The sequence below is a fragment of the Amborella trichopoda genome, chromosome 3 (assembly GCF_054954075.1).
Source record: "Amborella trichopoda isolate Santa Cruz 75 chromosome 3, AtrichopodaSantaCruz75HAP2 v2.0, whole genome shotgun sequence".
NCBI classification, from domain to species: domain Eukaryota; kingdom Viridiplantae; phylum Streptophyta; class Magnoliopsida; order Amborellales; family Amborellaceae; genus Amborella; species Amborella trichopoda.
In genome coordinates, this window is record NC_142338.1 from 50771409 (window position 1) to 50915587 (window position 144179).

General features: G+C 34.6%; 5 protein-coding genes, 1 long non-coding RNA gene and 1 pseudogene across 11 annotated transcripts; 2 read left to right on the forward strand and 5 right to left on the reverse strand.

The window, feature by feature from the left end:
* The first annotated feature begins 7314 nt into the window (after nt 1-7314).
* LOC18429157 (glutamate dehydrogenase 2) lies at nt 7315-13852 on the forward strand. 4 transcript variants are annotated; one of them, XM_006838449.4, is made up of 9 exons: nt 7315-7673; nt 9088-9201; nt 10752-10973; nt 11112-11186; nt 11726-11842; nt 11964-12214; nt 12839-12914; nt 13209-13295; nt 13435-13852. In XM_006838449.4, exons 1-9 carry the CDS (start codon nt 7566-7568, stop codon nt 13618-13620), a joined length of 1236 nt encoding a protein of 411 aa, XP_006838512.1. In that variant the 5' UTR covers nt 7315-7565; the 3' UTR covers nt 13621-13852. The 4 variants fall into 4 exon arrangements, with proteins under 4 accessions (XP_006838512.1, XP_020519822.2, XP_020519823.1 ...); XM_020664163.2 differs by having other exon boundaries at nt 7315-7346; XM_020664164.2 differs by lacking the exon at nt 7315-7673 and adding an exon at nt 8052-8410.
* Nucleotides 13853-25542: 11690 nt separating this feature from the next.
* LOC110006813 (uncharacterized) lies at nt 25543-43608 on the reverse strand. Its single transcript, XR_002280096.2, has 3 exons — nt 43473-43608; nt 42474-42523; nt 25543-26093 (listed from the first exon to the last, which is right to left on the reverse strand). It is a non-coding gene; the product is annotated as an uncharacterized LOC110006813 (long non-coding RNA).
* Nucleotides 43609-53251: 9643 nt separating this feature from the next.
* On the forward strand, nt 53252-55453 carry LOC18429159 (light-harvesting complex-like protein 3 isotype 1, chloroplastic). The gene is made up of 3 exons (XM_006838451.4): nt 53252-53685; nt 54435-54572; nt 54962-55453. The coding sequence occupies exons 1-3, from the start codon at nt 53331-53333 to the stop codon at nt 55210-55212; spliced, it is 744 nt and encodes a 247-aa protein (XP_006838514.3). The 5' UTR covers nt 53252-53330; the 3' UTR covers nt 55213-55453.
* Nucleotides 55454-58341: 2888 nt separating this feature from the next.
* LOC110006822 (light-harvesting complex-like protein 3 isotype 1, chloroplastic) lies at nt 58342-59231 on the reverse strand. The gene is made up of 3 exons (XM_088861155.1): nt 59042-59231; nt 58823-58960; nt 58342-58720 (listed from the first exon to the last, which is right to left on the reverse strand). The coding sequence occupies exons 1-3, from the start codon at nt 59163-59165 to the stop codon at nt 58503-58505; spliced, it is 480 nt and encodes a 159-aa protein (XP_088717281.1). The 5' UTR covers nt 59166-59231; the 3' UTR covers nt 58342-58502.
* Nucleotides 59232-65202: 5971 nt separating this feature from the next.
* On the reverse strand, nt 65203-118567 carry LOC18429161 (zinc finger (MYND type) family protein / programmed cell death 2 C-terminal domain-containing protein). 3 transcript variants are annotated; one of them, XM_006838453.4, is made up of 11 exons: nt 118309-118567; nt 107993-108240; nt 107755-107838; nt 107264-107397; nt 107029-107120; nt 77222-77310; nt 77021-77144; nt 76734-76888; nt 76577-76647; nt 75475-75589; nt 65203-66083 (listed from the first exon to the last, which is right to left on the reverse strand). In XM_006838453.4, the coding sequence occupies exons 2-11, from the start codon at nt 108215-108217 to the stop codon at nt 65928-65930; spliced, it is 1245 nt and encodes a 414-aa protein (XP_006838516.2). In that variant the 5' UTR covers nt 108218-108240; nt 118309-118567; the 3' UTR covers nt 65203-65927. The 3 variants fall into 3 exon arrangements, with proteins under 3 accessions (XP_006838516.2, XP_011621499.2, XP_088717282.1); XM_011623197.3 differs by having other exon boundaries at nt 107993-108252; XM_088861156.1 differs by lacking the exons at nt 65203-66083; nt 75475-75589; nt 76577-76647; ... (1 more) ...; nt 77021-77144; nt 77222-77310 and adding an exon at nt 93316-98047 and having other exon boundaries at nt 107993-108252.
* Nucleotides 118568-133961: 15394 nt separating this feature from the next.
* On the reverse strand, nt 133962-142757 carry LOC105420274 (two-component response regulator ARR14-like). Its single transcript, XM_020664187.2, has 7 exons — nt 142242-142757; nt 140392-140544; nt 139690-140160; nt 139480-139562; nt 136383-136785; nt 135805-136245; nt 133962-134363 (listed from the first exon to the last, which is right to left on the reverse strand). Exons 1-6 carry the CDS (start codon nt 142372-142374, stop codon nt 135821-135823), a joined length of 1668 nt encoding a protein of 555 aa, XP_020519846.2. The 5' UTR covers nt 142375-142757; the 3' UTR covers nt 133962-134363; nt 135805-135820.
* On the reverse strand, nt 137284-139357 carry LOC148782939 (scarecrow-like protein 28; annotated as a pseudogene).
* Nucleotides 142758-144179: the final 1422 nt, after the last annotated feature.

Here is a 144179-nt window from a genome sequence, read left to right on the forward strand (position 1 = left end):
TGATTGATCATCTCGACATCTACGATATATGACCATGAAAATAAAAAGATTTTAAGTATAAAAAATAGTGTATTTTAGAACACATTATCTACCCCATCTATTTTCAAGATTTTCATATGTTTATAGATCTATTTGATTTTAATCATTTTTAAAATTTAAAATTTTATAATTAAATATAAAAATAAATTTTGAGATAATCCAAAAAAATATTTTATATCAAAATTATAAAACATAAAAATAAATTTTGAGACAATCCAAAAAACATTTTAGATGATAAAATTTGAAAGTTACGGATGGATGCATCCCATACGCCAACTGCACCGGAGGGGGAAAGGTCGAATTTAATGTTTAAGTGATTCGGCGAGCCGGTGCCGTTCATGCAATCTTACAGACAGACAGCTCATTCATACGTGTAATGAATCATCGGATGACACGTGTTAGCCATGGATGCCTATCCATTCGATTCGGTGGGACGCGGATACTCGACCACGCCATTGACCCCTTTGTTCTGGATATTATTCTGACATCCACGATTTTGGTAATGCACCGACATTTTTATGGGTGGATGAATAAAAATAACGGTGGTCGACGGAAACTAACCTTGGCTTTTTGAAAAAATAGTTTTTAATTCGCAAGGAATTTGACGGGCTCTTTGTAAAAGGCATTCGTTGAACCTTTTCCCAAACTTTCTTACCGAGCGGACTTGGTAATGTATTGCCCCTTCTTATAACAAAAATATCTAGATGACCTTCTACTTGAATTTTTGTTCTCTCTCATCTTTTCTGCTCAAGTACTTTTCATTAATCTTTTGATGAATCAGGGCAGCGATCAATACTTTTTTGTTATATTTTATTTACAAAAATGGGTTTATATAAGGTTGAAACTTTAAAATACAAAATTAAGGTGCACCTCAAAAATCCATTATATTTTGATGATGAAAAATACTCTAATTGATCATCGAGATATATGAATATGAAAAGAAAAAAAGATTTCGAGTCGTAAAAATAATGTATTTTGCAACACATTATTTAGACCTCCAATTTTAAAGATTTCCAAGTGTTCATAAATCTACTTGATTTGAACCATTTTTAAAGTTCAAGATTTTATAATTAGAGATAAAAATATATTCTCAAACCTTCTTAAGAATCCTTGACACCAAAATTATATTTATGATAAAATTTGGAGGTGCATCTGAATTTATCAAAATTATATTTATAAAATTTTGACCTATGTGTACTAAAAAGGGTAGTTTTATCATACAAATTACAACTTTTTAACTTGGGGGTAAAAAGCGAAAAAAAAGGGTGAGGTTTGTATAATGTGTCAACCTTATACTCTTGAAATAAGGTGTACCTCAAAACTATGCCAAAAACGCCATTTCGGTGTAGCAAAGCATTGCAATGATATGTAATAGAAACATAATTCAAACAAGATGGGAATGTGTGTTTGTTAGTCCTAATAATAAATAAATAAATAAATAAAATCGATAAACAACTTACTCGGTTCTGTCCTTAAATCACACGAGGGACTTAAGCTTCCATACCAAAACCTATACTTGAAAGTGCACTCGGTGAATTTCCTTCATCTTCTATCTCTATTTTTCTATCACTTTCTCTCTATCTTTTCTATAGGGGTTAACCTCCTTTTATAGAGAACACATTTATTTTGTAACTCTCAAATTCATGGTCTATAGGAGTTGAGATCCAAGTGTAACTCCTGCCTTAATTCCCTTAAGTGTAGCTAATTGAGATTAACAAGTTGTCACCAAACTGTTAATCCTATGTAATGAGCTAAATATATCATTAGTCTACTAATGACTCATATAACAGGATGTCATCCAAGCATTCTCACAATTTACAAGGAATCCAAACACACCACTGGTTTTCCCTCCAGTGATACATGGTTTTTTCCTTCGGTGATACATCCTATTAAAGCTAAAAAATGGATCCATGTATATGGTAGTGCCTCATGTTAACTACATGAGATTTCATGTATACTTCAATATGGATTTTGTACCATAAATGTAAAAATCAATTTTCGAAAGAAAAATAGTCTGATAGGTCACATTTCCAACACTCCCACTTGGCCTGAAGGCCCTTTAACATATTGTACATGATATTGTCTCATACTTTCCACATGAAATTTTCATATACCCAGCCAGTGTAGTCATATACTACTTTTAGATTTTTTGGCTTCAATAGCCTTACATATGGCATTGCCTTATGCTACTTGCATGGGATTTCACATATACTTTGCCAATATGGTCAAACACCGCACTTGGATTTCTTGACCTCAATGGTTTTATATATGCACTGCCTCATGCTACCTGCATGAGATTTCTCATATACCTTACCAATGTGATCATACACCACACTTAGACTTTCTGACCTTAATAACCTTGCATATGATATTGCCTCATATTACTTACATGAGATTTCACATATACCCTGCCAATGTGGTCAAACACCACACTTGGATTATATATGACATTGCCTCATGCTAACTGTATGAGATTTCTCATATACCTTACCAATGTGGTCATACATCACAGTTAGATTTTTTGGCTTCAATAACCTTGTATATGAGCATTGCCTCATGGTACTTACATATGATTTCACATATACCTTGCCAATGTGGTCAAACACCACACTTGGATTTCTTAGCCTCAATGGTTTTGTATATGGCATTGCCTCATGCTACATGCATGAGATTTCTCACATACCTTACCAATTATTTACCAACACGTTGAATTTTATTTACATCTATCTTTTAGCCAAGAGAAAAAAAAAAACTTATTGCTTCCACCTATTTCTTAAACATGTTATTTTTTAGACCAAAGCTCAGATTCGGATAATAGGTCAAAATAATAAAAACAATAATAATTTAACAAATTTGTTGGTATTATTATATACATAAAAAAAATCTTTAAGTGGTCTCAACCTTAACAATAATAAAAGAAAGAAATATAATATCATTTTTGGTTGACATGTTCAAAAGTTTCAAATCGATGATGTTATCAAACTATTCAATAATGGTTTCCACTATACTCAATATTTGGTTGTCATCATAATAACAAAAAATAGTCCAATATAGTCTAGCATGCTAGATTAGTAATTGCTCTCATTTTCTTAATGTGCGTTTATGATTATAGAGCTAACAAATTCAATTCTAATTTGGTAAATGGACATCTATCACCAATATGATAATTCAATCTAACATGATATATTATTAAATATTTTTAATGTCATTTGGACTTCCACAAAACTTGATAAGATGTCAATGATAATTACATCTCATTGACAAATAATAGGTTAACATCACATCCTTATGGGTACAAATTTTGTTTTTTAAATAAACGAAAGAATACTAAGCAAAAAGAAATACCAAAAAGTAAGTCACAACTTGGTTAAAAATAATGAAGAACATTATCAATCTAAACAAAATATTATTAATGCTTATAGAAAGAAAGGAGAAAAAAAATCTTAGCACAAATATACATAGATATTGTTGAACTTGAAATATTCATAATCATTCATCACCATGAAAATTTTCAAATCAAGTATCTCTTTAAATGAAATTGATAACGAATATTTGTCTCATCATAATATTTATAATTAGCCATCTTGGAAATAAATAAGAAGATCTTCCAACCTTTTCTATAATTTATTTATTTTTAAATAATGCAGAGTGAGAGATAGAGACTTGGTAGAGAGAGAGAGAGAAACTTAAATTTTAAAATAGGACTGCACATTGATTTGCATTCATTTCATGCTATTAAGATAAAATTGAATGTCAACAAATTTTTAATTTAAGGCAACAAAGAGCTTACCATAAAAGCTTTATAATTGAAACCTGCCAAATTCTTATTTAAGGCAATAAAGAACTTATCACAAACGCTTTATAATTGAAACCTGCCAAATTCTAATTTAAGGCAATAAAAAACTTACCACAAATACTTTATAATTGAAACCTGCCAAATTCTAATTTAAGGCAGTAAAGGACTTACTACAAATGCTTTATAATTGAAACCTGCCAAATTTTATTTTAAGGCAATAAAAAGCTTATCATAAATGCGTTATAATTGAAACCTGCCAAATTCTAATTTGAGGCAATAAAAACTACAGATGTTTTATAATTGAAACTTGCCAAATTTTATTTTAAGGCAATAAAGAACTCACCACAAATGCTTTATAATTGAAACTTGTCAAATTCTAATTTAAGGCAATAAAGAACTTACCACAAATGCTTTATAATTGAAACCTACAAAATACTTTTCATATTCAAACTTACTAAAAAAAATTTGTAATATGTGACTACAGAAATCAAGGGCACCTTGCATATGGATGAACTCTCAAATGCCAAAACAATCATTTGTTCCGGAATAGGTTTATCGCTTGCCCCTGATGTTCACCCTGATACAGTGATATGGATCCTTGCAAATCATCTTACATTTTGGTCAAATCTCTTCACAGCACTATACTTTATGTTTTGTGCTTTGGGGGCTTGTAACTTTCGAAAAATATATTCCCCGTCAGTAGATTCGTTTTTGGAAGAGCTTGTACGAAGATAACTGACGAACAATTTTGTTTCTACCAACCAAATTATGATTCATTACAAGGAGCATGGGAATGGGACAAAAAAAACTACGAGATCACACTAGAGATAAGCGGGAGCAAATCTACATGATGAAGCAGTTAGAAAAAGCAAACACGACAGATCCTCTATGGAATGTGTCTCAGTTAGAGATGGTTCACTATGGAAAGATGCATGGGTTCATGCGGATGTTTTGGGCATAAAAAAAAAAAAAGTCTACCAGAAACGTGGTGTTTCATTTTGTATCAAAACAGAGCATGTAGCACTGCAAAGAAAGCTTGAGATGCTACAAAATGAACAAAAAATGAACTCGATGACAATAGAAATCAACACCATCAGAGAAGTCAAGAGTCCTTTCAAACCCTTTGGCAGGCTACAAGAGCAGAGCCTTTTTGATAACCCAAGCCCCTCGCATCTCGCAACTTCGCTCTGATACCATTGTTTGTCTCAATAAAAAAAAAAAAAAAAAAAAAATAATAATAAAATCAATATATAACTTACTCGGATCACATGAGGGACTTAATGTTCCGTATTAAAACCTATAGACTAAGCCATCCGATGACAGGCTACATTGACAGTTCACTCGGTAAATTAACTTCATCTTCCATCTCTATTTTTCTATTATTTTCTCTCTATCTTTTCTAGAGGGATTAACATCCTTTTATAGAGAACTAATTAGGATTAACAAGTTGTCACCAAACTGTTAATCCTATGTAACGAGCTAAACATGTCATTAGTCCACTAATGACTTATATAATAGGATGTCAACCAAACATTCCCACAATTTACAAGGAATTCAAACACACCACTGGGTTTTTCCTCCAGTGATACAGAGTTTTTCCCTCTGGTGATACAGCTCAAAATGGATCCATGTATATGACATTGCCTCATGTTAACCACATGGGATTTAACATATACTTCAATATAGCTTTTGTACCATTAATGAAAAAATCAATTTCAGGGAGAAAAGGGCTTGATAGGCCACATTTCCAACAATATTATTCTTTCCTTTTAAGAGGAGAATATAATAATTATATATTGCATGTAACGAGAAATATACTTTGTGAAAAGATAATTGTGCCCCACACTATTTTTGTGGCGGTTAATACAATGTGTCAAGTAATGCATACCCCTACAATTGCACATTTTCAGGCAGTGAAGCAGATTTTCATTATCTCAGTGGTACACAGTCTTGTGGTATAAGAATTTTATCTGATAGTTCAGACTGGGCTACGTGTCCAAACACTAACCGTTCAACCACTAGTTTCTACACCTATATTGGTTCCAACTACATATCTTGGAGTGCTAATAAACAATCAACTGTGACTCCTTCAAGTGCTGAAGCAGAATACCAATCTACAGAATTGATATGACTTTATTTTATTCTTCGAGATGTTGAGGTGTCTCTTCCTCAACCACCAATACTGTTTTATGACAATATCAACGCTTTCTACATGACAAATAATCCCATATTTCATGCCCGGATAAAATCATATTGAGTTAGATTATCATTTTGTTTGTGAAAAATGTTGCAATTGGATTACTTATCGTTCAATTTGTTTCATCTCGCAATCAAGTAGTTTGTATCTTCACCAAGCTTTTGCCATAAGATATTTTTGGAGATCTATGCTTCAAACTCGGGCTTCAACGACTTCCTCAGCCAAGTTTGAGGGGAGTAATAAAAACAAAATTCAAACAAGATACGAAAGTGTATTACTCTTTCTTTTTGAGATGAGTTTATAATAAGATATGAAAATGTATATTACATATAACAAGAAAGAAATGTGTATATTACATCATTGTATTACCATTACATATACAATGAAAGAACAACTACAAGAATAATGTGGGGTACAATTATCTTTCACAAAGTTCCTTTCTCTAAAATTCTTTAATATGGAAATCTATTGTTTCCCCTAATTATAAAGTTTAAAATTCTAGAAATGATGATGATCAAGCAGAGCTATAAACACTTGAAAATATTGAAAATAGACGATCTAGATATATATTAGGAAAGAAAAAGTTTATGTAAGGTTGTAACTTTAAAATGTAGAATTACAGATGCACTTCAAAAATCTATCGGAAAGGTCGTTTTAATGTTGAAAAATCCTCTATTTGATCATCTCGACATCGAGATGTATGGATATACATAAAAAAAGTTTTTGAGTTTCAAAAATAGTGCATCTTGCAACACATTATCTAGGCCGTTTATTTTCAAATTTTCATATGTTCATAGCTCTCATTGATTTTAACTATTTTTGGAGTTTAAAAGGTTCTAATTAGATATGAAAATAGATTTTAAGATAATCCTAATAATTTTTTACAGCAAAATTATATGTTATGATAAAATTTAGGGGTGCGCCTTAATTGGATTGTTTAAGGTAGCAATCTTATAAAAACCGCACCCATTAGAAAATGAACTACTTTTAAGAACAGAAATCTCTTTCTTTTTTTTCTTTTTTTTTTTTAATATTTATGAATGTTGAGGTCGATTTGAGAGTTTTCCATCATAGGAAAAAACTCTATTGGGTATTTTAGGCGCACCTTTCCTGAAAACTTTATATACTTAGCTGTGTGATATGAAAGATATGAGGGGGTTAGATATCCATAATTTTCACGTGTTAAAGTGGCAAAAGAAGAGTGAATTGCGACCATTTCCAGAGCTCGCGCCGTCAATTGATGAGTAGAGAGCAATGCGTAGCTTCTGTCTTTCTCTCTCTAGATCCCATACCCCGGTATCTGCATCACCTGGGGTAGGCTCTATCTCTCTCTAAAATCAGTTCCGTTTCTTCTATAAATACCTCTCCACTTTCTCTCTTTCTCCACGCTTCCAGTAACTTTGTCATGCCTAATCTTGTATCCTTTCCTTATTGTCATCTCCATTTTTCCTCTTTTCTCTTTAAACGTTTTCAGCGTTCCTAACTTTCTCTCTCCTTCAGTCCTCTGTTTCATATATCTCATTTGAGGCAAAAATGAATGCCTTGGTCGCTACGAGTCGTAATTTTAGATATGCTGCTCGCATTTTGGGCCTTGATTCTAAGCTCGAACGGAGCCTTTTGATTCCCTTTAGAGAAGTCAAGGTATACTTATTTTCAGTCCCTGTTTTTGTGATGTTTGGATTTTTTTGCCCCCTAATTTTACTGGAATTGTTTACCGTTTGGCTTTAGAGAAATCGCATTACATCATCTTTTAATTCCCTTTTTTTTTTTTTTTAAGTTGGATTTTCGCATTTTTCTGAAATTTAATACTGTTTTCTTGGGTTTCTTCATTCGGGGTTTTTTATTGGATCGAATTATTGTTGAGAATTGAAGGTTTAAGGGTTGGGATTCATTGGATAGGGAAAAAAAAACTTTGATTTGGGTTTTTGATTAGTTAGGGTTTAGTGTAATGTTTGATAAATTATTGCAGAGTGGGACAGCTTGCGCCGTGAAAGGTGCCTTGCTTTTTGGCCATATTCTGCCTGTGCTTTTCAGTTGTCTTTTTTGTATTGGAGAGAGAGGAGAGAGAGAGAGGAGAGAGAGAGAGGAGAGAGTATTTTGGTTCTTTTAAACTAGTAGAGAGAGAGAGAGATTATTTTGGCTCCTTTAAACTATTAGAGAGAGAGAGACTATTTTGGTTCTTTTAAACTAGAGAGAGAGAGAGAGAGAGAGAGAGAGTATTTTGGTTCTTTTAAACTATTAGAGGAAGAAAGGAGAGTACCCATGTGTGTTTCTTGTATTCACACACAGAGAGAGAGAGAGAGAGAGAGAGAGAGAGAGAGAGAGAGAGAGAGAGCACGGTGGTCTTTTTGATCGATTAGAGAGAGAAGAATACCCATGTGAGTCTTTTTTTAATCTCAGTAGAGAGACCATGTTGGTATTTTTCAATCTTTCAGAGAGAAAGAGTTCTTTAAGAAATCTTAGAGAGAGATTAGCCATATTGTCTATTGACTCTATTCATTCATCTAATCTTCACCTTTTAAGGACTAAACTCAAAAGTGGCCTTGAAAGGACTGGAATTTCTTTTATTCTAATTTTCAAAAATAATATTTTTTCAGGTTGGTTCAATTTTTTTTAAGAAAAGAAGAGCATAGGCAATCAATCTATCTCCTCCTATTGAATTTTGCCGTTCTTATTTTGCCTCTTATGATACTTGTGAAAATAATTGAATTATTTATCCACAAGTTAAAAAGGAATAAAATTTTCTGCCTCCTCTAATGCGTTTCATAAATCAATTGAAGAAATTGGCGTTCTCCTTACTTATGTTGGTGCTTGAATTTCCAATTTTGATGGATTCTTTGAAAGCACATGACTTCAGAATTTCATTGTATGGACGTCTGAATCGGTGCTCTTTCTTTTTCTCTATTTTGAAATGTCATAAAAAAAAGAAAAGAAAATCAGGGGACCTGACATGACAGAGTTCTCATCTCCTCCATTTCCTTTTGATGTGCCATTTATTTTTATCTTTTTTCTTTTGCATGGGTGGATCTTATTCATTTTGGAATTGGGTCTTCAGGTTGAATGCACAATTCCCAAAGACGACGGGTCTTTGGTTTCCTATGTGGGTTTCCGAGTTCAACATGACAACGCTCGTGGACCCATGAAGGGTGGGATTCGTTATCATCCAGAGGTTTGTTTTTAGTACATATTTGTTTGCTACGTATAATTTTGCTGTAGTTGCGTGGTTCTTTGACTTTCTTCTTTTTTTCTGTAATTCTGAACCTGTTTTTCATGTCATGTTGTGGCAACTGTCTGAGAGAATCTTATGTCAGGGAATGGTTCTTTTGAAATTATACTTTCATAGGTTTGAATTTTGTTTTACATTGATGCATGCACATTGTGCTCACTTCTAATAGACTCCTTTGATGTCTGTGGGAATTTTTGAAGAAAGTTACTATTAATAATGTGTGAGAAATGATCATGTTATTCACTTATGGCTTTTAAATGAAATGATGCCAAATGTTGCTTACTGGCTAGTATTTAAGAATCTTGCACAGCTTTCCCCATTTAAGATATGGGAAATACAGGACTTTTCACCTGACAGTTTGGTGATTGAATCATTGAAACAGAGGTGATACTACCGCAATGTTTGTTAAGCAGTGCTCAAAAACTTGATGCAAGTCGAGTTTACTAGCTTGAGACGGCTCATTATGTTACATGAATGAGTTTTGTTACGAGGAACTCATATTTGAGCTGAGTTCATCAGCTTTTTAAATTCAATATATCAAAGTTCATACTAAAACACATTGTGGGCATCTGTCTTATTATGTATCCCCCGTTGGACTGGGTCCCAAGTTCAAAATCTAGAGCTAGAACAAAACCTCTTTTTACAAAATTGACAAACTTGTGGAGTTCTCCCCCAAAAATGAATAACTCAGGCGAGCTTACTAAGTTGCTCTGTCCCAGTTAGGACCAAGTTTGAGCATCACTAAGTCTCAAAAACTTGAAAAGTTGTTAAAATACGAAGGCAAAGCCTTGGAAGACTTAGTTTCATCTTTAGAGAGTCTAACAAGTACAAACCATTTATGAAGGGAACGTGGATCACAGAGTGAGGTAATATTAAGCCTGGTTATAGCCGTGAGAAATATGTTGTATTGTTCAATTATAATTGGTCAAGTCACCAAATTCTGTCCAAGTGTTTCTTCTATGTGTAATAGGTATAAAGATATATATGAGAAATCATATAAATCATACAAGTGAAAGAAAAAAACATTCTAAAATTAGAAATATGAAGGAAATCTAGTAATTAGTTATGTCACAATAAACAAGAGTAGGATCATGACTCAGGACATTTAAGAATAAGTATGAAAATTAACTTAGGAAATATTATATTCAATACTCCAATTGATTTCTAGTATTTCGGTCCTTGTTCCGAAGGAAAGAATTGACACTAGTTACTAAACTCTCTATGAAATTAATGATCCTCTAGAGGCATGGGAATCCACCTTTCAGATCAGATATTTGAGGCAAGAGTAGTGATGTGATAAAGAAATTCGAGAGAGAGCCTCACAGGAGCAGTTACCTCAAGCTTGTGGAATTGAAATCCATCTATTCAATGCATTGCCAAATGGACATTCTAAATTTTATTTCCGTTTGCTTCTTTTTTTTTCAAGATAATGAGCTTTTCCTTCCAACTGATCAAGCTTTATTAATAAGCCGTGACTGTGATGAATGTTACAGGTTGATCCAGATGAGGTCAATGCTTTAGCCCAGCTTATGACATGGAAGACAGCTGTGGCTAATGTTCCTTATGGAGGAGCAAAAGGTGGCATTGGTTGCAACCCTAAGGACTTAACCACAAGTGAGTTGGAGAGGCTTACCCGTGTATTTACTCAAAAAATCCACGATTTAATTGGAATTAACACTGATGTCCCTGCTCCTGATATGGGAACTAATTCTCAGGTAAATGGGTTACTTCTCTTAGTTACTTATTCAGTTGTTGGTTCACAGTAAATGCCTTTTTACTAGATTAACTGATTTACTGATGGGAAACTAATGATTTATGAGTTATAAATTTTAGTTTTTGTTGAATTTGGACAGATTATGGCATGGATATTGGATGAATACTCAAAATTTCATGGTCATTCACCAGCAATTGTAACCGGGAAGCCGTTAGTATGTGCACTTTTAAGTCCCTTCTTTTTACTCGCAAATTGCAACTCGTAACTTCTCTATACTTGAAAGGATATTATAAATGGAAATTTCTCAAACTATTAAAAAGAGTTGAAGTATTTAACATTTTACCCATTTGCAACTATTCCAAATCATGATCTTGTGTCGTTTGATGGGTAATTTGAAATTAAATGAAAAGATACGGGTAGGATGTTAAATACTTCAACTCTCATGGGTAATTAGATAAATTTCCCTATTATAAATTGGTTATAAATCTATGGATTGGAAAACGATAGGACATTGGGGATATCATCCTGTGTTTGGGCCCCACCAGTCATCAGAGTCATTTTCCAATGGGTCCCTTTCCTTTCTATTGTCGCCATTTCATTGTGTATAATGATCCAATAATACTGTGGTTTTCCATAATCCATTTGATTAAAGTATAGTATCTCTTTCCATTTATAAAACTTATCAAAGGTATGGGTTGCTTAATAAAGGAAAACAAATGAAAAGGTTTCTTACAATCCCTATTGATGCAATAGGATCTTGGAGGATCACTTGGTAGGGATGCAGCTACTGGACGAGGAGTGGTATTTGCCATGGAAGCTCTTTTGGCTGAATATGGAAAATCTATTTCAGGATTAACCTTTGTTATTCAGGCATGTCATTTCTGCTTGTGTTGCCAACCTCTTATTTTATTGAATAGAAATTTTATATAAATCATTTTAGCGAATTGAAGATTCCACTATATCTTGTTTTGACAAATTGGAATTTTAGCAGGGTTTTGGGAATGTGGGTTCTTGGGCGGCACAACTTATTCATGAGATAGGAGGGAAAGTTGTGGCAGTGGGTGACATTACTGGGGCCATAAGAAATCCCAATGGGATTGATATTCCAGCTTTGCAAAAGCATAAAAGCGCGAGTGGAAGTATTAAAGATTTCAATGGTGGGGATCCGGTTGATATGAATGAACTGCTTCTTCAGGAATGTGATGTGCTCATTCCATGTGCTTTGGGTGCAGTGCTCAACAGGTTCTATCCCATATCCTGATCCAGATTTCCTTGCTTGCATTACTGATGGAAATAATCCTTCTGTTCTTTATTTAATCAGAACCTTCTTGTTTGGTCTACTGATCTGGCATACATTTACAGTAATTATTCCTTTGATTTCTTGTCGTGACTAACGTTGCAAAAGTGAGCACACATGCTTCTGGAATAATAATAATTATACTAACTGTACTAACTGATTGTTTATTGTAAATTGTAAGTGGTACTGCTAAATTTGGAGACATGTGATAATCCAGTTTGAGCTGGTTGTTTTTTTGTAACACGGTTTATTTAGCTTAGCATTTTTACTTGGTTGGCTTGACCAAGCTATCATTTGTTTTCAATCTTTTGAGAAAGTTTGGTCTACGTTCGATTACTCCTGGGGACTCATGACATGATTTCTAGACGCAAGATTTAGCTAGTTTCTTCAAAAGTTTTATGTTGATGGACAGTATTTTCATCTTTGCTTGTTCTGTTGAGGATAAGTAACATTCACGACTGTCATTTTTATTTAAAGGACAAATAGGGGAACTATATTCTCAGTGCTGTAGTGACTTTTTAGCCTGCAGAATGATAATAAACATTGACAACTGCCTTCCATTTTAAAAGGGAAAATGCGAGTGATGTGAAGACCAAGTTCATAATTGAGGCAGCAAACCATCCAACAGATCCTGAAGCCGATGAGGTAGGCAGCATGAATTGGAAAATATCAATTAGAGAGTTTACTATAGTCTAATGGAATAAGAGATAGTACTCTTAGGCTGCAGGCTACATTCTATCAGCTCCAACTGTTAGGATGGTGGAGATTAACTGGAGTGGATCCCACAGGGACATGCATATAGCTGTTTTCTACTGTTGGCTATTGGGAATGAACAGTAGATGCCCCTGTGGAATATCATTTACCATACACCATTGGATCATTATATTTCCAATCACGTACCTACTACATCCACTGCTCATCTGATGCTTTTCATTGCAGATTTTACACAAGAAAGGGGTTGTGATACTTCCTGACATATATGCAAATGCTGGAGGTGTGATAGTGAGTTACTTTGAGTGGGTTCAGGTATAAATTGAAAAATATTTATATAGAAAAAAAGAAAACTTCTTTCATTATTTCCTTTATATCTTTTGCCTTTCTGCTACCTACATTCTCTCGTGTTTGAATGAGTAGAATCTAATTTTGCTTTCGAGTATATGTGCAGAACATCCAAGGATTCATGTGGGATGAAAAGAAGGTGAATAGAGAGCTTCAAAAGTACATGAAGAACTCTTTTGCAACCATGAAAGAAATGTGCGAAACCCATAACTGCAATCTCCGAATGGGAGCCTTCACACTTGGGGTGAACCGAGTAGCCCGTGCAACTCTTTTGAGAGGCTGGGAAGCATAAGACACTCAAATACTTATTTTCTTTTCTTTTCTTTTGGTATTGTTGTATGTTGAGGTAATTCTTTTTCACCGTTGAACTAAATTGTATCGGCATGTTGTTGTTTTGAGTCTTTTTTCTGTTCTTTGTAATGGTTGGTAATTTTCTGTAACTTCAGCTCAGCGAACCGATCAAGAAGTTCGACATCAAGTGAATTTCATACTTACTAATAGAAAAGGACAGTGTTGATTGAAAAGTCGCATGAAAAACGAATGGATTTCTACAGCTTTATGCATTTTTAATGCTTTCCATCTACAAATGCAAGCAAATGGCATTTTAGAAATGTTGGAACTTTTAAATGAAATGATGAGAGCATTCTTATGGGACAGTAATGATAGAGCAAAGAATATAGATCATTGTAGCCCTATTTATCTCACACAGTGCAGGAAAACTGTGACAAGAGGTACCCATACCTCTTTTTGGTTTGATAAATGGCTTGGTGTTGTTGCCCTTGGTTACTCTTTCCTAGAGGTCAGGGGAGAGGTGTGATATCATATCAGTAGATATAAAAAGGTGTTGGGCAGGTTCACAGAGGAACTTAGTGGGCTTATTCCACCCTCTCTAATATTCATAAAATGTTACCTTTTCTGTACTCATCCCAAATGGTGCTGTGGATGGAGCAAAATTCCTACTTTGCTTGCCCCTATTGAGATATCATATAAAGGTTTTAACCTCTACAAAAATCGTTAAAATTCTTTATACCCAATCTGTAGTAGTTTTTTGTTTTTTAAAAGTTAATGAATATACACCAACACATCCAAGAAGGGGTCTTTAAATAAATTTTCATACAGGGAGAGAGTGTGAAATAGATGGACTCCATAATCTCCAATTGTACCTCATTATGATTTCTTTGGAAAGACCAACTAATGCTTCTTCTTTTTCCTTTTTAACAACAATATCCTTTTCTGTTTTACTTGTACCAGCTCTAACCTGCCCTCAGCAAATATGCTTTGGAGCGCGATTTCTCAAAACCTCCTCCTAATATTTTTATAATTTTATAAAAAGAGAGAGAGAGAGAGAGAGAGGCTCTATTTTAAAACGTCCAATATTTCATCTAATATGCATGCAATATTTAAGATTCATGCCTCTCTCTAGTTCTTTTTCTATTTCGGATACAAAAATGGAATGGTGCCTCTCTCTAAAATTTAGTATTTCTCTTGGCTCTCTACACTAATATTTTAGGAAGTCTCTCTCTCTCTGGAGATATTAATAGAAAATTTAAAAAACAAAAAAAGTATATAAATATCAATCATAAAATTCTCTATAAAGATTCTTTATCTTCTAAAAATCTCTTATTCTTTTTTTTTTTTTTTTTTCTTTTTCTATATATCTCTCTTTAAAGGGTACACGTCCCTCTTTTTAATCTCTACACCAATATTTGTAAGAAGTCTCTCACTAGAGATACTAATAGACATTTTTTTAAAAAATAGTCTATTAATAAGAACCAGGGTTTAAAAAATCGTCGAGTCGAGTCGGACTTGCTCGGTTCGACTCGAGAATCACTACAGGACGCGTCGATTCCGCACAAAAAACGGGAATCGCCCGTGTCCAGAGAGAACCAGGCTATTCCCAATAGTAGACTCGTGATTCTGTCCGAGTCCCAATTGTAGAATCGCGAGTCACCCCGAAGAACACGAGCTGCACAGTGTTCTTCACGGGATTTTGATATTTTTTGTCATTTTTTGATCGATTTTCAACGTTTTCAGCCTCATGAACGAATATTACAGGCTTTAATTCAAATTTCGAATCATTTTTACTCAATAAAACAAATTAAAAACCACCGTTTTTTATCAACAAATTTGGTTCGCAGAGTGAGTTTTACGATTTCTGCCATTTCAGTGATTTCAATCGAAATAAAGCTTCATTTTTTGTAAAATTTCAGGCTGAGTGATTGTAAGAGTGTTGGTCAGAATTTTGTATTAATAATTTGTGATTATCTTGGAGGAATACATATCAATTTTGAGTTTGAAGGCACGGATGCACGAAGAACAGGTAAAACCTCAGTTTTTTTTTTTTTTTTTTCCGCCATGTGATCAAATCCAGTCAATATTTTATAAATCATATATTAAATTTATAAGGTTTTGATTCTTTGTACTGTTGTTTATCATTAGATATATTCAATTTGATTATATTTATTCAATTTGAGTTGGATTTTTTAGAAAATACCAGTGATGTCTGTTAAAAAAAAGTGGACTGTTTTTTTTTTTTTTTTCCCACCATTTTCACGATTTCAATCGAAATAAAGCTTCATTTTTTGTAAAATTTCAAGCTGAGTGATTGTAAGAGTGTTGGTCAGAATTTTGTGTTCATAATTTGTGATTATCTTGGAGGAGTAGATATCAATTATGAGTTTGAAGGCACGGATGCACGAAGAACAGATAAAAACTCGGTTTTTTTTTTTTTTTCCGCTATGCGATCAAATCTAGTCAATATTTTACAAATCATGTATTAAATTTATAAGGTTTTGATTCTTTGTACTATTGTTTATTATTAGATATATTCAATTTGATTATATTTATTCAATTTGAGTTGGATTTTTTAGAAAATACGAGTGATGTCTGTTAAAAAAAAGTGGACTGTTTTTTTTTTTTTCTACCATTTTCACGATTTCAATCGAAATAAAGCTTCATTTTTTGTAAAATTGCAGGCTGAGTGATTGTAAGAGTGTTGGTCAGAATTTTGTGTTCATAATTTGTGATTATCTTGGAGGAATAGATATCAATTTTGAGTTTGAAGGCATGGATGCACGAGGAACAGGTAAAAACTCAGTTTTTTTTTTTTTTTTTTCCGCCATGTGATCAAATCCAGTCAATATTTTATAAATCATGTATTAAATTTATAGGGTTTTGTTTCTTTGTAGTGTTGTTTATCATTAGATATATTCAATTTGCTTATATTTATGCAATTTGAGTTGGATTTTATAGAAAATAAGAGTGATGTTTGTTAAAAAAAAAGTGGACTGTTTTTTTTTTTTTATCCACCATTTTCACAATTTCAGTAAATATTTTGCAAAGAATGTGTTAAATTTATAGGGTTTTGATTCGCTATAGTGTTGTTTATCATCTTATGTATTCAATTTTATTTGATTTATTCAATTTGAGATTGATTTTTGAGATTGAATGACTGATGTCTGTGAAGAACTGTGTTTTTTTTTTTCCCCTCATGATTTTATTTAATATTTTGATAATAATGTGTTAATATAATAGGGCTTTGATTCCTTATAGTGTTGTTTATTAAAACATGTATTAAATTTGATGTAATTTATTGGATTTGAGGTGGATTTTTGAGTTGGAATGACTGATGTTAAGTTGGCCTGTGAAGAACTGGGGTTTTTTTTTTTTTATTCATGATCAATTTTTTTGAGAAATCGTGATTTTTCAAAAAATTGTTTTTGATTATCATGAGGAATTAAACAATATTTTTAATTTTTATTGTTAAATTTCTAGTTCAAAAAATTGCATGTTGATAGATTATTTATGCAAAAAAATACATGTTATTATATTTTTAATGCAAAACTGTATTTTTTAGTTTGTTGTTAATGCAAAAAAATACATTAACAAATACATGATGTTAAACTGTATTATAGTTTTAATGCAGTTTTGCATTAAAAATGTATTTTTAATTTTTTAAATTTTTAAAGCAAAAAATACATGTTGTTAAACTGAATTATCATGAGGAATTAAAGTGAAAATCATTGTAAAAAAATTGTGGCATGTATGATAATTATATTATCTTACATTTTACAATTTTATTATTAAATTTTTAATGCAAAAAATGTATGTTCTTGATAATTGAGTTGTAACCATGTTTGGAGCTTGCATTTTTTATTATATTATCTTGCATATTTGTAATTGAGATATACGACTATTTGTGATCATTTCAATTGAGTTGGGATTGTGCCCACTATATCATTACAAATTTTATTTGCGGCATTGTGAATGACTATATCATCGTAAATGTTTTTTGTGTCAAATATACGTGTAGTGGCATTATGGATGACTATATTATTGTAATTTTTTTCTTGATTCTATGTGTGACTTATACAGACTTTTTTTATCTATAATGTTGCATAAATATTTTTTTTTTCTTAGTAGGAACTAATTCATGTTTGTCGAAATGAAGATTTGTGACAAGTCCATATGTATTGGCATTGTGAATTACTATACCATTATAAATATATTTTTTATTGATACTATATCAATGTAAATTTTTTATTCTATATGTAGTGGCTGATCTAGGCTATTTTTATCTATAATGTTGCATAAATAAATTATTTTTCCCAATAGGAACTAAAAATTTTTTGTCAATAGAAATATTTTGCATTAACAACAAATATAACTTCATGAACTACCCCTACATATTATCACTACACATGGTGATTATTTTTCATGTTGAACTGTTAGGTTAATTTTTAACCTTTTACATATTAAAACAGTTGAACCATGAAAAAATCTATGGAAGACCCTGCATGGCAACATGAGGTCAGACTTGATCCCAACAAAAAAGACAAAATTATTTATAATTACTGCCAAAGAGTGATAAGTAGTGGGGTACATAGGTTCAAGCAACACTTGGCAGGGGTTAAGGGAGATGTTTCTGTATGGAATAGTGTCCTTAATAATGTAAGAAAGCAGATGACGGCATTTTTCAAAGCTACCAAAGGTAAAAAAATTGCAAAGCGGATGATGGACGTGGAGATAGCTAGTTTATATACGCCATCAAGCGGGAATGATCCAGAAGAGCAATATAATAATGACTTGGAGATGGCCACAAGAATGAGTTTACAGGAAACATACCAGAGGGAACGTGGGTTTAGAATGCCCGGTGGTTATGGCATGGGCATGCATGGTGGGCCTAGCTCAGACATGCATGGCGGGCCCAGCTCGAGTATGTATGGTGGGCCCAGCTCAAATATGTATGGAGGGGTTGGTGGCAATATGTGTCAAGATGAATCAGACGTTGAAGAAATTGTTTCTAGCTTATCTAAGAGTGCCAGTATTGCAGGTTATAGTCATATAGACCCATTTCTCTCAAAGCCTAAGTCAGAACAGATGACCCTCACAGGCATGGTGAAAGGTATGAGAAACATGTTGGGCAGATATGTTGTAAATGGTTCTACGATAAATAAATCCCCTTTGATGCAGCCAGTAGCCCATATTTTCCACCTATGGTCAATGCAATCCAGAGAGCTAGGCTCGGGGTAAAACCCTCGACGGCATATGAGCTCAGTGGGCCAATATTGGATGAAGAGGTGGAGGAAGTTAGAAAGTGGATTGAAGAATATAAACAGAATTGGCCAAGAATAGACATTACTCTCATGAGCGATGGTTGGTTGAATAAAATTAACAAAATGGAGTTTTTAAACTTCTTGGCCTATTCCCCAAAACGTACAGTTTTTTTGTTTAACAAAAATGTATCAAGGACGAAGAAAGATGCAAACTTCTACGTACGACTATATGATCAGATAGTGGAGGAGGTGGGAGATAAGCATGTAGTCCAGTTTATTATGGATGATCAGATAGTAGAGGAGGAGGGAGATAAGCATGTAGTCCAGTTTATTACGGACAATGCGCGTGCATGTGTTTACGCATGCATGTGTTTCTGCGAGCAGCAAGTTGATGGATAAGAGGAAGCATCTAGTATGGACCTCGTGTGCTGTACACATCATCAATCTTATGTTAGAGGAGATCGGTGAGATCAAAATTGTAAAGGAGACTCTACAGGAATCGATGTTGGTGTCAAGATTTATATATAGCCATTCTAAAATTTTATTTTTGTCTAGAGAACAGTTTAAGAGAAAAGAGATAATCAGGCCTGCCATAACCCGCTTTATGACAGATTACTTGGCTGTGGACTCCATTCGGGAATCTGAAAGTTCAATAAAGAGATTATTTACCAGTGAAGAGTGGTTAAATGACCGCCTCTCGAAGTCTAGTACCGAGCTAAAAGGGGACGACATAGTCTCAAATAGGAGGTTCTGGTCTCGATGTTCCAGTATCGTAGAGGGCACTGCCCCTTTGGTCTCGATGTTAAGAATGGTGGATCCTGACAAGAAAGCTACCATGAGCATCCTTTATGAAGGTATCGAGAAGGCCAAATCAACTATTAGGGAGAAATGTAGTTTTGCTAGTAAAATGATCGAAATTATAGAAAGAAGGTGGAACACCAAATTTGAACGTCCAATTTATTATGCAGGTAATATATATTTATATAATTAGAATGTTTCATTCTAAATTATTTGTTTATGAAATTTTAAATGACATTTCTCTATCTATATATTTTTTAGGTTACTATTTCAACTCAAAATTTTTCTATTTGACACCTGAACATCCCCACAAGATTATGGAAGGGGTCAGATATATTATTGCCAAGTTAGAGAAGCCATCGAAACCAAGTGGCAACAATACAAGAGGTATTATTTAATATTAGGGTAAGAACTTTATTGAGTTGTTATATTTGTGAGGAGTAATGCACTAAAACGAATATTTTGTTTCAGCTTGCTATGTATAGGGATGCTATAAGATCCTTCGGAACTAGACTTGCCAGGAATTCTCGAACTAAGATGGATCTAGGTTATCCCCTAACTAATATTTTGTTCCTTCATATATTTAATCTTATGAATTGTTCTTGCCATTACAATGCTTTTTGCATTTTAATCCAGCTGAATGGTGGGATATATATGGTAGTGATGCACCTCACCTAAAGATGATAGCAATCAAGGTGCTCTCCCAGATATGTTTTGCTACTGGCTGTGAGCGAAACTGGAGTACGTTCCAATAGTTGCACACTACTAGGAGGAATCGACTCGTTTCGAAAAAGCTTCATAAACTAGTCTACGTTCATTACAACTTAAACCTCCAAGAGTGAAAAATAAGAAGGAAGCTTGAAGACTATGGGCCGATAGACTTGGACACAATATTTGTCACAGACACAGCAGAACAATAGGTAGTAGAAAAAGAGGAGCCATTGTTGCACAAGAGAGTGTTTATTGAGGCTATCAGTGAGGAAGATCTTGAAGAAGGTGATAAGCAGCATGAAAGAGGAAGCTGCCCACCAACATATCCACAATTCCTCGGAGGTATCGGTGATATTGCACCTAATGAGGGAGAGTAGGAAGGGGGTCTAAGGGAAAACGAGAGAGATGATGATTCTGAGGCCACCCAATCCCAACCAAATTATTCATATATCGAGTCCCAACAACAAGAGTGTAGGGATGAGCACGATAGTGTAGGTGAGTATGAAGGATGGACAAGCTTTGGGGATTTTGGATTAGGATCACAAAAAAACACTAACACTTAGGGATTTGGGTATAGTCAGGTGCCCACTAATTTGGATGATTCATTTTTAGAACGAGTCAATGAATTGTCACGTGAATTCAATCAATGTCACCAGCGTGACCAAGATGAAGAACGATGTCGTTTGTCATTTTATTTTTAGAACGTATGTAGTTATAGTAGTTTCTAATCCTCTACTTATAGTAGTTTCTAATCCTCTATGAGTGACTGTAATAGGAAATAACAAAGTAAGAAAGGGGACGCCAAGTATGACAGCTTGGCTTAGTCCTTTAATCATTATACATGGAATAGGGAAGCAATGCTCATTATTACATACAATAGCATTAGACAATTTATATTTGATTAATAATCTACTACCATCAGCAGTGTTCAATATTCGTTTGGTTTTATCAAAGTATTTAGTGGATACTAATCTTTCATTAATACAATTTAGATCAGCTCCAGAATCTACTAATGCTAGGGTTTGAAAAGTATAATCATATGATTAATTATGATTTTGACTAATATAAACCATTTTTGTGTAATAACTTTATTAATGAGATTTACTGATGTATTTTCATCTATTTCTTTGATTCCTGATGATTCAGGTTTATTCGGTTGATTAATCAATTGTTCAAATTCTATTTCATTCGTATCGGTTAAATTTCCTGAAATTTCACTTTGTAATTCTAATATTTAAATTCTATCTTTTAATTGGTGAATCTCTGTTTTGACTTCCTGGATTTCTTTTTGTAATTCTCCTATTGTGGGTTCCTTTTGATTCATATCCTTTTTATTGATTCTTTTAATAATATCAGCAAAATTATATTCATCAAGGGTTTTTAATAAAAGAGGAGGTTTATTCTTAGCTTTAGTAAGATTGATAAATTGGGTTATAGTTTCTTGTTTTTCATCGGGATCTATTATTTTTTCTATTAAATCTAAAATGAGAGTATCTTCTTTAGATAGCATATTGCAAGAGCAATCTTGCATTTCTTGATCTGATTCTTCTGTACTATTCCATTTAAGGTTTTCATCTTCTATATTTCCTATTAATGAATTATTACTAGAACTATCAGAAGAGCTTGTTTCAGAACTATCATCATATATTTTATTTCTAAGATTTTCATCCAAAATTAATGAATCTATTTTCTTTTTTACTTTACAATTATTTTTGTAATGTCCTATTTTTCCACACCGATAACATATAGGTAGTTTTTTCTTTCTTTTTTTGTAGTTTTGTTTTGGTAAAAACCTTTTTATGAATTTTTCTCTTCGGTGTTTCTTATATGGTTTATATGGTTTTTTATCTTTTCTTTCATATTTATATTTTTCTTTTTTATATTTATTATCCTTAGAATTTTCAATATTGTATCCAAATTGTTCACAGAAATCTCTTAATTCTTTTTTACCAGTCATTTTTTGTTTATCTAATTGTTTCTTAAGTTTCATATATGTGCATAAAGCTATTCCTTCTGCAGATAGTTCTCCTAATCGTATATGATGAATAGGGTATGATTCCTCCATTTTTATTTTTTAATCTATTTTTAACTTTTTCAGCAAATAAGTATGGTAATCCTGCTATGAATTTTTCTTTCCAATGATCTAATTGACTATCTTCTCGGGTTAATAGTCTTGAGAAAAATACATCTTTATACCATTTATAATGTGATAGAGTTGGACATTTCAGATTGGATAAAAGATCTTCGGTTCTTGCCTCTAGGAGGGTTGTACTCCCCACAAAATGGAGTGTGATGGTATAAATGAGAGTGTTAACAACATCACTTTCAGAGTATACAGTATCTTGATTGTGTTCATTTTTTACTGTCCATTGTCGAGTAGTATTTAATATTTGATTTTTGGTATTTTTAGGGAGATGAAAATCCCACCAATCTCGTAACCAACCAGTAAATCCACAAACTATGGTTTTGGCTACTTCCTGGTCGTGGTTGCCTACCATTTTACAGGCGGATGCATACATAGTCATATGTTTCATGGTGTCAAGTATTTGAAGTTCAGACATGCCATCTGTGCACCAATTAACTATGGTTCTTCCTGAATAGGAGCTTGTATGTGATATAAGGTCTTCTTCAAATTGTATATCTACAGGTGTTGGTCTATGGTGATAAGGTATTGCTGTAGCTGGTTTCCAATTTCTTCCATATGCTATTATTTAAATAAAATGATTATTTGGTTGGCTTTCTGTAAAAGCAGTTTCCATATTTTTTAGAGTATCGAGTATTCTAGGTTCTTCAACTTCTAGGGTTAAGGTATCTGATTCTTTTATGATGACGTTACTTTTGCCTTTTTCATTTTTATCCTGAATATCTAATTTGGCTAATTGAGATATTAATTGATCCATCAAAGTTTTTCCTATATGAAATTTTTCTTTATTTAAAGTAGGAGCTGGTTTAAATAATACAGATTTTTTGGATTCATGTATGGGTACTGATCTTAACATGTTTTCTATTCTCAAAGTTTGTTTTTGAATAGATTGCATATATAAGTTAGTATAATTATTTTGTTCTATAATATGTGGAATTAATTCTGTGTGATGTACTATTTCTCCAGATGTCATTTTATAAGGAGTGGCTTTTGTTTCAAGTGTAAGAGTTTTTTCAGTTTCTTTTCCTTTTATGATTAAGCTTTTCTCTGGGGGATGTACACTGGTAATCTTAGTTCCTTCTGGAGTATCATAAGTCTTATATTGGCTTTCTAACGTATTGATTTCAAAGTTAGGAATTGCAATATTTCTTTCTTTTAATATTTCTTTTAACCATATAAAGAATTCTTTGTTTTGTTTTTCTTGCTTTATAAATTTATAATATTTTTTATGAAATAATTTGACTAATCTAGGTTCAAATCTTTTTCTATACCATTCTCTTATATCTTTATTTTCATCTGATAAATAGTCTGACTTTATATATTCTTTATCTATTTTTTTTTCTTCTAATACCATTACATGGAAGTCCATTTCTGAATCAGAAAATTCTGAGTCTTCTTTAGCTTCCTTTTGTATTGGTTTATAATGAGGTATTACTATATTATCTCTAGTTCTTATCAATCCTTGTATTTGAGGTCTGGATGAACTGGATGCAGAAGATAGGGAATGTCTTGATGGTTAAGTCTTATTTTTGAATTTTCTATCTCATCATCATTTTTGGATTTTAAAGTTTTTTATGATCCTACAAACTTTATTTCTATGTTACCATCTAGGTGCTCAATTATTTTATTAGGAATATTATTAAATGGTGTTTGATGGATAATATTTTCATTTTGGATTGACCATGATTTTGGTAAGATAATTTTTGACCATTTTATAGTTTTTGGAATAATGGTATTGGATTTTTCTAAATTAGTTTGAAATAAAATTGTTCTTATATTTAGGTTATTTTAGGTTACTAGTTTAAAGGGTTGATCTTGGCTTCATTTGGTATCAGAGCCAACCCTGAGAAAAAACTCTTCTAGAAGTTTTATGTTAAGAAAATTATTACTTCGAAAAATACTTTGCTAGGTAGAAATCTAATTAAATTCACCATTAGAGAAAGTTGGTCTGAGAGTTGAGGCTAAAGAGCACCCAGTCGAGAGACCGTTAAGGCCAAGAGAGCCGCTGAGGTCGAAAAGATGTAAGAGGTAGCCAAGAAAGCACTCATCCGCAACCTAATAATGGAAAATTTTATTAGAAATCTATCTAACAGAGCGTTACCTCAAAATAATAATATTCTTAAGATAAAAAATAAAGAAGAAATTCTTATCGACAATATAGAAAACCAATTACAAAATTGGACTATACCTAAGGTACCTATTTCTAATATATATCAAGTAGGATCGTTTGATTTAAAAATAGGATATGCTATTAAGACTGTAGAACAATCTATATATGTAACTAGTATTCAAGAAAACTTCCAATTACTATCCAATAAGGTAATACAAACACGTAAAACAAAAAATTATAATTACCTACACATAGGACTTATTCAAGTAGCTATTAAACCATTAACAAGGTTATAACTTAACTATTCAATATTAGTATGTCTACGAGATACCAGACATAACAAATTCAATGATTCATTACTAAGAATGGTAGAACCTAGTCTATGTAGTGGACTTATATATTTTAATTGTTTTCCTAACTGTTCAGTCTCTTTAAATGATCCGAATATATTAAATGTATTAACATTAAATATAAAAACTCAAGGATTTGACATGATCCAAGGATCTCAAAATATAGTAATTATATAACGAATATATTATAAAGTCATGAACCTTTTATGCCCTACTAAAACTCTAGTACCATATTCTCCAACTGACCCAAATAGTCCAGTCTATCCTATATATTCAAGCCAACCACCCCCACAATCTCCAAGAACACCATTATTCTTACAATCTTCTGTGCCAAAAAAACCAAAAACCAAATCTCAATATGAAATAACTGCTTTTATTGACGATATTATCATTGAAAATAATCAAGTGGCTGAAAACCCAAATATCCTAGCCAGACATTATTTATGTAATAACCTGAATCCTTCCTTTGGTATAAAACCAGGGAATGGTTTGAAATGATTTTACTTGAAACAAGTTCTGTGACAATTGCACATTATTACCAAAAGAATTCAAGAATAATTTCATATTCAAAATTACAAATATGAAAGATATTACATTTTCATGAATGGGGTTCAAATCCATCAAGGGCAAAAAGATTAATATCCCCAGAATTCCCAAATAAACATTTTCGTTATTCTGAATATATTGAAGCGTGGCACAAAGTGCTTACAATTCAAAACCAATATTATTCTCATACCTGGTTTTTACAATTCAAACTCCCAGTATCAAACCCATTCCCTAACTGGTTTAAGGACTGGTTTATGGTTTGGGGTTCCAGAACCCAAATAATGCCCGACATCCTACAAACCTCTGAAGATAAATTCATTGAGTTCAATGGGAGTAATCCCAATATGCATTATCATATGTATTTTGTTGCATTATACCAAATACCTTGGATACTGAAATGACAATATGCAATATCCCCCAATATAACCAATAATTATCAATATATACCATGCTTGGGAAAACAGATATCAGTAAAATAGTGGGATGTCTTTGTCTGCCACCAACTTGAGCCCGACAATATTATCCTTAAGGAAATACCTCTTGAAAATATATCTGTTTCATTTGACAACCCAAATAATTTATCAGAATATATATCCATAATGAAAAGGGAGAACCCACAGGCAACGAAAGCAAAATTAGAAACATAGTTGCTCAAAATATTTTCAGAAGAAGCTGAGACAGCCCAAGTACATCATGAAGGATCAGCCTCAACAACAATAGAATCAGAACCAGAAGACATTGAAGATCAGTCGGCCCATGGAATGTCTCAAAAACCATCTCTCTACTAAACTGGCCCGACCCGAATACAGTATCATAAAAAACCATCAAATCAGCAAATATATATATATACATATATACTGTGTCTATATAAGATATGTATATATTGATATGTTTATGTATCACACTTGCTATCTATAAACACTGATATGCGCATGCACATGCACCCTTACACATTGGTAGTGTATACGTACGTTTCTATATATATTAATATATATGACCATATAGACACACACATATTAATGTCTGTTTTACACACTAATGTATTGTATGATTATATACATCAGAATATATATATATATATATATATATATATATATATATATATATATATATATATATATATATATATATATATACAATTTAAGTCAGCTCCAGAATCTATTAAAGCTGGTGTTTCAAAACTATAATCTTGAGCAACAATTATCTTTACATGGACAAACCATTTTTGAACTACTATTTTGTCTATTAGATTCACAGAAGGAAGAGGTATTATTTTGGCTTCTGATGATTCAGGGATATCTAATGATGGATTAACTTTCATTAATTCATCAAAGTCTATTTCATCTGTATCTGAATCTTGTTGAGACATTTGTTGTAATTCTAATGATTTAAGTCTATTTTTTAATTGAACTATTTCAGTCTTTATTTCTTTGATCTCTTGTTTGAGATCTGAAATGGTCGGTTCTTTTTGTTGAGAAGTGTGTTGATCACTTACTCTTTTCAAGAGATTAATGATCTCCAGCAGAAAAAACTAATAAGACCAAGCTCCTCACCTTGGAGCTGTGCAGCTTTTTATGTCAATAAAAATGCTGAAAAAGAAAGAGGAGTTCCTAGACTTATTATTAACTATAAACCTTTAAATAAAGTTTTAAAATGGATAAGATATCTAATTCCTAATAAAAAAGATTTATTAGATAGAGTTGCTCAAGCATGTATCTTTTCCAAATTTGATATGAAATCTGGTTATTGGCAAATACAAATCCAAGAACAAGATAAATATAAGACTGCATTTAATGTTCCATTTGGACAATACGAATGGAATGTTATGCCATTTGGTTTGAAAAATGCTCCATCAGAATTCCAGAAATATATATATATGTATATATATTCACTGAGTACCATAGTATATATTTTTATAAATCAATACGTACACAAATTGTGCTAATAGCTGTATATCACAGATAATAAGTATATACATGATCTTATACATTAGTGTATATATAAACACTTTATACATATGCATATGAATATACATAAATGTTAGTGTACATATGCGCTAATAACTGTATAAACTGATAATAAATATATATGGTTATGTATATCAATATATATAGAAATATATGTATGTACTACCAATACGTAATAGTACATGTGCGTGCGCATGTCAGTATCTATAACGGATAGCAAGTGTATATATACACACATAAACATATTAGTATATGCATATCTTATATATACAAACTATATATATATATATATATATATATATATATATATATATATATATATATATATGGAAGATGCTAGGGTGAGCCAAATACTTGGGCTGATCTAGCGATCACGGATGCCCGATAGTATTTTAATTTTAATTTTTTTTATAAATCTAAATCACTTAAAATTTTAGATGTGTCGATAAAAATAGATAAATATTTGAAAAATATTTAAAAAAATTACATTGAAAAAAACCAAAATGCCCCCATAAATTTTTTGGGGAAATTTTGATCATTTTTAATTTTGCTGATAATTTTTCTTATATTTTTATTAGATGTGGCTTGATGAGAAGAACGTTCACCTAAAAATTCAAATGATTTGGATTTGTAGAAAAAAATTAAAATTCAAACACTCTCGACTGTCAGATCGGCCAGGATTCAATATGGGCCATTGGGCTTATGCTCTTCTGTGAGCTAGTGGGCTCACCCAAGTTTTTTCATATATATATATATATATATATATATATATATATATAAGTCTTCCCATACCTATAGGCGAAAATGAATAGTGATTTCGCCTACCCTCGTCACCATCCAAACTTCATCGCGCGGTCACGATTGTTTGGTAGTGTTTTATTTTTTATTTTTTCTTATAAATCAGAATGACCTAAAATTTGGAGAGTATGTACATCTTACTGAGGTGGATCTATTAAAAATATAAAAAAATTATCTGCAACAACTAAATTGATCGAAATACCCCTAAAATATTTTAAGGGTATTTTGGTCAATGTTTTTCGTGTAAAATATTTTTTTGTATATTTTTCGAAGATTCCCCTATTTTTGATGAATACACGCTCTAAATTTTAAGTCATTCCGAGCTGTAAAAAAAATGAAAAATGAAACACTACTAGACAATCACGACCGCGCGATAAACTTTGGACGATGATGGGGATAGGCGCAATCACTGTTCATTTTCACTTATAGGTGTTGCGTAGTGTTTATATATATATATATATATATATATACTGCTAATAAGTGTCTGTATGGTAAGTGTATTTGTGTACACATACACTGTATATATGCACTTATCAACGCGTAAAGGTGCATGTGCGTACACACATCCGTGTATATATATATTGATAATTTTATATAACTGATAGCAAGCCTAGATACATATACGCATAAACATATCAGTATATACATATCGTATATATATATATACACATCAGTCCAAACACAACACGCATATACGTGTAGTATATATATATGTATGTATGTATGTACGTAGTTTATAAATCAGTGTACATATAAACACATTATACATGTACATATGAGTGTGCGTATATACATATCTGTGTACATATACGATAGTAACTGTATTAACTGATAATAAGTATCTATATGGTCATATATATCGGTGTATATAGAAATATATGTATGAATTTATCAATGCATATGGGTGCATGTGCGTGCGCATATTAGGGTATATATAATTGATAGCAGGTATGTACATACACGCATAAACATATCAGTATATACACTGTTAATAAGTATCTATATGGTCATATATATCGGTGTATATATAATGCATGTATTAGTGTATAAATATATACTTACACAATATATAACACTTATCAACATGCAAGGGTACATCTATGTGTACATATCTATGTATATACATTGAAAATTATATATAACTGATAGCAAGCAAGTGTATACATACACACAAACATATCATGTATATACACTAATCAGTCCATACACAACATGCATATAGATATAGTATATATAAATTTATATAAATGTATGTATATGTGTGTAGTATATAAATCCATGTAGATATACATTATTAATTGTATAAATTGATAATCAGTGATATTTATGCTGATATGTGCCACACATGCACCCTTACGCATGATAAGTTCATACATACATTTCTATATACAGTGATATACTTATTATCAGTTTATATAGTTATTAACGTATTTGTACACTGATATGTATATACGTACACTCATATGCATATATAATGTGTTTATCTCGACATTAATGTATAAGATCATGTATGATTTATTCTCTATGATATATACAATTACATGCACAATTTGTGTACATATTAATGTAATGCAATATATACCATTGTTTTCACTGTATATACTGATGCATATAACCATACAATACATTAGTTATCAGCTATATAAACAATTATTATTGTATAAAAAATACATTGATATGTGTATATATGATGTCTATATATATACCATGTGTATATATTGATACGTGTGTATGTGTAAAATGCATAACTACATATGTATAGTGCACTTATATAAACATTTTTATATTCGTTGATGTATATGACCATATTTATACTTATCATCAGTTTATATAGTTATTAACATATAAATATACATACACACACATATAAATATTCATATACTACACATATATGCGTGTTGTGTATGGATTGATGTGTGTATATATACGATATGTATACAGTGAAATATTTATGCATGCACATATACACTTACTTGCTATCTGTTATATACAATTATCGGTGTATATATGCGTTGATATGCGCACACACATGCACCCATACTCGTTGATTTGTGTATATATATAAAGTGTATGTATACAGTAATGTATGTATTTTATATACATGTATATATGTAGCTATGAACTTTGCACATATACATCCTTATATATACATCGTTTATATACAGACATTACATTAACACATACACATATCAATGTATTTTTTACACACTAATTACTGTATATATAGCTGATAACTAATGTATTATCTGATTATATGCATCAGTATACATACATACACTGAAAACATTGGTATGTATTGCTATATATCAATATGTACACAAATTGTATTAATAGCTGTATATATCACTGATAATAAGTATATATATGGTCTTATAGATTACTGTTTATATAAACGCATTATACATATACGCTAATAATTATATAAACTGAAAATAAATGTCTATATGGTATATATATAAATAGTATATAGAAATGTATGTTTTAACATATCAGTGCATAAGGGTGCATTTGCCACATATCAATGTATAGATAACATATAGCAAGTGTATCCTTACACACATAAACATATCAGTATATACATATCTTACATATACATACTGTATATATCTATCTAAACTATGAATAAGTGTATATATCAATGTATATAGAATGCATGTATTAGTGTAAACATACACTGTATATATGCCTTTATCAACGTATAAGGATCCATGTGCGTGCGCATATCAGTGTATATATACATGGATTATATTATATAACTAATAGCAAGCAACTGTTTACATACATGCATAAACATATCAATATGTACATATAATATATATGCAGACAAGTTAATACATATCTCATATATATCGACATCACATATACATATCAATATATTTTTTACATACTAGTAACTGTATATATATCTTATAACTAATTTATTGTATGGTTATATACATCAGTGTATATATATATACACTGAAAACAATAATATTTATTGCTATTCATTAATATGTACACATTGTTTTAATAATTATATATATCACTGATAATAAGTATATACTTGGTCTTATAGATTAGTACATATATAAACACATTATACATATGCATACGAGTGTACGTATATACATATTAGTGTGTATATACGCTTAAACTGATAATAAGTTTTCATATGGTCATATACATCAGTGTATATAGAAATGTATATATAAACTTATCAATACATAAAGGTGCATGTGCGTGCACATATCAGGGTATATATAATTGATAACTAGTGCATTCATACATGCATAAACATATCAGTATATACATATCGCATATATAAACACTGTATTATATGTGAGCTGCTAATAAGTGTCTTTATGGTCATATATATCAGTGTACATAGAATGCATGTATTATTGTATAAATACATACATACACAATCTATACACAGTTATCAACGTGTAAGGGTGTATCTACGTGCGCATATCAGTGTATATATATACAATGATAAATGTATACAATTGATAGCAAGCAAGTCGCATGTATGTGTAGTATATATATATATATATATATATATATATATATATATATAAACTAAACTATAAAACAAAGTATTTCTGTAATGGAAACCCAGGATAAGGAGAAACTCAAATGAAAACTCCAAAAAAAAAAGACCCTGAACAAATAATAGAATATTCTGATAGAGAGATAAAAATCAGTTTTTTATCCTCCAGAAATACCACACTAAAAATAGCTGAACCTAGTGTTAGGGATCCTCCCAGATTTTCTATCTCTTCGATCCCACAGTCAGAACATGAAAGATTATCTTCTCATAGAAGGACTATCATCGAAAGACTACACAGAACCCCAAATCAAGTTCAGCAACTAGTTTATAAAGTTGAAACTCCAGGTTCTTCGAAAATAGAAGAACAAGATCCAACTCCTTCTGACCTAGATTTTGATATTAATGTCATTCAAAAAGAAAAATTTGTAATTGACAAAGAATGGATTAAAAAAGACTTCCACTCTGAAGAAAACAAATTAATAAGAGAATGGTTTTTTAAAGAATTTAAAGAACCATTAAGGGATGCCTTTCATTATAAATTTAACAGATTTATGGTAAAACATAAGGCAACTGTTAAATTCTTCAAATAGTTAAAATACATAGCCAAATATTATAATATCAAAATCCCAAAGTCTGAAGTAAATATGATAGAAAATCCTTTTAAACATTTTAGACCTCCAAGGGAGAAACTATTGAGTCCATTCATCCCCCTGGAGACTAGTTTAAAAATTATAGGAAAAAAAATTGAGATTAGAGCCTCACCTCTAAAATTAGGACCCAAAGATAGTGATCAAAGCGTGGCCAAACTTGATGGAATACCTCATATTATTGAACAAAATAATTACACAAACATTTTCCTCCAAACAATAGGAAAACAAACCACTCAAATAGAAAATGCCATAAATAAGTTGAAACCAGCTCCTGAACCCAGGAACATAGATAGGAAAAAGGAAGTCGTTCTATTCAAACCTCCTCCAACAATTGAGATAGTGAAATTCAGCCTGCAAGGGATAAAGAAAAAAGAGGAGAATAGTGAACTAATAGATGAGCTGGTCAAAAGATTGAAAAAATTGAATATTGATGATAAGCCTCATTCCTCTAAAACCCAAAAAGGAGATGTTCAGGTCCTTGAAAAAGTACCTAATGAAAAGATTGAAGAAATGGAGAAAACTTTTAAAACTGAAAGCTTCAAAATAAATAAGATTGATTATGGCAAAAAGGTGAGACCTGTATCCCAAACTCGAACGTACTATCCTAGACCTACCCCCGCAGATCTACATATAAAAGAAGATTTGATATCAACCTCAGTTTCTTACTCGGGAAAATCCATAGTGAATTGGAATATTGATGGTATGGCAGAAAACCAAATCCTAAATCTCATGAAACATTTAACTATGTACGCCACCGCCTACAAGGCAAGTGGAAATCAAGACCATGAGATAGCCAAAGCAATAATTTGTGGATTCACTGGTTGGTTAAGAGGTTGGTGGGGCTTTCATATGAATGAAGACTCAAAAAATCAAATACTAAATGCTACAAAACAATGGATAGTCAAAAGAGAAGATGGCCAAGAAAATATAATACAAGAAGGAGATGCAGTTAATACATTGATCTATACTATAACTCTCCATTTTGTAGGAAGTATTGCTTTGTTAGCAGCAAGATCCGAGGATTTATTATCCAATCTTAGGTGTCCAAAACTCTCATTACAAATGGTATAAGGATGTATTCTTCTCAAGACTACTGTCAAGAAAAGATACTAAATCAGATCATTGGAAGGAAAAAATTATTGCTGGTTTACCACATCTTTTTGCAGAAAAGGTCAAAACCAGGCTCAAGAACAAACATTGGGGGCTCATTCCTTATTCTTTGTATACTCTAGGTGAATTGTCAGCAGAAATTTTTGCTGAGGGTCTGGCTTTGCGTACAGACTTCAAACTTAGAAGGCAATTAGATAAACAAAGAATCATAGGGAGGAAAGAGTTAGAAGATTTTTGTGAACAATTTGGATTCAATAGTTTATCCCATTATACATATGCATATGAGTGTGCGTGTACATATCAGTGTACATAAAAACTAATAACTGTATAAACTGATAATAAGTGTCTATATTCATATATATCAGTGTATATAAAAATGTATGTATGCACTATCAATGCGTAAGGGTGTATGTGTGTGCGCATATCAGTGTATATATAATTGATAGGAAGTTTATACATACACGCATAAAAATATCAGTATATACATGTCGTATATATGCATACTATATATATATATATATAAAGTGTTAATAAGTGTCTATATGGTCATATATATTAGTGTATATAGAATGCAAGTATTAGTGTATATATACACTTATCAATACGTAAGGGTGCATGTGCGTGCGCATATCAATGCGTATATACATTGATAATTTTGTATATAACTGACAGCGAGCAACTGTATACATACACGCATAAACATATAAGTATATACATGTCATATATATAAATACATCAGTCCATACACAACACGCATATAAGTGTACTCTATATCTGTGAGTGCGAGTGTGAGTGTGTGTGCGTGTGTGTGCGTGTGGTGTATGGGGTGTGTGTGCGTGAGGGTGTTAAGAAAAAGTTACTTAATAAAATTGCAAACCACATGTAAAGCTCCAAAAAATTAACTTAAGAAAAAGTTGCTTAATAAAATTACAAACCACAAGTAAAGCACCAGAAAATTCACTCCATACTAGAGAAGAAAGCACCATTAAGCAAATCAAGCTTGCAAGATCAAGATCTAAAATATCAAATAACGTAAAGAGATCCGCCTCGATGACAAGTTTCTTTCACACTCTTGTTGATTTACAAAAAAACTCGATGAAGATGAAGCTCATCAATATTAATAAAAACAACTAGAAATAAGAAAAAAATTTACATGGACTATCACAATTGGGTATTTAGCATACCCAAATTTATCAAGAGAAGAAACCCATTCTTATGCCTAATTCTATACAAAGTAATATGGAATTTCGTCTAAGCTTATCAGATTAGAGGTGATAGTTGATATATCTGTGAGTATGAGTGTCAGTGTTAGTGTGTGTGAATGTGAGTGTGAGTGCGAGTGTGTATATGTAAACGTGAGTGTGTGTGTATATGTGAATGTGAGTGTAAGTGTGAGTATGAGTGTGAGTGCATGTGTATGTGTCTGTAGTATATAAATCAGTGTACATATACGTTAATAAATGTATAAACTGATAATAAGTGTATATCTGGTCATATACATCAATGTATATAGAAATGTATATATTAATGCACTGTATTTATGAAATTATGTACTTTACACATACACACAAATCCGTATATACACATCATATATATACAGACATCACACACACACATATATCAATGTATTTTTAAATACCAGTAACTGTATATATAGCTGATAATTAATGTATTGTATGGTTATATACATCAGTATATATATATATATATATATATATATATATACTCTGAAAATAATGGTATATATTGCTAAATCAATACGTACACAAATATAGCTAATAACTGTATTTATCACTAATAATAAGTATATACATAGTCATATATGTTAGTGTATATATAAACTAATATATATGACTATGTATGCATATCAGTATATATATAAATGATAGGAAGTTTATATATACACGCATAAAAATATTAGTGTCTACATATCGTATATATATATATAAAGTTCTAATTAGTGTGAGGTTGCGTGTGTGTACGCACACTATATACATATAAAGTTCTAATAAGTGTCTATATAGTCATTTATATCTGTGTATATAGAATGCATGTATTAATATATACATACACAGTTATTATGCACTTATCAACGAGTAAAGGTGCATGTGCGTGCGCGTATCAGTGCATATATATATCGATAATTGTATATCAATGTATATAGAATGCATGTATTAGTATATACATATACAGTATATATGCACTTATCAACACGAAAGGGTGCACATACGTGCACGTTTTAGTGCATATATACATTGATAATTGTATATAACTGATACTAAGCAACTATATACATACACGTATAAACATATCAGTATATACATATCGTATATATAAATACATCAGTCCATACACAACATGCATAAAAGTGTACTATATATCTGTGATTGCGAGTGCGAGTGTGAGTGTGAGTGTGAGTGTGAGTGTGTGCGTGTGTGTGAGTGTGTATGTGTGTAAGAGTGTGTTAAGAAAAAGTTACTTAATAAAATTGCAAACCACAAGTAAAGGCCCAGAAAATTCACTCCATATTTGCATGAAAGAAGCAAAAGAGTGTTAAGAAAAAGTTAATAAAATTGCAAACCACAAGTAAAGTGCCAGAAAATTCACTCCATATTTGCATGAAAGAAGCAAGAGCAGTAATTTACTAGAGAAGAAAGAGCCATTAAGCAAATCAAGCTTGCAAGATCCAGATCTCAAATATCAAATAACGTAAAGTGTCCGCCTTGATGATAAGTTGCTTTCATGCTTGTTGATTTGCAAGAAAACTAGATTTAAATGAAGCTCATCAATATTAATAAAAACAAGTACAAATAAGAAACAAAAATTACATGGACTATCATAAATGGGTATTTAGCATACCCAAATTCATCAAGAGAAGAAACTTGTTCTTATGCCTAATTCTATACAAAGTAATATGGAATTTTGTCTAGGTTTATCGTATTAGAGGTGATAGTTTATATATCTATGAGTGTGAGTGTGAGTGTGAGTGTGAGTGCGTGTCTGTGTGTGTTTGTAGTATATAAATCAACGTACATATACGTTAATAAATGTATAAAGTGATGATAAGTGTATATCTAATCATATATATCAATGTATATAAAATGTATATATTAATGTACTGTATATATGAAAGTATGCACTTTACACATACACACAAATCCGTATATACACATCGTATATATACAGACATCACACACACATACATATCAATGTATTTTTACACACTAGTAACTGTATATATAGCTGATAACTAATGTATTGTATGGTTATATGCATCAATATATATATATACTCTTAAAACAATGGTATATATTGTTAAACACCAATACGTACACAAATTGAGCTAATAACTGTATATATCACTTATAATAAGTACATATATAGCCTTATACATTAGTGTATACATAAACCATTTCTTATACATCAGTGTGAGTGCGAGTATGAAGGTGAGTATGTGTTTAGTATGCATGTGTGTGTTAAGAAAAAGTTGCATAAAAAATTGCAAACCACAAGTAAAGCTGCAGAAAATGCACTCCATATTTGCATGAAAGAAGCAAGAATGTGTGTGTTAAGAAAAAGTTACTAAATAAAATTGCAAACCACAAGTAAACCTCCACAAAATTCACTCCATATTTGCATGAAAGAAGCAAGAGCTATCCTAGAGAAGAACGAATCATTAAGCAAAGCAAGCTAACAAGATCGAGATCTCAAATATCGAATAACATAAGGAGATTCGCCTCGAAGATAAGTTGCTTTCAGGCTTGTTGATTTACAAGAAAACTCGATGAAGATGAAGCTCATCAATAATAATAAAAACAAGTACAAATAAGATAAAAATTTTAACATGGACTATCACAATTGGGTATTTAGCATACCCAATTCATCAAGAGCAGAAACCCATTCTTATGCTTAATTCTATACAAAGTCATAGGGAATTTCACCGAGGCATATCAAATTAGAAGTGATAGTACATAAATTTGTGAGTGTGAGTGAGTGTGAGTGTGAGTGTGAGTACGAGTACAAGTGCGAGTGCGAGTGTGAGTGTGTATGAGTGAGTGCGAGTGTGTTTGTGTACGTGTGAGTGAGTGTGTGTGAGTGTGAGTGTGAGTGTGAGTATGAGTGCATGTGTATGTGTGTAGTATATAAATCAATGTACGTATACGTACTAAAGGTATAAACTGATAATAAGTGTATATATATGGTCATAAACATCAATGTATATAAAAATGTATATATTAATGCACTGTATATATACAGTTAGGCACTTTACACACACACAAATCCGTATATACTCATCGTATAAATACAGACATCACACACACAAACACATATCAGTGCATTTTTACACACTATAAATTATATATATAGCCGATAACTAATGTATTGAATGGTTATACGTATCAGTATATATATATACTCTGAAAACAATGGTATATACTGGTATACATCAATACGTACACAAATTGAGCTAATAATTGTATATATCACTGATAACAAGTATATACATGGTCTTATACAATATTGAATATATAAACCATTATACATATGCATATGAGTGTACGTATATACATATTAGTGTACATAAACACTAATAACTGTATAAACTGATAATAAGTGTCTATATAGTCATATATATCAGTGTATATAGAAATGTATGTATGCACTATCAATGCGTAAGGGTGCATGTGTGTGCACATATCAATGTATATATAACTGATAGGAAGTTTATATATACATGCATAAAAATATTGGTATATACATATCATATATATGCACACTATATACATATATAAAATGCTAATAAGTGTCGATATGGTCATATATATCAGTGTATATAAAATGCATGTATTAATATAAACATACACAGTATATATGCACTTATCAATACATAAAGGTGCATGTGCGTACGCGTATCAGTGCATATATACATTGAAACAACTGTATACATACACACATAAACATGTCAGTATATACATATCATATATATAAATACATCAGTCCATACACAACACACATATAAGTGTACTATATATCTATGAGTGTAAGTGTGAGTGTGAGTGTCTGCGTGTGTGTGTGTATGTGTGTGGTGTATGGTGTTTGTGTGTGTGTGTTAAGAAAAAGTCACTTAATAAAATTGCAAACCACAAGTAAAGCTCCAGAAAATTCAGTCCATATTTGCATGAACGAAACAAGAGTGTGTGTGTGTTAAAAAGTTACTTAATAAATTGCAAACCACAAGTAAAGCGCCAGAAAATTCACTCCATATTTGTATGAAAGAAGCAAGAGCAGTACTATACTAGAGAAGAAAGAACCATTGAACAAATAAAGCTTGCAAGATCAAGATCTCAAATATCAAATAACGTAAAGAGATCCGCCTCGATGACAAGTTGCTTTCATGCTTGTTGATTTACAAGAAAACTTGATGAAGATGAAGCTCATCAATATTAATAAAAACAACTAGAAATAAGAAAAAAATTTACATGGACTATCACAATTGGGTATTTAGCATACCCAAATTCATCAAGAGAAGAAACCCATTCTTATGCCTAATTCTATACAAAGTAATATGGAATTTTGTATAGGCTTATCAGATTAGAGGTGATAGTTTATATATCTGTGAGTATGAGTGTGAGTGTGTGTGAATGTGAGTGACTGTGAGAGTGAGTGTGAGTGTGAGTGTGAGTGTGAGTGTGAGTGTGAGTGTGTGTGAGTGTGAGCGTGAGTGCGAGTGTGTGTGTGAGCGAGTGCGAGTGTGTGTGTGAGCGTGAGTGTGAGTGTGAGTGCGTGAGGGCGAGTGTGTGTGAGTGCGAGTGTGAGTGTGAGTGTGTGTGTACTTGCAGTATATAAATCAGTGTACATATACGTTAATAAATGTATAAACTGATAATAAGTGTATATTTAGTCATATACAGAAATGCATATATTAATGCACTGTATATATGAAATTATATACTTTACACATACACACAAATCCGAATATACACATCGTAAATATACAGACATCACACACACACACACATACATATCAATGTATTTTTACACACTAGTATGTATATATAGCTGAAAACTAATGTATTTTATGGTTGTATGCGTCAATATATATATACTCTGAAAATAATGGTATATATTGCTAAACATCAATACGTACATAAATTAAGCTAATAACAGTATAAATCACTGATAATAAGTACATACATAGTCTTCTATACATTAGTGTATATATAAACCCATTCTTATACATGAGTGTGAGTGTGAGTGTGAGTGTGAGTGTGTGTGTGTGGTGTGTGTTAAGAAAAAGTCACTTAATAAAATTGCAAACCACAAGTAAAGCTCCAGAAAATTCACTCCCTCTTTGCATGAAAGAAGCAAGAGAATGTGTGTTAAGAAAAAGTTACTTAATAAAATTGCAAAACACAAGTAAACCTCCAGAAAATTCACTCCATATTTGCATGAAAGGAGCAAGGGCAGTATTATACTAGAGAAGAAAGAACCATTAAGCAAATCAAGCTTGCAAGATAAAGATCTTAAATACCGAATAACGTAAAGAGATCCGCCTCGATGATAAGTTGCTTTCATGCTTGTTGATTTACAAGAAAACTAGATGATGATGAAGCTCATAAATAATAAGATAACAAAGTAAAAATAAGATAAAAAATTTACATGTACTATATCAATTTGGTTTTTAGCATACCCAATTCATCAAGAGAAGAAACCCATTCTTATGCATAATTCTATACAAAGTAATATGAAATTTTGCCGAGGCATATCAAATTAGAGGTGATAGTATATAAAAATGTATATATTAATGCACTGTATATATATAGTTATGCACTTTATACATACACACAAATTTGTATATACACATCATATATATGCAAACATCACACACACATACACACATTTCAATGTGTTTTTATACACAAGTAACTGTATATATAGCTGATAACTAACGTATATATGCTTATATGCATCTGTATATATATATATATATATATATATATATATATATATATGTACTCTGAAAACAATGGTATATGTTGCTATACATCAATACGTATACAAGTTGAGCTAATAACTGTATAGATCACTGATAATAAGTATATACATGGTCTTATACATTAGTGCATATATTAACTCATTATATATATGTATATGAGTGTGCATATATACATTTCAGTGTACATAAACACTAATAACTGTATAAACTGATAACATGTGTCCAAATGGTCATATATATTAGTGTATATAGAAATGTATGTATGCACTATCAATGCGTAAGGGTGCATATGCGTCCGCATATCAGTGTATATATAACTGATAGGAATCTTATACATACACGCATAAACATATCAGTATATACATATTGTATATATGCTATATATATATATATATATATATATATATATATATATATATATAAAGTGTTAATAAGTGTCTATATGGTCATATATATCAGTGTGTATATAATGCATGCATTAGTGTATACATACACAGTATATATGCACTTATCAACTCGTAGGGGTGCTTGTCCGTGCGCGTATCAGTGTATATATACATTGATAATTGTATATAACTGATAGCAAGAAATTGTATACATACACGCATAAACATATCAGTATATACAAATCGTATGTATAAACATATCAGTCCATACACAATACGCATATAAGTGTACTATATATCTATGAGTGTGAGTGTGAGTGTGAGTATGGGTGAGTGTGAGTTTTAGTGTGTGTGAGTGTGAGAGTGTGTGAGTGTGCGCAAGCGTGAGTGTGAGTGTGAGTGTGAGTGTGAGCATGAGTGTGTGAGTATGTGAGTGGGTGTATGAGTGTGTATGAGTGTGAGTATGAGTGTGAGTGTGAGTATGTGTGAGTTTCGAGTATACATGTGTGTGTGTGTGTGCGAGTGAGTGTGAGTGTCAGTAGGAGTGTGAGTGTGAGTGTAGTGTGGTGTGGGTGTGGGTGTGAGTGTGAGTGTGAGTGTGGGTGTGAGTGTGAGTGTGGGTGTGGGTGTGGGTGTGGGTGTGGGTGTGGGTGTGGGTGTGGGTGTGGGTGTGTGTGAGTGTATGAGTGTGTGTGTGAGTAAGAGTGTGAGTGTGTGTGTGAGTATGAGTGTGAGTGTGAGTGTGAGTGTGAGTGTGTGTGTGTGTGTATGAGTGTGAGTGTGAGTGTGTGTGTGAGTGTGAGTGTGAGTGTGAGTGTGAGTGTGTGGTGTGTTAAGAAAAAGTTACTTAATAAAATTGCAAACCATAAGTAAAGCTCCAAAAAATTCACTCCATATTTGCATGAAAGAAGCAAGAGTGTGTGTGTGTTAAGAAAAAGTTACTTAATAAAATTGCAAACTACAAGAAAAGCTCCAGAAAATTTACTCCATATTTGCATGAAAGAAGAAGTAGTAGTATACTAGAGAAAAAAGAACCATTAAGCAAATCAAGCTTGCAAGATCAAGATCAAGATCTCGAATATCGAATAACATAAAGAGATCCACCTCATTGATAAGGTGCTTTCATGCTTGTTGATTTACAAGCAAACTCAATGAAGATGAAGCTCATCAATAATAATAATACCAAGTACAAATAAGATAAAAAATTTAGATGGACTATCACAATTGGGTATTTAGCATACCCAAATCATCAAGAGAATAAATTCATTCTTATGCCTAATTCTATACAAAGTAATATGGAATTTTGCTTAGGCTTATCTGATTCGAGATGACAGCTAGAAGAAATAATCTCCTTCGTTAATACCTGATTTTATCTCAGTTTGGAAAATTGTATATGGAAGGAAAATCATTCACAGGGAAGATAATGATTCAAATGGTAAGAATTGAGAGGAAAACAATAAAAAAAAGACGGGGAAGGGGGGATCTGTTAATTTACCTTATTGGCTGCAACAGCCACCTGTCCATTGACCAGAAGCTCCAAAACTTCTAAAAACCAAAAGAGCAATGCAATTTGAGATTTGGAGAGAGAGAGAGAGAGAGAGAGAGAGAGAGAGAGAGAGAGAGAGAATCCAATTCTTAAAGAAAGGAGGGAGAGAGGGGTGATTCTACAAGAAATAAATATGAATGGGTTCCTAGCTGACCTTGTAAGATCTGAGGGAGAGGTTTCTTGTTATAAAAGAATTTTAGTCAAAAACAGGAATTGGAGTGTTGAAAAAGCTTCGTGAGAAAGAGATAGGGAAAGCAAAAATTAGGTCGAAACAAAAGAATAATTGGCCATAGAAGAACCCCTGAGACCACAAAATAAAAAAAACTGAGCCAGTGAAATCCTAAAACTAAATCTGGAAAGTCTTTCTCGAGAGCACAACTAGAAAAAGAAAAAGAAAAAGGGCATCTAACAACAGTGGTTGTGAGCTCAAAAATATGAAAAACACTTAAACCCATTTTAGGTTAGAACAAGTTTTAGAAGAAGAAAATAACCCTTACGTACCGAATAAAAAATAAATCCTAAAAGTCATGCCTCTGTTACTAGGGCCATGGAACATAGAGTCTGTAAAAATATGGAAAAAACAAAAATTAAATGGCCATGGAAGAAATCTTGAGGCCACAAAATAAAAAAACTGAGCCAATGAAACCCTAAAACTGATTAAGGAAATGTTCTTGAAAATACATCAGACAGAGAAGAAAAGTACACTAAGTATTCTAAGATTTCTAACAGAATATGTTAAAAGAAACTGATTATGAATCAATTTTGTGAAAATTTCACAGAATCAGTTGCAAATGAACCTCTGAGTCAAAAACTCTGGGGATGAAAAAAATCAAAAGAATATAAAAATTCCTTCCTAATGAAAAAAACAAACTAGATTCTACACGAGCAAGCAGCTAAAATTTCAAAGAATTCACCATAAAATAAATAAACCCTAAAACGATCTATTACCTATGATTAGGGGCACTACATTCCTGGTTGTTGCCATCTCCTCTTCCAAATTTTGCCAAAAAGCAACATCTCGATATAACAGAAGAAAATAAAAAATGGACGTGCATTTAAAAATTAGGGTTTTTGCTACTGTGAGAAGAGTGAACTAAGAAGAGAGCAAGAAAAAACTAGTCCTATCTCCCTCTCTATCACTAACCCTTCTTCTCTCTATTCTTCTGCCTCTTCTCTCTTCTTTCCTTCTACTTCTCTCTATTCTTCTACCTCTTCTCTCTTCTTTCCTTCTACTTCTCTCTATTCTTCTGCCTCTTCTCTCTTCTTTGTCTCTCTTCGTCCCTCTATACTTCTGCCTCTTCTCTCTTCTATCTCTCTTTTCTTTCTCTCTCTTCTTCTCTCTTTCTCTCTCTAAGCTCGTTAACTTTGGTTTTCAAATGGCATCGTTCTTGTCCGGTCGAGATACATAAAGGCACCCCTCTCAACGGTCATTTGTTTGTGACGGTTCATTGGTTGGGACATCGGACTCTGCCAAAACTACATCCAACGGTTGGCAACTTCTTTCAAAATTCTCTCTCTCTATGTCCCTCTCTCTCTAGGTAACATTGGCTGGCATACATAGTAAGGCCCCGGTTTCTACGTGGCCAAGGTCACATATGTAGAAATACGGACCTCTTTATAAATCTATTTTTGAGATAGATTTGAAGGCTTAATTTTTAAAAACACGTTATCTCTAATATGGAGATCATTAACATGAAAAAATAAATAAATTTTAAAAATTAAAAATAATAATCTTAATAAAAAAATATTTAGACCATTAATTTTTATTATTTTGCATCCATCTTTAAGATGGATGCTTTACACGTCTTGGACCGCATATGTAGAAATGCGGTCCAATTTGCATGAAACAATTTTCCTCATGATAATTATGGAGACATAGTAATTAGAAAGGGAAAGGGCTTCTACGAGTCATGGGACTCATAGGACTTATATATAGAGATGAGTCATCTCTTAAAAATTCATTTTTGAGATAAATTTTAGACTTAATTTTTAAGGAACATATAATCTTTAACGAGGATATCATGAATTTATTAGAAAAACAAATTTTAAAAATTAAAACAGATAATTTTATGAAGGAAATATTTAGACCATTGGTTATAACTTTTTCGAGAGAAACCACTCATATGAATCCATCTTTAAGATTGATGTTTTATACCTCTGGGAATACAAATTTAAAAATTCGTCCCCTGGTGCATACAACAACTTTCCAATATGAAGATGGTGATACATCAAACAAAAATAAATTTGAGAAAAAGAAAAAAGAATAGAAATCTAGAAAAGATGCGGTCCCTCCCACATACACATGGAAGGGACTTACAACGGTACTCCTGTAGATGTACAACATACTTGTATTTCCTGGAGCACAAGACTGATTTCTTCGATATAAATTTCAGGAGAAAAAAAATGAGTTCATTCGCCTAGATTTCACAATCAAAAGTGGACTAAGTTAAAAGTTCAAATTATATCTTAGCTCTTTTTCCCTTAAGGGTCAAACTATTTTTTTTGTTAATTGAGATGTAGTTCGGTTCTCGTACTTCCAAGCATATTGCTATATTGTTGGTTGGTCCTTTTTGTTCCCATCTAATGACCCTTTTTTGGTTTGAGCAACTAGGTTGATAGAGCATGATAGCTTTCTTATGATTTAAGAAGTTTGGATTTATCTTTTGTCATATGGATGAGTTAGAAGTTAAAAGAGTTCTTAAGCAAAGACATTGGAGAGCAATCCATTTTTGCAACTACAAAAAAGTGTTTGCTTAAGTTTAATAGTAATTTTTTGTAACTACACCTCTAAGGGAAGAAGAAGCAATCCGTTTGGCTAAATGTTTGCTTAAGTTTAATAGTAATTTTTTGTGGGCTAGAATTTCCTTGGCTTCACTCTCAGAAAAATTTCTAAATCGAAAAGGTAAGCGTGTGAACATGTTTCTTGGGGCAAATATGAGTTGCAATGGCAAAGTTTGACTGAAAGTTTCCCATAACTTATTGTAGTTGAGCCTGAAATTTGCTAAATTTGGTTTGCACTATGACCAGTAGTTAACCTAGATGCATAGGGCACCAATCTGAACTAACTGTCAAATTTGGGCATCTCATTCAAATTAGGATGAAAATACATCAGAATTCTCTCATATCAAGTTATTTTCAAAATCTCACACAGACAATGGGGGCTCCAATCTGTATGGTCTGAATTTATTTGAAACTTTGAACTTCCATCAACTTTAAAACTAGGCAGACACATCTAGTATTTTTAAAGCTCTTGGGCATTCGTATGATTTTATTTTCGTGAAAACATTTTCACATGATAGAACTACCCCATGTGATTCGGCATAGAAATTTTTTCACACCAATTGGTTATCAGAGAAAATTTTGCCATAAAGATGGCAGCCAATTGGTATGAAAAAATTTTCATACCCAATCACATGGGGGAGGTCTTTACGCGAATTTTGTTTCATACAAACCAAACATGCAACTGCTTCAAAAGGACCCCTACCTAATAAGTGAAAACTAGCAATCCAAATTGAAATCGCTGAATTCATTGGGAACCAGTAGTGACCAAGTTAGTTCCTAGTCAGAATTGGAATCGGACAGAACTGGCTAGTTTTGTCATATCAGTTCCGACATTTTTTTTTTATTTTTTATCGACCGATTCTCTTCCAAGAGAATTGGAGGAGAAAATCGGTCGGTTCGTTGATCTAGATCGATGATTCACCGACATCGGCTAATTCCAATGGAACGGATTGATTCTATGATAGAATTTGCCGGTTTTGTCAAGGGCCATATCATCCAATTCCCAAAAAAAAAAAAAATTTATTTTTTATTTTTTGAGTTTTTTATTTATTTTTTATCGACCAATTCCCTTGGGGCGTGTTTGATAACGGGAAAGTAGTTCTTAAAAAATGGAACTTACTTATTACTATTCATGTTTTGTTTGTTCTTTCGATATTTGAATGGATGCCTAAGCAGTCTTGGTTTTCAATCTCTTACTAGATGCACTAAACATGTAATTTTTTAATTGTGTGAATGGATCCTTTCTAATTACGGCATCGATGGACATTAAAGATCGCCACAATCTGATTTGAATTTTTTATTTATTGTGAAGGCCTTCTCAACATGAAAATGTAGCCATTCGAACAAAAATTTAGTCCTTTGTGTTTCTTTTTTTTTTTTTTGTCAGATTGTTGATGAGTGGATGCCCAAGATTTGTCTTTTTTCTCTCTTGTTAGATGGGTATAAGTGATTTTTTTCATCACAATTTATATCATATGTTTTGCTCTAGGTTGTTTTTTTTGCAAAAAATTGGTGTATTTGATCTGCTATTGACAACTGAATAGATAGTTCATGGCGTGAGATTTATTGAAGTACTTGTTTTTAACTTTTTAGGGAGTTTTACATTTACTCTCTATTGACATTTTAGGGCGTGAATGACTGTTTTGGGAAACCTGTGCTCTACATTTTGCAACTTTCACTATCACTTGTTAATCTTCCATCATGTTATCAAACACAGAAACCAGGAATTTTTTTAACTTCCCAAGAGGTTATCAAACACGAAAATCATGACTTTCTTACAGTAACTTCTATCTTCCCAGCAAGGAGGAACTTCCAATTTATAGTTCATAAACTTGCTTCTAGTTATCAACCAGGCCCTTGGAGAATTGAAGAAGAGATCAATTGGTTCGCTGATCCAGATCAATGAATCATCGACCTAGACCTCTTTCCCAGATGGCCGACTCACCTAACTGAACGTTATAACACTATTAACCCAAGTGTGGTTGTTATATTGTACTTGGTGTTCATCAGTGAGAGGTATAATTGTTTTGATTCCACTATCGTCAAACATAAAGTGGGTAAAATCAAGATATGTATCAAGATAATTTAGATAAGGAAATATATACAATAACACAATTTATATTTTGTATAAGGAGCTCACAGCCACTCCTGGCTGTTAGATTTCAAATCAAAAGGCCAAGAGTGTGTGATTGATTAAGCTGAAAGTTAAAAAAAAAAAAAAAATTGAACTCTAAGGTATATTTTAAGCTATTCGATTTGACATTTAATGGCTAGGATTAGTTATGATCTATTTGTTCCAAAGATAGATCGTCTTATGTTATATAATCCGTTTAGATCATCATCATCAGCATCATAACTTTTTTTCAAAACTATTTGGGATCGGCTACATGAGTCATGGTTTGCCATTATGCTCTATCATGGTCCATATCCTCAGTGAAGCCATAAGTTCTTATATCTTTTCTCACTACTTTCAACCATGTTCTTTTGGGTCTACTCTTTTATCTTTTGTTAGCGTTTTATTTGAACCAACTCACACCGCCTAACATATGTTGTACTAGGTTTGCACCACACATGGTCAACCTACATAATACTACTTTATCTCATTTTATCGCATATTATTAGAGCACACCCAAGTTCTCCTGAATATATTCATTTCAAATTCCACCCATTCTTGTCTTGCTACTCATCCATCTCATCAGCTACACTTATCCTATAGATATGTTGTTTCTTGGTCACCCAACATTCTACCCTATAAAACAAAGCTGGTCTCACAGCTATCCTATAGAACTTGACATCCAGTTTTATTGGATATAAACCCTTTAGATAATGGGGCAATACGATTGATCTTCTCTGAATCGGATATGCCACACTATTAATCTATCTGTATGGATTCATATCAACCTAAAAAGTTTGAATAGTTTCTAAACCGGTTATAAATTCGTTCATAAAATAATTGTCCATTTGGACATAGATTTTCATTCTTTAAGGGCCTGCCTTGATTTCTCATCAGCTGATAGCTAGCGTATAAGTTCAGCACTCATCTTTCCAGTTTGGAAGGACCACTACCATGATTAGAAGTACCTATATAATTAAAATCACATATTGATCATTCTGACCTCGACATTTATGGTTTTGAAAAACAAAAAAGATTTTCAACCTGAAAAATAATGCATCTTGTAATATATTACGAGGACCATCAATTTTCTAGTGGTCACAAATCTGTTGGATCCGCACCTTTTTTTTGAAGTGTCCAAATTCATAATCAATAGTGAAAATAGGTATTTACGAGCAGTTTAGAGGTGTAGCCCAACAACTTTATTTTTAAGGAAATGTATACAAAGAGACCACTTGCTTTTAGTACAATGCGGTCACAATTGTTATTGACCATTAGATGTAAAATTGAATGGATAGGGATTAAGCACAAATCCCCACATGAATTTTCTTGAATGTTGTAAAACATTTGAAGTTATTGAATTTCACATCCAATATTTAAAAATTATTGTGACCTCTTTGTACTAAAAATATGGTCTTATAATATAAGATCCCTATTTTTAATTGTACTAAGCCTCACGCTAATAATTCTCCTAAACAATTTATTGGAACGTAACATGTTTTGAAAGTGAGGCATGCTGTTATATATGCCATTGTTTATTGTGGGATGAGCTTGTTTAAGGTGACCTCCTTATAACCATAGAAGGCACACATCTAAATTTTGTTCGTAGATGTAGTTTTGGTGTCGAAAATCTTATGATAGCTTAAAAATCTATCTTTATCCCTCGCTATAAAATTTAAAATTCAAAAAATGGCAGTCCAGTTAATTTTTAAAATTCTTTTTTTTCTTGATATCTACTCATCTTGAGGTTGAGATAATCAAATTACAGTATTATCCAACATCAGAATACTCTCTTCTAGATGATCTTTAAGTGCACCTTACTTCAATAGTACAAAATTTGCACCTTGTATAATTTTTTTCTTTTATTACAATTAGAAATTTATTAATAAGAAGCCTCTTCATGGTCCCTTGTTGCACCTAGTGTGTTGTTTGTACAAGTAATTAGTCCTAAAGAAATAAGATGCAAATAAAAAAGGAAAATTGTTTCATGTGGGCTTGATCGCATGACTACATATGCGGTCCAAAAAGTATAAAGCATCCATTTTAAAGATGAATGCAAGTAGGTGTTCCATCTAAAAACAATGGAAATTAACGGACCAAATGTTTTTACAATAGAATTATTATTTTTAGTTTTTAAAACTTACTTATTTTTTCATATTCATGATATGCATGTTAGGGATTACATGTCTTTAAAAATTGAGTAAAAAATCTATCTCCCGCATTTCTACATATGCAGGCTTGGCCGTATAGAAACTGGGTCCAATGAAAAAATCCACTTTTTTCACTTATCATCATTTTGGAAACCGATAGTGCATCCACTGCCACATATCCTACATACCATAGAAAAGCGAGGTTAGTGATTAATAGTTTCAAATAAAAGGAAACTATTAATTAAAGGAAAAGGGCCATATAGATCATCAACCTGGTATAATTTCAACAACAAAAAAAAAAAATCATCGAGCTTTAAATGCAAAATTTGGAATACAAAAAGAAGGTGCACATAAAAAACCCTCCTTTTTATACATAAAAAGGTGCACATTAAAAACTTAATAGAATAGTTGTTTTGATGCTACAAAACCAACCTGAAGACCTAGGGAAAATTTGAAATAAACATAATATCAACGATAAAATAATGCATCTTGTAACATATTATGTTTAAGAAGGGTGAGGACCTTACACTTTCCCTTAACCCGTTCAAAACCCCGGTATAGGAGGTGAGTTGCGTTCAGTAGACAGCCAGCGTAAAACTTTACAATATCTTATAATGAATCGTGAACCTATAGAATGGACAACAAGACATACTATATGCACCATCCTTTTTTTTCAAATCATTTGTCAAAATCTTTAAAGTACTCAACAATCTCATTTAACATTACAATTGTTGCTTTCTAAATTTATTCTCTGGTACCTACTTAAAAAAAATATAAAAAAAAAAAAACTTAAAAATTTTATAAATTGCCCTTATTCAGGTTGGAAAGGATGAAAAATCCAATATTGTTTTAAGTAATTTGAATCCCAAGGGGCCCCAACCCACTAAAGGAAATAACTTTCCTTGGTCATAAATAACGAACACACGCCGGATTAGTAATGAGGAAGAACAATGAGTATTTTTTATTGGCACCCGGATGCCTTGCATTTATCATTACATATCTACCCCTAATTGTTCCTTGTTAGGTGTTTTTTTATTTGTAATCCTTAACAAGCCATGATGTTTTTGTCATTCAATTAGGGCTTCTTGAGGTCAATTGAATGAAATGCCCCAATTATCTATCCTTCTCAACCTTGAAGACGGGCAGTTTGGAAATTTTTAATATTTTTTGGAGAAGGTAATGCAATATAATCATTTATATAATTTTATATATTTATGGGAAAAGTTTATATAGAGTTGAGGCTCTAAACAATCAAATAAAAGCCTACGTCAAAAATTTCAGTGGAAGTGGTTGTTTTAATGCCCAAATATCCTCAAATTGATCATTTCGACATCAAAACGTGTGGACACGAGAAAAAAATGGATTTCAAGTTTTAAAATAGTATATTTTATAACACATTTTTGGACCGTCAATTTTCAAAATTTTCAAGTTTTTCTCAGATCTGTCGATCTACACTATTTTTAAGCTGTAAACTTTATAAATAAAAATAAAAATATACTTTAAGGCTATCACAACGATTTCTAGTGTTGAAACCACATTTTCATACACTATTTAAAGGTGTGCTCTAATTTGATTGTTTAGAGCCAAGGCTCTATACAATTTTCAAGATAAAAATACTGCTTATTATTGAGGATTAGCAACATCGAACTCACTTCTTTTAACTGTCAGCAACATCGAACTCACTTCTTTTAACTGTCAGCCTTTGTTCCATAATGCTAACCCTAGACAAATAAGAATGTTTTTATTATTTGGCTGGCCTAACTAAGTGGACTTTAAAATACATATGTTAAAGGTCCAACAAAAGCAATTCGGTGATTTGTTACATTTAGATGATTTAAGGTCGTTCGACCATTTAATTCATATTTTAGTTATTGTAATTAGATAAGCAGTATGTAAATTTTATGATAAGGAAAAGTATCCTGTCCACATTATATGGACCGGTCACGAGCCCCGTTCTAGTGGTTGAGAATCTTGAGATCTGATATGGCCATATCCAACAGCTGAAATTAGTTTCGTATTTTATTTTTTTATTTTTTTATTTTTTTATTTAAATAACATATTTATCTGAATTTTATAGTGTAGATTCTATAAATATAATTAAAAAAATTAAAAATTAATTTAAATAAAAAGACCAAAATACCTCTAAATTTAATTCTGACAATATTTTTATTCAAAAATATTTTTTTATTAATTTTATTCAATCTGATAAAAAATAAAACTAAAACCGAAGTTTTAGATTAAAACTATTTTTTAATAAAAATAAAAATTAAGACTGATTATTGGCCCTTGGATGATCATGCTTCAATCTAAACCATTAAAAGGTGTGTGGACCTTGCGTCCACATGCTGTGGAGGTAATACCACCCCAACAAGGAAGTAATAATGTAATCTTTATGACCCCTGCGGAGTCCACCAAGCAGTAACACCGTAATGGCAAAAGTAGTTAAATAGTAGCCAAAACATTGTACGCTCCCCCGGGAGCGTAATCCATTGGCTTACTCGTGCACCTTTGGTGCTCTCATCCTATGAGATAACAAAGAGTACCGTTACGCGATGGGGTTAATTAGAGCTGAGGCTCTAAACAATCAAATTAGAGCCTCCCTCAAAATTTAACTAGAAGAGATTGTTTTGACGCCCAAATATCCTCCGATATCAAGATGCATGGACATGGGAAAAATGGATTTCAAGTTTTGAAAATAATTTATTTTGTAATACATTTTTGGATCATCAATTTTCAAGTTTTCATAGACTGTCGATCTACACTATTTTTTGAAGTTTTACATAAATAAAAATGAAAATATATTTTAAGACAATCACAAAGATTGTTTAGAGGCTAGGCTTTATACAAACGGCACCCCGCCATAGGGGTATTAATGTACATCCATTCTCTTGGTCATATGAATTGTTTCATGCAGGCTGGACTGCAATTTTGCATATGCCCTCCAGAAAGTGTAAATAGGTGCTCGAATTAAAAATAGTGGTAACTAAAGGTTCAAATATTTTTTTATTGGAATTATTATTTTTAATTTTAAAAATTATTTACTTTTTTTATATTCATGATCTCCATATTATAGATTATAAGTCCTTAAATTAAGTCTTAAAATCCATTTAAAAAATATATTGATTAATAGGCCCGGATATCTATTTGGGATTTTTTTTTTTTTGGGAACTTAATAATTTACTTTGAAAAGAAGAATTTTGAATTTTGAGTTTTCTAAAATTAAATCTTATCTCTAAAATTTGGAATGTCTCTTTTGACATTTTTTTTAGAAGTGCATAGATATTGCAATTAGAAAATTTTTATTGAGATTAATATAGGGATTCGACATGTTGCTTCCCCAAAATTTGAGGTCCTAAATTTAATCCCAATTCAACTTTTACCATAAGGAGTAAAAGTAGAACTCTTACGTCAGATCTACCTGAGAAGAAAACGAAAGGTTTTTTTGCTAGGGCTCGAAATGGCTAGCCCGGCCCTGTTGACCTGAGTGCCGGTGCAGACCCGGCCGTGCTGAGTAAAATTAAATGAAAAAAATGTAAAAAAGATTAAAAAAATGGACCTGGACTGCACCGAGCCCGACCCTCGAGCCACATTTTGTGGCACACGGCCGAGCGTTCCTATCCTGGGCATTACCACCTAATCTTTTCGAATTTCTTCAATGTCATCTCCTTTTACATAAGGCCTAAAGTACAGGCAGCAAAAGCATGGGCTTTCTCACTCTATCCTCTCCGCTCTCTCTCATACCAGAGTGCTAGCTCAGCAATAATGGCCGCTCTCTCTCTTTCACCACTTCCTTCTCTCTTTTCTCTCTCTACAAAGAAACCCATTCACATTAGAAAACATGGGTTCTCTATGTTCTCGAAGAGACTCTCTTTATCTCCTGTAACCGCAACTCCAGATAATGGAGCAGGTCTGGTGGGTTCTACTGTTGTGGAGGAGAAACAAGTAAAGGAAGAAAACCCACCTCCAAACTTGGAAGAGAAAAGAGAAGCCCAAAGTTTGAATGGTGTGGCTACTGTTGCCCCTAAATTTGGAGACCCAAGGTGGGTCAAGGGATCGTGGGACCTGACACAGTTTGCAAAGGATGAGAAGACAGATTGGGATACTGTCATTGATGCTGGTAATGGCGTTTTTCTTTTTTATGTCTCTGTTTGCCTGAATTTTTTTGGGGTTTTTTCTTCCATTTTTGCAATTTGGGTTCCCCTTATTTTAAGTGGCATTTTCGTTCTATGTTTTTTATCGAACTTGTGAGAATTTTTTTCTGGATTCTTTTTACATTCTTCGTTAATGGATCAAGTTTCATACACAAATGGATTCTTTTCTTGGGTTTTCTTGTAGCTTCATATTGTTCCTATGAAGGAAATTTGTCTCATTTTTCCTGTTTCTCCTTTTCTTATAATTTGGAAATTCTTCACGTATTTTAGTGTCTTGATATTTGGCGAGGGAGAGAGAGATTTATGGTAGTAGGTTCAAAGGGGCTTGGTTCCTGGGCTTATTTTGACACCTCGTTGCATTTTCTTAATTATTTTGAAATAGTTGTGGGATTTCTTTCTAAATTAATATAGTTAAGTTAGTAAAATGCATCATGTTTCCTTTTTCTTTATAATATTTGAGCTAGTCCCTTTTTTTTTCTTTTTCTTTTTGGTGTGGAATTCAGTATATTGACAGAAATATCGATTTGGGGTCATGATATCTCCTTTGCTTTGTAAAGAGGCATGTAGAATGTCTGCAGCCTTAGAGGCCTTTAAAATAACAAAGTTTTCATACAAGTACAACTGTTTTATATTTTGTTCATTTTTTCAGTGCATCTCTTCTGAAAATCTCTTTTATTTTCATGTGTTTGGAATCTGATAACCTCTTGGAACTCAGAGGTTAAAAGACGGAAATGGCTTGAAGATAATCCAGAATCTTCGAGCAATGATAACCCTGTGGTGTTTGACACCTCCATCATTCCTTGGTGGGCATGGGTCAAAAGGTTTCACCTTCCAGAGGCTGAGCTACTTAATGGTGAGTCCTGTTTTTTTGTGTTTTTTATATCCGTAGCAGTAGTATTCCTTTTCTTTTTCTTCTTTTGATTAGTAACCACATGTTGATCAAGTAAAAGCACATGTGTATTTTCAAACGAAGTTCATCATGCATTATTCTTGAAGGGACTCAGTGAGGAAGATACTCACTATGGATTTCGGAGTTTCTAAGTTTCATCATGCATTATTCTCCAAGTGACTAAGAAACAGTCAAGCTATCTTGCCATTGTTTTCCTAATTGCATTTATCAGATAGAAAGATGCTCCTTGGTGGTTCTGGATTCCAATCCAAAATTTTCATCATAGATCATTCTATTTGCTTTGTGATTGAGAAACATTGAACTTAACTGGCCATTATTTCTTGATTTTGCAGGCCGTGCTGCTATGATAGGGTTTTTCATGGCTTACTTTGTGGATAGCTTGACAGGCGTTGGCCTTGTGGATCAGATGGGCAATTTCTTTTGCAAAACTCTTCTTTTCATTGCAGTGCTTGGAGTTCTTTTCATCCGAAAGAATGAGGACATCGAAACCCTAAATAAACTTGTGAAGGAGTCGACATTTTATGATAAGCAATGGCAAGCGACATGGCAAGATGAACCATCTGGTGATTCAGAGAAAGACTAGTTGCCCCATGAATCCCTCCCTTTCTATATGACCCCTATTACTTTACTTTCTTGTATTTTATCCATATTTCATGTCTTTTATGTAGAGGAGAGTTTTGCTTTTATTTTCCTTTTCCTTTAGGAATGGAGTTATATTGTTGTCTTTAAAGAGTTTAAAGCATCTCATCATCTCATGTTTCAATTAGAATAATTTGTTTCCACCTCAGCGTTCAATTCAGTGAATCATTTTGATTGCTTCATCATCTTCAGTTCTTTAAATTATGATGATGATAATTTGCCAGAGTTTGTTTCCAGAGTTATTTAAGAATTGTTGGTTCAAACAACTATATTTAGTTTATACGCGACCTGTCAGATACAGTCGATGTATGGCTCTTACACATTTTCTAAATAAAACTTCAATAAATCACAGGTGATAAGTATTTTTATGTTTTTATGTCACTTCTTTACTCCCACTCCTTGTTTTCATTAATTGTCCCTTGGAGTTACTCAGCCATCAAAAAAGATTATTGTTTTGCATTCAGCTTGGACTGATCAAACCTGATGTTCTGCATTAATGGGGTAAAATTAAATAGTCCTATCGAATACATGATTATATTGCTGCAATTTGGCACTGCCGAAAATGTTGAATATGAAATGAGTTGGAATATCTCTAGAATTTAAGAGGCTGTTTTCTTGTTAACTTTAAAATTTAAGCCCATTCAAAACTATCCTCTGATTGATGCTTCCCATTGCGATTAGTTTGTGAGTGACTGAAATGGCAATCTGCTTATTCTTCATATCCACCAAATGATCAGCTAAATAATACAATCATCCAACTCCCCACCTTTTCGATGTTGGATAGGACACACCTTATTTGTGAAACATGATTATTCAAGTTGCTTTGAATTTCTCCATGCATCTTTAAAGATTTCAGAACTAGGGAGTTAACCAACAAGAGCATGGGCTGGAATAGCATGTCAACTTTACATCTATAATTATGATATTGTCACTAATTGAACACTAAAATAGAGTGGCAGTATCATAATTATAAATATAACATTGACATGCTTTACCAGCCCATGCTCTTGTTGGTTAACTCCCTAGTTCGGAAACCTTTAAAGATGCATGGAGAAATTCAAGTAACTTAAACAAAGACCTCCATGTGGTCTTTATTTATCTAGAGAAAGAGTACCTTAAGAGATAATTTGGTGGGTGTTGGAAGATAAATGAGTCTCTAGATACTATATCGACTTAGTAAAAGATATGTATGATGAAGTGTCAACTATTGCATGGACAAACTAGTAGAGAGATGAGTGAGTTTTACATCATTGGGCCCATACATCTTTGTCTCAGTTATGAAGGTCTTAACCAGGCGCGTATAAAATACGGTATCATGATGTATGTTTTTTGTAGACGACATAGTTTTGATCGATGAGACTCGAAGAGGCGTCAATCCAAAATTAGCACTTTGGACTGATACTTTAGAATCAAAAGATTTTAAATTAGTCGGAATAAAACAAAGTATATGGAATGAAAGTTTAATAATAATGTGGGCAAAGTTGAGGAAGTAGGTAAGACTGACAATCAAGAAATATAAAAAGAGCACATTTTCGATATATTAGGATGTGCAACTGGAGTTTTATGTGATTGCTATATACCAATGAAGCTGAAGAGGAAATTCCATCATGACATTTGTGAGACCAACTTTGTTTTATGGGGGATAATGTTAGGCGGTCAAGAAACAGCATACCCATAGGATGAGTATAGTTGAGATGGGGATATGTTAAGATCGATGAGTGGCAAGACAATAAAGGCAAGAATTCAAAATGAATATATTAGGGAGAACTTAGGTGTGTCTCAAATAGGTGATAGTAGACTTAGGAGGACTGGCAATGTATAGCTAGAACCAATACAATACCTATTAGGAAGCTCAAAAGGACATGGTTGGAAGTATTGACAAAAGATATGAGGATTTATGGCCTCATTGAGGGAATGATCATTGATAGAGCAGAAGGACATACCAAGATTCCTATAGCCGGCCTTAAATAAGTTGGAAAAAGGCTCCGATGATGATTAACAACGTGACTTTCATATGTTTTGTTCTACAAATTAACCATCTAATTATTTCTTATTATTTTTACGAATACTGTAAATCGCAACCCAGCAGTAAAATGGAGGGTATGAATAGCACCACGCCATTCTAACAGGCCTGATTGCTGTTAATTTAAAGCCATGTAGACAGGTTCACTGGAATAATTTCAACTATAGCCTTTAGTAAAACTACTACAATACCCAAAGCAAAAAAAGAAAAAGAAAGCTATATGTCCCTCCCCCAAACTTTGGTATTACTGTCGCAATGAAGGATGACTAGTTCTATTTTTTGAACATTAAGGATGAGTAGTTCTCTTCCACATTTCCTTGATAATTTTTGGCATGATACATGGGTTCAAAACTGAACAACATATGAAGATGACTACTACATTTTCTTTTGAATCTGCATTGTATAGGCCGGTTTTTCTTTCCTTACTGGTATCTTGTTGCCATGTTATTTGTATGGATGATTAGTGCATAAATTTGTACAGTTTCTTCTCTAAGTTTAACATTAAGCCATTTTGTGTTTTAGAATATCATATCATGTGGAAAAAAAAAATCTCTGAACGTAAGCTTGTTATTACTTTGTTACAATCAAGTTGGGAAAGAGTATTAATCTTAATACTATTAAGAATCCCTGGTTTATATCCAGAATCTTAATATCTTGCAGGATTTTGTACTCTTATATCGCAAATGTGAAGTTATCGTCATTTAAATTGCTGGTGCTCTTTTCATTGGTGAGTTCTTAAGACTACACACTTCTATTCAAAACCTTATGTATTAAAAATAGATTCTCGGGCGATCTCGAGAATATTCGACACCAATGTTGCATCTAGACAGCCTCTTAGGCATACATCAGTTATGCGGTTTTTTATTTTTGAGAGACATACATCAGTTATGTTAAAGTGATGGACTGCTAAATGTTTATGTAGAGTCCCCACCGGTTAAGATGATGCGCACCCCACTTATTTTCTAATTACTCACATGTTCTTAAGTTTATTTTTTTAATTAATCAAAACCAACTACCAAGTCGTATGTCACTGTAAGTAAATAGAAAATATTCTCCCAAGACATGTTTGATTCACCAAATTGTTTCCTCATATTCACAAAAGAGGAAAAAGTACACACAAGTGACAAACAAAGGCACTTTTTTAGTAGCCGACCCCAATTAATTGAAAAAAAGCTTTGACCATGATGATGATTGTTAAGAAACATAAACATTTACTCCGATTCTTTTGTTTGTGATTTCTTGTATGGCATCCGACTCCACTTTTGAAGAGCCCCAAGCTTTTGGGTTTGGGGGATTAAGAGAAGAATGACAAGGATTGCAAATAAGAGATTCATGGGCATATCATGGATAGTCTGTCCCATCATACCCACTCCCCTTAAAGCCTCCACAATGTAATACGCCATGAAGAATCCGACCATAGTGCTACCACCTGCAAATGCATATCGTTACTGAGAGAAGCACACACACTCTCTCTCATATATATGCACACGTACACACATGCGCACACAGAATTGTGAATTTAATATGTTACCATTCGATAATTCTTTGATGGGCTGGAGAGATGCTGTGAACCAAGCCCACCATGGTATAATAGAAGTGTTGAAGAGTACAGGAGCCTCGTTCAATGACGGTTCCGGATTGACTTCCAGCATCTTCCTTCGCCTAGCCTCTGCAGAATCACATTACACTAACAAAGTTAATGCATTTTAGAGAGTGTATGTGTACGCATGTAGGGGAGAGAGAGGTGGACCAGCCTTGATGAGAGCATGCCAGTCCATTTTGCCATCTTTATCAGCAAACATGTTGAGGTCCCAATTCCCATTTCTCCATCTCTTGTCTTGAAATCCCTTCATAATCACTCTCTTCTCTTTCATTCCATTGCTATTTCTCCAATGGAATATCCCTAATTTACCTGTTTGAGGCAATCATGGCATCCTTCCAACGAGGATCTTTAATGGCAGTAGAGAAACTTCTAGGTTCATGGTTAGAGGATATAGAAGCAAGGAAGGCTCTATGAGGAAGGGAAAAATTGTTGTAGGAAAGATAATGAACCAATGGATATTTAGTACCTATGTTAAAAACAGATGATGAAGGGTGATGGTCTGTAGGTGAGGAGGCAATATAAGAACACTTATAACCAGTGAGTCATCCCAGAGGATGGTGTACACATGCAGATTTGCATGAGGATAGTGGAGGTGGTGTGTTGATGGTGGGACAAAATCCGTAGCAATTGTTTCAATGGTGGTTAATTGTAGCTCCGTGATGGTACGTGATGGCGGAGGCTGAGCTTGTGCACGGGTGGTGGGCATAAGAGGTGTCTCTAGGACTGTTGTAGAATCAACATCCTCGATGATAGGGATAGAAATAGATGAACTTAGAATATCAATATTTATAGTGGTGTGACTGGATAAGAAGGGGGATTGGTCCTCAGGGAAAGAGACATCCCTACTAACTAAGAATATTTGCTCATCAAGATAAAAAACTTTGTATTCTTTCTGTTCATATGGATAACCAGTAAACACACATTTTCTTGCACGAGGGGCAAACTTGTCATGTGATGTGATGTGAGCATAACACAAACAACTGAACACACGTAGGTGTTGGTAGATGGGTTTGACACTGAACAAGGTTTCATGAGATGTTTTGCCGTGTAGAATGGGAGAAGGCAACCGGTTAATTAGGTAAATGGCTGTAAGGACACATTCTCCCCATAATTTAATAGGTAGACCAGCTTGAAAACGCAGAGCCCAAGTTTTTTCAAGGAGATCCTTGTGTTTTCATTCAACCACTCCATTTTCTCGGGTTGTATTGACGCAGGTACTTTGGTGCAGAATTCCTTTCTCATTCAAATAATTCTCCATTTGATGACAGAGGAATTATGTCTCATTGTCGGATCTCAGGGTTTTGATTGTTAAGTTAAATTGGTTTTCGATTATAGCCCAAAAATATTTTATATAAGAGAATGTTTCACTCTTAAATTTCATCAAAAAACCCATGTTCAACGACTAAAGTCATCAACGATAGTAAAAAACTATCGTGCACCAGTGTGTGTTGGAGGGGTGTATGCTCCCCAAATATCACAATGAATGAGTTAAAAAAGAACTATACTTCTATTAGTGCTAAGAGGAAAAGGCTCTCTAGTGTTCTTGGCAACAGGACAAATTTCACAAGGATAGCAATTATTTTCAGAGAAAGAAGTAGAAATTTCATTGGACAAATTTCTTAAGCGCTGATTGGATGGATGTTCGAGTCGGTTGTGCTAAAGGTGGACTGAGGACACTTGATGGTAGAGATGCTTTATTCTTGGGTTTTTGTAAAAATACAGTCTGTCATGTTCCTCACCCAGACTAATCACCTTCTTCATTGCTAGGTCCTAAAACATACAGAAATTTGGAAAGAAAATGGCAGCACAATTATGGGTTTTTGTTAGTTTGCTAACATAAAGTAGATTTAAGTCAAAGTTATGAATACATAAAACATCTTTTAGATGCAGTGAAGAAGAAAGAGAGCAATTTCCTTTGTGTGAAACACAAACAACTTCACCATTAGGGAGACGGATATATTGAGTGTGATGCAAATTAGTTTTAGGTTTTAAGAAATTTGAAGGCGATGCCATGTGGTCGGAAGCTTTGGTGTCTATGATCCATGAGGATGACATAGAGGGCAAAGAAGTACAATATACTGTCATACCTGCAAAGTTGGCTGAAGATAAGCTATGATCATCGGTGAGTAGAGACATGAGCTAAGAGTGTTATTCTAAAGAAAGATGCACAACAATGGAATTGTCGGCAGGTTTGCTAGTTTCATTGCTGGAATTGTTGGCAACAGTAGCAATGTTCCGGGTTCCCAGCGTGCCATGCAACTTGCGGCATTGGTTACGAATGTGACCAAAAAAACCACAATGGTCACAGCGTGGTCTATCGCGTCCACATCCTCCTCTGCCGTTGCCACGGCCCTTGAGGTGATTTCCATAAGCACCACATTCACGACCACCTCCATTGACATTAGAAGCATCCCTAACAGCACCATCTAAGGGTTGTGGTAAATGTTTTTGAATTATACAATGTCTTTCATCTTGCAAGATCAAAGCGTAGGGATGGTAAGGGATCCATAGTGAGAATATGACTTCGCACAGTGGAATATGTTTCATTTAACCCCATAAGGAACTGAAATACCAACTCATTTTGTCTCGTCTGATAGATTTCTTTGATAGAACCACAAGAGCATTTAGGATAAGGGGTTAGAGAATCCAACTCTTCCCAATACCCCTTGAGCTTGGTGTAATATTGCAGGACAAAGAGCTGGTCCTGAATATGATTAGAAATATCACGTGTAATGCGATAGATTTGGGTAGCATTACCTTGTGAAAAACGCTCCTATAGATCCTCCCATACTTCCTTCGATGTGTCGAAGTAGATGATACTGTTCGTGAGGTCTTTACAAACAGCATTCCAAATTCAAGAGAGGACCATTGTGTTACAGTGACTCCAAGAGGGAAAAGAAAGTGAACTCTCCTCTCGTTGAACAAGGGTTTCATCGATGAAACTGAGCTTGTGTTTAGCTTGAGGGCTGTAAGCATACCCTCTTCCATAGTAGATAGTTTTATCTAGTGAGTTGTTGGCAAACAATATCATCCCTGTATTATTTGAATGATGAAGATAGAAAGAAGAGGAAGAGGAGATCAGCTCTTGAGAGCTTCCTTCAGAAATGGTCTTTTGTCCACCTTCTGTCGTCATGAATGTGAGATAAAAGAAAGCTCCCAGCAGTAACTCAGATGATGATGATGGGATTATGGCGAGGAGTAGTCCACCAGCAAAGAAGATGCCCACCATTGCAGCTACGAGCGCCACATCTGTAACCAAGAAGAAGACGAAGCCAATGACAACAAAGAAAGAGAGACAAAACTCAGGCTACCACTGATGAACCTGAGCGAGAGACGACCACCCAAAAAAAAACTAGGCAAAAGAAGGATTTCATCATATATTTTCTCTCTCTAGATTGCAATGGCGCCCAAGGCTGGTAAGAAGCCCACTGAGAAATTTGTATTCAGCAAAGAAAGCTGCTGGTTAGAAGAAAACCTAGGCAAGAGAAGGCGGGCCAAATATCTGCATAGCTGACTCTATTACAAAGGGATCCGGCTGGACCAGCCAATCAAATATGCGCTAAAGTTTTATCTCCAAGCTATGGAGCAACAAACCCAACTAAAAAACTGCTTGTGGAAGTTGTAGCAACAAAACAAGCAAAAACAATGCAATGGGAATCAAGAGAATGAGACCTCCAGAGTCACCCAAGTGCACTAAAACATGGAGGAATTGAAGCTGTTGTGACTGTTACTGAGGCAGAAAGAAGCCCAGCTATTCTCCAGATTCATCCAAGTGCACAGAAACATGGAGTACTAGCCCTGGTTGCTGCTTGTATCTTAGCCGCAGCGCAGGCAAATGTTCCAGTCGCAGTTCACTTTGATCACGGTTGCCCCCTGCGCCTCGTGGCGATACACCCACATCCTCGCCTTGCGACAATCGTAGACGACGATATCCATCACCGCCTGCGGGAGACAGCTATCTTATTGCTGTCTGCGCGGTGACTTTCGTTGCTTATCCACATGACAATAGTCCAAACCTGTCTAATGCCGCCTGCTTGCCACGCGCGTCCCTTAGCCATGAGCAGCCACATGCACGGTAATGTCTAACACCTCTTTAGTGTCATTTATGTCTTTATGTTTCTCCTCGACATCTCTATTCTCAGTCGCTAGATTAAAAGGTAGACTCAGTCTAGCATTGCAGTAGCAGCCTCCGTTTCGAGTAGTATTGTCGTCGTGAAGGTCAAGAGTACCATGCCCGTCTTGCTACCACTCCTAGCTGATCATCGCATTGATCCAACTATCATGCTAGTCACATCCCCTTGTCTAGTTCTTGTCTCTTTTTCTATTATTTCGTCATCTCTATCTAATTTCTCATCTTTTCCCCCACTATCTGAATGTGCACTCGGTGCATGTTCTCCTCAAGACAAGGGTGGGTCCCTTAGCCCACTTGTCTTGCAAATTAAGCCATGTTATGTTTTGCCAAAAACGAGAAGATTGTTAATCAAGGGAGGCGAGTTCGAACCAGTTGAAGCAGCTGGGGGACTTTTCGCCATGATCTAAGAGGCGCCTGCGTGAGTTAGCCCGGGTAAATCACGAACCCAGGTTAGGTTGGTCCCCCCCTCACGATAAATTCCTCTCTCACCAGTTGGGCACCTGCCCTTGTTCTATGAACAACGTTCCCTAGAGAGTGATCTCAGGTCTCGAATCTTCCTAACTCGAGACATGTGTCACCCGATCATCCATATCTGGGGAGATAAGATCGAGGCATCTGACCAGATTGGCGACTCCACTGGGGACTTGCTACCCCATTGTCGACTCGCTCTTGTTTGGTCAACATCCTTTTTACCCTTTTGCACTGCACTCCATGGCATCAGGGTTCTTCAACCATTCATTTGAATTGGGGATTTCTTCGTCCCTTCACTCGTGACCGCCCTAGGGAAATGAGCGCTTCAAGCCTCGTTCCCTATACTCCTCTTGGGTCGCTACTCACAGTCCGGCTCTCAGGTTCTCTCTTGGATCGGTACGAGAAGGGATTTGAAGCTCTCCAACTCCCCACTTCCTCGTTCTGGTGGACCCTCCATCAAAGCTCTTGGGATTGGTAGCGCTTCTACTGCCCCATATGACATGCACCCTTTTTCTGGCAAGTCACTTGCCAATCATACTGCTGATGCATGCCGGAAGGCGGCCCCTTCCGCTTCCACGAAAGGCAAGCAGGTTGTCACTGCTCCTGTGGGTCATCACAAGGCAACTCCCCTTGCTTCTGCTTCACTCATGTGAACTACATCTCGGGGTAACTCTCACGCTACCTTGAGATCGCGTCTCAGACCAAGCCCTCTTGCGCCAAACCCTGGATGCGCCATGCATCTCACTGCTCAGGGCAGCGCCACTCTTGGGCCAGCCCGAGCACACAAGCGTCGACTACCTTGTCCTCCCTCTCAACACACATGACTTTATTCTGTGAGAGATGGGCTCCTTGTCACGACCTCACCCCATGACCCCAATTTTTCATACCGGAGGGCGGCAAGGTGAGGGATCGCTACGTGAGGTGGCAAACGCCACTCAGGTGAGAGTGGCTCAAATACATGAAATCACGGAGTCAAGAGCAAGCTATGAAAGTAAAACTAAAAACTACACATGAAGACCGATATGATTTCCAAAGGTACAGCCATTCGCAATTGGCATGGTGGCAACTAGGATATGGGCCATTGAAACACCCCAACTTCCTTCTGCCTCCTAATAGGTAATATTAGTAATGCATTTGTGGGGGTCAAGGAGTTGTTATGGGGCAGGGATGGAGGCCCATGCTGGTCTTGCCTCTATTGTCGGCGACCTTTCCCACATACTTTCAAAAGCCTGAAAGGGTTCCAGTTTGTGTGGTCCCAAGATGGATCATACTCCTAAGATCTAGCAGAAAAAGTAAGAAAGAGGGCGTTTGCTTTGCTCCTGTAGGAGCAAATTTGACATTTTCTTCCTTAGGAAAATGACCCTCTTAGAATGATTTTTTTTATAGGAAATTCTATAATCCCGTTGGAGAGCCAAAAAAATACTGCATTCTTATATTACTTGCCAAAACGTTTAGACCCAGAAAGCAATTTTTCGGAGCACAGTGGTGTGGACTTAGGGTTGATCTGGACTGGGCCAAGCCAAAACCAAATGAAAAAGAACAAGAAAAAGCAGACCGGTACTGGCCCTCGGACCACAGTTTGTAGTCTAGACCCTACTTTTTAGGGCTGGGCTGCCCGCCCATTATAAGGCTTTCCGCAAATGTACACTTTGCGCCAGTGGGAGCATGAAAACTTTCCATAAAAGAGCAATTTCTTTAACCAAAGTTTTCTTTGCATTGGCGCTTGTGTGCTTTATTATTCTGCTCTTGATTAAATTTACATGTCCTAAATTGTGTTCATTTGATCAATAATGTTCATTGAGGTGTATTCAAATCACCTAACAAATCAAATGCTATATTAATCTGTGTTCACTAAAGGAAGAATATTATTTAATACAAAACTCATCCAAGAGTGCGAGTAACTCTTTAACAAAATTGTACCCTTCACATTGGTTATCAAGCGGGCCACTTTTTCTGGAGCGCGGTCCAGGATAACCGAGTCTCGTTAATTTATGTTGTTATTTCGAAATGTCCGCTTCCACTGTTGTTTCACCTCCCATCCCAAAAAGTAATATTGGCTTTACGAGCGTAGATGAGGAAGCAACGAGCAAAGCCCCAATGAGTTTTGCCGTTAGTGCAATGAGTCAATAAAAGGAGTTCGGTCATCAGCGCAACCAACGTAAACTCAACATCGAACCATTTTTGCTGCACGAGTTCAGTTGTTAGTGCAACTACAAGGCCCTCGTTGTTTAGGGCATTTTGTTGCTGCCTTGGAAGGGACCTTGTGCAGTACATTCACTGTGATATAATTTCATTGAACTCAACACAAAAAGCAAGAGCAGAGAAAAATTGATGAAGAAACACCCCTAGGCTTTTCTGTTTCCTGGAAAGAAGCTTAAAACCACCCTCGCATGGAAGAGAAACCAACTAAGAAAATGCTTCTGGAGATAGTCAAGGAGTAGAACAAAGCTGCACCCAAGCAAACTCCTCCTTGTAGGTGGGGCCAGTATCACACGAAGATCCACAAGTGTGAATGACGATTGTCGCCCAATCGATCGAGTCATCATCATTTTTAACATGAAAATAATAGAGCAGTTGAGGCAATACCTGCAAAAGAAGCGTTTCAATTATCATTATCTTTTCAAGAGTAATTCCTAATTATAATGATTTGAGCACGATGAAGCCAAATTAAGGTACACATGCACAGTTCAAAATAAATAAACATTTGCAAAAGTCTTGTTTGTGGCCACAGAGAGAGAGAGAGAGAGAGAATTGATAATAGGTCCAATGGAATTACACCCAAATGGTTTGATTTCTAACTTTGTAAAAATCATCATAATAATAAACGGCGCAGATCCAAAAGGTGTGGGACATGGAAAGGATTTATGAGGGCAAATATCTCACTTACTCCCAAAAATCTCCTTCCTTTCATCATAACCCCTCCCCTTTATTTTCCATCAAGGGGTGTAAAAAAAAACTCGAAAGATCTCAACCCACACCCCAAGCCCGTGCCTCCTTTAATTTTATTTATTTATTCTTTTAATTTATCCTGAATAATCTACCTTAACCCATTTAGGGCTTAAGACACATCAGGGGTCAGCATCATCTCTTTGTTTTAGTTATGGTCGGGTGAACCATGCATCTACAAGATGAAGTTCCCTGGTGTATACTATTTGCAGAGGACATAGTGATGATTGCTGAAATTAGAGATGGCATGAATGCGAAGTTAGAACTTTAGAGCAATGATTTAGAATTTAAGATTTTAAAATTCACCGGACAAAGACGAAATATATAGAATGCTTGTTTAGTAACAATAAGAGCAAAAACAAAGAGTTAGTTAAATTGATGCCAAGAAATAGCTAAATATTTTCAGTCGATAATCCATGAAAAAAGAGATTGAGGAAAATGTTGCTCATAGAATTAGAGGTGGGTGGACAAAGAGGTGATATGCTTCTCGAGTCTTATGTGATCGTCGCATACCAATGAAACTAAAGGGTAAGTTCTAGAGAGCGGCTATAAGACCAATCATGTTTTATAAGACGAAATGTTAGGTAGTCAAGAAATAACATATTTATATACTGAGTGCAGTTGAGATGAAGACGTTGAGATGGAAGAGTGACAAGAAAAGGAACGTTAGAATTCAGAATGGATACATTTGAGAGAAGCTCCAATAGGCCAAAAGATGGGAGAAAGTACAATTAGGTGATTTAGTCATATGCAATATCAACTTAGAACAACAAAAGTTATAAGGGTGATTTGGTTCAAGTGGAAGACCTCAAAGGACATGGATGAAAGCAATAAGAATATATGGTGACTTGTATGACCATTAATAAAGTGGAATGGTGGAACAAGATTTGTGTAGCTGACCCCAATTAGTTGGGATAAGGCTCAGATGGACAAACCGATGTAGATCCTCTCTCCCTTTCCTTTCTTAATCTAACCTACCCTATTCAACCTATTCCCGATAATCTCCCTGTAATTCTTCGCAGCCGGCCAGTAAGTGAGCTCTCTCTCTCTCTCTCTCTCTCTCTCTCTCTCTCTATATATATATATATATATATATGTATATATATATATATGTATATATATATATATATATATATATATATCATCATCATAGCCTTTTTCAAATTAATTGGGGTCCGCTACACGAATCCTGGTCCGTCATTCTGCTCTATTAAGATCATACCCTCAAAGAGGTAATAAGTCGCCATATCTTTTCGGACTACTTCCAACCACGTCGTTTTGGGCCTGCCCCTTGCCTTTTTCACTTTTTCTACTTGAACTAACTCGAACCTCCTAACATGTGTTGTACTTGGTCAGCGCCACACAGAGCCAGCCCACTAAAGTTTACTCTCTCATCTCATCACCTATTGGTGCCACACCTAATTTCTCTCGAATAGATTCATTTCAAATTATATCCTTTCTTGTCTTGCCACTCATCCATCTCAACATCATCATCTCCGCTACACTCATTCTATGGGCATATTATTTTTTGTCCGCCCAATTGTGATGGCTTCAATTGGTCTCACAATTGACCTATAAAACTTATCCTTCAACTTCATTGGTATGCGGTGATCACAGTAAATATATATATATTGCTGGCCAGCTATAATGAATAGTAATATAGGTGGAATGGAAGTCATCAGATCTTTCATCATGCGGTTCATAATGCATATCACTGTTTTAATTTTAATTATTTTTCTATAAATCGGATCATAATGAAATTTTAGACGTGGATACTAAAAAATAGGGTGCACAAATAAAAATATTTTCCAAAATATAAAATGATCGAAATACCCCTGAAAAATGACGGGGGCAGTTTGGTCATTTTAAATTATTGAAAATAATTTTTTTATATGGTGCGCAATAGTGTTAGGTATATACACCCAAAATTTCATATTAATCAGATTCATATAAATAAATTAAAATTAAAATAATGATGTGCATTCTGAACCGCATGATGAAGATCTGACGGCTCCCATTCCACCAATACAATATTCATTATAGCTGGCTAGTTGTTGTAAGGTTTACCCATATATATATATATATATATATATATATATATATGGGTTATGTTAAAGTGCTCACACTACGGAATAAATTATCATTGTGCTCAACAATTTTTGACACTTTTCTACTCTTGTTTTGTACATGGAGCATTTTTTTAATAAGAGTATTTTTTGTCATTAGGAGGGTATAACGTCATCAACATGGGTTGTAACATCACCCATATGGAACACACTAGTGGAATTTAATGCTTCATGTAGATGACATCACACCCCATGTGGATGATGTCACACCATCTTAACGAACAAAAATGCCCTTATTAAAAAAATGCTCTAAGTACAAAACAAGGGTATAAAAGTGTCAAAAATTGTTAAGTATAATGATGAATTACTCCATAGTGTGAGCACCCTAACATAACCATATATATATATATATATATATACACACACATATAATATTCCCCCTCTCTAAAATCCACATCAATATGGACCATCTCTTGAAATGCATTGATGTTTGGTTATGTTTCTAATTTGGATTGCGGCAGGGAACTACATTTTGGAAGGATGGATAGGTTATGGGAGATTGAAGCCAGATTCTATTCCTTGGACATCTTTGATATCAGCCCATTCTCGATGTTGCTCATAATGACCAAGATCCGTGCTTGTTTTGTTAAGATGAGGACTTCAGCAGAGCTGGTGAATGGGGAAATGGTTGCATCGGTTTAATCTGTTTGACTGACTGCATTGAACTAAGGGCAAGGAGATGTGGATTTCAGCACCTTATGTGTGTGACTAACTCCCTTGTTGATATGTATGGAACATGTAGTCCTCATGGACAATGCCAGGGCAATGTTCCAAGAGATGGGTGCAAAGGACTTCTTCATTTCTAATGCTATGATTTCTTGTTATGTTTATGCTTTGGCGGGTAATTGTATCAAGGCTTTTGAGCTTTTCTCTCGGTTGGAAATGGGAAAAAAGGTGGAATTGAGGCAAGGTAACTTCAGCTATTAACGGGTTTGCTTCCAAAGGGAATGGAGATGCCTTGAGCCTTTTAGACAAATGCAAGTGGCTCGCATTAAGCCAATTCAGTAATCTGGTAGACTAGGCTGCTTTCGATCATGGCAAGTAGATCCACAGTCATTTAGTTAAGGGCCTTCCACTCAAGCCTGCCTGTGGGTAACGGTTTAATTCACTTGTACACACGGTGTGGGAGCCCAGATTGATGTGGGTTTCACAGAGGAGAGAGAGAGAGAGATTCCAGAAATTAAATGAGAGAAAGTTTGATGTGGGTTTCGCAAAGACAGATTCCAAAAATGAGAGAAAGATTCCAGAAATATGAAATATGAGAGAGAGAGAGAGAGAGAGATATTGGCTAAGGGTTTCAAAGAGAGGCTCCAGATATAAAATATGTGAGAGAGAGAGAGAGAGAGTTGGCAGGCAGAGAAGAGTTACGAAAGAGAGGCTCACCAGCTGGCTGGCCGAGAAGAAATACCTTCAGGACTTGGTCGAATGGGTTGGTTAACATGTCAAAAGAAAACAGAAAAAAGGACCTATGCAGGTTAAAGGGAATTATTTAGGGAATTTAAAAAAATAAAATAGATCTTTTACATATAAATTTTGTATACATAAAACACGAGATAGCACGTGCATTACATGGTGATCGAGTATTGTCTCACATGTTTTTCGCTATCACACGACTGAAAGATGAAACAAATAAGGATAAGGTTTCTATAAGGCCCAGACTTCATGAAAATAAAATAAAGCCTCACCTCAAATCTTGTTTGGAAAGCACTTTCGACAACAGAAATCTTTGTGATGGCTCTAAAATCAATTTCCAATGCCGACAATAATATTTGAAACTGAAAAAATGGTACAGATCTTGCGAATCTGTGAACACTTATTTTTAGGGCGAAATGAATAGTCTAGATAATTTTCTACAATATATACTATTTTTAGAGCTTGAAATCCTAATCATTTTCACAACCATTATGTCCAAGTCGAGATGATCGATGTGAAGGTTTTCTAATGCTGGAATTGCAATGAGGATCGGATTTGGGTACAGGTGGATCCGATCCGAATCTGACCCAATTTTTAAAATAATATATATTATTTGTATATAACATATATATGCACATATGTTATATATTTAATAATTTATATATATAATTTTTTAAGCTTTTAAAAGACCTAATCGCCACCGTAAGTTTATGGAAGATGAACGGTGCGGATTGGATCCTCGCTTCTATGTAAAACCCTCTCTCTCATCCTCTTCTTTGCCTCAGTGTGGCTCCTCATAGCCGTCATGGCCTCCAACTCCTTGACCTCAGCTCCAACTCAATCTCAGGCAACATCCCCAGAAACCTCAGCAAAAGCCTTAAACCTCTGAGACTCATCTCTCTACGAGAGCTCTACCTCCAAAACAATCTCTTATTAGACACCATTCCTGAAACCCTCAACAATTGTTCAGAGCTCATCTCTCTAGATCTCAGCTTCAACTAACTTCAATGACACCATTCCTCGAAGCTTGGGCTCTATACAAAATCTCAAAGACGATAATGTGGCTTAACCAGCTCAAATGTAAGATAGCCCAAGAACTCTCGAACCTCCAACCTTATCCTCGACAACAATGGTCCCCTCCTGTCTCTCCAATTGCACAAATCTCAATTGGATTTCTCTCTCTAGCAACAAGCTCACTGGTCCCATACCACCATGGATTCGAAAGCCCAGCAAGCTAGCCATTCTCCAACTTGGTAACAACTCCCTCTTTGTGGTTCAATCCCTCAAGAAATTGGTGACTATATATATATACTTACATATATATATATATATATATATATATATATATATATATATATATATATATGCAACTGTTATGGCATGATCGAAATAGTAATAACCTCTCTAGTATAGTTCCTTGTTCAATCCCTCAAGAAATTGGTGACTATAAAAGCATGATATGGCTTGATCTTTTGTTTTAAACTGTTATGGCTTGATCTAAACAGTAAAAATCCCTCTGGTATACTTCATCGTTCAATCCCTCAAGAAATTGGTGACAGTAAAAGCTTGATATGGCTTGATCTTTTTTTTTTTTTTTTTGAAACTGTTGTGACTTGATCTAAAGTAGCAATCTCTCTGTATAGTACCTCGTTCTATAGCAAAACAATCAAGAACCATAGCAGCAGGTTTGGAAATAGGTAAAACCTATGCATATCTTAGAAATGATAGTTCTAATTGGATTCAGACTGGAACATAGATTCAGGCGGGAACTGATTGGATCCAAATTGCATCTATAGTTTTCAGAGCCAGATCGGGATCCAAACATTCTGGATCAAGATCCAAATCCGGATCTCATGTATACTTTGATCCTGATCTGAATGGATACGGACCCGATTCAAAAAATTCTCAGCCCTAGCCACGTGGCAATCCCTGTTTTGTACATTGTTTAATAAATATATTGGGTCAACAAAATCCATTAAAATTATATGATAAATATTTAAAACTTATTTATAATAAATATTTAATAAGGATTTTAATATTTGTAATTTGTAAATTAAATGTTAACTTTTTGAAAGGATTAACCACTAAAATAATTCCATTTTTTTAACACAAATTCAGAAGTTAGGTTTTTTAATATTTGAGCAATAAATCTAATTTATTTTAATATCATAATTATAAACAAAATTTTTAACAATTATTTGTTATCCATGTTATAACTTTTTTAGATTCAACAATTATTTCTTATTCACGTTATATCCATATTTAAAATTTAATTTTAGCAATGTTCAGCGGGATTAAAAATTATAATTACTTATCAACAGAAATTACAATTCCACCTTAAGTAAGCTCAAATTTATAATTTAATTTTAATTATAAAATTAATATTATATTTTTTAAGACCACTTTAGTAATGAAAATTTACTTATTCAAAATATAAATTTTTAAATCAACTCTGATTTTTAATTTGATAAATTATATTTTCAATTATCTATCCATCGCTTTAGGTAATCAAATTAAGAGGTAAGGCCTAAATAAAAAATAAGAACTCTTATGTGTCAAAACATATGTTTCATGATATGTTTTGATCACAAGGACTTGATAAGATAGGTCGCAAACCCATAGGAATACTTACAAGTCTCCTAATTATGATATAACTTCAAACCATCATAGCATGACAAGAATAACACTAAGACTTTTACTTAATTTTATTTGTCATGTTATTAACTGCATACTGTATATACATGACTAAATTGTTTTTCAATCTCCTATCAAAATATACCTTTCTTTATGTAGAACTTAGGTGTGTTTTGATTTTGTATGCACTAAGGGTACGTTAGTTCTAGGTTTATGAATATTTTCAAACCAATTGGTCCCAATGCATCTTTTCACACCAATTGGGAGCTAATTGGGTAAAAATATTCCCACACCTAACCACATGAGGAAATTTTTCAAGTGAAAATATTTCTAGAGGGAATTTTTTTCACGTGAAAATATTTCTTGACAAATTCGGACCAAACATGGCCTAATATTTCTATCAATTAACTTCCAACTATATAGCCAGATCCGTGCGTATACACACATACATGTGTATATTGTTAACGAGAGAGAGAGAGAGAGAGAGAGAAGGGAAATATTGATTTGAGGAAAAATAAAGCAAGGGTTTGGAGAGAGATTTGAAGTGTGCTATTTTTCAAGAGAGAGGATATGCGATAGACATGGGGTAAGAATTTTGGGTATAGATTTTAGTTAGAGACAAACCTAAAATATAGTCTAGTAAGACTATAATAAAGGACTTACAAATTTCAACCTCTAAGGTAATCCAATGTACATGCTTCTTTTCTATAACGAAATTATATATCCAATTTGACTAATGATCCTATGAGACCCTCCCACACCCATGTGCGTAGGACCTCAAAGGATCACCATTAAATTTGGCATAGATCTCTAGAAAAATTATTACATGGGTGTGGGACTTGACTTTTCTAGAGATCTGTGTCAAATTTAATGGTGATCCTTCGGGGTCCTACACACATGGGTGTGGAAGGGTCTCATAAGATCATTACTCATCCAATTTAAATAAATTCAACATTCATGTTAACTTCTAGATAAGTGATTCTCAATTCATATTGGAGGTTTTAAAACACCTCTTGGGGAAGTGGACACCGATCTTTGACGAGTGTCCAAATGGAGTTGGTGATGATTTTTCTGATAATAAACAAGATTTTGTGGATAAGCAGAACTTCGATGAAGAAAACAATAGACTTCAAGGAGAATCAATAAGCGAAATTGTAGTTTGACCACCATTTTTATTTATGACATTTATATCATTTTTTGCTAAATCTTTTAGAGCTTGATTAATTTTAAAAGTTTTGTTTTGCTGCAAAATGAAATTTCTTAAAACCAATAGAATGTAATTGTACATTTAAAAATTATTGCATTGCAAATTATAATTGTATAAAGGTATTAATTTATCTATTTTTATATTTATTTAATTTAAATTTATTTATAACTTGCAAATATATATAACTAATAAATATATAAGTTTTATACATATTTAAATTGTTTTTATAAGTTATAATTTACAACTTATATTTATAACAAACACTTAAAAAGTTGATTAACAAATCTTATTGACTTAAAAAACATAACATTAATTATAGAGAAATTTACAATATAGTCTAGCAAGAATACAACTAAAAATTTCCATTTTTCAGCTTCTACGTAATCAAAGCCTAAAACCCCCACGTCACGGTGCAGTGCACATGCCCCTTCAAACTCTATAAGGAAACAGTATAACCATTCTAAATAAATTCTACATTCATGTTAACTTATTTAGAATAAATTTGACATAAGTTGAGTCGGTAACAAAACATAGTGCCAACAATAAAATCACACAGTACACTGCTATAAGATTAATTAAAGACAAACCTAGAAATAGTCTAGCAAGACCACAATAAAGAACTTCTATTTTTCAACTTCTACGCAATCCAATGCACATACCCCTTTAAACTATATAATGAAACAATATATCTAGTTTAAAAATATTCTACATTCATGATAACTTCTTTAAAATAAATTTCATACAAGTTGAGTGGGTAGCACAACATAGTGCAACCACAAAAATAACACATTGCACTGCTCTAAGCAATAATTTACTTAATTTAAAAATAAATTCCACATAAGTTAAGTGGATAGCACAACACAATGTCACTACAAAAATGACAAATTGCACTGTTCTAAGCAATAGTTTACTTATGATTAATATAAAATCTACATTTTGATAAAAATCATAGCAAGTAGATTACTTATATATTGTTGGGTGACTACTTCATGGATGTGGGATGGTCACAAGTTACAAGTTATCTGCAACTACCTTCATGTATTTCATGCACAAAAATTGATTTTTAATAACATGTCCAATCCATAAAATTCTATTAATTTATTTGAAGAAGAACATAGAGCGTGGTTAGAGATAGAAAAGGCATATTTGGACAGAGAAAAGGGATAAGAGTGATACTGCAGTTGGAAAAAGTAGATGCAGTTATAGATAAAGGAGTTATAGAGAGAAAAGGCATGGTTAGAGATAAAGGACTAAGACAAATGACATGGTCAAGATGTTGATAGGGAGAGAAAAGGCATAATTAGAAGTTACTAAATTAGATTCAAATCACCTGCAGAGCACCTGCACTCTGCTAGTAATTTTAAAGAGGGACCAGGGTGGGGGGGTTTGGACAAAACTATTTAGGTTATTCCAAAGCCACATGATAGAAAATAGAAGGCAGGAGCTATCATGAAATGAAGGGTATTTTAAGGGGGTAGTACAATAGTTTCCCAATTTATTTTACTAACAAAACAGATATGACATTATTTACTTCATACAGAATTCTGGCTATCATGAATAAAGGGTATTTTAAGGGGGTAGTAAGATAGTTTCCCAATTTATTTTACTAACAAAACAGATATGAAATTATTTACGTTATACAGAATTCTACCTGGAACTCAAAACCTCGTCGGCTACCACAATGTTCGCATGTTGGGATATCTGCATCCATAGGCCTGCTATTTAATGATGGCCACAGAGGTTTTGAATCAACTTCTCTACAATACCTGCCAAGATTCAAAAAAGGAATTAGATCTTAACACAATAAAATGAAATTAGAAACTAAAGCCACCTTGTAAGGTGGCAATAGATAGTCAAAATCCTAGACTATATGAGAAACTAGCACATTAGTTTCACTCTTTTGAGCTCAGAAGTAAGAAACTGAAAAGTGTGAAGAAGTCAAGTTGCAAACAGTGTTCCAAGACTCTGCCAAGTCGACCCGGACTTGGCCAAGTTACCCAGTCTCAGCATGGTGCCGAGGCGAGTAATTCAGTACAAGTTTGGGGTATGTTACCTCTGTAGTAATCAGGGTGGATACTGTAACAACTCGCCCCAAGTAATGTAGAACTCAGGAAAACTCACCCGAGTTCAGTAATTGGGAGAGTTGCTATGGTACTCGCCGGTGTGCTAATGCTGAAACAAGAAATAAGAAAGGGGGCAGCAGTCTGCCCCCTGTTATGTCATCTCTCTCTCTCTCTCTCTCTCTCTCTCTCTCTCTCTCTCTCTCTCTCTCTCTCAGTTCTCCCATTTAACCTCTGCATAGCACAAGAAGCAAACCTAAGCGCTTCTCCCTCTACAGGCAATTGTCACATTGGCTGGTCCCTGCAAGTCTCTCAGTGATAAAACTCACAAGCAAAGAAGCCCAAGTATGCTGAGAGATGCAGTGGGTGGAGAGCGAGGGAGACAAATGTGTGAGAAGAGAGAAATAGATAGAAGGAGGTGGAGCCAGGCCTTTGGCCACACGTCATGTTTTTCTAATGTACCACACTCGGGTGTGCCCTAGGTCTTGCTCAAGTAACTCTCCTCAGGACTGGGCTTAGTCCCAGGCTCAAGGCGAGTCTTGGTCGCAAATGAAGCTAACTGAAATACACTTCATGGTATAATCCTAATGAAATGTAAAGTATATATGATTGAATTTTTTTCTCCTACAAATGAAATTGATGATAAAATTCAAGCAGTTGTACATTGGAAGAAAAAAAAAGGTCACTACTCACCTCATCACTTGCTCGGGAGCTAAGGCAATGCGTGATTGAAAAGATGCCCAACTTTCTCTATCGTTAGATCCCTGCACATGAAGAGATAGAGATTCAACTAATAATCACAAAAACCCCAGCCAAATGCAGGTTTGACGGTTCCAGCATAAAGGCATACCACAAATTTATCTACCAGTGACTGAAGTGCGCCATCCATATGATTTTGAGAAACTAGAGAAGTTTCCAATCCTTTGGCCTCCATATCTTCCATAAAGAAGGCACTTTCATCTTCATTTATTATTTCATACTCCGGCCACTGAGAAGCACTCGCAACTGATATTGACAAAGAACTTGTTAATCTTACACAAATTTTATGGGTGGTACTTCACAATTTGAAGGACCACAAAACTAACTTTTTTAATTATTGATATTTATTTATATTACGAAATACATAATAAATCTAACCTTTATTGCTCACTATTGGGGAAGCCTTGCTGCTTGTTTTACACCTAGAGGAACACCCCACAGATTGTGGACTGGCACCAGTCTTATTACAATCATTATTATGGCCTCCACGCCAGTGGATCATCTGTATAACAGTTAGCCCATACTCAAAAACACAGTCTCCTGAGAACCTCAGCTATGCACATTTAGAATTCTAGTCACCTGGTGTTTTTCAGAACAGTAGTTTGCTTGCTTACAACCAGAACATATTTTATTTCCTTTCCATGTCCCACACCATGTACACAATGTTGCTGAGCAGCAAAATAACCAAAATTAATTAGACAAGAAAATCCAGCCATTGCATTTTAGGACATTAAGAACTAAAGCTCATGACCAAGACATGCAACTTCCTTGAATTGAAACATGAAAGATTAAACTCTTGAAACATGAAAACTGTAAAAATTAAGCAAGCTTCACTTCAATAGAATGCAATGTTGAATGCTGAAAATAGACCAAAATAGGACACCATCAATGGCTACTATGAAATGATCAAAGAAAAGGACAATTACAAAAGAACCAAGTCTATCTCATGTCCTTCTTTCTATTGCCGCATCGGTACCAAAAAAGACAAAAAGGTAGTGAAAGGACCGACTCTAGCAAGCACTAACGACAAATGATGTTTGCCTGGTTAGAAAGGAGAGAAATTTTCAAGCTATCTTGTGCGAAAGCTTAAGCACCATACACTGGCATTTGTGTCATCATTAGATGTGACCCTAGTGGGCAAAGTGTGGCCATGTAGGATGAGTGTTTAGAAGGTTGAGTATTTGAGCCATCAAATGCAGGAAGGGACATTCCGAAAGTTAGAGATTGAATATAAGATGGTGACCATGGTGATAGCAGTAGATTATAATTTTGGTATAACACATGTTGTGGCAATTCCACTCTTTGATTCCATTTCCTAAGTTCCTAAGTCTTAGATTGGTCATTGATGATGCTCGCCCCTTGATCAAGAACCATTTCAATGCTGGAGGTCTTGAGCAGTATGAAATCCTGCATCTAGGCTTTCACCACAAGGATTATGAGAAAGCTGATTTGTATAAACCCTTGGATCATGAAATAAATATGTGTATCTCCTCCAAGGGCCAATGGCTGGGTATGGAAGTGTCATAGGACCAAGGAAGATTGGCTCCAATGAGTCAACATGCAGGGTGAGCTTAGAAAGAAAGGCATTAAAGTAGGATTTGGGGTCCTAAATCAGAGAGGATTGGAGACTATTGAGTCCAAATATGGTAGAATTAATGATAAAGTAATGGGGAAGGATTTGGTATAATTGGGGAAAGAATAAGGGTCATGCCTACATGACGGTTGAAGTTGCTGGAAATTGCACATCCAACAAAGGCGATTGATGGATTCAAAGAGAATGCGGCAAAATTAGGCTAATTTAGGTTTGGAGGGCTTAGGGGTATAGGTGACAGCTTTGGGAAGGTGGTGGGTACTGTTGCTAGGGATTGTTCATGGTAAATAAACAGGGTAGTATATGCCAACAAAAAGGAGCAATAAGTAGGGTCTAACTTCAAGAGACTCTTCCAATATTTCTCTCTACAGTAAGAGTTGAAGGATCTCTCCTTGATTTGAAGGAACTGTTCCTTTCACACAACCAAAAGAACAAAAAAAAACTCAAATATTTACTATCAACTTCAATTTCCAATGAATTAGTCACATTGCTCCATGGATCTTTACATAGTGTTGGAAGTTCAATTTGCTCTATACTTGGACACTAGAAAACAAATAAACAAAACTCCTAAAGTCTCTAATAAATTATCCAACTCGAAGGCTTCCAATCCAACTAAAATTTGAACATTGAACCTTACTTTAAGGAAACTAAAATTATATCCCAAACCACAACAAGGAACTAATAATAAAAAGAAAGAACCTAATACCGTCAGGGAAACAAAACTCATTGCTGATTTATCCAACACGGTTTTTAGAATGCTATGAAACCCGAAACATTTATTACAGAGAAAATCATAGAAATAGCAGTTGTATATCTCTCAAAGCTCTTGGCTTGAGCTTTGGAGTTTCAACAACCCCAAAACGAAAATCCAAGTGAAATGTTATGCCTTCAGAAAGGGGTCGCCATCATTTTTGCCTGATTGGAGAAAATTAATCATCGAGTTTAGCATGGGTCCCACCTTAAATTCATTCTCTTCAGTAAGTTTTTCATTGCTCTAGACAATTTAGAATGTACAATTGATATCCATACTAACTCTTTCAAGAACAACTCCAGAAAAGTATTAACATATATAAATGAATGAATCAAGGGGAACAAATTCAATTGACTTGGTTTTCAAATATTAATGTGCTCAATTTTGATTAATTACATAGTACATTTGCAAAACAAGAGATTAAAAAAAAAAAATTCACCTTTAGATTCCCTACAAGCAGCCCCAAGTACTCCCACTCATCCTACATCCAACCCCCTCCCTGCTTTTTCAACCAAAGTCAATTTTTTCTTGAATATTACTGTCAATTTTTTAAATCACATAAACTACCCTATTTTTTTGGTTTAAATACCTGTAGTTCCCATCGACAGTCTCCCTCTCTTAGGAACTTAGGAAATGGAATCAAAGAGTGGAACCGCTACAGCCTATGTTAGACCATAATCATAATCTACTGCTATCGCAATGGTCATCATCTTATATTCAATCTCCAACTTTTGGAATGTCCCTTCCCGCTTTTGATGGCTCAAATACGCAACCCTCTAAACCATCATCCTACATGGCCACAATTAGCCCACTAGGGTCACATCTAATGATGACACAAATGTTAGTGTATGGTGCTCAAGCCTTCGCACAAGATAGCTTCCAAATTCTCTCTTTTCTATTCAAGCAAACGTCCACTAGGGTCCATTTGTCGTTAGTCCCTACACTACCTTTTTATGTCTTGTTTGGCACCGTTGCAGCAACAGAAAACAAGGACATACAATAGACTTGGATGCTTTGTAATTGCCCTTTTCTTTAATCATTTCAAAGTAGCCATTGATGGTGTCTTGTTTTGGTCTATTTTTTGGGTAATTCAGTGGGGAAGACAGGCCCCTCCTACCCGATCTTTTAAGTGGATTAGGAGTTAGAATTTTGAACGTTTAAGTGGGGTGGTGTAAGAGGGGAAGACAGGCCCCTACCCATTCTTTTAAGTAGATTAGGAGTTATAATTTTGAATGTGTAAGTGGGGTGGTGTTAATGGTAGGAATGGAAAACATAACATGTTGACTAGGTATGGGGATGCTACCACCACGACCCTAGCCCCTTTCCTAGTTATTTTAGTCTATTGTCAGCATTATACATTGCATTTCTATCCATGTGAAGCTTGCTTAACTTTTGCAATTTTCATGTTTCAATACAAGGACATGTTTAGGTCATGTAGTTTTAGTTTTTAATGTCCTTAATGCAATGGCTGGATTTTCTAGTCTAATTAATTTTGGTTGTTTTGCTACTCAGCAACATTTTGTACATGGTATGGGACATGGAAAGGGAATAAAATATGCAATAGTTGTAGGCAATAGTGTTTGGAAATTCGACCGCTCAGTTGCCTAAAACACCTAGGCAGAACATAGGCAAGGCACCTAGGCGCCTTGCATCTAGGTGTCTGCCTAGGCAGGCAAGACACCGCCTCGACGCAGGCTGCCAAGGTCGGGAAAATGCCCTCAACTACGGTCAAAATAGTAATTAATCCCCTCACCCCTAAAAAGAGGGGAAAAGGGTTTTGGAGAACATTCTAAACCCCCAAAACCAAATCCATGCCATCTAAAGAGAGAAAAACTCCCCAAAAACCTCTATTTTGATATTTATTGAAAGATCTATAAATTTTTTATGTTTTCGATTTCTTCCGAAATCAAAGGCAATGCCTCGTGGTAGTTTTCAAAGCCTCTGGTGGTCAATAGTAAGGAATTTTGGCGATCGAATAGACGAGGTTTTGGTCAACATCGTTTTCATTTTGATTTTATTTAGAGCATTATGCCATTATGATATTTGAATAAGGGTTTTGAGTTTTTTTGCTGTAACGTATTATGTTTCAAATCCTTTGATTTTTATTTTTTTTTAAATGTTTTTCTTGTTATAATATATTTACATGTTTGTCGTTGAAAGATTGATTTTTTGGTGATTAAATGATTATTAACTCGTTTGGACGATGAAATTGGTTCTATATCGATTTTTTTTTATGAATAATTGGTTCTTATTTTATACAATATGTGATGTTTTGATATCCTATTAATTTTGTTTTAATTTTTTGATATTTTTAGATATTTGTAGATATTTTTTAATTTTTTGATATTTAATATTGCATAATATTGGATAACGTGGTTACTCTTTATAAAAACTGGTATATATTGGATCATATATTTTTAGCTCATACCTTTTGTAGCTTTGCGATATCCATCTTGGTTATATCTCTTTTGTCATCTTTGATGGGGATCGCCTTTATCTGATTTTGCAAGGATGATGGCATTGTAATTTGTAGTATTCCACAATTTTCAAACTTGGATTATTAGAATTTGTATGTTTAGTTATACGGTATGAAAAATAATAAAAGACAATAATCTTACCACTACTTAAACTGAAGAAAAGTTTCATTGCTGGATTTTAGTATAATCTTGCTTATTTTTGCCGGATTGTAAAGTTTCTCATCTTTGCATGGTTTTACATTGACGAAGGATGACACATTCGACAATAGGGAGAAATTATATCTCATTTATTACATAGGAACTATCGAATCAAAGTAACACTTATAGGGATAAATCGCTAGCTTGAAACAAGAGTTCACAAACATGCGTGTTACTATATTCCAAGGTGTTTGTCTCATCTTTAATAAATTTAGCTCCACAATAATATTATATAATACGCATGGTACTAAAAGTCTATCATTTTGTATAGGCACATAAATCTCAACAACACAAATAAGCAAGATTTTATTGGAATCTAGCAATAAATTTTTTTGTTTAGTTTAAGCAGTGGTAAGATTATTGTCTTTTATTATTCTTCATACCATACAACTCAACATATAAATTCTTATAATCCAAGATTGAAAATTGTGGAATACTACAAATTACAACGCCGCCATCCTCGCAAAAAAGAAAAGGGGGGATCCCCAAAAAAAACAATAGAAGGGATAATCAAAATGGATATTACTGAGCTACAAAACGTATGAACTAAAAATATATAATCTATTATATACTAATTTCTATAAAGAGTAACAACACGCTATCAAAATTTATATAATTCAAATGCATATTTTCACAAGTCAAAACTAAAATACTCCATGTCGACAAGGTATGGTACAGAGGATGCTTGCAGTGCTTAACAAAAACATCCCAAATTGGTGAAACAGGACGTCATTGCTTAAAGTGCCTATTAGATAATGTCAAAAAAAACTTCATGTAGATATCCATAAACCGATTTTTTTTTTTTAATATATATAATACACAAAAACTCAGATAACACAAAACTTTTATTGGTATAGTCTCAAATATAGTTTAATAGATGACACAACCAAGTTGAAAATAACAATCTTTGATCAAGAAGCAGAACATCTCTTGGGTGCAACAGCAGAACAACTTCACAGCCTTCACCAACAAGAATAAGCCGGCCATGCTAAATATTTTTCAAAATCAAACAACAGTGAAATATGTGGTGACAAACATATCTAATATTCCAGAACAGCCAAAGTCTAAAAGAAGACTGAAGCTGCAAGAAGACATTGACATCTAATTCATTGCATTTTCTTTTATTGGATCCCATTAATGTCATCAACTACTTAATATTTCAGTCATAAAACTGCGATTCAAAATTATTGCATTTTATATTATTTGAACACATTTATATGTTAAGTTGTTAACTACTCAATATTTCATTCATGAAATTGCTATTCCCTTTGGATATTTCTTAAATATTCTACTATTCTCTTATATCTTTTAACAAGTACAAATTATACAAAAATACATGTCTTTATTTTAACATTCCTCTGTTAAAATGAAGAAATGACGCATACATACCTGATCACCCATTGCAAAATCACGTGTTCATTTCACAATAACAAAGTATTCATATGTTACATTTGATTATCTACATGAATGATCATTTAATTCTACGTGCAACACACGTAATCCAACTAGTAACAGTTAGTCTATACTCAAAAACACAGTCTCCTAAGAAATTCAACCATGCACATTTAGGATTCTAGTCACCTGGTGTTTTTTAGAACAGTAGTTTGCTTGCCTACAACTAGTACATATTTTACTTCCTTTCCATGTCCCACACCATGTACAAACTATTGCTGAGCAGCAAAATAACCAAAATTAATTAAACAAGAAAATCAAGTCATTACATTTAGGACATTAAGAACTAAAGCTATATGACGTAGACATGCAACTTCCTTGTATTGAAACATGAAAGATGAAACTTTTGAAACATGAAAACTGCAAAAGTTAGGCAAAGCTTCACATGGATAGAATGCAATGTATAAAGCTGAAAATATACCAAAACAAGACACCATCAATGACTACTATAAAATGATTAAAGAAAGGGCAATTCCAAAACATCCAAGTCTATCTCATGTCCTTGTTTTCTATTGCCGCAATGGTACGAAAAAAGACAAAAAGGTGGTGAAGGGACTGACTCTAGCAAGCAATAATGACAAATAGACGTTTGCCTTACTAGAATAGAGAGAAATTTACAAGCTATCTCATGCGAAGGCTTGAGCACCATACACTTGCATTTATGTCATCATTAGATGTGACCCTAGTGGGCTAAGTGTGGCCATATAAGATGAGTGTTTAGAAGATCGAGTATTTAGGCCATCAAATGCAAGAAGGGACATTCCGAAAGTTGGAGATTGAATATAAGATGGTGACCATGGTAATAACAATAGATTATGATTTTGGTCTAACACATGTGGCAATTCCACTCTTTGATTCCATTTCCCGAGTTCCTAAGTCTTAGATTGGTCATTGTTGATGCTAGCCCCTTGATCAAGAACCATTTCAATGCTGGAGGTTTTGAGAAGTATGGAGTCCTGAATCTAAGCTTTAATGTAACAATCCTAAAATTTCAAAAAAAAAAAAAAAAAGGAGAAAAGATTCTTTTAAATAGGTGATGGTCTGATTTAGTATGATGGTCCTTGGGGACCATCACTATTTTCAAAACTTTTTATTTGGTTTAAACTTTTGCTGCTGCTTTTGTTTGCAGCCTTTGCAGTTGCTGCTTGCAGCTGGCAACATCCTTTAGCGGACGTGGTTTTCGTATGTTAAAAGCAGACGCTTAACGCGACACCTCAGGTATGAGGTAGAGCGTAATAAAATATTATAATAATACGTTATAAGAATTTAAATAGGGGAGGTGAGCACTCCCACCCTAGAAAATTTTGAGATCTCTCTCTCTCTGGTCGAAACACAGTGAACTCCTCTCTCGAGCCGAATTTTTATCGGAAGCTCCCTCTCAAATATTTGTGAGTAAGTGACATCGTCTTTCTGAAAAATAGTCTATTTTTAATAAATAGTGATATTTCCGTCTAGGATCTTTATTTTATCAGTTTTGTGTGTAAGTGACCTCATTGTCTCGAAAAATAATCCATTCTTTTTAAAAATAAAATGAAATAATTATTTCTGTTTATTATCATGAATTTTAGGCGCGATAAATTTTATGCGCACGTGACCTCATTATCTTGAAAAATAATCTTTTTGATAAAAATTGTGATATTTTATCTATGTTAGAAATTTTGAATGCTGTAAATTAGAATATTGTTAAAAATAAATGTGATATTTCTGCTTTTAGTAAAAAATTGTGATATTTCCTTCTACTGTTTTGAATATTTAGACATTGAAAAATTCATGTGCAAATGACTGCCTTATTATTTAAAAATTGACATTTTTGCAATTGAATATAATATTGTTGTGAAATGTTTATTTGTGGATTGATATCCCATAAATTGTGATAATTCTGTATTCTTGAATTTCTGTAAGAGTTTTTCTATACATATTAAATTGGCAATTAATGTAGAATGCCTTTACAAACTGCTACCTTTCTAAATTTGAGCCCAAAATATTTGATTGGTTATTTTTGAAATATTATAGAGAGTGACTGTTATTAATGGTTTAAGTGAAATTCATATTAATGGTTTCAGTGATATGTTGAGTACATGATATTGCTACTTCCAAATGTTTAAAGAGATTTAGAAATAATTTAAGTATGCAAGTGGACTCATCCGGTACGCCGGTGAGGTATAAGTGGACCTATCTGGGACGCCGGTAGGGATTAAGTGGACTCATCCGGTACGCCGATGAGGTATAAGTGGACCTGCAGGGATTAAGTGGACCTATCTGGGACGCCGATACGGATTAAGTGGACCCATCAGGACGCTGATGGGGTATATAGGTGACCTACTTGGGACGCCAGTACGGTATTTTGTGAAATCCTTTGAATTATGTACTGCCGTTAAAAGTGTTATAAGCATTTCAATTACTCGGATTATACTTAATTATGTATTTATTGAAACTGAAACTGTTCATGCATTTCTGTTAATAGATCTCATTTTGGAAAATAATGATATCTTTCAATCATGATTATTTTTAGGATTGTGATGATCACTTACTGAGTAGCCAAACTCATCAAACTATGGTAAACATTTTTCAGGATAACTGCGGATTCATTTTGAGTGCTAGTCAAGATCAACCTTGGAAGATACTGTTGTTGTGCTAGCCTTCTTTATTTACTTTGTAAGACCTCGCCACTGTTAATTTGTCCTATCAACAGATGTATATATGTTTTGTCTGTCACATCTCAAGAATAACAATATTGTAAATTCTTGGGGTGTGACAACTATGGTATCAGAGCAATAGGTTTAAGATCCTTAGGAAATTTAAAAAGAACGTACTTAAAATCACATTTATTGTGTGTACAGACCGGGATAAAGTCAAGATCCAGAATAGCTGAAGCAGATATGGAAGGAATTCACAAAGCCTTGGAAAATATGGTTGCTCTAATGTAACATCAGATGGAAAACAACAATCCACCCAAGCAGTCAGTTACAGGAAATGGTGGGAGTAATATCGAACAATTTAAGAAATTAAACCCACCTTCGTTTAAGGGTGCTGTAAACCCACTGGAAGCCGAGGGATGGATTATGCAATTGGAAAAAAATATTCGAGGTTATGGAATGTCTTGATGATAGGAAGGTGGCCTTGGCAGTTTTTATGTTAGAAGGTGAGGCACAACACTAGTGGCGAATGGCAAAAGGAGTATTGGTCAAAGAAAATAAAACCTTGACTTGGGAAGTATTTCTAGAGGCATTTAATGAAAAGTATTTCCCAGATTTTATTCGAGACCACAAAGAAATGGAATTTCTAGAATTAATCCAAGGAAATAGGACAGTAGCACAGTACGAGGCCAAGTTTACTGAATTGGCCAGGTTTGCACCACATATGATTAACAATGAGGCAAGAAAGGTGAAGAAATTTGAAAGGGGTCTCAGGCCAGCTATTAGAAGCAGAATATCAGTCTTGAAATTAAGAGATTATGCTGAAATAGTGGATCGTGCCCAAATTGTTGAAAAAGATTTTGAAGATTACCAAAAGGCGAAAAATCAGAACAGTCATGTTAGACCTACATCATCTAATCGACAACAGTTTGAAAGGCCAAACAAGAAGCCAAGGCCCTCACCATTTCAAAACCCAATAGAACCATGTAGAAAATGTGGGAAAAAACATGGATCAAGCCCTTGTTATTGGAATACCGGAGCCTCTTTTAAATGTGAAAAATTGGGACACCAGATTAAACAATGTCCTAGCTTACAGACACAACAGCTTCCAAAGCAGGGAGAGAGCTCCAAAGCCTTAGATGAAGGGAAGAGTATTTGCGATTACTGAGCAAGACGCTCAAGCCTCAAAATCAGTGATCGAAGGTACTCTTACTATCTTCCAAAAAGTAGCTCATGTTTTGATTGATCCTGGATCTACTCATTCATTTGTGTCCCAACACTTTGCATGCCACTTAAAAGTAGAACCAGAACAATTAGAGTACATTCTAGAGGTAGCCACACCGATGGGAGATTCAATTAACACCAATATAATGTACAAATCATGTATAATAAAGATAAAAGAAAAGGAACTGTTGGTTGATTTAATACTCCTGAAAATTCAAGATTTTGATGTAATCTTAGGCATGGATTGGCTTTCTGCATACCATGCAAGTATTGATTGTTATAAGAAAATTGTTACCTTTAGTATTCCGAATCAACCCGTATTTTACTTCAATGGTGTCAAAGAAAACTCCCCATCATATTTAATCTCTTGTATTCAAGCTAATCGCCTCCTTCGAAAAGGGTGTCAAGGCTTTCTTGCCTATATCAAAGAAGATAGAAAGGAAGAAATAAATTTGGATACCACTCCGGTTATCCGAGAATTTCCCGACGTTTTTCCTGAAGAATTGCCAGGATTACCGCCGGACAGGGAAATTGAATTCTGCATTGAATTAGTGCCAGGGGTAGCACCAATTTCTAAGGCACCTTACAGAATGGCTCCTGCAGAACTTAAAGAACTGAAACAACAATTGGAAGTATTATTAGATAAAAGTTTTATCAGGCCCAGTGTGTCACCTTGGGGTGCTCCAGTACTGTTTGTTAAAAAGAGAGATGGGACTATGAGATTGTATATTGATTATAGACAGTTGAACCAAATGACAGTGAAAAATAAGCATCCATTACCTAGAATTGATGATTTATTTGATCAATTACAAGGATCACAAGTGTTTTCAAAAATTGATCTTAGATCTGGATACCATCAGCTTAAGATTAAAAGTGAAGATGTACTCAAGACAGCTTTCAGAACAAGGTATGGCCATTATGAATTTTTAGTCATGCCTTTTGGATTAACCAATGCATCAGCTGCATTTACAGATTTGATGAATCGGATCTTTAAGCCCTTTTTGGATAAATTTATTGTGGTATTCATCGATGATATTTTAATTTATTCCAAGAATCAGAAGGAACATGAGCAGCATGTAAGAATGGTATTGCAAATATTAAGAGAGAAGAAATTGTATGCCAAACTTAGTAAATGTGAATTTTGGCTTGAACAAGTGACATTTTTAAGACATGTCATATCAAAAGAAGGTCTATCAATTGATCCTTCAAAGGTTGAAGCCGTTGTTAATTGGAAACAACCAAGTAATGCGACTGAAGTTCGAAGCTTTTTGGGTTTGGCAGGATATTACAGAAAATTTGTAGAAGGATTTTCTCGAATCGCAATCCCATTGACTCGATTGACACAGAAAAATCTCAAATTTGAGTAGACAAGTGAAAGTGATGAGAGTTTTCAAAAACTAAAAGTTCGATTAACTTCAGCACCTATTTTAACTATTCCTGAGGGGAGTGGGGGATTTGTGATTTATAGTGATGCTTCACATAAAGGTTTGGGCTGTGTATTAATGCAATATAGGAAAGTAGTGGCATATGCATCCAGACAGTTGAAAGAATATGAGAAAAAATATCCAATTCATGATTTGGAGCTAACCGCAATAGTATTCGCTTTGAAAATATGGAGGCATTATCTATATGGTGAGCAATTCGTAATATACACGGATCATAAGAGTTTGAAATACCTTTTCTCTCAGAAGGATTTAAATATGCAGCAGATAAGATGGATGGATTTCTTAAAAGATTATGATTGTACAATCCATTATCATTCCGGAAAAGCTAACGTTGTGGCCGACGCTCTAAGTAGAAAATCTACGGGAGTCTTAGCTCATCTAATGATCCAAGAAATGCGATTGTTAGAGGAAATAGTGGATTAGCATCCAACTCCGTCCATTAATGGTGTGGTAAGTATGATTGCCAATATTAAGGCGGAACCCCAATTAATCCAACAGATTCGATTGGCACAAAAGAAAGACCCTCAGCTTATAACAATTATAGAAGAGGTGAAGCAAGAAAAGAGATGAATTCTCTATATGTAGTGAGGATTTGCTAAGATTCAAAGGTCGGGTTTGTGTTCCGAATGATGAGAGTGTAAAGAAAGCTATCTTAGAAGAAGCACATCATTCTCGTTATACAATACATCCCGGAAGTATTAAAATGTATCAGGACCTGAAGAAAACCTTTTGGTGGAATAATATGAAAAAAGAGGTAGCACTATTTGTGTCTAAATGCCTAACTTGCCGGCAAGTAAAAGCTGAACATCAGAGGCCCGCTGGGTTGTTGTAGCCTTTACCGGTGCCAGAATGGAAATGGGAGCACATCTCTATGGATTTTGTCTCTGGCTTACCTAGAACAAATTCAGGACATGATAGCATTTGGGTCATTGTGGACCGGTTAACCAAAGCTGCCCACTTTCTACCGATTCGCACGACGTACACTTTGGATCGACTGGCTCAGCTGTACATTAAGGAAATAGTGCGGTTGCATGGAGTTCCTGTCAGTATTGTATCGGACAGGGATACTCGATTTACTTCTAAATTTTGGGCTAGACTACAGTCAGCCATGGGGACGAGACTCACCTTTAGTACTGCCTTTCACCCCTAAACTGATGGACAATCGAAGAGGACCATCCAAACCTTGGAAGATGTGCTGAGGGCCTGTGTTATTGACCTTACAGAAAGCTGGGATGACCATTTACCCCTGATTGAATTTGTTTATAATAATAGCTTCCAAGCCAGTATTCGGATGGCACCATATGAAGCCCTGTATGGAAGGAAATGCAGGTCAACCATATGTTGGGACGAGGTTGGTGAAAGAAAGCTTTTGGGACCCGAAATTGTCCAGATAACCACAGATAAAATAACATTAATTCGTGAAAGGCTCAAGACAGCTCAGTGTCGACAAAAGAGTTATGCCGATAACCGAAGGAGAGATTTTGAATTTGAGGAAAATGATCGAGTTTTCCTGAAAATCTCACCAATAAAGGGTATTATGAGATTCGGCAAGAAAGGAAAGTTGAGCCCACGTTACATCGGACCATTTGAAATCCTGGAAAGAATCGGAGGTGTCGCTTATAGACTTGCCTTACCACCCGAATTGGCAAATGTCCATAATGTCTTTCATGTATCTTCACTACGAAAATATCAGCCCGACCCGTCCTATATCTTAAAATATGAACCTTTACCGATCAAAAAGGACCTATCCTTCATTGAGCAGCCAACTTTGATACTGGATAGAAGGGTGCAAGTTTTGCGTAACAAGGAGATTCCTTTGGTCCGTGTATTATGGCCGTACCATTCAAGAGAAGAGTCGACTTGGGAACGAGAAGACGAAATCAGAGAAAAATACCCCTATCTTTTTCAGTAATCAAGTACACAAATTTAGAGGACTAAATTTCTTTAAGGGGGGAAGAATGTAAGAATCCTAAAATTTCAAAAAAAAAAAAAAAAAAAAGGAGAAAAGATGCTTTTAAATAGGTGATGGTCTGATTTAGTATGATGGTCCTTGGGGACCATCACTATTTTCAAAACTTTTTACTTGGTTTAAACTTTTGTTGCTGCTTTTGTTTGCAGCCTTTGTAGTTGCTGCTTGCAGCTGGCAACGTCCTTTAACGGACGTGGTTTTCGTATGTTAAAAGCAGACGCTTAACGCGACACCTCAGGTATGAGGTAGAGCGTAATAAAATATTATAATAATACGTTATAAGAAATTAAATAGGGGAGGTGAGCACTCCCACCCTAGAAAATTTTGAGATCTCTCTCTCTCTGGTCGAAACACAGTGAACTCCTCTGTCGAACCGAATTTTTATCGGAAGCTCCCTCTCAAATATTTGTGAGTAAGTGACATCGTCTTTTTGAAAAATAGTGATATTTCCATCTAGGATCTTTATTTTATCAGTTTTGTGTGTAAGTGACCTCATTGTCTCGAAAAATAATCCATTCTTTTTAAAAATAAAATGAAATAATTATTTCTGCTTATTATCATGAATTTTAGGCGCGATAAATTTTATGCGCACGTGACCTCATTATCTTGAAAAATAATCTTTTTGATAAAAATTGTGATATTTTATCTATGTTAGAAATTTTGAATGTTGTAAATTAGAAAAATAAATTTATTTATTTTTCTTGATTATTGTTAGAAATAAATGTGATATTTCTGCTTTTAGTAAAAAATTGTGATATTTCCTTCTACTGTTTTGAACGTTTAGACATTGAAAAATTCATGTGCAAATGACTGCCTTATTATTTAAAAATTGACATTTTTGCAATTGAATATAATATTGTTGTGAAATGTTTATTTGTGGATTGATATCCCATAAATTATGATAATTCCGTATTCTTGAATTTCTGTAAGAGTTTTTCTATACATATTAAATTGGCAATTATGCTAGAATGCCTTTACAAACTGCTACCTTTCTAAATTTGAGCCCAAAATATTTGATTGGTTATTTTTGAAATATTATAGAGAGTGACTGTTATTAATGGTTTAAGTGAAATTCATATTAATGGTTTCAGTGATATGTTGAGTACATGATATTGCTACTTCCAAATGTTTAAAGAGATTTAGAAATAATTTAAGTATGCAAGTGGACTCATCCGGTACGCCGGTGAGGTATAAGTGGACCTATCTGGGACGCCGGTAGGGATTAAGTGGACTCATCCGGTATGCCGGTGAGGTATAAGTGGACCTGCAGGGATTAAGTGGACCTATCTGGGACGCCGATACGGATTTAGTGGACCCATCAGGACGCTGATGGGGTATATAGGTGACCTACTTGGAACGCCAGTACGGTATTTTGTGAAATCCTTTGAATTATGCACTGCCGTTAAAAGTGTTATAAGCATTTCAATTACTCGGATTATACTTAATTATGTATTTATTGAAACTGAAACTGTTGATGCATTTCTGTTAATAGATCTCATTTTGGAAAATATTGATATCTTTCAATCATGATTATTTTTAGGATTGTGATGATCACTTACTCAGTAGCCAAACTCATCAAACTATGGTAAACATTTTTCAGGATAACTGCGGATTCATTTTGAGTGCTAGTCAAGATCAACCTTGGAAGATACTGTTGTTGTGCTAGCTTTCTTTATTTACTTTGTAAGACCTCGCCACTGTAAATTTGTCCTATCAATAGATGTATATATGTTTTGTCTGTCACATCTCAGGAATAACAGTATCGTAAATTCTTGGGGTGTGACATTTAACCATAGGGATTAAGAGAAATCTGACGTGTATCAACCCTTGGATCATGCAACAAATATCTGTATCTCCTTCAAGGGCCAATGGCTGGGCATGGAAATGTTGTAGGACGAAGGATGATTGGCTCCAATGAGTCAACACGCAGGGTGAGCTAAGAAAGAAAGGAATTAAAGTAGGCTTATGGGTCCTAAATCATTGAGGATTGGAGACTATGAGTCCAAATATGGTAGAATTAACAAGGTAATGGGGAAAGATTTGGTATAATTGGGCAAGAATTATGGTTATGCCTACATGACGGTTGAAACTGCTGGAAAATTACACATCCAACAAGGGCGATTGATGAATTCAATGAGAATGAGACAAAATTAGGCTAATTTAAGTTTGGTGGACTTAGGGGTATAGGTGATGGCATTGAAGGTGCAATGTTTAACAATTCGACTGCCCGACCGCCTAGGAGAAAACACTCAATCGCCTAGGCGAAAAAATTTTAAAAACGCTAGGAGTTGTCTAGGCAAGGTCATTATGCGACCTGTCTCTGGGCGTCTGCCTAGGCGGGTAAGGTGCCGCCTAGGCGCTACTATCTGGGTGCCCACCAAGGCAACTCCATGACAGTTTGTGGGCAAGCCGAAATAATTGGTGAGGGTAACAAATGTAATATTTCCCCCCTAAAAAGGGGAAAAGGTTTTGGGCAGTATTCTAAAGCCCCAAAACAAAAATTGTGGCCTTTAGGGTGAGAAAAACCACCCAAGAACCACTCTTTTGTGATTTATTGAAAGATCGATAAAAAAAATTTTATTTTCCCGATTTCTTCTCAAAACAAAGGCAATAGTTGTGGGTCGATTTGGAGCTTCTAGTAGTTGATTTTGAGAACTTTTGGTGACCCAATAGACGAGGTTTGCACCAACATCGATTGATTTTGATATTGTTTAAGTATTATCATATTCAAAAGAGGGTTTTGATTTATTTTCCTACAACATATTATGTTATGAATCATATGCTTTTCCTTCTATATTTTTTTGCTCTTTTACGATATATTTACATGTTTGCAGTTAAAAGATTGATTTATTTTGTAGTTAATTGAATTTTTTCTCATTTAGATGATGAAATTGAGCATATATTGTATTCTTTTATGAATAGTTGATTCCTTTTTTGTGCAATGTGTCATATTTTGATATTTTATTATTTTTATGTTCAATTTATTTGATAAACAATTGATTATGTGATATCTTAATGGGTTAAGTCTCATGTGAAAGTGAAACTAAGGTCTTATATATTCAGTTAATCACTTAAGTCTTACTGTAAAATAATAGTTAATGACTTAATTCTTTGATCTTATGTATTTAACAGGTTTGTTGATTAGGTAATTGATTCGAATTCACATTGATTGATACTCAATCAATTATTATTCATTGAGGATAATGACTTATAGTGCATCAAGCAAGCCAACTGATCCAGGTTGTAAGTATGGAACTCGTCCAAACCCTCTTGACAATAATAGGATCGAGTACAAGTTTTGCAAAAAATGTTATAATGCTGGCATCAACAAATTGAAGAAGCATTTAGCCAGCATTAAGGGGGATATGGCGTCATGCACTCTAGTGCCTGCTGAGGTCAGGAGAGATGCTAGAGAACTTGGAAGGGGTGAAAGCCAAGAAACAAGAGGTGAGAATAACACAAGATGAGCTTGTAAGGGCAGTAGATATTCTTGGAGTTCGAAGAGAAGAAGAAGACATGTATACTAAGGTTGGTTCTTATAGTAGGCCAAGAACAAGAAGGCCAATGGTTGCTTTCTTCACCCACCCTGATCCTAAGGGACTACCACGAGAAAGCAGTCAAACCAGCTCAGAGACCCATTTCAAGAAGGAAGATAGAGAAAGGGGTCATCCAATATGTGGGGAGGAAGAACTTCCGAGCAGGCATTTCTTTTAATGCCACTAACTTGAGTAGCTTCAAGGCTATGTTCGAAGCAGTGCGCCAGTTTGGGCCAAGGGTTGAGGGCTCCAAGTGCTTATGAGCTTAAAGGGTTAATAATCAAGAAAGACGTCGAGCTAACGAATAACTATTTGAAGACCCACACTGATGCGTGGGGTGTATATGGTTGCATAGTAATAAACGAAGGTTGGAGTGATAAGAGGCATAGAAGCATCATGAATTTGATGGTGAATTGTTCATTAAGCACAATGTTCAAGAGATCTATTGATGCTTCAGATAAGTCCCATGATGCAGAGTTCATTTTTAAGTTGGTTGACCAATGTATAGAAGAGATTGGGGGGAGGGTAAAGTGGTTCAAGTTGTGACCGATATGTATTAAACTAATCTGGCGCCCACCAAGTTATAGATGGAGAAGAGGTGCGTATTTTTTGGTTCCCTTGTGAAACACACTGCATAGACCTCATGGTTGAGGCCATGGGTAAGAGGAAGACATTCATGACAACCATCGAAAAGGTAAAGAAAGTCACAGTATATTTATACAGTCACACTTAGGTTTACATTTTAGTACTATACTAGTTTTTTTAGAAACACTTATTTTGAGTATTTTTAATGCATTGATTTATTGAGGATTTGAGGGTAATTTACTTAACTTGGGGATTTCTATTTTGGTCAGGTCCTAGCCATGATGAGAAAGTTTACGGAGAACAGAGACTTGGTGAGACCTGTGGTGACTAGATCTGCCACCTCGTAGTTGTCCTTGCAATCTTTATTTCGGTAGAAGGAAAAATTACGGACCATGTTTGTGTCTGGGGATTGGACCAAGTCCAAGCGGTCCAAGAAAGCTGATGGAAGAGTAGTTATGGACATTATCATGGACACAAGATTGTGGAACAAGGTCCAGTATGCCTAGTTAGTCTTTCACCTTTTAGTAAAGGTTCTCAAGATGGATGATGCTGAGAAGAAACCTGCTGTGGGGCATATCTATAAAGCCATGGAGGATGCAAAGCAAGAAATCAAGAGATCTGAGGGATGAAAAGCGGTATGAGGAGTTTTTGAAGATTATTGAAGACAAATGGAACTACCAACTTGAGAGGCCCCTACACTTAGCAGGATACTACCTTAACCCTGCTCACTTTTATACTGATGTTGATGTACATAGCCGGCTTGAGTTCATGGATGCTTTCAACCACTGCAATGTAAAGCTCAACCTTGATCATGAAATGCAAGATAAGGCAATGGTGAGTTAGATTTGTATAGGCTTGCTACTGGATCTCTAGGTAAGGAGGTGGCAATCAGGCAAAGGTCCAAGATCCCTCATGGTAACATTAGAACTTCTTCAATTTTCTTTTATAATTTGAATATTTAATTTCAATTAACCAAGTGGCCAAATACCTTATTTACTAAATTACTACATAGTCTAGATTCACAATTTTACATTTACATGAAATAGGTGCATGGAAGATGGGCCAAGGTGGAAAGCACCCCTCTTTGAGGCAGATGGCCATGAAAATACTAAATCTGACTTGCAGCTCTTCTGGATGAGAGCACAACTTCATCACCTTTGAAACTGTAATATTAATTTTTAAGTTAATGTCATAAGTTAATGTCATACATGCTTAGTAGTAGACTAGTTAGTACTTAGTAAGTAACTAAGTGAGTTTTTTTTATATTAGGTGCGTACAAAGAAGAGGAACAGACTAGAGCAAAAACGACAGAACGACCTAGTCTTTGTTCAGTGTAATCAGAAGTTGCAAGAGCGCCATCAAAGGGAGGCTATTGAAGGTTTTGATATTGATGACATGCGAGTGGCTGGTCGATGCCAATGATGATGAGGTATTCCCTGGAGAGGGCTTGACCTCAGGCTGTTGGGACATCAATGTCCCCTGCACGTACCACTCGGGCTAAAACTCAAAGCCAAAGGAAGAGGAAGGGGAAGGAGAAGGCCCAACAAGGGAAGGGCGAAGAAGAGGAAGAGGGTGATGACATCAAGAGAGGATGAAGAAGAGGAAGAAGTAGATTCAGAGGAGACGACGGATGACGCTCAATATGTTGAGGAGGGCGATGACTCTGATTATGATGACATGGATATATCATCATCAGATGCTCCTCATGATCCAATTGAACACATGCATGGTGATGTTGCTCATGCCATAGACTTGTTTGGTTGACAACATGATGTATTTGCTTTTTTATTTTGCCTTGTTGACTTTGTGTATCATTTCTAGTCTAGACTTCTAGTTTCCTACAACGACATTTGAGATTTCAAGCATTTTAATGTCTTACAAGTTACAATCTCTTTGAGACATGTATCTGTAAATCTGCTATGCGATTGTACTATTACATTTTAGTTTATTTCACGAGTTTGTCCCTAAGGCTTAAAACCATGCCCTAATAACTCCCCTATTCCTTTTTTTTCTTTTTTTAGGGAGGGGGGGGGGGGGGGGAGAGGATTTAATTTTGGTGAGGGCACCCTATCTCTAGGCGGCCGAATCCGCATTTTTAAACATTGGGAAGGTGGTGGGCTTTGTTGATAGGGCTTGTTCATAAACAGTTTAGTATATGCCAACAAAAGAGAGTAATAAGTAGGGTCTGAGTTGAGGGACCTCTCCTTGATCCTCTCACACCGCCAAAAGAAAGAAAACTTAAAATTTTACTACCAACTCCAATTTCCAATGAATTCGTCATAATGCTACAGATATTTTTTTTGAGAAATATTATACATAGACATTATGAATTCATCATAATGCTACATAGATATTTACCTAGTGTTTGAAGTTCAATTTTCTCTATACTTGGACACTAAAAAGCAAAGAAACCAAACTCCTAAAGTCTCTAATAAATTAAAGAAAGAACCTAATACCCTAAGGGAAACAAAACTCATGGCTGATTTATCCAACAGGGTTTTTAGAATGAAAGGAAACCTGAAACATCTATTACGGGGACAATCATAGAAATAGCAATTGTGTATCTCCCAGAGATCTTGGCTCGAGCTTTAGAGTTTCAACAACCCCAAACGAACATCCAAGTGAAAAGTTATGCCTCCAGAATGGGGTCGCCATCATTTTCCCCGGATTGGAGAAAACTAATCATCACGTTTAGAAATGAGTATGGATCCCACCTCAAATTCATTGTCCTTTCAGTCAGTTTTTCATTGCTCTAGGCAATTTAGAATATACAGTTGATATGCATACTAACTCTTTGAAGAACACCTCAAGAAAAGGATCATCATATATTAGTGAATGAATCAAGAGGAACAAATTCAATTGACTCGGCTCTCAAATATTAATGTGATTAATTTACAGGGTATACCTCTTGAAAAACGAGGGGTCAAAAAAAAAATCAACATTAGATTCCCTACAAGCAGCCCCAAGTACTCCCACTTATCCTACATCCAACCCCATCCCTGCTTTTTCAACCAAAGCCAATTTTTTCTTTTCTTAAAAACTACTATCAAATTTTAATCACATAAGCTACCCTATTTTTTTTGTTCAAATACTGCAGTTCCCAACAACAACTACCTTCGCCATATGAAATATGAATAAAATAAAAATAAATAAATAAATGAAGAAATTAGGACTTGGGTTACTAGGTTAGGTAGTTCGACCATGCAATTCCTTTGTTTCGGTATTTCCCGAATATGAGTGTATGACTTGTTATATTTGGTCCTTCCCTGACCTGGTCCCACACCTATAGCGTTTGTGATCAGCCTCCCCATCTGTGTATCAATTATTTTTTCGCCAAGGGGCTCATTACGTCCCGTATGTCCCCCTTATTCTGGACATGCTATGGTGCCCCCGGGTGGGTAGAAGCGGGTTGAGTCTGTATCAACACAGAGCAACTGCAGCGTCCGGATCAGCTTCTCGACGAAATGCACGTAGTGGTACGAAATGCACGTAGTGGTTATTATAGCAGTTCCTTCTAAACCTACAAAGCGTCGGAAAGCACCTGCTTCGAAAATACCGAGCAAAGGCAAAAAGACTATAAGTAGATAGATCAGATCGAGTATGGAGACAATCAAAAATCTGACAATGACAAAGCAGCTTGTGTCAACTAAACGAAAGGAATGGCCAACCTGCCATATGGTATTATAAGGCAAGGCGCCCCTTCTCCATGACTTGCTACTCTCCCTCTCTCTCTCTCTCTCTCTCTCTCTCTCTCTCACACACACACACACACTCCTCTTTTCTCTTCCAAACCTACACTTCATGCCCACCACACCTCACCCTAGTGGCTGAATTCACTGCGAAGAAAGAGTGAGAAGCAATAGCTGATGGGTCAAGCCATCCTCCTTCACTCTTCTTAATTCTCTCTCTCTTCCTCACCCAACATCATCAGGTCACTGCAAATTCTCCCAAATTAATCATCATTAGCATGGGAATGTTTGGTAAATCTTTCATCCCTTCTTTCTTGTTCTTCCTTGTTCCATTTCAGCTTTTCCATTTTCTTTTTTTTTTCTTTGTCATTTGTTCTTAATTTACAAAGTCGCATCTTTTCCGATTTGTTTTGGTGTAGTAGTGAAGGTTTTCCTGAGACTTTCCAAGACCATGCTTTTTGTTTTCTTTAACCTAATATCATGCATTTCGTAATTTTGAATTTACTTCATGGACATGTTTTTGAAGCTCGGCTTCAACTATCTTTTCTATTCTTTTTGGGTGTAGAACAAGCCATTGCTTACAAATTTTCTACTTTTTCCCTTAAAATATTTTGCTTTTGATTCATTGGCACCGTCTTTTTGCAGGTATAATGGCTGAAAGGATACTGTCTGAAAATGGTTTGGTAGATTAGTTGATATTGGAAGGGGTAGGGGGAGGACGCATAAGCAAATATTTATAGGAAAAACCATCGGGCTAAATGGGTTGAGGGCTTAGGCGGTATCACATAAGTCTGATTCGGAAAATCACCAACAATTGCAACTTTTCAACTTCTTTACTGACCATTCCAACCTATCTGGAAATTTCTATGATACTGGGTTCAGTGAACTCTGAATCCAGAAACCTTCAAAGGCCATTTTCTTTTTTTGTTTGATTATCAGGGAAAGAATGCCCCATCAATTGTACCCACATTTTAAATAGGTTCATTCCTTGACATTGCAAAGAGATGCAGAGAGAGAGAGATTTGGTTTGTGCGTTTAAAGATAGAGAATTCAGGCCTTGTAAATTGCGTCAACCCCATAGAGAGAGAAGGGGAAGAAAAGAGAAGTGGGAGGGGAGATGGAGAGAGAGAGGCAGGTCTAGAGAGTGTGTGAGAGAGAGAGAAAGAGAGTAACCGAGAGCAAGAGCAATAAAAGAGAAACCCTTTTTTGTGGTTGGGGACTTGGGGAAGTTTAGAAAACATATGTTCAAGGTTTCCTCTATACCCCCTAGCCCAAGGCAGGTAGAGAACTTTGGAAAGCATCTGTTTCAGCCATTATGTGGGTTTTGTGGATTGAAATGAACCACAGAATTTTCAGAGGAGAGAGATCTTCGGTTACGGCATTGGCTGACAAAGTTGGGAACTTAGTGGCATTTTGGGCCACAAACCATAGATTGTTCAAGAATTGCCCCTATACTGGTTTCTATAGGAATTGGGACAACTTACTTCAGGTAGCCAGCCCTAGGATCTCGCGAGCATCTCTTTGGAAACCACCCGAGCCAGGCTCCATGAAGCTGAGTTTTGACAGGTGCCCCCTTGGCAACCCGAGACACTCCGGAGTAGGAGGTCTCTTTCGTTCCACCATTGGTCAGATCTTGCAAGCTTATTCTTGCCCCATAGGCTTTGCGGATTCAACTCTAGCTGAAGCCAGTGCCCTTTTAGAAGACCTCTGTACATTTCAAACCCATGGGCGCCCACCCTGGTGGTGGAAGGAGACTCCAAAAACGTCATCTTGTGGACATCAAAACTCTCCTCTTGGTTGTGGCGCCTAGACGACATATTCGATGAGATTGTTGTTGGGTTTATGACGCCATTAAAGGCCTTATGAGAGCTTGTATAAACATTTTATATAGTGAAACATAAACTCAGTGGGAGTGTGGTCCTCTTGTGGACCATACTAAGCAAATGATGTTTGCTGATACCAAACTGAGCTTGACGTGCTAGACCAGTCGGTTGAAAAATACCATGTTACCTAAGCATAAAGATTAAACCGATAAGGGGTATAATGGGTCATTCCTTGATGAGGTCAGAGTATGCCCGGATGAGTGAGTCAAGGGACTGTGTGACCCTTGTGTGTGATGGTGGCCCTCAGAGACAAAAGCCAAAGCCTCATCTGTCTACCATCTCACGACATGCACATATGATAGTTGTATCGGGAAAGCGAACCACTTTTCAGGGTGAAGCATGTGGATGTGCGAGAGATTACCCCTGTGCAACATAGAGCTATGGTTGCATCAGGTCTAGGTGACCTTGGTTCTTTTCTAAGGGAGAACTTGAAATCCAAAGACTAAGATTACGTCACCTTGCCCATTGACTGACTTTGATGGCCCAATCATGAGCCCTTGTGATAGACTGTTGATCATGGGAACCGCTGGGTCAGTTTGAGAAAGCAAGAGTGGATCGTGGTCCACAATATAAAGTGGAGTGCTCTAGTGTTTTGATTATTCCCAAACCATATGGATCCAGTTCCCATCAAAAGTATTTAACTATGTTTGTTTTAATGTTATTTGATTTTTTGAATTATTATTTGAATTTTTTTTAATCTATGAGTATTTTAATTATAAATTTAGATTTATGAAACAAAGATATTGATTTTACATTGTTTTAATTATTAAAATGAAAATTATAAATTTTTAAAAATCATAAAATTAATTTTAAAATATATTTTGGTTGCATGGGGCCCATTGGTGCACGTGGACCCACCATGGCAATTTGGTGGGACCCATAGAAGTCCACCATAGGGTGGCACACCCCACCTCATACACCTTCCTTTTGTGAGATTAAGCCATATAGTTTGAGACTTAAGAAACAATGTGTTTTGGTAATTTGATTTTATGGAGCTATTGAAATCAAAATAAGGTATGAAGAGGCTTGGGTATGACAATAGAAGGCACAATATTATTATTGATATTTTCATATTTAAATTAATTGTTGGGAAATTGGTTTAAGAAATGGAGGATAAAGGTTCTAACACCTACAATATGATCGATATGGTTAATTTATGGACAAGAGGGCTCACATCTCTCACCCCACATGTTACCCAAGATCAATGGTGCAAATTCAATCTCACATCTAATCTCTCTTGCATAGAATTTAGAGGGGCACGCCCCAAGTACATAAGCTCCCTCTCTCTCATATGATAAAGAAGGGGCACGCCCCACATAGACGATGTTCTCTCTCTCCCATCTCCTATCTCTCATGGCCTAAGGGCCAAGGATTTAGTATTGAGAAGTTATCTCTCTCCTATATGTCATTAAGGGAGATTAAGATTTAAGCCTCGTAAAGAGATCTTGATCCATTTGAAGTTTAGCCTATATGCTCTCCCATCTTGGAGATTGAGGTTGACCATTGATCCCGCGTCATTAGAGGTGGTGACTCAGTGTGGGGTATATTAAGCCCGATTGAGGTAATCCCCGACACTCACTTTCTTGTTTCTTGCCATATTTATTTATTATGTATTATATTATTCTCAAGCATATTGTTATGGTTTTCTTTGAATAATAAAATAGAGGTTTTAGTGGCATCAAATTTTAAATCCTAGATTTATTTTTTTTATTTCTTTTCAAGTCAATTTATTGTAACGGACTACTTGTGAGTGTTCTAAGCCGGAAAATAAAAGGAAAAATAGAGGAAAAAGAAGAAAAAATAATAATATATACACCGGCTAGATCACATAAGTCCAACTTTCATTGGACCCCAAGTTTATAAAGAAATAAAGAAAAAAAAATCTAGGATTTAAAACTAGATGCCATTAAAACCTCCTTTTTATTAATCAAAGGAAACCACAACAATATTCCTGGGAATAATAAAAGACATAAGAAATAAATATAGCAAGAAACAAAAAAAGTGAGTGTCAGAGATTACTTCAACTAGGCTTAATACACCCCACATCAAGTCAATCAATGGTGCGAGATCAATGGTCAACCTCAATCTACAAGATGGGAAAGCATATAGGTCAAACCTCCAATGGAACAAGAACATTGTACAAGGCTCAAATTTGAATATATAGTTAGCCCTTAATAACCTAGATAAGAGAGATAGCTTCTCAATACTAAACCCTAAACTCTTAGGCCATGAGAGATAGGAGATGAGAAAGAACGAGAACATCTTCTATGTGGGGCATGCCCCTTCTTTATCATATGAGAGAGAGAGAGAGAGAGCCTATTTACTTGGGACATGCCCCTATGGGATGAGAGAGAGCCTCTATGCTTGGGGCGTGCCCCTCTAAATTCTATGCGAGAGAGAAGAGAGAGATTAGATGTGTAGAGAATGGGTAGAGGGCACCCCATTATATAGTACTTCATTGATATTTGGTTTTCCGGTTTGATATTAGGGGCGAGAGATGTGAGCCCTCCATTCCATAGATTGGCCATCAAGATCATATGGAAGGTGCTAGAACCTTTATCCTCCATTTCTTAAACCAATTTCCCATCAATTAATTTAACTATGAAAATATCAATAATATTTTTATACCTTCTATTCCCATGCACAAGCCTCTTCATACCTTATTTTGATTTCAAAAGCTCCATAAAATCAAACTTACCAAAACACATTGTTACTTAAGCCTCAAGCCATATGGCTTAGATCTCACAAAAGGAAAGTGCATGAGGTGAGGCGTGCCACCCGATGGTGGACTTCCATGGGCCCCATATTTTAAAATTAATTTTATCATTTTCAAAAATTTATAATTTTCATTTGAATAATTAAAACAATGTAAAATCAATATCTCTGTTTTATAAATCCAAATTTCATAAATAGATATTCAAAAATATTCAAATAATAATTCTAAAAATCAAATAACACTAAAACAAACATAATTAAATACTTTTGATGGGAATTGGATCCATATAGTCTAAAAATAATCAAAACAGTAGAGCACTCCACCCTCACCCTTCTCGATATGGCTATCATATGTGCATGCCGATTGATGGTACGTGGATGAGGCTTTGGCCCCCGTTTCTGAGGTTCACCATCACACAGAAGGGTCATACAGTCCCTCAACTCATTCATCCGGGCATACTCAGACATCATCAAGGGATGACCAATTAAAACCCTTATCAGTTTAATCCCTATACCTAGATAACATGGGTTTTTCCCAACCAACTGGCCTAGCACGTCTTGCTCAATCCGGTATCAGCAAATATTATTTGCTTAGTATTGGCCAGAAGAGGACCACACTCCCAATTGAGTTTATGTTTCACTATATAAAATGCTTATGCAAGCTCTCATAAGGGCCTTTAATGGCCACATAAACCCAACAATAGCCCACTTGACTCAAGATATCTCAATCTCTTGGTGCCATACTTTTTGGGAAGCTACCTCTGATGCAAAACAGCTTGCTCATGAGGGAGCAAATTCTAACACCCTGGTGGGCTCTTAGATTTTTGCAGTGCTACCATCCATCAATTTCGAGTTGTAATTTCGTTTGTTTCCTTTTGTACCCTTTGCGTTTGTATAGGGTGCCCTCTATGAGGTACCCCATTTTGTGTACATATATTATTACTCAGTAATACAATTATAGTAAACATTTCTCAAAAAAAAAAACAATACATTCCAGCCCAAGTTTCCATTAGCATGGAAGTCAAAATCCCACAAATTACTTGCTCTATACCAAATTAACAAATGGACCAGGGGAGCTTGGTTCCTCAACAAGTGCAACATGTGATGGGCTTATAGAGAAAGAATTTGGAACGGGATTGGAAGTCCCAATTCGAAAAAGATAAGAGGACTATGAATTCTAAATTGGGTAGGATTAAAGCAAAGGCAATGGCAAAAGGTTTGGTGTGATTGGGGTAATAATTTGGGTTAGGAATAGAGGATACTGTAGCGGTTGAAGCTGCTCAACAATTGCGGGTACAGCAAGGATTTTTTATAGATTTGAAAGGAATGAGGTGAGACTAAGGCTAGTTTTTGTTTAGAGGGTTGAAGGTGGTGAGCCATGTTATTGGGGACTGGAAATGATCAATGTACAAAAATTCAACCGCCCCAGCTGCCTAAACTGCCTAGGTGTACTTAGGTGCCCGCCTAGGTGGCCTGAAAGCCAGGCGCTTAGGTGCTGCCTCAAAAATTTGAGGCTGAGGGTGAAAAATGCCCCTCGGCCAATGGGTATTTTCGACATTTTCTCCCCTATAAAGGGGGGTAAAGGGTTTTAGGGGACATTCTTGCCCCTCAAAACCTTTCTAGTGAGGTTTAGGGAGAGAAAAATCCTCTAAAAAACAAGATTTGAAGATTTATCAAGAGATCATTTTTTTTTTATCCTCCTCGAATGCTTACAAAATCGAAGGATATTCATCCTAAATCTTTTTAAGGCATATAGTAGTCGTACAAGAGGAGATTTGGGAAACAATCTTTTTTTTGGGTAAAATGTATTATGATGTTATTATTTGCTTTTTGAATTTTATTTTCTATTTTTTATGATACGTATTTGATATATTATCAACTATTTGGATTATTCTCCCATTTTGATTTTTAATTTGGGAAAGTAATTCAGTGGGAAAAGTACATTGGTCTCAATTTGTTTTTTAATGCATGAGTTTACTTGTATGATTCATAACTTTTATCACCATAATTTTCATTCACGTGTTAGTTTAATAATTGTCTTATTAAATAATTGCATGAGTAATAAGTTTTTTCGATTTTATGCGTCAAATCATTGCAATTTTGATGTTTAGGTTTTACCTAGATTTTCTTTTGCCTTGATCACGCTAGCTTTACTTCTTCCTTGGATTGTTAAAAACACAAGATATTCAAGGGTCAACGTAATAATTCTTTGTACTTCATTTCCTATTTGTAATTTTTTAGATGATTATTTTTTAATATTCTTTGGATGACTGATATACTTTTAATGTTGCTTTTAAGTTTTAACTATTTTATTTACAGTTTAAAGTCGTGTATGTTTATGTTTGATTTGTACTTTTGACTTCTGAACAATACATTATATACCAAAATATATATAATTTTATTTATTAAACAAAAATATGGAATTCTATATACAATAAACCCGGCGGGTGGTGCTCCAACAATCTGCAAGGATCTTCCCCTCCCCCCCTATGCAGGCCGCCGGCGGCATCCACCTTCTTGAACATTGGAAATGATCAATTGGATCAAAGATAAATAAAATGACGAATTTGCTACTTAGAAATCTTGGATGGAGATGCCTGCCACATGAGAGGGATATAAGAAGGCTAAAACTTGTCAAAGAGACTCAATTTCCAAAAAAAAAAAAACTTGTCAAGGAGACTCGCCTAATCTTGAGCAGAAATTATTAAATCACTCCCTCCACAAAAAAAGATAAGCAATTCTACTTGAGGTCAAGGAATTCCCCCATAGATGGTCTCCAAACACCAAAAGAAATAACTCGACATTTATTACCATTCTCAATTTAAAATGAATTGGCCATAGGCCTACACAGGTCATCACCATCATCATAGCCTTTTTCCCAACTATTTGGGGTCGGCTACACGAATCCTGGTTCGTCATTCTACTTTATCAATGGCCATACCCTTGTTGAGGTCAAAAGTCCCTATATCTTTTCTCACTACTTCCAACCATGTCCTCTTAGGCCTATGCCTTTGCTTATGGGGAACGCCCTGGTATAAGCAAATAACGTAGAAGTGGCAAAGTAACCCACTTCATTTACCCGAGCTTGGGCTATTTGTCCAATACTTTGACTCTTGAAAGCATAGATAACAGTTTTCTAAAGACGCAGGAAAGCTACCCAACGAAAGGAATCTAATCCAACTACGATTGGAACCTTACTTAGTAGAAACCCAATAACATAATGAAACTAAAGTCAAAACCAATTACAATGAAGGCTCAATAATGAAACGAAAGAAACGTAATGCTACAAGGGAAGCAAAGTTCAACACTGATGTTTCTATCAAGTTCCTTTACAATGATATGGAACTCAATTTATCCAAATCACGTAAGAGCCACATACATAGCAGTTATAGATATCTATGACATCTTCGATACAAGCTTTGGACAACCCCAAACAGACATCCAGCTGAAGAGTTATAACTCAAGAAAATGGTCGGCTTTAGGAAGTCGGGAAATGTCGATAAGTTCTCTAACAAATGTTTTCTCAAAGCTCTTGCTCAGTGTTTCAAAAAGCGGACCGCCCAGTGCCTGGGCAGCCACACAGGCGGTTCTGGGGCCCTGGATGCATCACCCAGGCCTAGGCGCCCAAAAAAAGCAGATATCCCTGGGCGCCCGCCTGGGCGGCCGCCTGAACCTGCCTAGGCGACCACCAAGCCCTGTGCCCCCCCCAGGAGCGGAAATGCCCCTCGTTGAGGATATTATTGGGTCATTTTTTTAATACTAAAAGTGTAAAATTGTGGGTTTTAGGTCCATTTGAAACCTAAAACCCATTAGAGCCTATTTTAGAGAGAAAAAACCCCCTAAAAAAAATTTCTACAGTGCCGCCCAGGTTCTGGGCGCCCACCTAAGCGATGGGAGGCCTGGAGCCCCCCCGACCGCCTAGGTGTCGCCTAGCGCTTTTTGAAAAACTGCTCTTGTTTTTGTGATAATCACCAGCCAAAGCTTTCCAAAGTGTTTCTCATTGTGAAAATCTTGGCAAGCCAGGTGTAGGCATCTCTAAAATTGGATCTGCTAACTTCAATTGATACAAGTGATTACTAACCATTCTCATGGACTTTTATACCCTATTCTCAAGCCCTAAAGTGTTCAATTTGTCTCGATTAAATTGGAATCATGCCAGTACATACCATCTATTTCCTCTAAAAAGCATCAAATGGCAATATATCTTAAATCAAATATAAGGGAATCACAAGTACCTCCAATTGAAGAAGGCGAGTCAGTGCACTTTGGGGGCTCAGGTGAATAGAAAGGATTAGCACGAGGAAGCTGGCAACGAAAGACTTTCACACTGGACACGTCAATAAACATATGCAGAAAATAAAACCATTATGAAGTTATGAAGCAATCATCAGCTTGTGTTAACCAAACAAAAGAACAGAAAAAACCATTTTGAAGCAACACAAAAGCTTGGATCGAAAAAATAACAAATACCTTCGAGCTATTTTTCCTGATTTGGCATTTTTTTGCTCAAGTTGGTCCTTCACGAGGCAGGTCATGGAAGGGCACATGAAAACGAACAGTGTTCTGTGGAAGGTGTATTCATACTCCGATATTGGAGCATAAACCTTTCAATCCACAAAAGCAAGGATACTTATAATTCAACATAATTTTTTATAACAAGGCAAAATCATTAACAACACATACAAAAACAACATATGAAATATATACAGAGAGCTCAACACCCAAAACTACCCACAGGAAAAAAAAAACCCTTTCTAAAAAAAGAATTTCCAACAAAAAAATCCATAAAAACAAGAAAAAAATCCAGAAAAAAAACACAAAAATTAGGTTATACATGAGTATCGACCTAAAATCATAAGAAGCTTCTTATAAAAAAAGAGTTGAAAAGGCTAAATTTTTTCCTCCAAAAAAAATGCTGAATTTAACGCATAGGAATTCATAAAAGAAAATAAAACACATACTTGAAGCAAGAATTGTAGAGGCCCTCCACATATGTCACATATGTAACTATCTCCAGTAGGTAAGTTGTCAGGCTCCAACCATGCCTAAAAACAAGATAAATAATAACAAACATTTAAACCCAATAATAAAAGAAACCTAGAAATTCTGGTTAGAAGAAGAAGAAATCATAGAAATTTGGGACTACTTATAAAAAGCTCTCAAAATTAAAAAAGAAAAACCTATGGAAATGGGACTCACAGGTTGACCGCCAGCCTTGCTAGGAAAGAACTGGCGTTGCAGAGTGCGAGGGTTTTTCCGCTTCTCAACAAACCCTAGGGTTACATTCTCCGCTTCTTCTTCCTCTTGTTCCTCTTCTTCGTCTTCCTCTTCTTCTTCTTCTGATGATGATGATGAAACTAGTTCAGCTTCTCCTTCTTGTTGGATATCAAGAGAGGAGAGATGCTCGTTTAAGTGAACCACCATGGTTGTTGGTGTTGATCAAGGCTCTACAATTGAAACTAATCTTGGAGTGAGCAATGGACTCAACGCATTCAAAGAGAATAAGGCAAAAATGTGAGGTTTAAGACCCTACTTTTTCTGAGAAAACTGTTTTCCTGAAGGGCCTTTGAGTAATTGGGAGTTTGAGAAAAAGGTAGGAGTAGAAAACTGGCAGCGGAAAGTTGAGAACCCTTGTTTGGTAACCCGTACAAGAAAACTGGGGAAATCTGTTGCTAGCGATTTCCCCTGTCTACTAACCTATGAATCTCGAAACTGCTCATTTAACTGTTAATTACGCACCCATTGATTAGAGGCTTAAACTTATGTTTTGATTGAGATTTGTTGGTTACAACTATCCATGTCATTACTTACATAATGGATGGTTAAGATTGTAAATTCGACAAAGCTTGACTAGATATGGTATGCTGCTACTACCTGATGAATTAGGCATGTTTACACCCTAAGTGAATGGGGATGTTCAATTGATTGCCAAACTAGGTACCACATGAAAACTGGGTGTGGGGTGGTTTGACATGAAATGCAGGACCATCCCAGAAGGGAAGGCATACATATATGCCAAACCAGAAGTTCTACTATTAAATATCTATGCTTTCATAGTTCGATTTAGTTATTACTATAGTCAACCTTGTTGATACCAATCTTCCAAAGAATAGGAAAAGTCATCAGATTTGTGAACTTCCATGTTCCAAATTTTCAAGCAAAATGACCTTACATGGCTCATCAATCATGAAATTCTTACCAATCCAAAAGCATAAAAGTAGAAAAATCAAAAGAGCAATATACCACTTACCAAGAATCTAAAATACAAACATTTCAATACTATCAGTAATGAACACAATGAGAGGATGCAAGAATAGTAGTCTAGACGTCCAGTGTGCAAGAACAGTATTCAAGAATGCAAGAACCCACAAAGTATACAGTAGGCAAGAATGCAAAGAATATAGTATGCAAGAACAGTATGAAAGAATCGAGAGTTCAGATTTTTTTTTTGTTCTCTTTGTTTTTTGAGATTGAGAGAAAGTTGATATGCTTTTATTTTGTTTTTCCAAAGGATGCGAGACATTAAAAAAGACAATCAACAAAGCAGTGAATGCTATGCATCTTTCAAGGGGATTATCCAACAAATTTAAGCTCCCTTGTTTAAATTGGAGCTTACAATGAAGTTTTCACCAATGTTTTGGTGAGAACTTTAGAGAATGAACATTTGACAGAATTCTGATTTTTCCCTTGACAATAATCAAAATTAGAAACTACAAAAGCTAATGACTAAACCAATAAGTTGATAATTCACAGCAAGGACCAAAACATTACATAGCAAGCCATAAATTTCATCGAATCAACCAAGAGAACAAATCCTTATGAATTTCACTCAGAATCAATTCACAGAGAGCTCACTATGTGAATATCTCAAAGGTTCAGCTAACAATTGACCAACCACAGAATAAAACCCAAGTGTGTCTTTCAAAAGATATCAACTCATTCACCCAAAATAAATTTGAGAAACCTATCATTCTTCGAGAGATACCTTACCATTCTTTCAAAATAGTCTTTATTTTCTGATATCATCAAAATATCATTGCATATGTTCTGATATTATGCAAAAAATATCATAGCTCTGAGATGAAAATTGAAAGCCATAAAGAAAATGAAGAGTAATAAAGAACAAGGAAGATCAATAAGTGTAGATTAACAACAAGCAATGAAGAGTAACAACGATCAATAACAAAGAAAGCAATGAAGATTAACAACAAAGAAGATTAAAATAAAGTACAATAAAGTTTAATAACATTGAAAAGTAGAATCAACGAGGAACATATCTGAGCTGTCTTCAAGGGCTTGATGGATAGGACAAAACCATATGAGAGCTGTTGAGGGCTTGAAGAAAGACAATAATAACAAGAGGAAGAGAGGCTGGTTGCATGGAGAGAGAGAGAAAAGGGATAAGGGTAAGAGAGAAAGAGAGAGAGTAAGGGATTGGGTGGAGAAAGCTAGGGGTTGCAGAGGAAGAGAGAGAAGAGGGGTTTGGCTAGCGAAAAGAGAGAAAGAGAAAAGGGCCCAGAGTAGAGAGATAATTGGGGCTTGGGTAGGGTAGAGAGATAGAGAAAAGGGGCTTTGCTAGAGAGAGGAATGAGGCTCGAGTAGGGTACAGAGAGAAAGAAAAGGGGCTTGGGTAGAGAGAGAGAAAGAGAAGGGCCTCGACTAGGGAACAAAGTGATAGGAAGAAGGGGCTCCATCTTCCCCCTTCCATTCCCCGTTCTCTCAGGCCCTGTTTGACAACTAGAAGTTGCTGGTTGTTATCTAACACTTGGAAGTTCCTTCCACCCGTGAAGCTGTATAATCTAGCTCCTGGTACCAATGTTTTAAAATGCAGGATGCAGCCAAAATAGGTGGGGGGCCGATGCGGCGATGCGGCTCAATGTGGCCTGGATGTGGGTGCATCGCGACGATGCAGTCAATAAATGTAAAAAAATTCTAAAAAATCTAAAAAAAATAAGTTAATGCATAGAAAAAAATATGGAGATGATATATGTTATAGTACGTATTTTAGTTTAATGATTAACTTCAAAATTATTAGCTGTTGGAGATTCTGTATCCAGTTATCCACTATCCCCTGATAGAAACTGGAAACTTGAAACTAGCTGCATAAAACGTTCAACAATCAACAACCATAAGCACAAATTTGCACCATAAGCACAAAAGCACAACCATCAACAACCATAAGCACAACCATAAACAACCATAAGCACAAAATAGTGATATTACAAACCAAAAGTCAAGCTCAAGAAGAGTTAATAGTTAATAACTTAATACAATCATCCATTTTGAGAGTCAATTTTGAAATTTGAAGCCAAATTTTGCCTCCCGATTTCTTATCACAAATTCACCCTAACAACCTCAAATTAACAATCAAAAGCATCAAATCAACATCCAAGTATCAAACAACCGCCAAATCGAAGAATTGAATGAAAAATAAATTTTTGCCAAAATTTTTTTCCATCGATTTCACGCAAAAAAAGCAACAAAAGTTGCTAGAAATCATCGTTTAGGGGGTTTAATACCCCCAAACAGTTTCCCCCATTTTTGGGTGGTCAAAAAGACCATTTTGCCCCTCCCCGAGGAGCAAAATCAAAAAAACATTTGGCGGAAGGGGATGCGGTGCGATGCGATGCGGCCTGATGTGGTGCATATGCAACCGCATAGGTCAAAAGCACATATGCGATCAGTTCTGATGCGGAGCCCACTGCATCCGCATGATGCGGCCGCATCGCCGCATATGCGGCCGTGTTTTAAAACATTGCCTGGTACTGGAAAGTATTGTGTTCGCTAACTTATCGAAAATTTTGGGGGAGCCTGGAAACCTATGTTTGGTACTAGTACCACCTAGAATTGTCGAGAATCTAATTGGACATCCACAACAAATCAAGCAAGAAGAATGGTTTAGAACCCCAAAAAATGTAATGAAATACATAAAAGTAACCCAACTATTTCATAGTGATTTCATTATACCATTATTTACATTTCCTAAATAATTCTATCCAAAAAACATCTTCTATCCAAGCTCCTTATATATGAAATACATTTCTTAGTAGTTAAGGTTATACACATCAAGTTGGATTTGCTTAGGCTTTGGACAGAAGGAACTGGAGTCCATATATGAGAGTATCTTGTAAAGTATGAGGAAGATTTGCTTCATTTGTTAATATCGATATTAATTTCCTGCATCATATATTCCAAATTAAGAGGAACACGTAGATTGAATATCCTGAATACCATGCTAAACCATTCTACAAAACATGCTAGCAGCCCAACATATTGGACATTAATTCCAATATAAGTTTTCAAACCCAAATAAGCAACTCAACTCAACCAGTTATAGAAAGTGCAGCACAACAACTTTAGCAAGCAGACCATCAATTTTCCATTATAAATTCATCACACATCATTTATCATCCCATCCAAGCATTTGCATATTAAAAATCAGCACATTATTTAACAGTCATCTTTCATAACAGAATAAAGCTCATACTTTGCACACAGGTTGCTTAAAAATACAAGAATTAGTGAAACACAATCATATGCCCAAATAAAGGAAAAGAAGTTATGGCTCATTTTGTAGGCATCCAAAGCAAAATATTACTAAGGATCACGGATGCACTAGTAGACAACATGCACTAAGAGTAGATGGCTGAAACATGCCTAGTTTTTGCTGAACGTTTATCTAAATTCAGCATGGATTTCACTTTATGAAAGCACCAGCAGCTTAACATCCAAATTTTGGTCATCTAAAAGCCATTACTTTCGATATACAAGATAGGAATTTGACAATTAGACCAAGGTTTTTGAGGTCACAAATAACTGAAATTCTGACCCAAAAAATTCAAGAAATTTGAAGTGGTGTCTTAAGCCAGTATGGTGCATAAGCAGTAGAGATGGACACCACTAAAGCATGTAAAGTTCTATATCTATAAAAAATCAAGAACAAATATAGCTCCACATGCAGAAAGACATCTTTTTGAAAACCATGTGTCCCAATCTTCGACTTAGACCTTGAAGCTCCACATTGAAAAGCTGGAGGCCTTGCTAAATAACTTCCACCTTTTCCCTAGAAGTTCAACTAAAACAAGCTGGGAAATTAAAACAATTTCTAAGTAAATCGTAAAAACCATCTTCCATAGTTCTAAAGATGTAAAATTTATCCTTCTCTCACCATTGTGTTCAACTAAATTCGTGACATAAATCAAACTAAAAAAATATCTGAAAACCCAAACATAAAAATTATCAACAAGGAATAAAATTCGCTAGATTAAATTAAGCACAGCCACCAGTATATATAACTTCCATCTTTTCCCTAGAAGTTCAACTAAATTTGTGACATAAATCAAACTAAAAAAATATCAGAAAACCCAAACATAAAAATTATCAACAAGGAATAAAATTCGCTAGATTAAATTAAGCGCAGCCATCAGTATATATAACTTCCATCGTTTCCCTAGAAGTTCAACTAAAACAAGCTGGGAAATTAAAACAAGTTCCAAGTAAATCGGAAAAAACCATCTTCTATAGCTCTAAAGATGTAAAATTTATCCTTCTCTCACCATTGTGTTCAACTAAATTTGTGACATAAATCAAACTAAAAAAGTATCAGAAAACCCAAGCATAAAAATTATCAAAAAGGAATAAAATTTGCTAGATTAAATTAAGCACAGCCATCAGTATATATAACAAGAAAGAAAGAAAAAATATGTATGAGAAATTTACAAAAAACGAAGACCATAAACAATCAAAGAGAAACCACTAAGCCAAGCTTACAGAAACCCAACACACCATTAAACGGGCCCCCAGTTCGCTGGTTTGTGCAATTTTTAATGGATTTTTCTGGGCAAATAATTGGGTATCTTGTACTCCAGCTTTTTGCACTTTACAAGTAATACGCATAACAAAATGGTAGTGAGACGGTTCATTGAATATTCACACAAGGATATAACCAAGTAAATCAGAAGAATAGAGTGAATATTGATAACAATTGCCAACAATAAACAGATTGCAGTAAACAAACAGAAACAGTGTGAATTTCGAAAGTAAAAGCCAAATATTAACAGATTGCAATATGTAACTACCACCACCCTAAAAAAAAAAAAAGAAGAAGGAGATTTTGCTATTAACCTAGATTTGCATATAAAATTGGTGAATAGACAAGAACAATAATGTTAGTACATGGCACAATGCGACTTCCTCCACAAAATCATAGAATACAGAGGATGAGAAACTTAATTACATATCACATATAGGAATAAAAACTAGACCTCAAAGATATAAAAAAAAAAAAACAATTGATATATAAAACGATATTTTTACACATCGCAACATAATCATGGAACTCTAATCCATAGACTTCAATGGACAAGAGAGAGAGAGAGAGAGAGAGAGAGAGAGAGAGCAAGAGAGAGTGAGAGAGAGCAAGAGAGAGTGAGAGAGAGAGAGAGATTGACCAATTTGCTGAGACAAAGAAGCAAACTAGACAAAAGAGTAAGAAAAATGACAACAAAACTTTGCAAAAACATTGAAATACCTCATGAAGCTTAGATTCATACCTGATGTACTCCAAAACTCTCAAATCACTGCATATTTTCCTGTAAGATCAAAGATGATGAAGAAGGGGAGGAGAGGCGAACCTTGGGTTTATCTTTTTGGGGGCTTAGGGTGAAGTTGGAGAGGCAAGAGACGAAAAACAAAATAAACAGGGGAGGATGCGCAGGCAAGGGTTGGAATTTGGGATATATGACAAAAGTTCCAATTGTGCCCTCAAGATTTCAGGTATGGAAGATAGAGATGAAGATCGCAGGAAATTCAAAAGAAAAATAGATAGTGAGGAATTTAAAAATATACTCATGTCGAAAGGACAACCAACCTAGAGTGAATTCAATTTAAATATTTATTGATAAATTTATCTACAGTTTCCCTGGGATTCTCCCTTCTGCTGACTTTCCTAGAATCTAGGAGAAAGTGAAAATTAGTAGCTTGAAAGCTGGGAACCCTGTTTGATAAAATGTGGTGTTGTTATTTTCGCCTGGTTGGTAATGTTGATGCTGGGAAAGCACGAAACAGCCTATTTTAACTGTTCATTATGTATTTCCATGATTTGATGTGTGTAATGCAAAATTTTTAATAAAGTTTTCTTGCTAGTACCTATCTAATGCATTTTCTGCAATTTTTATGTTATGAGAAATCAATGAGCAAGAAACATGAAAAGGACTATAGAGACTAAAAGCACTAAATTGCCTATGAATACTACTACATTTAGGGCTTTATATGGACTATCCTCCATGGCAAAACTCTCACCTTGGACCAACTTCAACACAGAGGGGTCTCTCTCCCACCCTAGGCTTACCGAAGGAGAAAAACATTCCACATCTGTTCATACAATGTGAGACATCCCTAACCTTATGGTCCTCCCTCCTCAAGCTCGTTAGCCTCCAATGGGTAACCCCCCCAACCCTCTCAAAATCTCTTTGAAGCTTTCTCCCCCCACCCCCCAGCCCCCGCCCCCCCCCCCCCCCCCCCCCCCCCCTCTCTCTCTCTCTCTCTCTCTCTCTCTCTCTCTCTCTCTCTCTCTCTCTCTCTCTCTCTCTCTCTCTCTCTCTCTCTCTCACCAAAACAAGGAAAAAACTTTGGCAGTTGTCTACAGCAGCCCTATTGTGGAGTGTGTGGTTAGAGAGAAATTTGAGAATTTTTAGAGGTATCCAAAGGATAGCAATCTTCGAAAATATTTCTATCCTTCTCTCCCTTTGGGCCAAAACAATCCCGATCCTAGCAAACATCCCTATCTCACACTTCTTGACAAATTGGGAATGCATTCTCAATCTTTCCCCCCACAATAACAGACCCAACCCAACCTGGACCCCTCCACCACCTGGCTTGCTAAAACTCAAAATAGATGGCTCCTCACTTGGAAACCCACGCCCTTCTGGCATAGGAGTCCAGCTCACAGATTCTAATACCACTCTATAGATCTTCTCAACTTATATTGGAATCCAAGATTCCACCTTCGCCAAGGCCATGTCCCTTCTGGAAGGCCTCACGTACATTGTTTCTTTGGGAAACCCAGCTCACAGAATAATATTAGAGTCAGATTCCAAGAACACTATCCTCTGGGGAAACACATCAATAGGTCCCTCCTTGGAGACTACACTTCATATTTGAACACATTCTTTCTCTACAGCTCGATGCCAGCACTCACCTTCAAATTGGTCTTCCGTGAGGCCAATGCAGCATATGATAGATTAGCTAAAGAAGGCGCTCACCTAGGCCAAGGTACAGAGACCAACCCCTAACTTATCTCCATCCTCTCCTCTTCTTTCTGACCTCCCCCTCTCTATAGTATACTCTTCCCCTCTCTCTCTCTTCAAACCCCCAGACAAGCCCCAGAAATATCTAGTCGCCCCTCCTCCTCTTCTAATTCTTCATCTCGCTTCTCACATTCACCCCTCCTCCTCTTCTCTTACTCTCTCTTCCTCCTCTTCCCCTCTCTCCACCCCTTGCTTCTTATCTTCTCTTCTAATCTGTATCCCTCTGACAATTCTGCATTTTCCCTTCTGCCTCTATTACTAGGAACCCTCTTCACTCTCCTCTTCTCTCTTCTAGAATGCCTGCTACGAAAACTAAAAAGCTTATTCTCTTAGTTTTTCGTAACTTCTCTATTTCTCCCTTGGCGTTTGGTCTCCGCCCCTCTTTTCATCTAAAATACTTCGTACTCTCATAAACTCCTTGCCCCCAAACATCTTTCCTCAGCCATCCCTCAGCATCCCAACTTTCACCTTATTTTCTTTCGGGATATTCCCAACATTTTCATCTTTATCGATTTTCTTTTTAAAAAAATATAAAAAAGAACACCTTCATCTCTCTCAACTCTTTCTTCGCCCATAGATGCCATATAGGCACAATGAATACTTTGTCAAACACCAACTTTACCATCTTCCCTTCGTCTATTACTACTAGACCTTTGGTCAGCCACACCGTGGAAGAAAACAGACATCACACATACACCTGATGAGTAAGAAATTAAAATGACAGCCTATCGGGGTTACTGAAACCAGGGACCAGCAGCCCTCCCCACAAGCATCACGCCCATCTTAGCAGAGGCCCAGCCAGTCCCGACAGCAAACTCCACCAGATCTCCTTGAAGACTTCCTCAGCAGCATTTTCTTTTTGCATTTTTGTTACTATCTCCCCCAACCATTGTATTACTTTTGTTTATACCAAGAATACTCAGTGGTCGCTCCTTTTTTGGACTTACTCTCTCTCCCCCTGAGCATCAGTGCTCTCTCTATTCTACCACTTTGTATTCTGAGCAACCTATATGTGGGATGCCGATAGATAGCTTTCTCTTCATGTAAACATCTTTTATTAATACAAAGATAACACTCTCAAAAAAAATTTATTACAAAGAAAGAAAAATAACTATATGAATCGAGAGGGTTAAAATCAGAGAAGTAACACAAATAATTTTGCTACAAGATCAACATCAATAAATTGTATAGCTAAATATACTAATCTCAAAACCCTGAATGCTTGGTATACAAGCATAACCCAACATTGTGTGCACCGCATAATATGCATTAATAAAGAGCAAATTTCAAAGCAGAACGAGATAAATCAACATAAAGCAACATCTAAAGGCGAAACTAAACTAAAACAAACCAATGTAAGTAAAACAATTCAAACTTACAACTTCCAAACTGAATTATATTACAAACATCCCAATTCAATCTAGAATGATCTTGTCACATACATGATGAAGTAAACACAGTCTACAATTTCAAGGCTTTCTATAACCCAAACAATAGCTTAACGAAATTAAACCCCAGACCCTGGCAAAAGTAACCAGAAAAGCCCAAGAATATCTCATGCTGCAAAGGATATTCCTCCATAAATTTCAACCCAATGACTACAAAAACCAAATAACACAAAACCCCATAAATTATATGATCAAATAACATGAGAATAGAACACAATTTTATAGATACCAAATCCTACTGCATAATACAAACTCCTAAATAAGCTTTCATCAATAAACAAAAAGAACAAAAGAATACTTAGATTATTAACTCATAAAACCAAATGAAAATTAGTTCAATGACACACCACAAAAACAACATCAACAACGATAGCAACAATGATCAATTAATCAAACACCTCAAGCCCAAAAAATTTAACATAGTAGACACAAAATCAAATTAATCAAACTCTGGAGCCCCAAATAGTTTCTCAATAAATAGAAAACCCACATCAAAATTTATATGACAAACTAGAAAAAATAAAACGTAAATAAATAATAAATAAACTCTGTGAATATGGGGGCTTTCTTCTTTGTGCATAAGTAGGAAAAAAAATAAAAACAAAAATCAAATAAAAAAGCTCTCTGTAGACTTGGGGTTAACCTTGTTTGAGCTTAATCAGAAAAAAAGGAACCTAAATCAGACATACAATCTCATTTAAATCTGGGATTATCTTTTTTTGAGTTCTAAAAATTAAAATTAAAATTAAAAAGGACTCACAATAGATTTCTCTGAGCTCTTAGCTTGCAGCGATGAGGGGAATAGACCTGGGGCGAGGAGGACAGGAGTTGCTGGAGGGTTGAGCTTCGTTGGGGCGAGTAGTAATGGATGGATGGTGGAGTTGCTAGGGTTTTGAGTGAGAAAGGGTTAGAGGGATGGATAGTTGAGTTGCTGGGGATTTCGCTTTTCTGAGGGGCGGTGAGTTTTTTTTCTTCTCAGCGAACCAGCGTTGATGACCTTTCGCATTTGTAGCCCCCATGAGTTCTTGCGGGTTAAACTTTCCGTAAAAGTTGCAGAGTTGGGGTACATTGCACAGCTTTCAAACGAGGGAAAGTTACCCTACTGATTTACCAAAAAAAAAAAAAAACCAAAAGCAAAAAACGATTGATGAAGTTTCTATAAATCCAAGGCTAAAACGAATGATGAAGTTTCTAAAAATCCAAGCCATTATAAAAACAAAATAAAGCCTCATCTCAAATCTTCGTCGAAAAGCATTTTCCATCATGAAAATTATCCATAGTGGCTCTAAAATCGATTCTCAACCGAAAACGATGTTAAAACTAAGAAGATTGAGATCTATGATCGCTTGATTTTAAAGCGAAAAAGACAATTTAGATAATTTGTTATAATATACACTATTTTTAAAATTAAAAATTTTTATTTTTTTTTTACAACCATAATGTTCAAACCCAAATAATCGATGTAAAGGTTTTTTAATACTTTAATTATAATTTTCTATGAGTTATGGGATGAAGCTTTACTTATTTTGACGAGATGGGTGCCTTGTCATTGCACATTCCAAAAAAACAAAAAAAATTAAGGAAAGTTATAATGCAGGAGAATGTCCCCTTAACAACATTGGAAATGGACAGTCACCTTTTCAAGTGCCATAGTATGGAGGTCACGACCACTTGATTTTTGGGTCTCCTACTTTCCCATGATGTCGCCTGTCTTCCTTGATAAGGTTGTAAAATGATCTTTATTGTATAATATTTTTTTTGCTTTTTAATAAAATTGGTACGGCCCGAAATCCCCATTAATTCGCATACAAAAAGGAAGTTGTGGAACCGTTAATACGGGTGCTTTTGAGGATGAGATTACATGAATCATAGTAAGAAAATGTTTTTATTGGGCTATAGCCTTATCAAAAATAAGTAAAATGTCACCTCACAAGTCACCGAAAATTATAGCTATGGGTCGAAAAACCTTCAAATCGTTCATCTCGACCATTATGGTTGTGGAAAAATTAAGATTTCAAGACTTAAAAATGATTTATATTGTAATACGTTATGTAGACCGTTCATTTTGTAGCATCCGAATATATGTATCAATGATGGATGTTCATATAGGCCTTGATTCCAATATTTAAGTTGTAGTATTAAAATGCAAATGGCCTTTGCCCCTATGTTTTGTTCTAGCCCCTACGTCGGACTAGAATGTAAGAAATGATCAAATGAAGTTTATGCTAGAAAAGAAAAACTTCTTCAAACGGTCAAACAAGTTCAACAAATATAATTAAGGGTTAAATCACCTTGTTTAGCAAGTATCACTAAAGTGGTTATTTAATCATTTCACTCGATTACCTCTTCAAATATTTATTTGTTAAAGAAGATCAAAATCCAAATCTCAACATACAAGACTAAGTTACCAAAGTGCCCCCATGTGTTATGGAAGCCAAACTCAAAACAACATATTTTAAAGAAAGGGTATATGTTCCAGGGTTGGAACTCAAAACAAGCAGGGTTTCATCATTTGGCTCAGATTACATTCCAAGTTCCAAGACCTACAAATGTTTTATACTAAAATGTCTTATATTAGGTTTGAAATCTTGAACAAACAAAGGTGTTATTGCTAAGCATAAATTACCAAACTACCCTTGCTTATTTAGAATTTCTAAAATAGAGATATTTTGGATTTTGTAACGAAATAGTTCAAGAGGTACTAGAGTGAAATGACCTTTTCAAAACTAACTATTATGTGGATAAAATGGTTGATTTGAACACCATAGACATTTTTTTGAAATGGTTTGACATCTTTATTCCTCTGTAAGAAAAAACTAATATGGAATACAAAAAAGAACTCTATAACCAATTCATGTCCCAAGGTTGGCATTGGACTTTCCATTGATTGCACAATGAGATCTAATTTTGAAAATCCAAAATCCAATTTATTCTTTATTAAAACACAAGGGGAATGAAATAAGATTCGAGAATTTTCATGGCATAAAAGACATCCTGACTAAGTGGTTTGCTGGTTTACTATTAGGATTCGAACCATGCACATTGTTCATACCTTTGGCAGCATTGAGTGGAAATTCGGTTGAAATTTTACTGAAATTTGAAAGCAAGGAAGACCAATATTGGTGGTTTGCGATTCAAATTATTATTATTTTTATTTTTTGTTAAACTGGAGAAATGAGGGTTTGGTTTTTAGATATGATAACAAGGATAAATCTGAGGAAAACACTATGAACTATGCAATTTACATATTCAGCATTATGTGGCTGCCACCAAGAGGGCATGGCTATTTCACTTTTTTGAAGTTAGTTTTTGGGGAAGGTCGTCGGCACGACATTGAAAGGGTATTTCAGCAGAACTTAAAATAAATCTCATGTCTCTTACGATAATCATAGACATTGTCAACCACCCTCCATTCTACCCTCTTGTCCAAGACAAGAGAAAGGTTTTCTCAATATCTCTCAGCTTTAGTAACCTAAGTGATCTCCAACCCTCTTGAAGGGTTATCATGAAACAGTGATTTTACAGTGATAAGGTGATTCACATCCTTTACAACTGAATTTTGAAACCCCAAATGCAAACCCAGGTTAGAAAACATGACAAGAAATCGAATTGTTGATATATATCAGAGCAAAATGAATAAGTGCTCCCATAATACTTTGTTGTATTTGTACCTCATGAATCATGTAGTGTTTGTTTGCTTAAAAGAAAACTAATACTTGTATTACTCCACTTACTGACGTTCTTTTATTATATGTCCATCATACATCATGTCTAATGTATTATAGGCAATCCCTGAGATCTACTAGGGATCCTTGATTCCTAGTCAGATTAGATCTCCCAGACCCCGTTAATCACCACCTTAATGGAGACAAGGAACATAACCTTGTTATTTTCGGTGAGAGTGAAGTGAGGAATGACAACATACTCGGGCTTACTAGAACTTGAGTTTCTCGCATTTTTCAACACTAGTTTTGTAGGGATACTGCTTTAAACTTGAGTTCTATCCATCAAAGAATGTATAGATTCAAGACTTAATTTTGGTGGTATAGCAAGTGAAGCAAGAGCGACATGTTACTGAAAAGATTCCTCGTGCAATGAAACCCATGTCTTCTGGTACAATTTAACGTGTTGATCACTCTATACTGGAAGCAATTCAATGCTTGCTCGGGAGTGGCTATGGCTTCATTATAGAATCAATTCAAGTTTATGTTTGAGCCACCATCAAAAAATGGAGTAGTAATGATTCATTCCAGTCAATGAATGGAAACTTTAATGACCATTTTTTTTGGAGTTTTACAACCCAATCTAAATTGATTGTCAGACAACGTTGTTTTAGTGTGACATGAATGGTTGTTCAGTTGTTAGGAAGATTGCTTCCAACACAGTCCAAGTCATTGAGTAAGGTTTTTCTACTCCAAAATAATTCTATTTCCTACCACACAAGAATTGTCATTGCACCAAATGGGCGATAAAATACAAAATGAATACCATTATCATCGAGATATTGATGCATACGTAGTAGCTTGAAGCTAGGGTTTGACAAAGAAGATGATAGAGAAGATCCAAAAATAGATAAATATTAAAAACCAGAGATAAAAGTCCATACTATAATCACTCATTATGCTTGAGTACATCCATTACATAAGAAAACCCTAAACAAGAATTAATCATGACCATTCATCTAAATTAATCATGACCCTTTATTATAAAAATACTTTAAGTGAATGAAAATACATAAATGACTATAGAATTTACTACTTTTGCCTTTAAGTAAATAAAAGACTCAAGAAATAAATAAAAATATAAAAGGATAGATTCGATGATTAATTTGTCCTTCTACAGTTCCTCTTGTAAAACTTTGAACTTGTCTCTCTTGTCTAGATACTCAAGAGCATAATTCTAACTGCATCAATCCCCCCTTCCCCAAAAGAAATCACCCTCGAATCCAGTGGCTCGCCGTCGAAGGTATCACAATAATATGGAATGAGATGTTTGACATTAAAAATATAAGAAGTGCAAATATGGCTGGGAAACTTCAATTTATAGGCATTCTCATTAATATTATGCAAAATTTTGAAATGTCCTACCTTGACAATAATTGAAATCACGACGTGCCATTTTACTGCATTTGTAACAATCCTAAAATTTAAAAAAAAAAAAAAAAAAAAGGGAGAAAATATGCTTTTAAATAGGTGATGTTCTGTTTGAATATGATGGTCCTTGAGGACCATCACTATTTTCAAAAGATTTGCCTTTGCCTTTACTTTGTTTCTTTTGCCCGCTTTTGCCTCCTGCTGCTTGCAGCTGGCAACGTCCTTTAGCGGACGTGGTTTTCGTACGATAAAAGTCTGCTTTTAGCGCGACACCTCAGGTATGAGGTAGAGCGTAATAAAACAATATAATAATACGTTATAAGAATTTAAATAGGGGACGTGAGCACTCCCACCCTAAAACAAAATTTTGAGATCTCTCTCTCTGGTCGAAACCCAGTGAACTTCTCTCTCGAACCGAATTTTTTATCGGAAGCTCCCTCTCAAATAATTGTGGGTAAGTGACATTGTCTTCCTGAAAAATAGTCTGTTTTTAATAAATAATGATATTTCCGTCCAGGATCTTTATTTTATAAGTTTTGTGTGTAAGTGACATCGTCTTTCTGAAAAATAGTCTATTTTTAATAAATAGTGATATTTCCGTCTAGAATCTTTATTTTATCAGTTTTATGTGTAAGTGACCTCATTGTCTCGAAAAATAATCCATTCTTTTTAAAAATAAAATGAAATAATTATTTCTGCTTATTATCATGAATTTTAGGCGCGATAAATTTTATACGCACGTGACCTCATTATCTTGAAAAATAATCTTTTTAATAAAAATTGTGATATTTTATCTATGTTAGAAATTTTGAATGCTGTAAATTAGAAAAAATAAATTTATTTATTTTTCTTGTCTATTGTTAGAAATAAATGTGATATTTCTGTTTTTAGTAAAATTGTGATATTTCTTTCTACTGTTTTGAATATTTAGACATTGTAAAATTCATGTGCAAATGACTACCTTATTATTTAAAAATTGACATTTTTGCAATTGATTATAGTATTGTTGTGAAATGTTTATTTGTGAATTGATATTCCATAAATTGTGATAATTCCGTATTCTTGAATTTTTATAAGAGTTTTTCTATACATATTAAATTGGCAATTATGCTAGAATGCCTTTACAAACTGCTACCTTTCTAAATTTGAGCCCAAAATATTTGATTGGTTATTTTTGAAATGTTATAGAGAGTGATTGTTATTAATGGTTTAAGTGAAATTCATATTAATGGTTTCAATGATATGTTGAGTACATGATATTGCTGCTTTCGAATGTTTAAAGAGATTTAGAAATAATTTAAGTATGCAAGTGGACTCATCCGGTTCGCCGGTGAGGTATAAGTGGACCTATCTGGGACGCCGGTAGGGATTAAGTGGACTCATCCGGTACGCCGGTGAGGTATAAGTGGACCTGCAGGGATTAAGTGGACCTATCTGGGATGCCGATAGGGATTAAGTGGACCCATCAGGACGCTAATGGGGTATATAGGTGACCTACTTGGGACGCCAGTAGGGTATTTTGTGAAATCCTTTGAATTATGTACTGCCGTTAAAAGTGTTATAAGCATTTCAATTACTCGGATTATACTTAGTATTTCTGTTAATAGATCTCCTTTTTGAAAATATTGATATCTTTCAATCATGATTATTTTTAGGATTATGGTGATCACTTACTGAGTAGCCAAACTCTTCAAACTATGGTAAACATTTTTTCAGGATAACTGCGGATTCATTTTGAGTGATAGTCAAGATCAACCTTGGAAGATACTGTTGTTGTACTAGCTTTTTTTATTTACTATGTAAGACCTCGCCACTGTAAATTTGTCCTATCAATAGATGTATATATGTTTTGTCTGTCACATCTCAGGAATAACAGTACTGTAAATTCTTGGGGTGTGACAACATTCCTCGCAGGCATTACATTAACCACGCTTTGGGCCCATTGAGAATTGTCACACTTGATCCTGAACACGTCGGAGAGTACTCTACCATAAATTTTGAAGCGGCTCAAGATTACCCCTATGATTTCCTTTAATTCACACATAGTGAATAGATATAAAGGTTCTCCACTCAAAACAAAATAATGATTGAAGTTGAACTCCAACATCAGGAACCATATAAGTAACCATTCGATAGCCACCTTCTATATTGAACTCACAAACCAAAACCTCATAGGAAAATATCACTAAACCTTTGCCGCCACCTCACATGATACTCCATATTTAGGTAAAACTCCAAGAAGAAGATCGGCATCATCATTACCTTCATCAACATCATTCTCCTTACTACTTTTTCTAAGGACTAAGAAACATGTTACCTCCAATATTTTGGGTACAACTCATTGACATTGACCCTATTCTTCTCCCCGAATAGGAGCATCCCGAAAATCCTCTCTAATTATAGGATATTTTGATTGATCCTCTTTACGAATTGGATTGTCATTAAAGTTGTGATTACGCACTTCTTTAACAACACCAAAATATTCATTCAGGTTCTTGTCAAAGACTGGTGGTGAGTTGCAGTCCATAACGTGATGATCTTAAGAGCCACTTTGGTGAGAGCATAGTTTCTCCATGGTTGTTCTTGTATAAACTTTCATAACACTCTAGGATCTGAACTTTGAGACCGGTTTCCACCTCCTACTGTCCCTACTCATACAATCATCGACCTCTCTCCTTGGAGGTTGATCATGGAATGTATTTATGGATTCCTCATCTGCCTCGATCTCATACTCTTGAGATGGGGCTTCCATTTGCGCCAAACGCAAAACTAGATTTTGACCAATCTCCTCATATCTACAGTCTCTTCTCGCGAACTAGCATCAAACGTTGCTAAGGCTACCACTTTTCCTCCTTTTCCTTTGTGTGGACGTATGGTTGTTGATCTAGGGTACAAAAATCGATATTATAATACTGCGCTACGACACCATCCTTACTGATCGTCGAGTTCTAATACCAACCTGACGTAGACATAGTTGCTGAAGCTAGGGTTTAGTAAAGAAAAAGATAAGGAAGTTCCAAAATTCAAGAAAGATTCAAAAGTCAAAAATAAAATAAAGAGCATTTGTTGCTCTAGGATTTTGAATAATGCTCTAGAATTTTGAATAAAAGTCAATAACATAATCCCTCATTATATTTGAGTACATCACCCTAAACAAGACTTAATCCTATTCATTCATCTAATCTAATCATGACCCTTTACTATAAATGACTCTAAGTGAACAAAATGACATAAAAGACTTTAGAAATTACTACTTGGGGCCCTAAATGAATAAAAAGACTTGAGAATTAAATAAAATACATAAAAGCATAAACTTAATAACTAATTTGTCCTTCTACAGTTCCTCTTATAAACTTTAAACTTATCTCTATTATCGAGATACTTGAGAGCAGTATCCCGGACTGCATCAAGTATCTATCATCATGAATAAATTAGCAAAAACAAAGAAAAAGACTACAATATTCCTAACCCACAATACATTTTATTTTCTAATGCAACTATCTTGCATAATGGAAAATACACATGCAAAATCCTTTGAAGTTGGCAGCTAGTTGGACTTCCAAACATTAGGCCCGCTTGGACAGATGGATTTTAGGGCATAGATTTTTAATGTCTTGGATATTACAAAAATTTGGCGGTTGGTTTGCTCAATGACAAGGATATTAAAATTCTAAGAAAACTAAATATTGGAAAATCATCTAACTTTTGCACGAGTTTATTTCCACACTAAAACCTTTTCTTTTAAAAAAAAAAATTCAAAGCCAATGGATTCCACTCATCGGCCCCTCGACCCGAAACTTAAGGTACATTTAGTAGGTACAAAAAATTTTGAGAGAGTTAAAGTACCTTAAAAATTTTAAAGATAACTTATTTCAAAATGTTTCGAGAGAGAAACTATCTCAAATTTTAAGTTTTAGAGAGACTATATTAAAATTTTAGAGAGAGAAACTATCATAAATGATAGTACCTAATTTTTTTTAGAGACATGAGCTATCTAAAAGTTTTTAGAAAGAGAAACTATCTCAAAATTTAAGTTTTAGAGAGAGAAAGCATATTAAAATTTTAGAGAGAGAAAATATATCACATTTAAGAAAGACAGAGTACATGAAATTTTTTAGAGAAAATAATATCAAATTTTTAGAGAGAGAAACTATCTCAAAATTTTAGAGAGAAGCTATGACAAATTTAGAGTTTTAGAGAGAAAAAGAGAGCATCTTAAAATTTTATAGAGACAAACCATATCAAATTTTAGAAAAAAATACTGAAAAAATTTTAGAGATAGAAACTATCTCAAATCTTAAGTTTTAGAGAGAAAAAGTATATTAAAATTTTAGAGATAGGAATTATATCAAATTTCAGATAGAGAAATTACCTGAAATTTTAGAGAGAGAATATCTCAAAGGTTTTTAGAGAGACAACCTATCTCAAATTTTATGTTTTAGAGAGAGAAAGCATATTAAAATTTTAGAATTAGAAACTATGTCAAGTTTTAGAGCAATTACCTGAAAAAAAAACTTTAAAGAGAGAAACTATGGCAAAAAATTTAGAGAGAGAACCTACCTCAAATTTTAAGTTCTAGAGAGAGAAAGTATATTAAAATTTTTTTAAAAAAAACTTATCAATTTTTAGAGAGAGAAAATACATGAAATTTTTAGAGAAAAAAACTTTATCAAATTTAATAAGAAGTATCTAAATTTTTTTAGAGATAAACTATCTCAAAATTTGTAAAGAAAGGAAATCTTCAGTTTAGACAGAGAAAGTATAATAAAACTTTAGAGAGATAAACAAAAAAAAAAATTAGAGAGAGAAACTATTTCAAAATTTTTGGACAGAAAGTATATCAAATGTTATGTCTTACAAAGAGAGGGTATCTTAAAATTTTAGAGAGATAAATTATTTCAAATTTTAAATGGAGAAAGCACCTTAAATTTTTAGAGAGAGAAACTATCTCAAAAATTATAGAGAGAGAAATTATCTCAATATTTAAGTTTTAGATAGAGATAATATATTAAAATTTTAGAATGATAAACTATATCAAATTTTAAAGAATAATCTTCTATTAAAATTTTAGAAATAAATTTTATAAATTTTTATTACCAAAAAATGGACATGAAAATGATTATAAGGAATCAATGAATTTTGTAGCGTATATCCAAACAAGAGATTTGAAGAATCCATTACAAGAATCCTTAATATTGCAAATCTATAGAATTTTTTTTAGATTTCAAATATCCAAAATTCTTTATTTCCTCCCGTCCTAACGGACCTAACTGGATCGCTCACACGCAAGCAAATCTATTCCTTGTTCTTTTACAAGCCCATTTGGCAATACCAATAATTTCAGAATTTCTATTATAACATTTGCATAATGAAAATAAATAAGTCTCTCATACACCGTTTTAAACTCTTAGTGGGTCTATTAATATATTTTGTATTAATGAATACTAGAAAATGTGGATTGGCTTAAAATAATTAAATTTGGAAGTCAGGGACTCTTCGAGCATCAAATTTGGGAGTTCTTTCAATTTATAACAATGAATAAAAAATGTCTTCGACATTTATAATAAATCAACCCACTGTGTAGAAGTTGAATAAGAACTTTCTGACTCCTAGATGCCAATTCTAAGAATGCAGATTGGATTATGGAAATTAGGGCAATGATCTATATCAGGTTATTTTGAGTACAAGAGGATTCAATAAATAACAGTAAGCAAAAGAGCAATTGATCAAATAAAAAAGCAACGGAGAGACCTAATTATTCCTAGCAATATTTTAACAACCGTTTATTCAGATTAAAATTGTCCATTTTGAATAAAAAATAGTCGTTACAATTTTTAATCCCTTAATGTATTGGGATCCAGACAGTTCATTCCTAAACCAAGTTCAAACCAGTTCGTACCGAATTTTTGACAAAATCGATCGGTTTTAACGCCCAGCTACCAAAATGTGATGTCACCTATTTGCTTTATTTTGGAACTTGTTTTTTTCAATTTTTCAAAATGTTTTTTTTGTATTTAAAATGTCATGTTTTCTTTTAATTTTGAGACAAGTTTTTTTTATTTGAAATATCGTGATTTCTTTTAATTTTTGAAATATATTTTTTTATTATTTGAGATGTTTAAAAGATTTTAATAAACGCAGGGCCCACTCATCATTTAACTTTCACAAATTTTAAGGCCCAAGTCTAGCCACGTGTACACTACCTCATTCTGCGTGTAGCCTATCACTTCCCATAAGTCCCCATGGGGGACTATTCTTTCCCCCTCTCTACTGTTCTTCTTAATGTGAATAATCACACGACCTTTTCTCAACGCAAATAAGTTTTGTAACTATATAATAGTAGCTTATGCTAAATGGCTAATGAATGGTCACATTAAAGTTCAACTGGTGTAAATAAATTAATTTTTTACTATAAAAATTAACCTACCTTCTCGTTGCATTTCTCTCTCTCTCCCCTAACCTATTCTACAAAATATCTTTCTCATTCACTCTTTCTACTAACAACCTATTCTACTAGATTTGTTTTTTTTTTTTTTGAATAAATACACTATATTTGTTTTCATAAAGATTATTTCAAAAACCAAAACTCCTAAGATATTAAAAAATAAGAAAATAAATTGAGTTAGGGAGATCTAGCTAACTCAATTTATTTTATCTATACTACATTATTAAGCAAGAGTAAAGGGGTGGACATATATTGCAAGAGTAGGAAGGGACCCTAATGCTATATATATCATAAGGTAGGAAACTCTATTGTATAAGTCACATTCTCTATTTTTAGAGGGGGAGAGAGATGTGAATTAGATTGTCTTGTTACTTTCTTAGCAAAGCAAATCGCACAATAGATAGAGAAAATCAAGAGGATATTTTAGGAAAAAAATGAGAGGGAGACTTACGTATAGAATAGTAGGAGAGATTCATAAAAGTAATCTAACATTATCGTAGAGAAAATCAATGAAATCAAATCCCATAATAGGTAAAAAAATCAAGAGGATATGAGATAATATGAAAATTGAGATATTTTAGGAGAAAGATGAGAAAAAAACTTACTCATGGAATATGGATTTGATAGTTGATAGGGATTGAGAAATTGTCGAAATAATTTATCTTTACAAATTCTGTTTTCTCCAACTTTCCATGACATTCTTTTTCTCTCTTTCTTCTCCACTACCCCTCTCTCTCGATCTCTTCTCTCTCTCCACGAGTCCCCTTTCTCCCTCTCTCCCCCCTCTCTCTTCCGTCTTTTTATGATGTTCTTTCTCTCTCTTCTCCACAACCCTGTTTCTCTCTACTCATTTTCTCTATTATTTCATTCTTTGTTTAGAACTTTTCTATTTGTTTATTGATAATAAGGTTGTTTCGAACTTCTCAATTTGTTTATTGGTAATAGGGTTTTGTATTTTTGTTTTATGATTAATGAGTAATATTCAATTTATTGTAGATATTTGAGCATATGTGGAAATTGAGCAGGAAAATAATTACAAGGTATGATTCAACTTTGTGTGTGTATGTTATTGTTCGTCTATTTTCTTTCTTTCTTTTTATGTGCTTGAGGCTTTAATAAATAATTATAAGTATGATTGTAGGATTATTACCGTAAAAATTTGTTATTTATATCATAAATTATGATTTCATTATACCATTTTACATATTTTTACTATGTATTAAAATTTTTAAATCAGTAATATTTTCTTTGATATAAACCTCACCGCGAAAAAAACAAAGTTATGTGCTTATCAATTTCATTTATGGCTAATCTTTTAAACAATATTTTAAAGTTATCAACAAAATACTTCCATTTTTTTACACTTAAGTTATTTTTATGCTCACTTTTCAATAATATATTTATTTTAAAGATTTTTACCATAGATTAATTTTTTAAATAAATAACATTTTATTTGATACTAGACTCACCACTAAAACAAAATTTATTTAAAAAATCTCTTAAATAATAATTTTTTTTTGTGTTTCTATGATTTTTAAATTTTTTTACAATTTTTCAAGTATTTGAAAGTAAGTACATTCTAGAAAAAAAGGAAACCAACTCTATATTTTGTATTTTATGAATAATTTATAAATATTATATTTTATGTATAATTTATAAAATATTAAGTACAATGTTTTGCAAGATAAATGGTAAATTTTCAATTTTCAATTATAAAGTATCCCAAATAAAATATGTTCTATCTATTACAAATATAGAAACTTCCTTTATATTATTAAATTTTTAATTTTTAAGGCTTTAAACCTTCATATATATATTTCTCTTGTCTAAAAATTTAAGTCCTAAAAATCGAGTTTATTTTTTAGCAAAAATATAAAAATAATTAATAACAACAAAAAATGTAATTTTTTTTTAAAAGATTAGTATAAACTAAAATTATATTGTTAACTCTAAGGGTGCTAGATGGATCTATAAATATATATGTGTGCCTAAGAATTAGGACAAAGTTTCACGGTTGATAACATTTAAATACAGTATAATTATTATTAAATTAATGAGGTATAATTAATAGAAATTAATCAAATTATAATTCAAAATAATTAAAATAAAAAATTTATATATTTAAAAGTATAAAGCAATCTTGAAAACTAATTAAAAAAAAAAACATAAGATATTTTAATCTTACTGGTGATTTTCCCATATATAATTTGAGCCATGTAGATATCTTTTCCTCTCTTATTTTTATTGTTTCAAAAGCCCCACTACTGTTATCCTATATTTTAGAAATTTTATATCAGGTTATAAAATCCAACATCTGTGAGTGTAGTATGTCCTTCTTTCTTTTGGTTTTTTGGATTCAATATCTCTACTTCTCTATCTTTAGATTATTTTCTCTTAACTCGGTACATTTTTTCTTTTTCTTTTTTTTAATTTTGTTTTTCATTCAACTTCATGCAATCCATGTTGCTTGATGAGATATATGATCCACAAACAGGATTAAGGGCATATGTATATCATTTGGTTTCATTTCTCCTATATGTTGTTCATCATTGTTTGAGTTTTAACACTAGCACTTGTATGGTTTGTGCATTGATAATTATATTTCATTATTTCTTTTAAATAGTTATTATTACCTTATGCATGATGTATTAATAACACTAGCACTTTGTAAGGCTTGAAAGTGCAACTTAGACCAAGTGATTGGTCATGGCCCGAGGAGATCATTCGGGGCGAGTTTGAGTAATTTGAAACGATTAGTGTCAAATTATAAAAATCCAATAAATAAATAAATGTATGTTTAAAGCAAGATTACGCAAAACACTTCAAAATAATATTAAAAATTAATAAAAATATCGATCTTAAAAAATCAACTCTTGACTGGGGGTATGTTTTGAAATAATTAAAAAATATAGGAAAATATAAAAATAAGTATTTATGGCCAAACAATTTTCCAATTTTTGCCAAAGTGACAGAAGACATAAAAAACATATCCCAAATAAATTTCACTTTTTTTTTGGGATTTTTATTTTTATTTTTTGAATTTTTTTAATGTCCCCAAGTTGGATACCCAACTCGGGACAACTAGTGCTCAGCAAGTGGCAGAGTCCAAGTAACTCGGATGAGTAGAAACTACTAGGCCGTTTTCTACCTATATACCATGAATCTCTCTCTCTCTCCCTTGAATTTCTCTCAAATCTTTTCTTCGGTAGAGTTAATGTCACCCATCTTTCTCTTATGTTACCTTGGGTGAAAAAAATGGAATGACAACGAACTCATACGACTCTATCTTATCTTGCCTTGGAAAGGCAAAGAAATCATTTGTTGTGCTTCATTATATCCCTATGTCCATTTTTTTTTATTTTTTTTTCCCTTTCATTTTATAGTTTTTAGATACATTATGTCCAATGTGTTGAATTAATTCCATTAGAGAGTATTGAATTGTGCTTCCTTGTTGATTTTTTATGTCGTGTATATTGGTTATATTGCATAGGTGAGTTTTGGCATCCTTCACAAAACTAATATTTTGAATTTCATATTTTCATGAATTCAAAAATTACTTACATATTTTTTATGTTTAGTTCGATGAATGTTTCTTATTGAGATTGACGAAGTTTGCATATTTGATGTTGTTGAAATATGTATATTGTACTTTTTATATCTTATTCTTTTTTGTTTTGCTTTATTTACCCTTATTATTTTTGGGAAAAGTTATAAAGAGGCGAGGCTCTAAACAATCAAATTAGAGCCCACCTTAAAAATTTCTCTAGAAGAGGTTGTTTTGATTCCCAAATATCCTCAAATTGATCATCTCAATACATGGACATGATAAAAATAATGAATTTTAAGTGTTGAAAATAGTGCATCTTGTGACACATTTTTAGACCATCAATTTTCAAGATTTTCAAGTTTTCATATATCTGTTCGATCTACACTATTTTTGAAGCTTTAAATTGTATAATTAAAGATGAAAATAGATTTTCAATATTAAAACCACATTACCTTTTGAAGGTGGGCTTTACTTTGATTGTTTACAGCCTCGGCACTATACAAACCGCACCCTTATTTTTAAAATTTGCAGCTTACTCTAGAACTTAAATTCGTGGCACATTTATAGATATATATTGATTCTCTCCAAGGAATGTGCTTTATACTATTTACAAAATCGAGTACTTCATTCTTAGGTGCAACCCACTTAATCCAACTAGCTGCTTTAAATTTTATTTTAAACTTTATTTTGACTATAAAATGAATTTAATAGACAACAAACACTCAGACATGAGACTTGTTCCGAGTATTTCCATATTTTTGATGCAACAATGAAAAATCATAATGCAATTACCACTTTTTTTTAGAAACCTAAAAAACTACATTTTCGAGAATTATAGTAATTTTTGAGATTTTTTGACGTCGAGACCGGCCAATTCTCCAATCTAGATCGCCAATCCACCGATTGGACATGGTTTTTGAAGTGACTGATCTGAGTCACTGACCGGTTTTTTTTAAACCTTGATTCCTAGAATGGAGAACATGCCTATTCTTATCATGGAATACAATCTGCATGGTAAGGCAGGGGTTCTTAAGAGTTAGCCTGAAAATTTAGACACAGAATGCAAATTTAGACACAGAATGCAAATTGTGACCACCAAATTTTGATAGAAAAAAGGCAAAACAATATCATCTGTTACATTTATCTCTGGGCTTTCCCAATGTGTGCATGTGTTGTGCTGAGAGAGAGAGAGAGAGAGAGCATTTATTCTATCATAACGTCTCAAATTCAGTCCCACAATCAAGATGTCACGCCAATATATCAAAACCAATTTAGACAACCTGGGTATCCACCAATCTTTCCCAATATGATGTAGTGAAAATTCAGCATTGACAGCCGCAAGAATTAAATAATCTTTATTTACTGTAAGTCATAAATCAATGCCCTCAAATTGTTGATCCTTATTTATAGAAAGAATGCCAAAGAATATCTGCTCAACTATGAACACATCTACCTGAATGAGACTGAAGTATATTCACAAAACTGGATGGTCAAAAGTGAGTGTAGGAATGGCCTTGCTGAATGATCACTCAAATTGCACCAGCTGGATAATAAACTGGGATCTAAAAAAGCTGGATAAAACCACCAGAGAACATTGTATGGCAATGGTGTTTATATCAACATTTTTATGTATCAAGATGGAAAAAGCAGGTCAATAATGGAGATAAATGCCTCTCATCAGCTATCTTTCGATATCTACAGCTTAGACACTGAATTTATCACACTTATATCTGCAAGAACATTATCCATGATTAATACAGATATACTTTTAGGATATTTCATATGCTTGTGGTTATGTGTATGGATGTGCATGTGTGTGGAACACATTATGTTAGCCTATAGGCCAATGTGATCCTTTACCTATATGTGTGTGTTTGTTTTTCTTGTGTGTGTGTGTGTGTGTGAGAGAGAGTGAGGGAGAGAGGCAAGGAGTTTCATGAACATGTAAACTAGGATCTATCTATTTATTTTTACATACATAGCACATGCTGGAATGTTAAATCATTAATAATGAAACCTTCTAGTACTTCACTTGACAACTGAAACACTAAAAACACGTCTACCAAGTATGCAAAATCAAAAGAAGTAAAAAAGTTTTGTCCCCAAGTCCCTATGCTTGTTGAATTTGATGGTTCACAGTTAATTGTTCAAGATGGCCACTGCCACCAAAACTAGTGGAAAGCCTCATGATTATTACGGTTTGGTGCGAACTGCGAAGCATCCAAAGGAGAACTACTTCCAATGAAAATATGCCTGATATCCATCTTTTCAGGCATTTGGAAAGAGAGGAAACAAGTTATTTATCATTAGTTTATTGTGATTGTATGCAGCTATGGATCCTGCTATCATAAAGCCCATGCATTGCACATGCGTAGAAGAAAGAAAAAAATCTTAAATACCATTATTAAGCCCTTTTTCGAGGATTCTCGTTTTCATCCAAACCTTGAAAGTTCTTATTAACAAATATGTTACGAAATCAGGTTTTTTATAGAATCTCCTTGAATGTTATCTAGAAAGGTTTTCTGAATTTGGAGGATAGAAATCTGATGGACCCATGAGTCCTAGTTTGGCAGGAGTAGCTATATACCAAGAAATAAAAAAAGGCTGGAGTTTTCTAAGACATGGGATTGTCATGTGCAACCCACACAAGATTACTAGAAGGTAGTGTAAATCAGTACCTTCAATAATGTGAACCATTAGCCATAAAAGATTGTAGGCCCTTAGTGTTAAAAGAATGTTGTCTTAGCCGTAGAAAGTGTAGAGTATCTACAATCTTGCATGTGAGATGATCCATATGTACATTAGAAGAACAAAGTTATGCATAACAAAAACATACAAAATGACATTAATACCGATGTAAGCACCATGTACAGAATGATTGAAACTATGAGCATGGTACTCATAAAACTATGAGCAAGACATAAAACTATGAGCATGGTACTCATAAAATCCAAGCCCCGACCAGATCTTCCAAACACATAATGGGAGAGTTGCATGCATCCCACAAATCATCAACGTGTGAAAAGCATATATAAGCATAGAAATATTGCTATATAAGCACACAATTCATATAGACATGCAAAGAAGGACAAACAAACCAGCATAAGGAATGACAAGCATACATCTGAAGACAAGGAGATGTCACTAAGACTGAAATCCACAAGAACTTACCTCATTAATGAGAGAATTAAAAGAAACAATCGTCATCAGATTCTTCAAACAATGAGTTAATGCTACCTTCATTATTGAGCACCTCATCTAGCATATTCACACTAGCTACCTTAGATGAACCCCCAACCACAGTATCATTATGAAAAGGCACTATATGCAGCACTCCTTGATCGTTCTCTTGTATCGATTTGTTGGTGGAAACCATCTCAGTAGTAACTGGCCCGAAGTTCTTAAGAGGTGAGTTCTCACCAGTCCCCATTGAGTGTGAATGACCCCCACTTGAGTATGCTGGCAAATCAGGATTAATGTCCTGACTTTTCTGGCTTTGCATGTGAAATTGGCTATGCTTATCCAACGAACCAAAACTTGAATGGAAACTCCACAAAGCAATACCATTTTCCCTTGCATTCCTCAAAGGATTAGATGACTGCAAGAAACCACCTGCTAAGTCCATGATACAATTCTTTATGTCAGTAACAGAAGGGAGAAGCTATTATTACCATATAGCCATCTGCTTAGCAGTCTTTCCTGCCTCAGTAATATTATTTGAAAGAATAAGAGTAAGTAATGAAATTTACCTCTGTAATACGGTACCAGTGATTGAATGTCACGTGGCTCTAAAGTGCCCATGTTGAGGAAGTTACTTCTTCTATGGACAGGAGCCATCGATGTAGAAATCACCGGACATGTTGTTAGTTGTTCTTTTCCCATTGAGACTCCTAGACTTACTGGTAAATGAGAATAACAAGTGTTGGCGCCAACCATATTCAGAGAAGTATCCATATGTCCTGTTCTGTTGGATTCATTTGAGAATGCTATAGGATTCATTTGAGAAGCAAATACTTGAGCATCAAGATCTGGGGTTTCAGCAGTAATAATGGAGCCATGTCTTTCTTTTGCATGGTTTCCCAATGAAGTTGGGGCTGAATCACCTTGAGGAGCTTCATCCTTTATTTCTTTCCTCAAGTTTTCGCGGTACTTCTGTGACAAAATAAATATCATTGTGAGCCACAAAACATATAAAATGAAAAGAAAGTCATAAAAATAATTAAGGAAAAAATCCACACTTCAAATGGGCAATAAAATCAAAATCTAACCAATTCAACTCAGATAGACTACGTTTGAGTTTTATGACAAAAATAAAATGTATTGCATGTCATATTTGTAAAATAACTGTATAAATTTGTTTGACACTATTTTTCTTTGTTCATAGATTTGCCAAGTCAACTTGGGACAAGAGTGACAAATTAGCTTGAAAACTAGTCATCAAGGCTTACTACAGACTATAGCAAATTGGCTCTGCCAAAGCTCATATTTGTCGTTTCATCTCCTTCTCAATCACCATGATGCCGCTAGAGGCTTACCATCCCCGCAAACAACATTCTCTTGTTTGAGGATGCTATATTATGACTCCACAGGCTACCATCATCTAAAAGGATGCTTTGACGCTCAAGGAATTTTTTTATTGGTAATGATGTTTCAGGATGTATTTTTATGTTCTTCACTTTGTCGACATACAGAATAGACAACTATAATGAGTTTAGAAGAAAAAAAGCCATCATTATGGCTAGCCTCTGGCTCAGACATGACCACCATTACAGGCCTTGTACAGTTGTACTCTATCAGACCCAACAAATCCCTCTAAGCTCCACCACTATAACCATAGAGAATTGTATGAAGCTGCAAAATACAGTTCATAATTACACCCTCTCCCTCCTTGACATGAAGCATCCAAAGCCTCACATCCTCTAATTTGCCAACAACTGCATGGAATTCAAACTTCATATTCATTGCCTCTGCAAATCCGGCTAGCCTCTCCCTGTTTCTTGAAGTTCATGCTTCGATTCCCAGATAGCCGTTATCCTAAAATGGCTTGGTCTGTTGGGCATAGAAGCCAAGCTCTGAAACAAACCAGGCCATTGAAAACCTTCCCTTATGTCAGGGTCTATTATGTATACTCGTTACTTCCCTTTCGAAAGCTCATAATATCATCTCATTTGCAGTGATTTGGATGAATTCTGGAATTGGATTCATCTGGTTGATAAGCCTAAAACTAGTGGTCGAATCATCCTCTAAGAAATCAGGTTGCAGAGGAGAGAGATGGAATATATTGGGCCAGAAGATTCTGAGAGTGAGAGCCTATGTGAAATAGGTCGAAACCCTATGAATCGAGGTGCTCTCTGGTGAAGAAAGCTCCCCCAATCTAGAAAGAAAATGACTAATGAAAGCGAAATTATTCGAAGTGATCGCGTCTGTACATGAAACAGTAAGCCCACTGGCCCAAGACCATGTTCTCTAGGTAAATTTTTGCAGCTTTATGGAGCTTCGTCGGTTGGTAAGGGACAGAGCTACCTTCGCCTCTAGGGACTTGTTATCTTCTTTATGAGACAAGCTCTCTGTTTCTGAAGAACTCGAGCTTCACTTTGATTTCTTCAGTTCTTTACTGGTTTCACCATCCTTATTGTCTCCCTTCTCCCACACCTTTGTGACAATAGACTCAAACCAAGCACCGGTCTTTGCTAATGGAAGAGGAGAGAGAATCGACTCAGGTTGAGTATAAACCTCTACTTCTTTAATGGAAGCGGAAGAAATTGAAACAGGAGGAGCAAAACCAGGGCTCAGACCAATTGATTGGGGCTTTACAGTCTCAGAGAACTAGTAATCACCATGACCCAATTGGGTGAAAAACAGTACATCATAGAAATCGCTTTCAAGTTTTAATTAGTACTCATATCTTGCAAATTTCAAATGAAATTGAACTGATGCCAAATTTCTCTAAAGTTCATAGCAAAATTTGCAAATAAAAACACTACAAAAGGCAAAATGAAGCAATAAAATATCGATAAATCGGTCAGGAAAACAAAAACCTACCTACTAATATTGAATGATTCCATGGAGGATTTGTGTACTTTGGCTTTCCCCATATAAATCCTTGGATCTAAATTTCCTCGCTATTTATTGTGTATGATAAACAGAAGCACACTGACAGCAGTACATACTAAGTCTGAAGTTTATATCATAAACGAATTAAAACCTTCTTTATATTTTTGTCAATTTTTAAAGATTTTTCCCAAAGGAATAAGGAGTTGAGTTCACTCAGTTTTGCTAATAAACAAGTAAACGAATTAAAACATTCTTTATATTTTTGTCAATTGTTAAAGATTTTTCCGAAAGGAAGAAGGTGTTGAGTTGACTCAGTTTTGCTAATAAACAAGTCCCAATTTTCAACTTTTACAATTCAATGAAAGAAGATCAAGTTCCAATTTAAATAAAGATGTTTACTTGTAGAAAAGTATCATCCAGAATTCCTGAACCTGTAAGCAACAAGGAGCAGAAGTCACATAGAAAATGAATGCACAATCCAACAAACCAGCAATGCTGATCAACTTTGAAAGTACAAAGATTCAATTGCATTTCCTTTCTTTTACGAAAAACAGAAACCGCTATGCTTCCAGATCGCAAGAAAGGGTTGCAATTAATTAATATAATGCACTGCAAGCCCCAATAGCTGAGTTTTCATGAGATCAATTTACAGACAAATAGCAATCTCCATCAATACTGAATTGATGCTAAATTTCTATAAATTCATAGCAAAATTTGCAAATAAAAACACTATAAATGGCAAAAATGAAGCAATAAAATATTGATAACTCATTCCAGCAAACAAAAACCTACCTGCAAGTGACTAGCAATGCTTCCTCTGCATAGGCCTGGAACATGAACATTCATTAGTTCATGTATTTTCTTGGGAACTACTTCTGCAAAAATATGGCATAAAAAGAAGATCTTAGTTAGAATAAAATGGGGATAGATAGTTCTCATAGATAGTTAGAACAAAGTGAGCATGACATGACATCTATATTACCAGAGTGTGTGTAGTCTTACCTTCATGGTCATGGGCTAATTTGTTTATGGCATCCAAGAATATTTGATGGAGCTCACTAGTCCAAACTATTCTTGGCTTCTTAGGAGTACAAGAATAAGAATTACATCCAGAATCATTTTCCTCCTTCCCCATATCCTCTTTTTTCTTTGCTTTTTTGTCATTCCCTTTGTCCGGCGATGTTGCATGTAGAAGACTATTTGATGCTTCATGATGTCCAAGGCTATCTTCTACATTCCTGGAATGTACATTTTCAAGACCATTCAATAATCCATGGCGTCCACCACTATCTTCTGTACACCTAGATTTAATAACTTCCTTCAATCCATTATTTTTCTTTCGAATCTTCTTCCTAATCACATGCTGCCATATGTTCTTCAGTTGCTCGATTCTTATGGGCTTTATTAGGTAGTCACAAGCCCCATTCTCTATTCCTTTCATTACAATGTCTTTTTCGCTATCAACCGATATCACTGCATTACAAATTCAAGTATATAAACTGTAAAGCTATTGCTCCATCTGAAACTAGAGACACCATAAATTATCAAGTTTTTAAAGTTAGAAATGAAAGCTATTTTAACAGGGGCAGCACAATTTTAAGCAGGAATTGAAAAGGAGAACTAGTGATATATATGACACTCCAAACAGCTTATTGTCGGTTTTGTAGACTGAGAAATCAAATCTTATTTTGAAAAGGTACTTACGGATGACAGGCAAGTCCATTGCCATTCTAACTTGATTGAGAAGTTCGAACCCATGCATATCAGGCAAATGCACATCACACAAAACCACATCAAATCGGCCATTTCCATCTTGAATCTGATTGAGAGCACCAGTTGCCTCAAAGCAGGTCACAACTGAATGAGCAATACATCAAGCAAATCAAAAGGCAAGAAAAGAAGTCATAATTCAAGCACCATACAAGTTTCAATATGTACAATGCATAGGTTAGGACTTGTATTGCTGGACTCTTAACACCAATACGCAAAAACTCCATTGTGGCTCGGGACATGGCCCCTGCCCATGCCAAGTAAATTTGACAAGTCCAAGTGGACTCACCCAAGCTGTGTAGAAGCCCAAAAAGGACTCAAATTTGAAAAAGAAAAAGTCCAAAAATTTCCAAAAAAATTAAAACATAGTAAAAAAACTAGAGAAGTAATAGACAACATTAAAAGTACACAAAAAAATGGAGAAATATATGCAAAAGATGGAAGGAATATTGAAACATCGATTTGTAGCTAGAAACAATTCAAAAAAATCCGTAAGAAGGGAAAAATAGAAAAGTAGAGCATATCATAACAAAAAATCGCAAATCAATACAAACAACAACATTATATAAAAACATATTTTTACACCATTTATTACTCATTTAGTAAAAAAATGGTTAATTTTTTGGGACCTTTTCAATAATCCCGATTTCGGCAGTATAACTTGCCTCTGCAAGGTGCCGAAGCTGAGTTACTTGACAGAGTGCAAGTTGACTAGGTCGATTTTTTTAACAATTAGTCAACATTGATTAGTACAATCCTCAAACACCCATCCAAATCTAGGGCATGCCTCCTATGCCTACGGCTCATTATCCAAAAACTTAGTAACCATCTTACTCCATACAATGCTCAAAATCTTTCTAAAGAGTTTGAAAAATGATACCATATCATTCACCGACGTTGTTCCAAAAGGTTAGGCTTGAGCCCTGCCCAGGGGCGGAAATGTCTCTAGAGGGAAAAAAAAAGGTGGGGTTTACTCTCATTTCGCTCCTCCTTTATGGGAAATTTCTTTTAGTTGTTTTATGAATTTTTAAGTTATTTTACGAAAATTAGAGGGAAAAAGGTGGGGTTTACGCTCATTTCAAACTTAAACCCCATTAGAGCTATTTTAGAGAGATAGAAACCTCAAAATAATATATTCTAATTTTTTACACAATAAATAACTTTGAAATAATTTTTTATTCTACTAGGCCGCCCAGGTTTTGGGCGCCAGCCTAGGCGCTGGGCGGAGATAATTAGTAGAAAAGACTCCCCAAAAAGTAATAACTCAAAAGGGAAAGAAGCGTGAATCACAATTTTTTTTGTTTTTTGTGTCTAAAAATAAAACAGAAGATATATATTTCCAAGGTGTCTATTTAATCAAATTTGTGGGAAAATAACGGAGAAAAATTCTGGAAACGAACAAGAAAAGAAACTGTCCATTCAATAAATCCATGAAACAATTTCTCTTTCTCTGTTTATTTTTTAATTAATTGTCGCAATATTGTTGTTGTACCTTTCCTAAGTTACATAAATCACGGCATGGTACTTAAACCTCTAAAACTTAGCAAGATAAGGAACAAGAATCTCCATAATCTCAAGTCCGTCTATTAAGGAATAAGAATCTCCATATTTCCCCATAAACTAAATAAGAATCCCCATAGTTCCCCAATAAACTAAATAAGAATCTCCATAATTCCCCATAAACCAGAGAACCAACCAGAAAATCAATGCTGGAGTCATATAAAAAAAATCAATAGGGAATTTAACCAAAATAATCAAACCGCATGTAAAATCAAGAATCTTACCTTCATATTTGCAAGATTGGAGCAATTTTTCCAGAGTTTTGAGGTAGACATGATCATCATCGACAACCAAAACTCTGAGACCTTCAGGGAAGCTACTTGGATACCCCAATTCCTCTATCAAAGATTTCGCCATGCGTATTAATTTATCATAAGGGTATTGAAACCGGGTCTCTGATAATTTACTGAGCACAAAATTGATGTAGAAGAAATGGATGAATGGGAAAAGAGGATTGGAGAAGCCACTGCTAATTTTTCTGGCTCTGGTATTCTCAGGAGAAAAGACGCACTAATAATGAAAAAGAGAGATGGTTCTTCTAGAGAGAGAATCCTTCTTAAGCAGAGAGGATCTTTTGCTTCCGCGATAAATACGACTCTCTCTCTTCCGCGCCAAAAGTTCCCAAAGGATAAACGTTCAAATTGGAGAGAATGAGATAATATGACTTATAACGTCCTGGGTATTTTTAAAAATGACACAGGAATCCAAAGGTTTTCTCGAAGAGGAACGCGTGTCATCACAAGTACAAGGAGAGGAAAAAGTTCAAATGATAGGGAGAGATAAGAGTTAAAAACCGTTAATTTGAGGTTATATAAAAGGGCAGAAAAATAGGGTTTAGGTTTATTTCAAATTAAACGCATAAGCCGGTCATAAGAGGGGAGAAAAAAGCTCCAACGGAACGTGGGGTTTAACAGGGGGTGAATGTTAGCAAAATGGAACCGGAACAGTTAATTGGACGAGGCTTAGAAGCACTTTAACCGACTACTTGGTAAACCGGCTGATTCGATAGTTTTAATCGAACAATTTTCGAGCTGTCAAAAAATTGTTGGAAAAATAGAAAAAAGACAAAAATAATAATAATTACATATAAAGAATGATTAAAAACTAAACACATTCAAATGAAATAAAAAAATAATGAAATTTTTTTTTAACTAATCGATTTTTGAATTAAAGTGAGTATTAATGACAAAAACATTTTGTTATCTTTACCATAATGTAAAGAATATTAAAAAATACATTACAAACCAAATTTTTATTATTGGGAATTTATATATATATATTTTTGAATTTTTTTTAAATACCGGTTGTTCAGCAAAACCGCCTAAAACCCGATCTAACTTCACGGTTAGCGGTTAAATCGCTTAGTTTTTCAGGGTTTAGGTTCATTTCAAAAAAGTTGAATTGATGAAAAATGTGGGTTTAGGTTCATTTCAAACCTCAAAAACACTAGAGCTTAATTTTTTATATAAAAAATCTAATATTGAAATAATCTTTTATGCTATGTCGTGCAGAGGGACCAATTGAGAGGGACAAAAACGTCAAAAAAAAAAGTAGACAAAATCTAATTTTTTATTCTACTGAGCCGTGCAGGTTATGGATGCCTACCTAAAGCGCAAAAACCATGAATTACAGTTTTTTTTTGTGATTCTAAAAATAAAACAGAAAAACTATATTTCCAATGTGTCTAATTAATCAAATTTGTGAGAAAATAACATAGAAAATTTCTGGAAACAAACAAGAAAATAAAGGTATCCATTCAATAAATCCATGAAATAATTTTTCTTTCTCTATTTGTATTTTTAATTAATTATTGCAAGATTGTTGTTGTACATTTCCTAAGTTACATAAATGAAAAAATATCTACATACTTTTTATTTTTAGGTTTCATTTTAAAATAAATCCAAGGTTTTAAAAGATATATTGGGGCACAAAAATTATAAATTTTATTTTTTCTAACCCTATAGCTAATTTAAACCTGTTTTTATAGGCCAAACAAATCTAAAAAAACTTGCATTTTTTAAAAGTCATCCTCCCAAACTTCTAGAAAGAGAAAAGGGCTTCATGGAAGTGAGAGGTTACCGGAAGGGAGAGAGAGATGTTTGGATAAACATGGGAGGAGTGAGAGAGTGAGATACGCAAGAAGAGTGAGAAAGAGAAAAATT

Excerpts from the sequence above, each read along its gene's own strand:
- LOC18429161 (XM_006838453.4), bottom strand. The coding sequence starts at position 108,217 with ATGGTGGTTCACTTAAACGAGCATCTCTCCTCTCTTGATATCCAACAA. Across the intron at positions 107,398-107,754 it reads CTCTACAATTCTTGCTTCAA|GTTTATGCTCCAATATCGGA; the intron begins GTATGTGTTTTA and ends GTGGATTGAAAG. Across the intron at positions 76,648-76,733 it reads CACTGGTAGATAAATTTGTG|GGATCTAACGATAGAGAAAG; the intron begins GTATGCCTTTAT and ends CTTCATGTGCAG.
- LOC105420274 (XM_020664187.2), bottom strand. The coding sequence starts at position 142,374 with ATGGCGAAATCTTTGATAGAGGAATTGGGGTATCCAAGTAGCTTCCCT. Across the intron at positions 140,161-140,391 it reads AATGGACTTGCCTGTCATCC|TGATATCGGTTGATAGCGAA; the intron begins GTAAGTACCTTT and ends TTTGTAATGCAG. Across the intron at positions 139,563-139,689 it reads ATTAGCCCATGACCATGAAG|AAGTAGTTCCCAAGAAAATA; the intron begins GTAAGACTACAC and ends ATATTTTTGCAG.
- LOC18429159 (XM_006838451.4), top strand. The coding sequence starts at position 53,331 with ATGGCCGCTCTCTCTCTTTCACCACTTCCTTCTCTCTTTTCTCTCTCT. Across the intron at positions 53,686-54,434 it reads GGATACTGTCATTGATGCTG|AGGTTAAAAGACGGAAATGG; the intron begins GTAATGGCGTTT and ends CTTGGAACTCAG. Across the intron at positions 54,573-54,961 it reads AGAGGCTGAGCTACTTAATG|GCCGTGCTGCTATGATAGGG; the intron begins GTGAGTCCTGTT and ends TTGATTTTGCAG.
- LOC110006822 (XM_088861155.1), bottom strand. The coding sequence starts at position 59,165 with ATGAAAGAGAAGAGAGTGATTATGAAGGGATTTCAAGACAAGAGATGG. Across the intron at positions 58,961-59,041 it reads GCATGCTCTCATCAAGGCTG|AGGCTAGGCGAAGGAAGATG; the intron begins GTCCACCTCTCT and ends GTGATTCTGCAG. Across the intron at positions 58,721-58,822 it reads CATCAAAGAATTATCGAATG|GTGGTAGCACTATGGTCGGA; the intron begins GTAACATATTAA and ends ATGCATTTGCAG.
- LOC18429157 (XM_006838449.4), top strand. The coding sequence starts at position 7,566 with ATGAATGCCTTGGTCGCTACGAGTCGTAATTTTAGATATGCTGCTCGC. Across the intron at positions 10,974-11,111 it reads ATATGGGAACTAATTCTCAG|ATTATGGCATGGATATTGGA; the intron begins GTAAATGGGTTA and ends GAATTTGGACAG. Across the intron at positions 11,187-11,725 it reads TTGTAACCGGGAAGCCGTTA|GATCTTGGAGGATCACTTGG; the intron begins GTATGTGCACTT and ends TTGATGCAATAG.